Source organism: Bactrocera oleae, chromosome 5 (assembly GCF_042242935.1).
Source record: "Bactrocera oleae isolate idBacOlea1 chromosome 5, idBacOlea1, whole genome shotgun sequence".
Classification (NCBI taxonomy): Eukaryota; Metazoa; Arthropoda; class Insecta; order Diptera; family Tephritidae; genus Bactrocera; species Bactrocera oleae.
The window spans coordinates 62,894,218-63,038,075 of NC_091539.1; the positions used below are offsets into that span (position 1 = coordinate 62,894,218).

The 143,858-nt window shown below is 35.8% G+C and overlaps 14 protein-coding genes, 2 long non-coding RNA genes and 1 other non-coding gene across 23 annotated transcripts in view; 9 read left to right on the forward strand and 8 right to left on the reverse strand.

Moving 5' to 3' along the window:
* LOC138857521 (uncharacterized) overlaps positions 1-246 on the forward strand; it is a 3,792-nt gene extending 3,546 nt beyond the window's left edge. The window contains exon 2 of the mRNA XM_070110309.1: positions 1-246. This exon is cut by the window's left edge and continues 2,589 nt beyond it. Coding sequence (XP_069966410.1) covers positions 1-246 — 246 coding nt within the window.
* A 3,178-nt stretch (positions 247-3,424) lies between these two features.
* On the forward strand, positions 3,425-4,891 carry LOC106615861 (cuticle protein 16.5). Its single transcript, XM_014232231.3, has 2 exons — positions 3,425-3,522; positions 3,946-4,891. The coding sequence occupies exons 1-2, from the start codon at positions 3,520-3,522 to the stop codon at positions 4,774-4,776; spliced, it is 834 nt and encodes a 277-aa protein (XP_014087706.2). The 5' UTR covers positions 3,425-3,519; the 3' UTR covers positions 4,777-4,891.
* A 6,185-nt stretch (positions 4,892-11,076) lies between these two features.
* On the forward strand, positions 11,077-12,219 carry LOC106615879 (cuticle protein 16.5). Its single transcript, XM_014232252.3, has 2 exons — positions 11,077-11,129; positions 11,215-12,219. Exons 1-2 carry the CDS (start codon positions 11,127-11,129, stop codon positions 12,100-12,102), a joined length of 891 nt encoding a protein of 296 aa, XP_014087727.2. The 5' UTR covers positions 11,077-11,126; the 3' UTR covers positions 12,103-12,219.
* Positions 12,220-12,988: 769 nt separating this feature from the next.
* Positions 12,989-16,209, reverse strand: LOC106615851 (cuticle protein 16.5). The gene is made up of 2 exons (XM_036369074.2): positions 16,069-16,209; positions 12,989-14,120 (listed from the first exon to the last, which is right to left on the reverse strand). The coding sequence occupies exons 1-2, from the start codon at positions 16,069-16,071 to the stop codon at positions 13,092-13,094; spliced, it is 1,032 nt and encodes a 343-aa protein (XP_036224967.2). The 5' UTR covers positions 16,072-16,209; the 3' UTR covers positions 12,989-13,091.
* Positions 16,210-30,679: 14,470 nt separating this feature from the next.
* Positions 30,680-39,604, forward strand: yl (Putative vitellogenin receptor yl). Of its 2 annotated transcripts, XM_014232277.3 has the most exons (12): positions 30,680-30,962; positions 31,272-31,522; positions 31,608-32,057; positions 32,120-32,764; positions 33,281-34,183; positions 34,244-34,388; positions 34,577-35,385; positions 35,457-35,723; positions 35,901-36,965; positions 37,034-37,847; positions 37,912-38,136; positions 38,951-39,604. In XM_014232277.3, coding segments are annotated over exons 1-12 (5,721 nt in total). In that variant the 5' UTR covers positions 30,680-30,960; the 3' UTR covers positions 39,096-39,604. The 2 variants fall into 2 exon arrangements, with proteins under 2 accessions (XP_014087752.2, XP_014087751.2); XM_014232276.3 differs by having other exon boundaries at positions 37,034-38,136.
* Positions 39,274-53,029, reverse strand: LOC106615905 (alanine--glyoxylate aminotransferase 2-like). Its single transcript, XM_014232294.3, has 4 exons — positions 52,541-53,029; positions 49,620-49,738; positions 41,198-41,432; positions 39,274-41,130 (listed from the first exon to the last, which is right to left on the reverse strand). Exons 1-4 carry the CDS (start codon positions 52,627-52,629, stop codon positions 40,122-40,124), a joined length of 1,452 nt encoding a protein of 483 aa, XP_014087769.2. The 5' UTR covers positions 52,630-53,029; the 3' UTR covers positions 39,274-40,121.
* LOC118682097 (uncharacterized) lies at positions 47,476-50,423 on the forward strand. 2 transcript variants are annotated; one of them, XR_004977762.2, is made up of 2 exons: positions 47,476-47,689; positions 50,116-50,423. It is a non-coding gene; the product is annotated as an uncharacterized lncRNA (long non-coding RNA). The 2 variants fall into 2 exon arrangements; XR_004977761.2 differs by lacking the exon at positions 47,476-47,689 and adding an exon at positions 49,737-50,054.
* A 12,866-nt stretch (positions 53,030-65,895) lies between the features above and the next one.
* Dora (zinc finger SWIM domain-containing dorado) lies at positions 65,896-94,014 on the reverse strand (the record flags this gene model as incomplete). Its single annotated transcript, XM_014232253.3, is given in 9 exon segments — positions 65,896-68,885; positions 70,216-70,365; positions 70,443-70,781; positions 70,854-74,930; positions 75,698-76,192; positions 76,278-76,588; positions 76,669-76,832; positions 76,898-77,140; positions 93,576-94,014. Coding segments are annotated over 9 exon segments (8,037 nt in total), but the record flags the coding sequence as incomplete, so codon positions are not given.
* An 870-nt stretch (positions 94,015-94,884) lies between these two features.
* On the reverse strand, positions 94,885-95,778 carry LOC138857605 (uncharacterized). The gene is made up of 2 exons (XR_011396754.1): positions 95,348-95,778; positions 94,885-95,259 (listed from the first exon to the last, which is right to left on the reverse strand). It is a non-coding gene; the product is annotated as an uncharacterized lncRNA (long non-coding RNA).
* A 742-nt stretch (positions 95,779-96,520) lies between these two features.
* On the forward strand, positions 96,521-97,634 carry LOC106615882 (small ribosomal subunit protein uS11A). The gene is made up of 3 exons (XM_014232255.3): positions 96,521-96,658; positions 96,976-97,231; positions 97,297-97,634. The coding sequence occupies exons 2-3, from the start codon at positions 96,995-96,997 to the stop codon at positions 97,513-97,515; spliced, it is 456 nt and encodes a 151-aa protein (XP_014087730.1). The 5' UTR covers positions 96,521-96,658; positions 96,976-96,994; the 3' UTR covers positions 97,516-97,634.
* Positions 97,635-108,373: 10,739 nt separating this feature from the next.
* On the forward strand, positions 108,374-108,464 carry LOC118682104 (small nucleolar RNA U3). Its single transcript, XR_004977767.2, has one exon. It is a non-coding gene; the product is annotated as a small nucleolar RNA U3 (small nucleolar RNA).
* Positions 108,465-121,278: 12,814 nt separating this feature from the next.
* On the reverse strand, positions 121,279-126,198 carry LOC106615854 (uncharacterized). 4 transcript variants are annotated; one of them, XM_070109960.1, is made up of 5 exons: positions 125,937-126,198; positions 122,920-123,152; positions 122,809-122,850; positions 122,182-122,766; positions 121,279-122,123 (listed from the first exon to the last, which is right to left on the reverse strand). In XM_070109960.1, exons 1-5 carry the CDS (start codon positions 126,049-126,051, stop codon positions 121,446-121,448), a joined length of 1,653 nt encoding a protein of 550 aa, XP_069966061.1. In that variant the 5' UTR covers positions 126,052-126,198; the 3' UTR covers positions 121,279-121,445. The 4 variants fall into 4 exon arrangements, with proteins under 4 accessions (XP_069966061.1, XP_069966060.1, XP_069966058.1 ...); XM_070109959.1 differs by having other exon boundaries at positions 122,809-122,853; XM_070109957.1 differs by having other exon boundaries at positions 122,182-122,850.
* A 6,215-nt stretch (positions 126,199-132,413) lies between these two features.
* Positions 132,414-134,338, reverse strand: ScsbetaG (Succinyl-coenzyme A synthetase beta subunit, GDP-forming). Its single transcript, XM_014232236.3, has 4 exons — positions 134,128-134,338; positions 133,908-134,049; positions 133,738-133,837; positions 132,414-133,670 (listed from the first exon to the last, which is right to left on the reverse strand). Exons 1-4 carry the CDS (start codon positions 134,185-134,187, stop codon positions 132,701-132,703), a joined length of 1,272 nt encoding a protein of 423 aa, XP_014087711.1. The 5' UTR covers positions 134,188-134,338; the 3' UTR covers positions 132,414-132,700.
* Positions 134,339-134,620: 282 nt separating this feature from the next.
* Positions 134,621-135,918, forward strand: Sras (Ras converting CAAX endopeptidase Sras). The gene is made up of 3 exons (XM_014232291.3): positions 134,621-135,161; positions 135,226-135,462; positions 135,528-135,918. The coding sequence occupies exons 1-3, from the start codon at positions 134,762-134,764 to the stop codon at positions 135,791-135,793; spliced, it is 903 nt and encodes a 300-aa protein (XP_014087766.1). The 5' UTR covers positions 134,621-134,761; the 3' UTR covers positions 135,794-135,918.
* Positions 135,919-136,019: 101 nt separating this feature from the next.
* On the reverse strand, positions 136,020-137,080 carry Grx3 (Glutaredoxin 3). The gene is made up of 4 exons (XM_014232292.3): positions 136,878-137,080; positions 136,658-136,817; positions 136,343-136,590; positions 136,020-136,284 (listed from the first exon to the last, which is right to left on the reverse strand). The coding sequence occupies exons 1-4, from the start codon at positions 136,937-136,939 to the stop codon at positions 136,107-136,109; spliced, it is 648 nt and encodes a 215-aa protein (XP_014087767.1). The 5' UTR covers positions 136,940-137,080; the 3' UTR covers positions 136,020-136,106.
* A 140-nt stretch (positions 137,081-137,220) lies between these two features.
* On the forward strand, positions 137,221-139,445 carry LOC106615900 (tRNA-queuosine alpha-mannosyltransferase). 2 transcript variants are annotated; one of them, XM_014232289.3, is made up of 5 exons: positions 137,221-137,330; positions 137,421-137,508; positions 137,592-137,874; positions 137,937-138,452; positions 138,515-139,445. In XM_014232289.3, exons 2-5 carry the CDS (start codon positions 137,430-137,432, stop codon positions 138,753-138,755), a joined length of 1,119 nt encoding a protein of 372 aa, XP_014087764.1. In that variant the 5' UTR covers positions 137,221-137,330; positions 137,421-137,429; the 3' UTR covers positions 138,756-139,445. The 2 variants fall into 2 exon arrangements, with proteins under 2 accessions (XP_014087764.1, XP_036224944.1); XM_036369051.2 differs by lacking the exon at positions 137,221-137,330 and having other exon boundaries at positions 137,337-137,508.
* LOC106615901 (abscission/NoCut checkpoint regulator) lies at positions 139,148-140,857 on the reverse strand. The gene is made up of 4 exons (XM_014232290.3): positions 140,683-140,857; positions 140,369-140,607; positions 139,802-140,303; positions 139,148-139,749 (listed from the first exon to the last, which is right to left on the reverse strand). Exons 1-4 carry the CDS (start codon positions 140,728-140,730, stop codon positions 139,477-139,479), a joined length of 1,062 nt encoding a protein of 353 aa, XP_014087765.1. The 5' UTR covers positions 140,731-140,857; the 3' UTR covers positions 139,148-139,476.
* Between the last annotated feature and the right edge of the window lie 3,001 nt (positions 140,858-143,858).

Genomic DNA, 143,858 nt, shown 5'->3' on the forward strand with positions numbered 1-143,858 from the left:
CATAGCCGTTCGAGTGGCACCGTTTTGAGCCAAACCGTTGAGCAAATCTTTTCGGCCAATCAATCAGGGCGTAATTCTCAAAGCCAATCGCCTCAATTTGAAACTCCCTCTGCTCCAGCATTGGCATCACAAGCTGGTCCAAGCTTCCACGCCTCGTCACATGCAACGGCGCCGGAAGTCAGCAATCAAGACTACGGCACCGAATACGCTAGCAATGGCGGTTACGTTTACAGAAAAGCGAAATAAACTGGGGGAGATAGTCGACAGAAGGGAGGAATTGTGAGCACACACAACAGCAGTTGTTGTTGTTGCTCGTTTTTGTAGTTTTAAATATTCGAATTTGCATTTAATCATTTGAATAGCTTTTTATAGCATCTTATTGCCATGATGTCAGCGCCATGCTGTCAATTTGTTGTTCCATAACAATTTTGGTTAATACTGTTATCTCATTTGTAAATAAAAACTTATCGCGTTAATAATAATCGCACATATACATATGTACATACATAAAAAAATTAACGAATATTTTGTTTTATTGATTTATTTCAAACGATTCCAGTTATATTTAGGGTTAACAATTCCTCTACGGAATGATTTATTCCATAAATAAATTTCTTGAAGGCATCCCAGGTGTGCGTGTATAATGATGGGAGGTGTCAACATATGCCTAACGAAGCATCGGACAAATTGGCCGAGTGTGTTGAGTTCGTCACTGCCACTATGTCGCTCATGCGTTCGAGAACTAGTCGTTACGAAGCTATAAAAGTTCTAAGAAACCAGGTTTTAGTCATATAATGCCAAAACAAACCTCAGATTCCACTGCTAACATGAAAAGACTTAACCCAGAAACCCATACGTCTCAGAACAGTCATAGAAATTCCAGAATTCGCTATAGGTAGATACCTATATCCTATAATTTCAATTATTCCAGCATCTGAATCTGAAGAAGCTCTGCCACACATCTTCCGTAGCTTTAACCATCTAATTAACGTTCAAGCTCTAAAGACACTGAACTCTAAACTAACCTAAACAAAAATTCCACACTCAACTAAAACCTCATGAAGTCAGTTGTACATTTTTTATTTTATTTGAATTTTACTAATTCCGTTCCGCGCCCATGCGCCACCGAAAAGAGCGTTTAGTATGCATTCACTACCAATATCTCAATACTTCAATTTCTCCAATTCACGCACTACAGTCACTGGTTATCGCAGCGCTCGTAGGTGAAAATATTCCAGTTTAACCGACCGCATCTCCATAATCGGCATCTAAAACGCATGCTTGAATAGCTGAAATTGAAATCGCAGCAAGTAGAACAGCACTTTCCACTTTTTTCGGAAACTAGTCAATCTCGTCAGCTAAAAATGAAGTTGCGAAATTCGCAGACATACAATTCTGCTCATAAATTTCATATATTTGCTGGTGATTACACTGAGCTACAAAGAACTTGGCATTTTTTGATATATTATTCGAAGCAAGGTGGTTAAGATGCGAGCCTTTCTCATGACACTGGGTTTCGATTTTAAAATAGAAGATCAGTTAATATATCATTAAAGATATTTTAAGGTTAAGGCTGTATTTATTTACAGATTTATAAGGGCTTTCAAATCGGTGAGTAAACCTTCTATTTGTGCTACAATTTACTATACTACTACTCAATTGACTCTTGTTACATCGTACGAAACGTGAAACAGAGTATCGAAGAAAACCCGAATGAGTCCATCCAACATCGCGCGCAACAATCGGAGCTGGCGCATCCACTTTATGGAAGATTTTGTGGAAGGATATTGGCTTTCTGGCTTACAAAATCTAACTCGTGCAAGAATTGAGGCCGAACGACCATAGACCGCGTCGCACTTTCCTATTTTCACAAGAAAATGTTGACAAGCGCTGAAGCTCACTTTTGGTTGAATTGGTACGTTAGTACACAAAGTTGTCGCATTTGGAGTGATAATAATCCCCGAGCCATTGTTGAGATGCCCGTACACCCTCAAATATTCACTGTTTGGTGTGCTGTATGGGCAGAGGGAATCATTGATTCATATTTCTTAAAAAATGAAGCGGGCCATACTGTTACAGTCAATGGGGAACGCTATAGATATTTATATCTGTAAGAAGTAGCAACAATTCCATTTCCAGCCAATAATGAACATGAATAGACTCTGCCGAATCCGTCTTTTTGTGATCTCAAATATGCCGGAATATCTCCATGAAATATTATTTATATTTAAATAGCAACTCAAGGTCTCACATAGGTTGTTTCTGTATTTTTTAGAATATATGAAAGAAAGCTAGCCAATAATATCTAGGCTTCTTTCTGAAATGTGTAATATAATGTTGAACCTATGTTCAATAACGTAGTCTAGCACCAAGTTATCAGAAGAGAACTTCAAACGTCAATACTAAAATCTCACGAAAAATGGATATTTGAAGGTATTAATATACCACGTAAATACTCAGTCTGCTAATACCAGTCTATAAAATCAGAAACCGCCAATATCGAATTATTAAAACATATAGCTGGCATACAAACTGAAAGTTCAAAATCATGTCAATGCATGGAAAACCTTTTTATTTGACAAGATATCTTCACGAAATTTTGCATAGATTATTTTCTAAAGCAACACTATAAAAACTGCGAAAAGAACGGACTACTGTAGCATATAACTAGAATAAAGGCTATTTATGCTATAAAAAAATAAAATTCAGTCCAGCCAAAGTTAACGTTTTTTCTTGCTTTGAAGAAAATTGACACAACATGAAAACTATGAGCAAACCTTGTGTCACACAGTTTATTTGCGTAAGTATACTTCTAATATCTCGCATTATTCCCTAATGATCATCAAACAAAAGATAGCTAGGATTTGACTACTAATTTTATTTTATTTAAAAACGACAAAGAAAATAATGCCAAAAACCAAAAAAAAAGTACAAAAGATAGTCAAAAGGCATAAATCATGTCTACAATGGCTAATACAAATTAAAATGTAGTTTATGCCATAAACTGTGAATACGCCAACCCGCCAAAGTGACACATGCGTTACCGCCGAACCACGACGCTCCTCTACACATGCGCTCACTAGTGATTAATCGAGTTTAAGCCTTTTTAATGTTATTATTTTTGATGTCAATTTAAAATTAAAGACTTTTTTCATCGCTTTTTTTGCTAGCGTATCAAATATATATATTTTTGTATATGTGTGTGTATATATATAATAGATTTTTTTGAATGTGCTACTCGCTGCATATTTTTTAGCGACTAGTCATTGAGATGATTACTTTTTTACGAGTTATTTATGAAACGAGCTGAATGCTAGTACAGGATCCAGAATTTGTGGTAAATTAGCATAATATCTACATGGTTCTTAATAAACTTATGCGTTTGACTATTTGTATGCAAATAAACGGACAGAGGACTGATGAAATTAGTATAAATATGCCGGCGAACGGAAGTGTGTTATTAGTTCAAGACATTTGTCTGAGTTAAGTGTAGCCAACCGTTAACGGAGCCAAAATAAAATGGTTAGTGTGAACAAAAGGAGAAAAATTGCATATCGGTGCATAAAGTGTGTTTAATTAAAAAAGAGTTTTGTGGAAAAAAGAATTAATTAAAAAAAAATTAAATTAAAAAAATTTTATGAAAATAATTAATTTAAAAAAATTAATTAAAAAATTTTAATTGAACAAAAAAAAAAATATTTGAAAACAATTAATAAAAAATTTGTTAATTAAAAAATTTAGATGAAAAAAATAATTTCTCATACAAAATTTTTCATTGATTCGAGGATACATAAGCAACTCTGAAGACCAGAAAAGTTCAGAAAAGGAATTTGTAGGATACTTGTACACTTAATCCTTATTGCAATGATCTGATTAGTCATAATAATGTAATCTTTCAATATCATAACCACAATCTAATCCTTTGTCATGCCTAAATGCTTGCAGAAATTCTTTGTTGCTATTGCCTTCGCCGTTTTTGCCAGCGTTGCTGCTGATGTCAGCCACCTGAGCAACACCTACCTGCCACCATCGGGTGCTGCCAGCTCCGTTTCTTCCGAGTACTTGCCACCTGCAGCCAGTACACAGCATGTTAGCTACGCTGCACCAAGCTACTCAACAGCTGCATCTGCTCCCAGTGTGACCTACGCTGCGCCTAGCAGCTCGGTCTCTTACTCAGCACCTGTCGCTGCCGCTTCAGCTCCAAGAGTTTCATTCGCACCAGCTCGTTCGGTCTCTTACTCAGCTCCAGCACGTTCCGTCTCATCATACTCAGCTCCAGTTGCTGCCGCTTCATACTCAGTACCCACATACTCAGCTCCAGCTACATCGTACTCAGCTCCAGCTCGTTCTGTTTCCTACTCAGCTCCTGTTGCTGCCGCTTCGTACTCAGTACCCACATACTCAGCTCCAGCTCGTTCCGTTTCCTACTCGGCTCCAGCTGCATCGTACTCAGCACCAGTTGCTGCTGCATCCTACAGCGCTCCAGTTTCTGTCTCGTACTCTGCACCAGCTCGTTCCGTTTCCTACTCTGCTCCAGCTGCATCCTACTCAGCTCCAGTTGCTGCCGCTTCGTACTCGGCACCCACATACTCAGCTCCTGCTGTTTCCTACTCAGCTCCAGTTGCTGCTGCTTCGTACTCGGCACCCACATACTCCGCTCCAGCTGCTTCTTACTCAGCTCCAGTTGCTGCCGCTTCGTACTCAGCACCCTCTTACTCCGGTATTGACACCGCCTACGGTGCCAACGGTGGTTACATCTACCGCAAACGTCGTTAGGATTTCAAAATCATTGGTTTATATATATTTATACGTATATGTAATATGTGTGTCATATGGAAAGATGAAGCGATAACGAAATAAAAATGCATTTGATATAATTTTGATAAAAAAATATGTATTTTGACTTGATTACAAAACTTTATTCTCACTTTCGTTAGGAATATGTAGTTTACTCTGCGCTAACGTCGGCAATTGTAGATATAAGATATTCTGTTTCTGCTTGAGTTTGACATTGGCGAGATTGTCGCGCTTCCGGAAGTAAATAGGCTGGGAGCTGACCTCAGCAGTGGCGACCAAATCGATGGGTTTGTGTACTTGGCCACCCATGACGCCAGGGTAGGGCCAGTCCGTCACAAGCTGTAAACGATGACGCGTTATAAGATCTGTGGGCTTAACGTAAATGTTGTGCGCTGCTTCATCGCCGGGCCGTGGATAGAAATAAATATGCTCGGTCATGGGTTCGTGTACAGTTTGCGTGAGCGCGCCGAGGAAGAACAGAGGTAACAGTGCGAAAAAGAACATCTGCATGAAATTTAAAGAATTTTTGTAAAAGTTACACAAATTTCAATATTTGCAACAAACCTTTGCCGGCGAACGAAAACCCACTGCGCATGCGTAAGAAACGGCGTCGTCTCAAACGCACAAGAATCGTGAAACTAAGCCATACACTTCACTTTCGCATATCTTTTATATGATGCGTGCGTTAATTTCCCCATTTTCGCTGTTTTCTTCCCTGTAGCCTGCTGTGTCGAAAAAAACAGCCTAAAAGAAAACAACAACAAACGAAGTTAATTAAGCCAATTTACGCCAATAAACGATGCTTAATCTCGGTCAGATACAACATCGGGTGCCTGAAGACGCTTTACGCGGCCTACCATACGCACATATGCTGTCCAAAGGCGACGGACACCCAGCCGCGTTCGGGTTTAACGAGTTTGCGCAAAGTCTACCTGTGGTCATTGGTCGGCGCTCAGCTGAGGCGTCTTTTTATTTCACTTTTATTTCTACATATAATTGTTTTTGCTGCTGCAGCGGTTAACCTTAATTCTTCAACGGTTTTGATTCTTTGCCATAATAACAATAATAATAGCAATAAAAAATCTGCGCCACTTTGTCTCCAATAGCAAGCGTGGCAGCGCTTTCGCGAAATAAAAACAGTAATTGTTTTTAACGTAATTAAGAAATATTTAAGAATTAATTGTGTTGTGAATAACGGCAAAAAAATTATATTCGAGAGCAACAACAAAATATGTACATTCACAATAAATGGCAATATGTAAATAAGTATTTTTTTGGAAATCTTACATAACCAAGCAAAGTCGTCGGTCCGTCTTACTTTCTAAATGTTAATCAGAATTTTAAATATATTTGCTTGAAAGCAATTATAATGTTTTGGCTAACGGCACAATATTATATATGTAAGTAAGAACGTACTTTGTTCGGAGGAAACCCAAATAATTTCGAGAAATGTTAGCATGTAGGTAGTCCCCTTCCTCAGATCGGACAGTAATTGGAGCCGTATGTCAGCAATAACGCGCCAAATATTCTCTTCCAAGGTCAACGGTCATCAACATCCTTTAGTTCAGGCAAGAAAAATCATTAATCATGGCTCTATAGCGTTCTCCATTGACTGTAACATTATGACCGGCTTCGTTTTTGAAGAAATATGAACCAATGATTCCCTGAGTTCTTAAGGATGAACGACTTCTGAACAATGGCTTGTGAATTATCACCACTCCAAATGCGACAATTTTGTTTATTAACGTACCCATTCAACCCAATTCTCTTGTGAAAAACGTAATGGGTGACCATTTCGTTTTGAGCCCATTACAATAAAAACATTAAACGCGGTACTGACCTCTCATTCTTTAAAATCCAAATATCCCAATCATCAAGGAAATAGCCTGCATACCCAACTCTTGGCTACCGTGTAACTGTTAACTGTTGTATGAATTTATTTTCTCTGAACACCGAAAATGTCAGTCTCCAATGTAGAATCACCTTTGCCAACTAATACTATTTTGGATTTCACAGGCAAAGGTAAATAAAACATTACAAATCTCTCAACACGTCATTGTTAATATTATATAACATATAGTGCAGACGGAAGAAGACTATAGTACCCGCGGCCGAGTCCTGTAGCATTAGAGAAACACAATCGAAATTATGGATTTCCGAATTCGAGTTGCCATGATCGAATATTTCACAAAAGGAGCAATCACCTGGACGAAATATAATATATAGGGTAGTCAACATAAATCACACAATGCCAATATGACAAGATAGAATACAAGGTCCAAGACTCTTTCGCTTTGATCATTTTTAATCGTTCCCACAGTACATAACAGTAGTGGTGGAAGAAGAAAATGCACACTTTTTCTTGCGCAATCCCATAAATCGACTATCTTTCGAATTTCCTTCATATATCCTTTTTGTTTTGAACCCTAAGAGGTTTATACAAAACAATATGGAGATTAAAATCGTCTCAGCTTTCACTAAGGTATGCTGGTAACAAGTTTTACTCTGGTATAAAAATTAAAAAAAAAAAATCTCTCCACAAGTAGCAGTGACATTTCATTGTTGTCATTTAAATTTTTGGACAACTTTCACATGTGACTATATAATATATAGAATGTAATTTATAACTGAATACATTTTTAAATGCTATTTTATGAGTGAAGATTTTTTGTGTACTTATTTCGTATTTCAAGCTTAGACGGTGGGTATTGCTTCATGCGACTAAAAATAAGTTCAGACTCCATTACAATTTAATTGAATATTTATTATGCAGATTTGATCAGAAACAACATTCGCTTTTTGATAATATTTTTTTTATTAAGAAGAAATATTCGAAACTGACCTGGGCACTAAATAAAGATATTAGCTTGTTTGGTCGAGCTATTTCTTCAATAAATTAAAGGATAAACAAATTAAAGACCCTCTACGATAAGCTTTTTTTGCAGAAATTCTCTCGGAAGTTTGTCATAGCTACTACTGTTGATAGGAAATGCTTTTAACATTGATTTAAACCGGGATTCAACACTGAATGTGTATAAAACTCATTCACATAGCGAGCCCCGAAGAAGAAGTCCATATAAATCGACTATAGGCAAAGAATAATAGAACTATTTGCGGTCAACTAAGCCGCTTCGACATATCGGTCCGTGGTAAACTCATTGAGGAATCTAAATTCTACAAATGTATATATAAATATAAGTCTCGAAAACTTATTATATCCATCATCAACGGAACTCAATCTTGCTACTTTCCATGATACAAGCGTTTTAAAGAGAAATATCGACCGTTTGGCGGAGCACTCAGCCCACTAAACCAGGTTAAGTTATATGGCTGGTCCCTGAAATGAAGACCACGGTTGGACCGTTAAAGACAAGTCTTTTTGAAACCCAAAAATGCCTGTAATTGGATCTCGATCAGCGCTCGTCAAGCTCAAGTGAGACTCAGTCATCCAATAGTAAACCGCAAAACAGTGTTTCTATCCTGCTGACAGTGAGAAGAATCTTTCCTTGCGAGTGCATCAGTTGTGCAATTCCCTGCGATTGTGATATTATCAGCACCCGTGCTAAACTTTACAGTCAGAATGCTGAAAGCTAGTAGAACCGCTTGCTATAAAAATTATTGTTAACCTGTTGATGAAAAGTTTCCGACAATAGATTAATGCTGATGAGAGCTACCCGTTGAGTATTCTCTAACTTCTACGCTAAGTTATCCTAACAAAGGTCCCTAAAAGCTTAAAGTGGTCTCATAAGTATTTCTAGATTACATGCGAAGCTTTTCAAGGACATGAATAACTTCACAAATGCTAGATATTGCTCACCATATTGATGACTGTTGAAAGATAAAAACTTTTCCATAATACAAGTATAAGCTTTCGACACGGACGATATTTGAACCTCAAATCCTCCGTAAACCTGTCAAGTGTGGAACCCACCCGGCCATAAAGTCCATTTTCTTTTATAACATTGCAGAAAAATCGCATTAGACTCGCTATTATATATTATAATATATTAATATAAAATTCTTTACAAATTTTCTTTCTAGAAAAATTTCGTTCTCAACGCCATCTTTCAAGCGCATTTAAAACACATATATTTTTTTATAATAAATAATCTGCATAATCTTTAAATAAATAAAAAGTCAATTATGCAGTTGTTCTCACTCTATTGACAACATTTTAACACAGTTATTAGGCGAATACACCCAACAACAATAACAAATGTTGTCATACGGTCTAAGCATGCGCCACAGTCGGCTTTCGGTATGTTTTCGTTCACACTCATAAACTATCTATAATCACATCGTTAAAGCGCAACTAATAGCTCTACATTAAATTAGACAATAAAATAATTCAATTCCAATGAATATTTCAAAAAAAACAAAAATAAAACTATTGATTTAATTTAGTGATATATAACAACTTTGTTTGTTCTGCGCGTAGTAAATACGTATATTCAAGTTTGGCCATAGTTGTTGTTGCTGCTTGAGTTCATAAATATTTTGTTGGAAAGACATACATACTGATATACATACATAAATATGTTTCTAAATATATAATACATACACACACATAAACATACGTATATAAAAGTATTGAATACTAATTTTAATGAATCAAAAAACTTTGCAAATAAAAAAATAAGTAATAGCTAAACAAGCTGTTGGCTGCCTGATCGCCCAAGTATTGTTGTGTTTGTTGATGCGCAGTCGCAGCAGCACCGTAAATTGAGCAGCAAAACCAACCAACGCCAATTTCGAAGACCAGAACAAATGATTGGGATCCAATCAGCACTCGAAGCTGGACTTTAAATTTGGCAAAGCTATATACTTGTATGTGGTGTACGTACAAGTATATATGTATGTGTGTGTGCAATTTCTTAAATTATTATGTACATACATGTTTATGCCAAATAATAAAACAAGTTCTGCAAAAAGGCCAATTTGGCTTAAGCTTCACTTCAAGTCTAGGTACCAATCTTCAGTTGTCTACATATCATATTTTCAAGCGCATTTTTTACTCTAATATTCCAATTAGTATCGCATTATTTGTTATTATTGCTTTTTGGATGCATTTATATGTATATATGTATAAATATATATTTATATACATATACTTGTATATGCCTGCATGTACCTAAGTATCTTGTAGGAAATTTTGAAAATAATTTAAAACAAGAAAAACCGTTAACTTCAGTTGAACCGAAGGTATAATTCTCTTCACAAATAGAAAAGATTACATACAAGACTTTGTTCATCGCTCAGTTTGTATGGCAACTACATATGTATATGCTATAGTGGTCCGATCTGAACTAATTATTCGGAGTTTATTATAGCGTTGCTTCGGGCAACAATCTAGGCCAATTTTCGTGAAGATATCTTGTCAAGTAAAAAAGTTATCCATACAAAAACTTGATTTTGATCGATCTGCTTGTATGACAGCTATATCCTATAGTAGTCCGATTTCGTCAGTTTTGACAAATAAGCAGGTTCTTGGGGAAAGAAGGGCGTGTGCGAAAATTAAGATCAATATCTCAAAAACGCTCGAAGCTGGACTAGTTCAGGTATATACCATAGATCAGACAAGAATATGTCTAAATCGACTCAGCTCGTCATGCTGGTCACTTATATACAATATATATTTATGGGGGTCTCCAACTCAAGGCAAATTCAGTGGGATGATCTTGAAGTTTATTGTTGACTTGACTTTATGGGGTCAAAATTCAAATTCGCTCCGAAGAAAATATGCAGGATTACCTAATCACCTTTTTGATTATTACTTCCTAGCTCCTCTTCGATAGTACTGTACCAAAAATATTTATCAATCTCAAATCTAAATTTTTTTAATACTAAATCAACTATAATAGAAGTTCCTTCATCAGATGAAACCTTCAAACCTTTGCAAACTTTTGCTGTTCCCGAACAATAGATTTGTGTGAGTAGAACTCATTTCTCTGCAGGGTATGTACATACATATGTATGTAGTCAAGTATGTATGTAAGCATTTATTGATATTTGGTTACACACGATTCACTTAAGCTGATATTATTAATTTCAACGAGCAGAAATGTTTGGTTAAACTTGTTTTAATTAATGAATTGACTTTCGAATTAACCAAATATTTGCGTGAAGAAAGATGCAAGAACACCTTTTCAAACAAGAAACCGAACATTTTTTGCAGAGATTTATTGTTTTAACCTCTAGGTATTGCTCATATCCAAACCTCTCGCATGTGATCGAGTTAAATAGATTCTCATATAAAAGTTGCACGATTTCTAGCGAACATCAACAGTCTCAGATTTCAAGTTCAACAATCTAGAAGCCCAGCTGAAAATATGGTAAAGGCTAGCGGCTACAGAGAGCCTTCTCAACATCACCTATCAACAATTTAAACTCACACTCCGTGCATCTTTTTCTTTACAGAAAATCTTCGCTATCACCACCGTTATTGCCTTGTTGGGCGTCAGCACCAATGCGCTGAGCAACACCTATTTGCCGCCACAGGCATCATCTTCGAACTCGATCAGCAGCTATGCGGCACCCGCTTCGTATGCTGCACCATCCGTATCTCATGTCAGCTTCGCACCAGCTCCCAGCCGCCATGTGGTACCATCAGGTGGCGGGTTTGGCGGCTTCGGTGCTGCATCGGCCCAACACGTTAACTACGCTGCTGCACCCTCGTTCCATGTTGCTGCTCCACGTCCACAGGTATACCATGCGCCAGTACCTGCCGCTTCTCACAACGTAGCTGTGTTCGCCGCTCCTGCACCACGTCCTCAGTTAGGTTTTGCGTCGTCGGGTGGTTTTGGCAGTTTTGGTTCTGCTTCTGGTCAGCAAGCTTCTTACGCTGCTGCTCCAGCTCCACGTGTCCAAGTACATCACGCTCCAGTTGCAGCCGCCTCAAATGTGGCTTACTCTGCTCCAGTTCTACGTCCCCAAGTATATCAGGCTCCAGTTGTCGCAGCCACACGTGTAGTTCCTGCTTTCGCTCCGGCTCCAAGACCAGTCGCTGCATACTCCGCTCCTGCTATTAGCTTCGCCGGTGGTTTCGGTGGACAAGGTGCTGCTTCTAACAGCCACGCCAGCTATGCTGCCCCAGTCCGCGCTGCCTCTAACGTCCGTTATGGTTACTCAGCACCAGTTGTGGCTGCCTCGGCCCCACAAGTCGCTTATGTAGCTCCAGCCCCAGCTCCGGTTCAAGTTGCTGCTCCTTCCAACATTCAGCAAATCGTTGCCGCTGGCTCCTCCAACTATGGCACTAAATATGCCGCCAATGGTGGTTATGAATACCGTTACAAGCACAGGAACTAAACAATTGTATTGTCGATTATATTCAGTATTTTTTCTTTGATGCTGACCCAAGTTTTCGTTCAGCGGACAAACGATTGCACCACAAATAAACTAAATTGATATCAAGCAAAATAAGAATATGCTACTGGGTTTTTATTACTTCATAGATGCCTTAGGTTCAATTGGCAATGGCCTTCAGTAGCTTTGGCCAAAGAGCGAAGAGAGAGCTCATGCTGATTTCATTTAAGAGTTTAAAGTTGGTTAGTGAACGCCACACCTTGCCTCTCTTGCAAATCAACATAACATTTTGGGCTAGCTGTGAAGACAGTTTCAACCGAGTTTATCACTCCACCGTCGGCTCCTTACAAACCCAAATGTAAGCTAGACTTTCATCTAATTAGGGACACGAAATAGCAAAGAGTGCAGAGAATTACAGATAATAGAAAGACCTTTAGGTTTAAGTCGAGACCATAGTCGATACGTATTCCATACAAAGTAGACCGATAAAAAAGTATTTAACCTAGACTAGTTCTACGAGGTTTCCTAAAATTATCAAAGGATCTCTAATATTGCCGATGTATAGAAGGGTCAATAGTATTTTCAGAAAATACTTGTGACCTCCAATGTGCTTTCGGTACACTACCTTTTGCTTTTAGCTTTCGATTGGACTCCGAATAAAGCAGTTATAACCTTATTTAATTTTAAAAGTTAGTCTAAAATACTAGATAAAGATCGCTCAAGCATAGATTTAATTACTTTGAGAGGGATACGAATCATATTCTTCATACCTATAACACAAAAGTAATAATAGATATGAAAACATTGCTCGCAAATCTTTCAAACATTCGTCCATATAATGATCAGGTAAAACCCAAAAGGTACTTGAGTTAATAAAAATACAATTGAATTTCGTTTTTATAAAAAATGTTTAATGTTTGTCAACCAATTCGAAGGGAGATAATATCAACATTTAGCATATAAAAGATCGAGATTTTGAGCATATAAAGTTCTTAATAAATATAACCACCATTAGCCGCATATTGGGTGCCAAGACTCGATGACGATGTCGAAATGGATTTAGCTGGAGCTTGGTACGCACCGCTTATAATGTTGCTTGTGGAAATGGCCGGAGCGTGATATGTGGTGGATGCGCGATAGGAGGAAGCGGGCGCTTGATAACTAGAGCTTGCAGGTGCTTTATAAGTAGCGGCGGGTGCATGATACTGAGACGTTTGAGTTTGATATTGAGGCGCCGGAGCTCTATATGTAGCTGCAGGGGCTTGATATTGAGCAGCAGGAGCTCTGTACGATGTGGCAGGTGCTTGATACTGAACGGCAGGGGCCCTATATGTAACGGCAGACGATTGATATTGAGCCGCTGGCGCACGATAAGTTGCTGCCGGAGCTTTGTAGGAGTAAGGAGCTTTATAAGACCCAGACGATGAACTATGACTCACCGGAGCAGGTGCACTATAGACCGGACCTGGTGCACGATATTGATTGGCCGACGAGAATGATACAACTGGTGCGCGATATTGTTGAACAGTAGCATGATGTTGAACAACTGCTGGCTTTTGAACTACTGGAGCACTATAACTGGCAGCGGGTGCGCGATAAGAAGACGTGTGCACGGCAGGTGCGCTGTAACTGATCGCTGGAGCACGATACGATGTGGCCGGTGCACGATATACTGTTGCCGCAGCACTGTGTTGCACTGGAGCTGGCGCTTGAATGGGAGCTAGGTATTTGCGAGATGGTGCGGAGGGTACCGAATAACCGCCGGAGCTGGAGGATGTACTAAATACTTGTGTGGAGGGTGCACTGTACGAAACGGCGGGTGCTGTGTAACGATGACCACCAAAACTGCTGCCACCACTGCTAACACCTACACCGCCGCTTGAATAGCCTGTGGCTGCATTGAAAGTAACGGTACGGGATGCAGATGCGGTCGATGGTGGTAAATAGGTGCTTGACAAATGTGACACATCAGCGTGGGTGCATGCGATTAACGCAAGTAGGGCAATACTGATGAGAGGGTTCTGTAAGTAAAACGTCGTAAATGTTACAGGATATTGAAACTTTGTGATATAAAGAGATTGTAATTTGACTGCGAGAGAAATGTTTTTTTTAATGACTATCTCGTTTAGATCAAAGAAGTTGTTTATGGAGTTCTATGACAGCTCCAAATGATTAAAAAATATTGACAAAAGCCATAGATAAAGTTTTTGAGAAAAAAAAAATTATTTAAATCTTGTGCTCTTAGTTTTATTTCCTGTTCTTTATTATTAACGCTTTATGTCCTTTTAGTCGATTATTTAACAGACATTTTCATATTTTTAATATTTTGGGTTAAATATAGTTTTCCGGTGATTTCTGAATTTACTACGTATGTTTGTGTACTTTGTTACTATGTTAATGTATTTTTATAAAAAAAAATTAAAATATTCACTAAGTGTTTTTTTTTCAAGCCACTGTAATGTATAATATTTTAAAATATTGTTTTGAAAAATGCGCATATTTGACTTATGTCTTTTTTGCATTTAACATTCACTCAGTGGTTTCAAAAATTAAGACTATTATTTCGGTGCAGCGATTGAAATTAAGATATTTTACACGTCAGGTCGACCATTGTCTCATACAAAAACGGATTATTTCGGTAAGATTTCATATTCATATTATTGTACCGTTACTGCTAATATGTAAACTATGTGTAGTAACCAAACTTAAGAGCTTTCAGAATTCAGTGCAAAGTTATTGGCGTGATGAATAAAAATTGTTGAGGGTAAGTTTTCAATATAATTTTTTTTAAATTTACTTTCTAAAAGATTTTTCGTCTTATTTTATCGCTATGTTAATTTATACAATTGCTGTACCAAAAGATCCTAAAATAGACTTACGTCATTTTCAAATGAATCTCTATTATATTGAACTCAAGGGCTCAAAATTTTTTCTTCAAAAGGAAATTAATTTTACCGTTGTTTTAGCTTGTAAAATTAAAAAAAAATATTGGCGTAGAACTGCATTTAAAATAATATGTACAAAATTTAAATTTTTTAATGAAATTTTATTTTATTATAATTCATTTTGCTTGTTGTTTTATCAAATTTTTAATTATTTATTTTGTTTTTTTTTTTGTAAAAAATACAGTAGTTGTATTTCACACTTCTTACTGTTAAAGTTGCAAAAATTATTACATTTTTTTTTTGCTGAAAGTGTGTTGATTTTTAAACTATAATATATTTCAATATTATTTCAATATTTTTTTTTTTCAAATTTAACTGTTTTAATAAGAAGACGACAAAAGTTGCAGCTTTGATGTCACAACCCTATTAAAATAAATTCCGATTATTATACCGAAATCTGGGTATATTAAGTTTGCCACGAAGTTTGTAACACCCAGAAGGAAGCGTCGAAAATCCTATAAAGTATATATGTTACATATGTGAATAAATTATCAGCTTGATGAGCTGAGTAGAATTGGCTCTGTCCTGAGATATCGATAATGAAATTTTTCACACGTCCCTTTCCCCAAGAAGTCCTTGTATGAAAATGAAAAACTTTGTTATTTGACGAATTATCCAAGGCAACAGTACAAACTCGAAAGTGAACACTTTTTCTAGTTTTTTTTTTATTTTATTTTTTTTTTTCAAAAGCGATCCTGTCATCGTTTTGTATAAAACAAAAACACATTTTTGAAGATGAAAAGCAAAAGTCTATCAGCTAAAAAAATATTGCTGACTAGTGTAACTATTAAATCCTCGGCTTTAAGGAATAAATATCATTCGTCAGTAGAATGAAGCCATTAAATACATAAAAACACATCCAAATTGGCAGTTATTTAGTTTTTTTTTTACACTTTCCACACACTGTTGCACACAAAACCAAGCACACGATCACACACACACCCACACTTAAACACATATAGATGTTCCAGTACTGCTTAAGCCGAGTGTACTTATGTATATTCCCTTGCTGCATAACACTAACCATTTTCGCACTAATTTGCACACGAAATCTCCAGTTCTAAGTTAGTCTGTGTAAAATTGACTTTAAGGCGCGTTGCGTTTTGTTGCGGACGCGTTGTTTGCGGTTTGTGGTGAGTTAAGAACTGCTGCCGAAGCATAGGTAAACAAGCCCATTTATACTTGGAAGCAGCACACAAATATTTGTGTGTTTTTTTAATTTTTGGTGTTTGTTTTTTGGTCTCTTTTTTTGCCTTTGTATGCGCGCCTATTTTCCCAAACAAATGTTCAACGCTACGCTGCCACCAAACAAACGAAACATCAACAGCAGCAACAACAACTCAAAATAAATGTTCAAAAAATTTATGTTTTTATATTTTTTCGCAAACTACTTGGCTATAGATATATTTTGGACGCTGCTAAACTAATCGCTGCCAGCCTGTCATTCTGAGCGGCTGTCATATTATTATTGTTGTTGTTGTTAATGAACACTGAGAATATCATATTCAAATACAAAAGTGTTGAGGGGCTTACTGCTCTTCAAAATTGAGGGACGATCACTCCTCCCAAAGTTGTTTGCAAAGTCGGTGCAAATTTTTGTTTTCATGGTTGCCAGATATAGTTTTTTGATTGTTTATGATTTTTTTTATAAATGTATTATTGAACTACTATTAGCTCTTAAATCCCTTAGTAGTTTTAAATAACTGTGTTTAAATATACGTTTTTTTCTTAGAATAGTGTTGCCACATATTAAAAATTAATAAAATTTCATTGTAGGAATATTGCTCTTTCATTTTGCACATCACCAGTTTTAATGCTGGTAAGCCAGAATATAACGAATTCATAATTCAAAAGGCATGTCTTGTAATATACTCTATCGACAAGCTTGCTTATTAGAAATAAGGATTTTCTTACTAGAAAGCCACTAGAAAGTTGAGGGTTACCTAACGAGCAATAAATTTGGGCTTTCCGCCGTCTATCCTACTTTTAAGATTAAGGTAGATCCAGAAATACCCAACTTTTGACATTAGTATTCTTCAGAGAGAAGTTGATTGAGAAAGTATTTTCTTTTCTTTAGTCTAGCTTCAATATCTGAAGTAGGATGAATTTAAAGTGGCGATGATCCAAGTTAAGATATCATAAGATAAATCTGTTGCAGATTCAAATACTCTGAATTTTTGGCTGACTGAAGGACTTCCCTATAGTATTTCCCAAAAATATATTTCTTTTTATGTTTCAATGAAGATTCAAAGTCTACAAAGCTATGAATAAATCTGTAAAAATTTAATTATTATATGGAATGATGCACCTAGGTGCAAAACTGAAAAAGTCCTGTGTATTACGATAGATCAAAAATATATAAAGATCCTACTGGCACTCGATAGAAGGCACGGTAGGAACATGATTGGAATACTCACTGATCACAGGCTAGTGGCGACGCTGGGACTGACAGATCGAGAAGACTGCAGCAGATGTCAAAAGCAAGGCATCAGCGAAACAACATTTGCTCCGCATTGACAAGGCAACGCAGCTAGCATTTGAGGACATCACGGTATGAGCCACTGGAAGAGGTATCGTTAGTAACGCTCAGCGTCTTTTGAAATTTTTGTCAAGTACAGGTAGCCTAAATTAATGATTACTCCACGTAAAGGCACTCTATCTGGTATCGCTAAGGAGCAAAACTGATCTGTGCGTGGCTCAATAGACTACCAGATTAGTCTAACCTAGCCTATGTCAGACCTGTTATTTAAGACGCATAGTTAGCAGAGTCTTTAATCTTTTAAATTTTGAAATAAATATGTGGTTAAAACTGAGTACAGACCTTCTTAAAATTTCCCATTTATTATATCTGCAATTGGAACCTACTACAAAGAAGAACCCAGTAAAATATACATATCCCATATAAACGTTATAAATCAAATAAAGTAAAAATACTTTTAGTTTAATTTTAAGCACGCTGGCAGCACCGAAAGCTAGGTATTTTTTTTTTTATTAACTGACTGCCTAGGTGATTGATGGGCCAATTGACTGCTTGCACCTCAGAGCTGTTTCTTGCGAGTGTTATTAGAGATTTGTATTGGCAACAGCAGCCGCCGGAGACGCAGCAAGTGTTCACACACACTCATATAACATATTTACTATATATGTAGATATATTTAAAATAATGCAGATTATGCCTTGTATGGGACCACTTTTAAGGCGAAAATTACGCAGCTCATAAGTGTCATAAAAAATCACAACCAAATAGCCAAAAGTGTTGAGCTTCTACTGGCACTTGGGCAGTTGTCACAGCAACTATAACAACAACAGTAGTAAATATTCCACATAAAGTTTACTTTTAAGTTGCGCTCATCATCGCAGCAATCAACAACTCTATTCAATTGATACGTTATTGTTGTTGTAATACCTGAACATTTATGCTTTGGCGCCATAAGTACCGCCACCGCTTGACAAATTCTTTCTCATTTTGATTTTTGAAATTTTTTCTTTGAAATAAACAAAAGAAGCTTAATAGCTCATAGCTCTTAACGAAAAGACAATAAGCTACTGCTGGTGATCGAACAAAGCGGAAAACACCTTGCATTTTGTGTTGGACAATAAAGCGCAGCTTATGAAAATAATGTTCTACGACTTAAGATTCTAAGCAATAATAATTAAAACTTGTAAGATAGATAGGAATTCGAATGAGGCCGATTGTTTTACTTGTTCTATAATATAACAAGGTTCATCTTTCCCGGTTGTATCTTTAAACATCATCATTATCTAATCGGCGTTCCCACGGCGTAAAATCTTATGCAAGAATGCAAGTTATAAGATTTGTTTAGTAGAACGATCTCAACACTTCTTTATTGACTGTTCCGCCTTTGCTGGACCTAGACCTAGACTGAAACTCCTACATTGTCATCGAAGTGAACTTCCGGGAATGAAAACATCTAAGTAGACTTCGATGGGTTCCAGTTACTTTACTACAAGAAATCCCACTACAGGTGTTTCCGCGCTCCATAAAGGACTTGTTTATAGGTGTCCAATCGTTATTTCCATCTTGGAAGTTATCCATAGAACCTAACTTAATCTAGTCTGTAATGACAAAACCGTACAATACGAAATCATTTATATTTAGTTAGTGGCCTACAATTTTGACTTTCTAAATATTATTTGTTCGAGTTTCTTCTATTTGTAATATACACTCGATATAGTTTTCCAAAACTAAGAGTTCTCATTTCAACATAAATGATTTTTATTGAAAAAGGTTGTGATATTACTCGCAGATTTAGTTAAGCACCACTCCGCGTAACTTCGATATTTGACCGCAGCCTTCGTTTCAAAAATATCTTATGTTAACGCCAATTCAAAAAACAGGGTGATTATCCATTTACGACCTAATCAGATTTCTAATATATGACACCACCAATCTCCCATGTCTCTTCCTTTAGTCGCTCTGAGCTATTCGCTCGTAAGTTTCATCATCGAAGGAGAGAATTTTACTGCTGAAAATAGTTTTCAATTAGAGAAATTAAGACATTTCGTCGCTAGACTCTTTAGACAACTTTTCCATCTCGAAAAGTAATCATTTCGTATAGTCTAACAAAAAAATTTTAAATATATTGTTCTTTAAGGATTATTCGTATATTTGTGGTCAGTTATGAGAATTTATGGTCTTAGTTTTGCTGTCTTTAGATTCTATAAAGCAGTATTAGCACTATATCTAATGATAAACAAAGATTTTAAGCATTTTTAAGTTTCATGTTCCCCTGTTCCATATTTAAAGCTGCTGATATGAATATAATATAATTTCAAAATCTTTTAGAACTAGATTTTAGTCTTGAAAAACTAGAGAATTTATGGAGAGCCAAAGGATACAGACACACAGCATGGTCTCAACTCAAGCCATGAGAAACAATCATATATGACTTATGGTGTATAATCTACTGCCTTGTCTTCTATTACCTTACCTTATGCCATCTATCCATTTTGGTGCTCAAGAAATATACATACAAATTATGTCAATTATGTCTTTGGAAGATATTTTCAGTTTCCACTTTGAGCTTTGGCACCTTTCTTGGCCTTTCTTTCATCACACTACATAACAACTTTTAGAAAACTTGGTACTCGGGTATAAAAATAGCGATATATTATGAAAAATGTATTCATATACAAGTAGCGGTGGGAGGAGATAGCAGTAGTCGGAGATGAAGCAGCAACACTCCCACCATATCGAAATTATTCATATTTCAAGCTTGCTGTGTCAATAGCTCTTTTGACTCTTCAAAAACCTCATCAGTCACCTTTGCTTTTTCCCTTCGAGCCAAATCTTCATACTGTTTTACTTGTAGCTATATTCTACCTGCTTAACCTTGCAGGCCAATCTGGGTACATCAATTCTCATATTTATGCTTGTCAGCTATAAGCGGATCTCAATACGGATGCAGATGTGAACTTTCAGTCAACACAATAATATCATCATTTCGCACAACGCAACGCATAGAGGATTCCAAAAGACAAACTCAAATATTCCAACACTCAATCAAACGTATACAGCCAGTCAACCATTTAATCAGTCAATCATAGCACTAATTGTTTGCAATTAGTTTAACTGCAATTAAATGTTTCTGTGATTTGACTAAGTTCCCATTCCGGCTGCCAAACTATGTGGACTAACGAGATAGTTTTTTTTTAATTTTCTAATTCGTTTTGTGAAGTTTTGTTTTCTTAGAAAAAAATTTAATGAAATGATTAATAACATATGAGTGATATGTTGGGGTCATTCTTCAAAATAAAACTTGTTTGAAATTTATGCAAAAACTACTGTATTATGTGACAAAACCAATCAGTAATGACGAACATATGCTAACACTATTTTATTTAATCATTTCAATCAATTACTTGCTTGATGTTGTTTATAACTTAACAAATTCTTCAGTATTCCGCACAATTTTGTGTATTTTTTAAAATAATGTTGAACTTCTTCATAAAGATTTAATTAATAATAATCTCCAATTAAGCTTCCCAATGCCATGTAAACAATATTTGTGAAAACAGACTACTGTCAGCAGAGGCTATCTCTCTACTTCAACAATCACTTGACGTTTCGAAAACGCTCTTTTCTTGTCAGTTCTTTCCTCTGGTAATACCTATATTTATACCGAATTTCAGAGCACTTCTCATAAACAATTTTTCGTTGAGCTTGAAGTTCTGGATATATGCAGTTTTACCTCCTAAGTGGTAGTAAATCTGCCATCTTCTAAAGATTATTTAAATTTACAAGCAAGAAGAAGTCATAGCAAAAAATATTTGAGACTGTGACTGGTGAATTCAAGCCTTAATACCATCTTAAATTTAATGTGGATATTTTGGATTATAAGTATGATACCTTACGAAAACTAGATACCCACAACCTAACAATTGACTAAAAATTGAGCCAATTTACATTTCCAATCCATCTCATTTTTGTAAATTTCAAATGCTGTTAGCAGAGGGTTTTGATTTGATTTAGAAAATGGTAATGAGTTAAAAAAATATTTTCATCTTAATATACTATTCTTAAGAAATTTAAAAATATGTAATTTTATATGGTATATCTCTACTTTTATGGCAATCTATAAATAGTGTGATAAACATAAAGCTACGAAAGCGGTCAATGACTTAATGAAATAAAACAAAAAATGTAAACAAATAAATATAAAATTATGTTTAGCCTTATCTTTTTCGGTGTTCACTTCGTGGGTTTGATCATATAAAAAATGTATTATAATAAAAATTCGTATAACTAAAACAATAAATGTTCATCAAATCTGTTAAATTATATTAAGGTTGTCCAATATAAACTTATTTTTAATTTCTATTTTTGTTAGTAAGAGTAAATGTTAATTAGTTTGGTTTTCTTAATTATAACATATTTTAGGTTATTCGAAGACAAAAACCACATACTTCATCGACACAGCATGCTAATCTCATCCCCATTTATTTTTAATGGGTATATGTGGATGCTCCCACTATTAATTTTCATCGGTCTTCAGCTACATATCCTAATAGTTTTATTATGCGCTCCTATAAAAGAAAGGAGTTACATCGTTCCCACAGATACAACAGGAACAAAGAAAACACAAAAAAGGTATTATCTTTGAAACCCTCTAAAATTGCAAGGGTCATCTTAAATAACTCTCAAAAATGCGTTAATTTGCTTGGCTCAGTTACAGAGCAGTTTAAAATCTCAGGTGGGGTTCCTACCTAGCCCATGAAATAAGAAACAAAACGAAAAATAAATAACTTTGTCAATAATGGAACGTCTACTGATTTATCTAGAGTAAAGTTACTACAAAGAAAGCTTAGACCTTTTAAAAGAATATTGCGCATAGAATTCTGACAGTATCTACATATAAGACAATCAAGCAGCTCTGACCTCAATATGTTAAAACGTGAATAGAAGCAGATATTTTATAGGTTAAGGCGACCGCTCTCAAGAAAGCACATGGTGGTGCTGAGAGAAGATAATAGAGTGAGGTAAATTTAGTGCCCTTGGTGCCTTTACATACCTACCTAGTTAAGAAACTGTTGAATATATGTACTAAGTATTATAATTTCTTGAAACAATATTTTTTTATATTTTAATTTAAATAATCTCCACTTTAATGTCTATCATCATGGCGTGAATTTGTAGCCACCGTCTTTGGTTTAGCGACCACACCTACCTACGCTAATTGACCAAATAATAATTTAAAAACTATTTATTTTGTTTTATTATTTGGGTTGTATTCTTTAACCAAAGAATATAATTGGTTTTTTACCAAAAAAAATACAACTAAAAAAATGATGCGAGCTTACATTTAAGAAATCTGTCGAGTTCACATTTGCTAAATTACAAATTAGTTTCCAAACACTAAGCAAAAACCCAGGTTTAACAGCCTCTTCACTTTAGACACAGACATTGAAAATCAATATCTATTTTTAAAAAAATGTATGCTGATAAACTACATACATATACCTTTCGACTTAACATCCACTATGCGATATTTGATTAATTTGGCGAATCATTTCGACCGCGTCATCGGTTTCAACGCTCGAAATTAGAATAATTTTGATTTATGGTTTCCAACGACCGCCGGTGAAGCTTGAACATTTCTTCCGTTTTTTCTTGTTTTACAGTCATTTATTATAATTGGTTTTATGGGAGAAACCAAGATGACTAGACTGTGAGATTTAGTTCTTTGGATTAAGCAACTCGCTTTTCAAATATTTTCTCTATTGTAAGATACAAAATCACTTTAATTTAGAGTTGCATACCCCAAAATGTTAGCTTTATCTTTTACATTAATATGTTTATAATGATAGAAATTAAAAAAAATTAACTTAGTTCTTAAATATTTTCTTTGATATGATGACTCCAGTAAGATTAGACACTAAATTTCGTCGAACTAAATTACCATTAAATCTAAAAAAACTCCTGTTTAAAGAGCCCACTTAACTATTATGATTTTATTTTCATTTATCAGAGTTATTAATAATTTTATACGATTGAACGAGCTTTGTCCATCAAATTAAGTACAAGATTTTAAGATCGTTGTTGGGTTACTTCAATGTTGATAGCAATTTTTCACAATATATAGGAAGATTCTTTCGCAGAATTAAAGGATTTTAATTTAATAGAAAGAAAACAATTGCAGCAAAAGCTTGCTTTGAGAATCTCCAATTTTAAGTTTGAAGAGATCAAAAGTACGATACGAAAAACCTCGAGAAAATAACTATTACTTTTGAGAAATAAAAAACTGGTGGGTAAACGTATAATATTTTAGAAGATGGGAATGTATTTCAAAACAGAACATTCAGGTTATGAGAATTCTCTGTGCGATCTATGTTAACACCTTTCAGTGATCCCGATGTGGTAGGGATCTGCGTTCAACTCAAAAAACATCCGATTTTGAGTTTACTTCAAAAGCGTAGTTCTTCCGTTTTTCAATCGCGAGGTCAAAGGGGCCGTTGAGACATATATATATACCTATTGCTGTTAGGAAACCGTGACAGTCTTATTTAGGAGTTATGAAAATATTATTTTTATTTTTTAATAAATGCTGATACTGAAAGAGACGAATGTTCCTGCTTTCAAGAACAACCCGAGCTAAAAGAATATTAATTTTTTGCTGATTACTTAGTCCAAATATATTTAATTATTTCAAAGGCGGCAATTTAAAAAAAATTAAATTCACTTATATTTATGAAATTTTATTGAAGCTTTTTTTTGTTCTTAATTTTTATTTGTAATTAATTGAAACACTATTTAATAAACAGCGGAGCATAACCATAGATATAGCTTTCAGAACTTTTATAGTAGAGTGTTTTTGGGCGAAGTGACTTTACGATGTTACGGTTTGTGCTAACAGTCCATACTATGCTTAGACACTAATCCGTTACGCTTGCGGGTTCCGTAACAAATGAGTATTCTTTTGGATTTTACACCAATAAACTTTGAGCACGAAGTGTCGCATCACTTGCACATTAGAAGTCATAAATTTATTCAACAATAAGCTGTGAAACCAAGCGACACAAAGCACTTAGCACTCTGTCAAGCCTACGAATTTGTAATATTTTTAAAATTTTTTCTTGTTTTTCTGTTTCAGTTAGACATAATTGTTGGCCGTGAGTAATTATGCTTAGAGCGCAGCATATCAGTGAAGAAGCCAGAGTCACAGCTACGCCTTATAAAACTGGAATATAATTTGATTTGGTTGAAGTAAACAGTTGCGACCTTAAGCTTTTTTTTTACATAATTGAATGTATGTATATATACATATGAACTTACATATAGAAGATAACATAAAGGAAGAAAAAGTACTGAGATATGAAGACGTAAGGTTAGAGTATGATTAGAGTGGGCATATGGTCAAAAAATTTTAATATAACCTAGTGCTTAAGTGAAATAATAAAGAACTATTTAAAATCTTTTTCATGTAATTTATTATAAAATTACATACAAAAAATCCAAATATATTAACTAAGCGAAATTCTCTAATGGAGATAGATCACCTGCATTTGGCATGAAAAGCTCAAGTACATACATAAGTCATACTTTTTTCTGCGCTTTCAAATATCTCAATAATACATAGTTATATATACATACGGCATTTAACATTCTTGCATATTTTAGATTTAATTTGTAAAGTCATACATCGCGTATGCGTAACTAATTACACAAAGAGCATAGAACATATAATAGAGTTTGTGTGTAGTACGAGGGCTGTCCAATAATGTTATCGCCTCACTACCCAATGGAGTCATTATCGCAAAAGAACTTTATTACCGTGTAGCTCATTATCGTTGACGAACAAACATGTTAAGAAGACGATATAAATATTGAGAAATAAATCGCAAGTTTATCTGCCAGCCCTTGTATAGCATATTGAGTTATTCCAAACCCAACTGATTGATGCATTGAAAAACATAATGAAATTAATTCAATAAAACTTAAGCTTTGATGAGCACTGAGACCATGGAATTACTTGAGGATGAACGGCAAAATCATTCGAGAGCCATGAAACTCTATTGCTTCACCAAAAATTTATTGTTTGGTCTTACCTAATTGCCAAAATCAATGGCATATATAGATATATATATACAACCTTTTTTTTTGCAAACAAAAATTCAGTGGAAATCGATGAATTATAGAGAAGGATGCATAGATAGATGGATAAAAAATTCTTGACAGTAACTGGTCTCAGCATGACAATTTCGTACTGCGAGTCAAATTCTGCACCTTATACAAAAAAATTCTTTTATCTCTAAAACCAAAGAAAGATGTCATTAACTGACCACCCAGATCTTCAAATTGACTTTCCTTAACACATTTTGTAGACTTATTTGAAAAGAAAAGTGTACGAATCTTAAAATCATTGGCGATTCTATTGAAATCGCTGTTATTTTCTGCTGAAACAAATAATATGCAAAAAGAAATAATCATCCAATAAAGCAGCTCTTCGGTCTGGGATGAATTTCATGTGACTAATGGTGTTATAAAGAGACTAAACGTACCTTTTTGTATCGGAAAGGCAACAAAAAGAGACTAACCGTTTTAAGCTTTTCTGTATTTCTCTTTTAACAGGTACGGTATGAGGTGTGCCTTGAACAACAATACATGACAAATTTCGTGAAGTGAGCTTGTCAAATAAAAATGTTTTCTTTACAAGGACTTGATTTTGATCGGATAGTTTTTATGGCATATATATGCTATAGTGACCTGACATCGGCGGAAGAAAAGTACGTGAGCAAAATGTCAGATTAAACTCGCAAAAAGTGAAGGACTAGTTAGTGTATATACAGACAGACGGACGGACAGACAGACGGACAAGGCAAAATCGACTAAGCCCCTCATGCTGATCATTTATATATATAGATTTTATAGAGTCTTTAAATTAATTTTCTGGGTGTTACAAACTTCACGGCAAACATATGTATATCCCGTTCAAGGTAATAGTTGTAGTTTAAAATGCTGTTGTTTTTTTTTTTAATTATTGTATAACCGAAGAATGTCTTTACTTTCTTACTGGTACTAACGAGTGTTATTCTACATACATACATAAACGCGTACTGCTATATTGATATGATTCTATTGTACCATTATTATACGTACTTAATAATAATTATGCTTGAACTTAATATATTTATCTACAAATATACATACACACTTGCTATTAGTCACATTTCAAAGACCGAAGACAAAAAAGTTTAAGTCTTAATTCAATTAAAACTACTTAGGGCCGTTTTCTCAATGTCTGTCTGGTTAACAACCATCTGTCTGTCAGTTAAGTTCTGGTTAACACAGCCAAGGCTCCTTCCTTTAGTCACATAAGCAAACACTTAAGACTTTAATGTATGTATATTCATGTTATAAATAAATAATATATGTTTGTATATGTGCTTAGGCGATTTCGGGTATTTTCAGCGTGTCATTGTTATGAAGAGTAGCTGTAATTATTAAGAGGGTCAGTAATGGTAATATGCGAATTAGTAAATGCATTACTTACAGTTTTAACTGTGGAGCACAAAATCTTCTTATTTTATTTTTTATCTATTAATTTTTATTATTTTTTTACTATTCTCCAATTTAAGCTCTTTTCACATGTCTTGACCGCCAATTAAATCAGCTAAGCTGAAAACAATAGAAAAATAATCGGTGTACTCCTATGTATGTATGTACATATATACATGTGTGTGTGTGAGTGTGTAATTGTAATAAAAGCCGAAATAACATAACTTTTGTGCGGCGAGTGAAGCACTTGTTGCCCTTGTGGCGCTTGGCGTGGAAGAAGAGGTCAGTAGCTGTTCTTTAATACCATAAACATATATGTACATATGAGTATATGTGCAGCGTACCAAAAGTGACGGATTTTCATTTAGACATCACATTTCGGATTTGTAGCAACCTTAATAGCAAATCTTGCGAATTCTAATTAAGTTTTCATACTTATAGTAATCCAGCACGTACATACATACTAATATTTATATATAATATTATATCTATATACATGTATATGTATGTATATACTTTGTCGTATTCAATATTATAAAGTTGTCATTAGTTTTAGGAACTTTTGCTTAATATTTAACAACAAAAATAAGAATTATTTATATATAAAGCCTGATATACCAAAACTATATGATTTTGAGGTGATCTTAAGCTATAAGATGATCTATAGATGACAAGAGGACTCAGGGTTGTCTCCGGCTAAAGGCAGTGTTTCCAAAAGCGTTCCATATGGATAGGAATCTGGAAATTCTTCAAAAAAAGTTTATACCTTAACCGAACTCTGGTCTCGATATATGTAAGACCTTCGGATATAATTTCAAAATTCTCTACTATTTAATATTAAGAAGCAAGACCTATCTAGTGCGTTCAAAAATGGCTAACTTTGATAATTTATTTTGAAAGTAAGGAAAAAATAATTGAATTTTTCTCTTTGAGACTTTATTAAGCAAGTATTTGAGTGTAAAAAAATATTGACATTTTGTTTCAAAATTGCGGCTACTAAGAAAATATTCGGAGACACCTTTTTCAAAAACGCCTCGATTTAAGACTCTGTTTCTTGGAAGCCATGCTACCTGAAACAAAATAAAAAACGGAATCTTAATCTACATAAAATTTAGCTGCTGAACTGACTTACCTGAACGATTCGACAATCCGATCCAAACCGAATAATGATATCAGGAGCCATAAAGTGTAGTTCAAGCCGTAAAAATTAGACTTTTCAAAACTCCAACATCTTTTATTTAGTTTATCTACATTAACATGGAGCAATGGGAGTAACACCGCCCACTTTTAAATGACATATCAAAGCTCAGAAGTCACTCGACCAATCTTTGTCTAATTCGGTAAATAAAATTTCCATGACATCTTTGTTAGACAGTTTAAAAATGAGCGAAATTAATTCTCACTAAAAAATTAAAACTTTTCAAGCCTCCAATTATCAAATATAATGATATCAGTGCATATGACTGACTTGGTAACGAAAATATTGGTCATTTATTCAAGCACTAATGGAACTTTTTGCACAAGTCCGTTATATGGTAGATAGGCGTGGTTAATATCTGTTTTCTGCCAATTTCCAAGGGCAGGATTTGATGAATTGTAATCTGCCCACGAAGTTTTCTTGGAATAGTTGCAAGTTCTTTGTGAAACAGGAATGTTGAATATGACCTTTCGTCTACCATATGGTATAGATGTATTCTAGAATAACGCCCAGGAAAAGGCTAAAGTCCGACTCATGTTGTCAATTATATTAAACGATGAACTTTTATTTTAACATACATAAACCTTTATCTATAACAGTTATTCTAAGAAGTGTCTAGCAATGTGGCGACTAAAACGATGCGAAGTCAACTGAATTGCTTGCTATTTACTATTTTACTTTATCTGACACAAAACTAAAATTTCAAACCGACCGATGTTCTGTGTTGAATTTAATAAACGGAAATAAAGAGAAATAACAGCAACAACTCATTAAACCGATTATGACTCTAGAATAACCACATATGTATCTCAATAACATTTTCTTTATGAAAACTCAGCGACAAAGTGAATATAAACAATGTCCATTGAAGATGTCTGGAGACGTAAGAATTAAGATACAAAGAGGTAAAAGGTATGCGAGAGCCACTATAAAACTTGCACTATTAAAAAAGGAATCAAAGGGAAATTAAATTAAAATTAAAATAAACTATTGTAATAATATCAGCTAATAAAATACTATCGACCAAAAAGACAACAAGCATTTTTCAAATAACACGCTTTTGAATTTCGCTATTATCGCTCTTTGATTAAACGGGGGTAATCAAAGTCGAAACGATTGCATTTACGTGTACTAAATTACTTGGCTGGCAATAAGGAAGCTGCGGTCGATAGCTTATTTTGCTAATTTCATTGTTATAATGCGCGTTGAAAATAAATTGCGATTTTGTGCGAAAATATGTTTTTCGAGGTATTGAATCAAGCCAAATAGCTGAGCAGATTGAATATTTTTAAAGTTATTGATATTGGTGTCCGTAGGCTTGTGCGCACGTGCACGATATTGGTTTCTAAATAGTGATCTGCGATCTAAGCAAGCAAGTTATTTGACAAAATATGCAAGGCTTCGAATAATATTATCTAACTTACTTGCCCACCTTCGAGCAAGCTTAGCCGTCCTTTCTAGACAGACCGGACAGCGAAATACTTTTCGCCTTTTTTAATAACTTTGCGAAGTGTAAAAAATGGCAGAGTTGCAAGCAATAAATTTGCAAAATTCTGCATAAAGATGGTCCAAATACTGCTAAGCATATGTGTTCATGGGAGTTAATAAAAGTTTAACCGGTGACACTGGAAAGACCTTTGTCTTCGACGACAATGAATAACGAAAATCCAGCATATCCTTTTGCACTGAGTAAAAATTTTTTTTTGTTTTAATTTTCAGATTTCAGAAATGACTACTTTCGTAACATTGTAAATGTTGCAATGGCCTTAGAGACCCTACTTTATCAAGTGTTTATGGCTTATTGGCCAAGACAAGGGTACAATCGAAATTGATCTGATCGGAGCATTATAACATATAGTTACCATACAAACGAGCCGATCAAAATACAATTTTTGTATAGAACCTTTTGTATATGTAAAGCATGTAGGTGCAAGGGAAGTTAACGTTTTACTTGTTTTTTTTTCTCAAAAAATCGAAACAATGTATTTTCGTGTTCCTATTAGCCGCTAGATGACGCCGTAAATCTTTCAAAGTATTTCTAACAATCATAGCTGGTGTACAGCAGATGGCACGCTGTATTCACATCCGGTAAAGTAGTTAATCATAAAAAATATAATTAACTATATGATAAACATTTTTAATATCATGTTTTATTGTTGTTCTTTTCCCAATTCTATGAATTTATATTTTTATATATGTTTATATTGTTGTTAACATATTTGAGAACTTTATAAAACAGTAATTACTGTAAAATTATTAGCATTGATTTGGTATTAAATTTTGAAAATGAAAACTTTTTTTAAAACATATTAAACAATATAACAAAAATATATATCTGCACTAAACTATTTAACACAACTCATAAATAACGGTTCTTATGTAGACTTTCGCGCCAATGCCTTGGTATGCCAGTCAGCGGCACTTTGGTAGCGATCAATGATCTTTAGTCAATTTCGGCATTAACGCGCTAATGCGCGGCAATAATTGTGTCGATCCGAACGAAAACGTGTTAAGTGTAAAATTTGTGTTCTAAATATTTGTAAAAATTCAAAATTTGTTTTATAAATGTAAATAAAATATAAAAGTGACTGAAAAACAAAATTAAAATATTAAAAAAAATATTTATTAAAATAGAAGTAAAGTGTGTTAATTCGCGGCTTAGTAAAGCTGCGTGTTTAAATCGTTCGTTTTCAAGGCAATCAATGTAAGTTTTCAATAAATTTGTATTAAATGTAATAAGCAAGAATTTTTTATAAAACATATTTTTGTCAAGCAAACAAAAAAATTATAAATTAAAATCAAAATTACTGAAATTATTTCAATGTCTCATTGACTAACCTCACTTTTTCATGAAACCAGAAATTTTCCATGTGAGCTCGTTCGCTTACTGCTTTTTGCTCTTCTTCCACCATTCTTCTATTATAAGCTACTCAGTCAGCCTTTCCTTTTCAAATCACCTTCTTTCTTTCCCATTTTTTAATCACCTTTCACACTTTATTATCCTATGCTTTAGGGCAAAAGCCTTTCATTTACCGTTACAAAATGTGCACAAGAAGCTACAGCCAAGCGTCGCAGCGTCTAACTGCGCCGTCATTGTTGTTGTGGTCATATTAATTTTCATGCCGCCATTTTTCGCACGTGTCTCAGCCTTCCAAATTTGCGACGCCGATCACTTCGAGTGCCGCGACGGAAGTTGCATCTTACAGGAGAAGATGTGTGATGGACGTCATGATTGTCCGGACCACTCGGACGAAATGAACTGTGGTAAACACTCGACTAAAGTGACAGCGACCATATTTAAATACAGTAAATTGTTACACTAACTTTCCGAACTCTACCCTCTCTACAGAAATGAAGATGTGCCGCAAGCCGGATTGGTTTCAGTGCGCCAAGCCCAATGGACCCTGCCTGTCGTCAGAATTAATTTGTAACGGTATCGAGAATTGTCCGGGTGGCGAAGATGAATTGGACTGCGTTAGCTCGTCTAGTTCCTGGGGCAGCGGCGGTGGAAAGGATATTGCAAAGAGCGGCGATATCGGCACTGGCGGTTGGTATACGAAAAGGAACTGCAGCGCCTTCGAGTACACTTGTCACACGGATAAAACTTGCATACCGCTGGACTTTATGTGCGACGGCAAGAGCGACTGTCACGATCGTTCCGATGAGGAGGATGGCTGTGAGCGTGCCAGAAAAAGTTGCCAAGGCTTCTTTTGCGATAATAAGAAATGTTTGGAGAGCAAGAAATGGGTCTGCGATGGCGTTGATGATTGCGGTGATGGCAGTGATGAACGCAAGTGCGGTAAGACACAGCTTTTCTTATATTCTAATATAGTTGGTACATATAAACATCGTGTAATCTAGGCGTGAACTGCACATTGGAGCAGGGTAGCTTCCTATGCCGTGACAATTCCAGCTGCTTAAACATCGATGCAGCCTGCAATGGCAAGATGGACTGCGCGGACGGCAGTGATGAGTCGCCTCTTTGCTCATCCACCAGCAACAATTGTAGCACGAAAGCTTGCCCGCCAGCAGCGATCTGTAAAATGCTACCTGAACAGGGTGCTCAATGCATTTGTCCCAAGGGTTATCGCATGTCAATGCTAGAGAACGCATGTAGAGATATCGATGAATGTCTGGAGATCCATGGCTTGTGCTCACAGGGTTGTCAGAATATGCGCGGCTCATATCATTGCACCTGTGATGTGGGTTATGTGCTGAAGGCGGATAATCACACCTGTGTGGCGTACGGTGGCGACCCATTGCTGCTCTACACGACACAAATGGCTGTAATGGGTGTACATTTACGCGATAAATTAGTATATGCGGTGGCAAAGAATTTGACCAAAGTGATCGGTGTATCCTTTGATGGTCAAAGTATATATTGGACGAATATACAGAATGAGGCGGAGAGTATTGTGAAGGCGAACGCCGATGGGACAAATCAGGAGATTCTACTCACTGCGGGCTTGGATGCACCAGAAGACTTGGCGGTCGATTGGCTGACAGGTGGGTAAAGCAGAAGGAGTAAGTGCTTAATATTGCTTGCCAATGCCCTATATACCCTATACAAAAGAAAAATATTTAGAAGGTATCTTTGACAAAACTAAAAGAAATATAATTCCAATTTCATATGTTTCGACTAGTTTTAGGCAAACATGTAGTTCCTTCACACGGTCTGTGGCTACACCTTAGTCTTTAGTAAGTTACCAACTTCTTGTAATGGTTTTATAAATTAGTCGACCGCAATAGAAACCCCGAAAGGTTCATTAGGTAATTGTGATCATAGTATCGATAGTTTTCGTTTTTTATGTCACGAAACCACGGTTCCAAACCAGAAGCCTCCTTGGCAACTCCATATATTTTGATAAATTCTCGACTTTCAATTGTTTTGTCGAAACCAAAGCTCATCTAATTCATACTTGTACGCAATCTAGACGACCCCCATTCTCGCCGCACTACTTCTCCTTCATATATATATTATATATATTTACATCTCTAAAACACGCCTTGTATGTTCCATAGACAATATTTACTTCTCGGACAACACGATGCATCACATTGCGGTCTGTACCAATGATGGTCTCTATTGTGCGGCGCTCGTCACCGTCGATGTGCATCAACCGCGCGGTATAGCGCTCTGGCCGCAGCGTGGACAAATGTTCTGGACGGATTGGGGTCTGAAGCCGATGATAGCGCGCGCATCAATGGATGGTAGCAACTCACTGCCACTAGTCACCGAGAACATACACTGGCCCAACGGCATCGCCTTAGATATGCATAATAATCGTATCTACTGGGTGGATGCCAAGTTGGCGACCATGGAGAGTACGCGGTCCGATGGCACCGATAGGCGTCGCATACTCGACGGTATAATGAAACATCCTTATGGTTTAGCAGTCTTTGAAGACAACTTATATTGGTCGGATTGGGGTACGAAAAGTGTACATAAGTGCAATAAGTTCACCGGCAAGGGGCATCAAGTGGTTACCAAGGATCGTACCATCTACGCGTTGCACATTTATCACAGCGCCAAACAGCCGAAGATCGATCATGCATGCATGCGTCTTCATTGCTCTCATCTGTGTTTGCTCGCTGAAAACGAGAGCGCAACGTGCGCCTGCCCCGATGGCATGCAATTGGGTGCCGATCATTCGCGTTGCATGAAGATACACCAGAAACAACGTCTCTTCATTGGTGTGATGAATTCTTTGCTCGAAATGGAGCATACGAAGTTTGGCCGCCATACTATACTACAGACTCACCAGTTACCGATCTATATCAGCGAGATGGCGTACAATAATGTCAATGAGAAGATTATTATAGCAGATAATGTGCATCACACCATCTATCAGTTTGATTTGTTGACCAACAACATATCAGTGCTGACGAAAGAGAACATCGGAAACATAACATCCATTGGTTTTGGTGAGTATCTGTAGAGTTAGAGAATCTTAGAGACTTATATCTATACCTTTCCACCCGCAGATCACTTGTCACACAATGTATACTGGGCCGATGCTGAACGTCATGTGGTGGAAGTATACTCTCTGCAGACACATCAACGTGCAATGGTCAGCTTTTTCGCCGGCTTGCAAGTCCCAATAGCGCTAGCTGTGATACCAGAGGAGGGGTAAGTTCTCCAAGGCTTTACACATACCTCAGCATCCCACCGTGGGGATTCGAACAAAGTATTCATCTAACATATAAATGTAATCTCATCACGACTCTGCTTTTAGCTCCATTACGTGCTTAGCCTGAAATTTATTTAGAAGAGAACAATATATAATATAATTAATTTAATTCTATCTTCTCTTCCAGCATCATGTTTGTCGCGTTACGCACGCGTAGGTATGTACACATCGATCAATTGCCGCTGGATGGTCGCGGTCCGCATACCCACGCATTTGAGGACGAGCTCGGCGATGATGATTTCAAGTTTACCACAGATTTCGAAACGAAAAGGCTTTACTGGTCCGATAGCGAGTTGGGTCGCATCTCCTATACCGACTACCGCAGTCTGCATGACATCACATTTCGTACACTGCTTAAACGTCCCTACTCACTGGCTTTAGTAGAAGATGACCTCTTTTGGACGGAGTTACGTTCGTCGGCAATACATTGGACGTCCAAAAATAATATGGGCGCGCTGAAGCTCATCGAAATTCAAGTAACCCGACCGGCTTATACACACGTATTACCCACGCGCATACCGCTATTAGCTAGTCGACCGGCCTCAATGCTGGATCATCCGTGTCAGCATAATAATGGCGGATGTTCGCATGTTTGTGTGACCGCTACAAAGTATGTCAGTGCATGTTTATGTCCGGCAGGTTTGGTCTTCCGCGATATGACCAACACTAGCTGTATAGAGGCGCTGGACTGTGAATTCCGCTGTCATTCGGGCGAGTGCTTGACACAATCGCGACGTTGTAATGGACGCAAGGACTGTCCGGATGGTTCAGATGAGTTGGGTTGTGATGCAGGTAGCACTAAATATCGCAAAGTGGTTTGTTCCATTGGCGATTTCGCTTGTCATGATGGTACACAGTGCATTAGTATGGAACGTCGTTGCGACGGCACTAAAAACTGTCGTGATGAATCGGATGAAATGCATTGTGAAAAATTCGGTAGGTACTTTTGAAAGGTGCTCGCTCAGCAGATTACCAGCAATAAAATTCCCATTTTCGTCTCTTTGCAGATAAGGACAAACGTTGCCATGAACATCAGCATGCTTGCGATAATGGCAATTGCGTGGATCAGAGCGTTATGTGCGATGGCTTCGATGATTGCGGCGATCGCTCGGATGAGTTGAACTGCAAATCGAATCCCATGCAAACGACTGGGGATCTACCGGTATGTCCAGCGAATATGTTCCAGTGCAACTCGGGCACCTGCATTGCTCAAAGCTGGGAATGTGATGGAAAACTAGATTGCACAGACGCTTCGGATGAGCACGAAAAATGTGGTAAGTACAAAGATTGTGTTTAATCATTGGATCGAGATATCGAAAATTTTTGTTAAGTCGGATTTAGCTAAATGCAATTTTGAAAGTATAATTCGTCCTCAGTAGGAGAATTAGCCTCTATGCTCTTTCAATGTCGAATTTGTCCATAATTTTACACCATTTCCTCTTGTGCTCTAGGCATTAAAGAATGCCCCGCCGCTATGCACAAATGTATGTTGGGTCAATGCATCGATCGACGACTCGTTTGCGATGGACACAATGACTGTGGTGACTATTCGGATGAATTGAATTGTGACTTCGTGACTGGCAAGCAGCGTAATTTCACCTGTGGCACACCAAACCACCCAATGTACCAATGTCCGAGCGATACGAGTATTTGTCTTGAGTTAAGCAGTCGTTGCAATGGCACTACCGAATGTCCACGCGGTGAGGATGAGGAAAAGTGTGGAGTAGTTTGTAGCATATACGAATTCCAATGCAAGTCCAACGACGAATGTATACGTATGGAATTCCGTTGTGATCGCGACAAAGACTGCGCTGACGGCTCAGACGAAATGAACTGTGAACATTATAAAAATACTACCACCGGGTTTGGTTCGACAATGAGCAAACTGAATGAACGTGCATGTGGACCGAACATGTATGACTGCCGAGATGGACAATGTGTCGAAATGTCACGTGTTTGTAATGCTTTCGAAGACTGTGACTCGGGTGCCGATGAAGGACCACTCTGTGATACCGCCTGCAGTGCTGTGTCTAATCGGCCGATTTGTTCACACAAATGCCGTCCGACGCCGATGGGTGCAGTATGTTCCTGCTTTCCCGGTTATCGCTTAGATACAGATCAGCGCACGTGCTTGGATATTAACGAGTGTGAAGATGGTGAGCCATGCGCGCAGCTATGTGAGAATACGCTCGGCTCATACCATTGCAAATGCTATCCGGACTTTATGTTGCGACCCGACAAGACCACCTGCAAATCCATCGAAAGTCAGACATCACTCATGTTCACTACATATAACGAAGTGCGTAGCATGACAGAACAGCCCATCACATTGCGCGTCGCTTGGGCGGTGAACGACTCGAAGATCGCCGGCTTCGATTTGAATGTGCACAAACGTATAGCTTACTTCACCACCGATGTCGAGGATGTGTTGTACAAAGTGGATATGGAGAAAGGTGTGGTTATGGCTGGCCTATATGTGCCGACACCCACAAAAGTTGCCGTTGACTGGATAACAGGTGAGCAATATATTAGGTAGGTACTAAGAATACGTAACATTTTCACACTTTCCTTTACCATCCCACAGATAACGTGTATGTCATCACGCGTGGATCGCAATACGGCATAAAGGTGTGTTCCTTCAGCGCCAAAATGTGCGGACTCATAGCACATGCCAATCCACGCGAAACCATACGGGCGCTCACTGTTGACGCGCTGAGTCGTCGTCTCTTCTACGTGACTGTACGTGCACAAGCATTTAGCGCACCCACTTCGTTGCTCATGATGTCCCACTTAGATGGCAAGCAAACTGTGACGCTGTTACTTAAAAAGGGTGGCTACATCACCGCCCTAGCTTGCGATCCCTACAAACGTCAACTCTACTTTGTTGACATGCATACAAAGACATTGCAAGCATTGGATTACAAGACCGGCAGCAAACATATGCCACGTACAATCATTCAGAAGGGCAATGTCATCATGCATCCATCCGGTTTGACGGTCTATGAAAATCAAGCTTACATAGTAAACATCGGTTCGAAGGAGGCGGTGAATTGTCAACTCTTCGGTGTATATGACTGTAAAGCGTTCAATTTGAATATACTGAATGCTGAAGATGTTGTTGTCGATGGCGCTACACGTCAACCGCATGCTATAAATCCCTGCAACATGGCTAAATGTCATGGATTGTGCGTACAAGCCGACTACGGTTATGAGTGTATGTGTGGCGATAATATTGTGAGCGAACATGTGCGCTGTGCGAAAGAGTATACAAATGAGATCGTATCCAGCGCCCTGCTCGACTATAGTTCACACGCCGAGGAGCACACTTCGTCTACGCATACCGCAGTTACAATTATTTTGGTGTTTTTACTATTGGCCATGCTGTGCGCTGGTTTTGGGTACTTGTACTATCGTCGCTTCTCTCAGGGTCATCGCGATTTCAATATCAACCTGCATTTCCAGAATCCACTATCTGCATTCACTGGCGGCAGTGGAAAATCTACAGGCAGCGTGCAGCAGCAAAGCGGCATCAGCAGCACAACCGCCTCTTTTGAGGGAGACATTCAGGGCTTCGGCGCGGATGGAGGGCACGAGAAACGGCAATACGTTCCGCCGATTTATCGATTTTTGCGCAAAAGCGGGAACAGTTCGCCATCGGGTGCGGAAATACTTCTCGAAGCGGCAGCGGTGAGTGGAGACTAAAAACTGATATTTATGCCTATGTATCTAAATTTCCAAAGAACCAGCTCATTTGGAGTAACGCAAAAATCGTCCTTTTGCCTCATGATTCGATCTCAAGGGTACAAAACCTGCTTAGATATTATAGAACTCTTCATTGATAGAACAGGTTATAATATTTTTATAAAGCCGATCGATAAAAAGAGGATTACACTTTGCATTTTAAAGAATATAGTACTTATATTTATTTTCCACATATTCTTTCGGTATAACCCAAAGCTTATACTTGAATGTTAGTTCCACATAGACTCTGGCAATCAGTCAGACCATATGTCATTGAGCAAGCTGAGACAACATTTTAGCACATGTATTGCAAAATGTTTTCTACTAGGGTAGACGATTTAGGCTCCGTCTTACCAACGGCTCAGTCTTTCAATATACGTCACATAAGATCGAAAGACTGAGCAGACTTTTACAACCAACTTTCTCCCATTAACGCTTAGCTGTTGAAACAAGTGTTACGTTTACAACAGAGGGAGCTAGCAAGAACTGACATTCATTAATATTTACCTCAAAAATCTGAACTCCCAAATTACTTACGACAACTATAGTAGCTTCTCTTAGTGCTGATTGTAGCCAACATTAGTTGGTCCAAAATTGAAAATAATTTTCGAATACATTTTTTGAAGATGTTTTTAATAAATATATAGTGGCATTGACTTTTAATAGTGGTTTTCAGTAGTGGTTAGAATGAAATATTCACGAAATTTCTAGAAAAAAGTTTCTTCCATCAACATTTTTTTTTTTTCATTTTTTCATCCAGCCAACCGCCGAAACAGAAGGGTTTCCGCTACCTCAACGAACGCCCAGCGTCCAAATGGAGCGAGAACCTTTTTACGCCACCGCTGGTACAGTCCGAGTTCAGCATGGTGATGATGATGCCACAGCAGAACTTGTCGCCTAGATAAACGGAGCATTCGCCAACTGTCTCAAAATATTTCTATTTTAATTTTTTATAATGTTTTTTCTGGATTTTCTTGCAGAATCTACAAGCGATTTTGAATTATTCAGTTACCATACTGTTATCCACATATACTTTTTGCATGTTATTATTGTATTTATTTGTATTTATTTTTGTAAAAAATGTAGTTTGTAAATATTTTTTGCTAAGCTTTCTATGCTTGTTATTTTTGTAAGAATATTAATCGCTCAGCCTAATTAGTACAAATTATTAGTCATAGCAAAAATACAACAGTCAATTTCATACGATTAGGTGCACATAACTGTTGGTTGGTTGGTTGTTCGCTTTAAATTTGCTTTAAAATAATTTATGAACTCTTTTGTTGTTGTTTGTTGTGTTTTTGAAAAAATATTCGCTGTCCCTGAAATGTCTTTTGGAAAACAAGTTTCGAAAATGTAAAATGAAAAAAAAATATAAATAAAATAGCAGTAAAACGCAAAAATTTTCTAATAACTACTTTTTGCTGGAATGCAATTTTAATTGAAAATATTACGAGTTTTATTAGTAATATAAATTTGTTAATTTTTTGAAATATTTAATTTGTAATATAGATATATATGTATAAGTATATATTTTTTTCCAATAAAAATCTTACATATTTTTGAATTATTTTTCAACTCTTTGAACAATTTTCTTTATATATACGATTAACTACTTTTTTTATAAATATTATACTTTAATTAAATATTTAATACATGCTTACAATACTATTATATTATATATAATATAAGACAAGTTATATTATATATCAGTATATATATATATCAATACTTACAGTTATATAACTAAATATTTTAAAAATTTTGAATATTCATAATTCTACACAGAATCTACACTTAAACTATGGCACCAATATTGATCTGGCTAAATAACTATACTATATATTAGAAGACAAACAAGCACACTCTTCTCCACTAAAACTCTTAACTGACTACCCCACTTTTCTTAAGAAGAAAACCCCACAAGCAAGCTTTTATGACGATTTAATGAGTCTTTGACGACTCTCAAACATCGTGCTCGTGTTCTTCTCGGCATCAGCGCCGACCATGAATGGCACATCACTGCCCTCCTTCACGAGCATGGCCAAACATTCGCGGAAAGCTTGCAGAAATTGATCGGCATTCTCCTGATTGAAACACATGGGTGGCTTTAGCTTGATCACATTGTCATTGGGGCCGTCGGAGGAGACAAGCACCTTATGTAGCGACTTCATGCGATTGACAACCCAATGCGCAGACTTGGTGTCCGGTTCGCGAGTTTCACGATTCTTCACCAATTCAATGCCCACAAAGAGTCCCACGCCACGCACATCACCGATGATGTCGAACTCTTTGCTAAATTCGAGACATTTATTCAGCAAATAATCACCGACACTGCGTGCATTCTCCTGCAGACCCTCCTCCTCGATGACGCGCATTACAGCGTTAGCTATGGCACAAGAGACCGGATTACCACCATAGGTGTTGAAGTAGGCCACACCGGTGGCGTAGAATGCATGCGCTATCTCTGGTGTGGTGACCACAGCGCCAACTGGGTGACCATTACCCATTGGCTTGGCGACCGTTACGATATCGGGCACAACATCTTGCATCTCAAAAGCCCAATAATGTGTGCCAACACGTCCAAAGCCGACTTGCACTTCATCGGCGATGGTGAGACCGCCGGCGTCATGCACAGCATCGTAGACCGCACGGAAATAACCAGCTGGTGGTATGATTTGACCGCCGCAGCTCTGTAAGCTTTCGGCGATGAAGGCGGCTACACCTTTACCTTGCGCTTGCAATTTCTTGCAGACCTCCACAATGGGTGCGCAATAGAGTTCAGCCATATCGGCGCCGGGATGCTCTTTGTCGACGTATTTGCCGCGATAGACGTCGGGGCAGGGCGCAACGTGCACATAATCGGGTTTTGGTTCACCGCCAGGTTGGTTGAATTTATACGGTGAGACCTCCATAACAGCGGTCAAGTGGCCATGGTAGGCACTGGAGGGAAAAGGAATATAAATTTAGTAAAATTATGAAATATTTTCTTTACTTTTTCCAAACTTACTGATCGAGCGTGATTACATCCCGTCGTTTGGTGTAGTTGCGCGCCAAACGCAAAGCCAAATCGTTAGCCTCCGAGCCGGAGTTGACAAAGAAACAGACCGACAGATCGCCGGGCATTTTGCTGGTCAACAGTTTAGCGCATTGCACGAGCTCGTCGTGTAGAAAACGATTATTCGTCGAGATTGTGGCCATTTGTAGGCTGCCAGCGCGTACAACTTTCGGATGGCAATGGCCGACTGGAATGAAAGAGAGAAGAGAGGAGTATGTAGGATTATTAAATGTCTTGAAGTAATCTAAGTTTCTTAAATGTAAATTCTACTAAAATTTATAAATAAATAAGTTTAGGTATTATTATCTTGGTGTACACTCGAAAATTTTAAAACAAAAAAATTAAGCGTTGCTACCTGTTGGAAAATTTTGGGTGGAAAAAATTTTACGATGATATAATGAGGAACCTATGGGTATCAAGCTTAAGAGGTTTCAATTGGAAATATCTTTTGTTTTAATTCAATCAAATATATAATACAAATATTTATTTTAACCAAACTATAGACGTTAAAAAAGGTATATTTCAAAAAAATTTTTGAGGAGTGCTACCACCTATTTAAAAATTTAATTTAATAAAATTTATAGGATAAGCAAATTTTTATAATGTACATACTTATGTACATACGTATCAAACTAAAAAGAAAACAATTTGAAAAAAATTAGCATAGTTGCCACTTGTTTCAAAATTTTATCAATTAAATTTAAAAAGAAAATTAGAGGGCGTTTTATATACCACATATTTTCGATTAAAAAATTTCAATAACAATATTAAAAATTATTTTCAATTTTCCATAACCAACAACCCAGTGTGTAAAGACCCACTTTACCATTTTTAGCTTTTATAACTATTACTAGTAACCTTCCATATCAGCTTCATATACTCGTACATACATATGTTACATATGATATCATAACTTACTACAGTTTGAAAACAATAATATCTGAGGACCTTTGAACAGCTGTATCAATAATACCTCTTCTAATAACCCCTAGAACGTGCTAGCGTAAGAAAAGCATGCGATCGCCATTATCAATTTGCTGCACACGATTTTCAAATATTTATTTACGTCAAGTATTTTTCCAAGCGCACACAGTTGAGTTCGCCTCTTTCCCGCCAATACCCCGCCGTGTTGATGATAACAACAACTTAATTAAGTTAATAAATAAACAGCGCTGAATAACAACAAATAAATGCTCAGCAGCACATGCTATGCGCACAGCCACGATCGCTTGGTCACTCAAACGCTCGGATCGCATGAAAGCAAACAAGAAAATTTTCCAAATCTGAAAAAGTTCTCCCTATTACATGGATTTTTTTTATTTATAATATTTTATTTTTAGCAAAATGTATTCTGCATCGACCGATCATGAGCGCTGCGATCTATGCGCGGGCCCCCATTGTCGCCGCACTTTTCTGCCTATCTCATTCTCAAATCGCACACTCACTCCATACAAGCAAAATTCACTTTCAATTACCCCGCCCATCACTGTATGGATTCCCGTAGCTACTTGTAGCGGGGCATAGCGTTCAGCGCCCCACGAGTCATGCCGAGCAACGCACTCGTGTGCTTTTCGTATGAACGCTTTGACTCGCGTGTTTTCTAGTGGCGCTGTCGCTGCCGGTTGCGGACTTCAGAAAACATGTGAACATCTCGTGTGGAAATATTAAACGACTGATAAGCTTAAAGCATATGTACATACATTTGTATAAATAGTTGTACAAATGTTTTCGAACTACTTAAACTCGTAAATAATACTCTAGTTGATTTGTTTTCGTAATATGTGTTTGTAATAGACGATTTGTAATTTGCACAATTGTGAGTGTTTGCACTGTTTACATTTGTTTGCTTACTTTTCAAACAGACTGTTAAGCTAATTTTACTATCAGCTGTTATTTAATGGAAATTTCTAAAGACTATTTCACGCTAAATAGATTTATTAAATAAGGAATTTTTAAACAAATTTGTTTTAGCTTCTCTTCGTCTAAGTAGTGGTTTCTTCCCAAATAAGACAACAATAACTTTGTCCTCAATTTTAGATGTCACGTGATTTCTCTCTCTTCCTGGCTTGTCATCTACGTTTCCAGTTTATTTATAATGGTCAAACCACCTCTTCACAAATGTACAACTCGTATTAAAATACTTTTCTATTTGCAGGTTTTTTAATAGTCCATTTGGAAAAACGATTTCCCCGAATTGATCACGCAAGGGAAACCGTTATTTTTTAAGGCACTGTAAATAAATGATTGGCATAACAAGCTGAGTCAATTTATGGTAGCCCTGACCAACATTCAGTATATACGGGAACTGGTCCCTTATTTTTTGAGATATCGATCTGAAATTTAACACACGTTCTTTTCTCCTCAAGAAGCTGCTCATTTGTCAAAACTGTACCAAAACCAATATTGGACCACCATAGCATATAGCTGCCATACTTTGTCTTCAAAGCGAATAACTAGCCTATATATGAGCCTACATGTAACTCAAGTCCAACCACCAGTAATCTGGTATCTTTTTCTCTTTTAACCAGGGTATTTTCGAAATAAGCTGCCATTTTCTATTATTTCATATTTATTTTAGTTTCAATTTTCAATTTTAATCCTTTTTTAAACAATCAATGAAGGTAAGGTCTACCTGAAAATCATTTACCCATAATTGCTTGCTTCCCCACACCTACTTTGCTATTTATAAGCGCGCCTTCACAACATTTTAATCAGCTGTTGACGCAAATCGATAATAAATGTATATTTTTATTTATTAACCCTAACTAATTAGCCTAATAAATGGTTTATAAAGTATGGTCTGTATTGCATTGCGTAACGTTTTAGAATTGGTCCCGACAGCTGCAATCTCAGTCAGCAATTGCACTTACAAATGTCGATTAGAGATATCACGCCAACACAAAGCGCCAAACGCAAGCAACGGTTGATAACCCAAGTGCGAATTGAACGCTTGATCACGTGAAGAAAGGCTGGCGCAGTGCAAATATAAATATCTACAATTGTGTGTGGGTGTGTGTGTGTCTTAAACTCATTGTACTAGCTCGCCATTATCGCCTTATAAATGTATGTATGTACATATTGATAAATTCTAACATAAGTCTGTCAAATGATAAAGCTCAAGAGATGTTGTTGTACTTAATTTTAGCACTCAAGGCGAACGGTGATCATATAAATTTGCTAACTGTAAATAAAGGTGAACTCAAGCGTGCAAATTAAAATGCATTTATGCGCGGGCACATAACTACAAACCTATATATGCCTAATATACGCTATACACACGAGCTCACAGCTGAGCGCTGCGATCGTGCTAATAAACGACCTTCTACTCGCCGTAATCGTTTCCAGCGCCGCTGTTGGCCCACATTTCAACCGCTTCGGCGCTTACAGCAAACAAGTTTCAGTGAATTTGACGCGATTACATTGAAATATATGTATACATATATGATATTTACAACAGATGTCTGTTGGACCCACCCCTCTAAAAGTGCTTAAACGACTGGAGGGTCACTTCGGCGACAACAACGCGCTCTTCACGTGAACCACACGCGATTACGAAGCGTGTAAGTGGCGCACATGCTTGCCTAGCATATAATTAATGTTACATACATACATCTGTATCTATGTATGTATATGTAGTAGGTGTGTGTCGCGACGGTCAGTGCTCGTGCCTACTGCTCGCCTAGCTAGTTCAATTTAGTGGCACTAATATTTTATTTGAGGTTGTCTGTTAAAAGCTCATATTTGTTTTTTGATAAGGAAATATTTATGCCATATGTACTTAAGTATATTTGAGGCACTCCAGTCGCTTTTATTAGAACGCAATTGTTTTATTGTTTTCACTCTGTTCTAACTACCAGTTGTGACCCTTGTGAAATGCGAAACGTGATTACTTCGCACTTAAATTGATAAGTCGCAGCATTTATTTGCGCTATTTTTAAAATTTCCATGAGTTTGCTCATAAAAATAAATTGTAGATAAACGGCATGTTCTGATATATTCTGATTCTGATTGCGTAGAATCCTTCAGATTCACGGCGTGCCACTATATTATTTTTATTGTCATTGACGTACATTTTTAGAGATCTGCTTTGCGTATTTGAATCAATTAGTTACACATGTACGTAAATACTTATGCCACAAGTGTGTATTATTATTTAATTTAAAATATAAAAATATTTCCACAAATATTTTTGTAAAAAATTTATTTGCATTTTTTTGCAAGAGACATTTATATTATTTATTTTTAGAATCAAAAAATCTGTTACGTAAAAGAAAAAGCGCGAGTTAGAGCACTTAAAATATCAAATTGATATGTATTATCAAATTCTCTAAATAACTTTACTAGCTCACTATAAATTAGAAAAACAACTATTATTATCATAGCCAAAGATCAAGCAGGGCAATCAGCTAAGGCAATTAAATTGTTAATTAACTCACTGCCTTTTGTATTTCGTTCAAATGTACTAATTTTGCTTAAACAATTAGTGTTTAAGAAGTGTTCAAAAAGTGTTTTGAATTCGTTTGCGAAATATTTCGTGTAAATAGAATGAAAGACAACTAAATTTTGAATCGAAGATTAAGTCACAACGAATCTGTTGGGTGCTCCTGTCAAAACAACCAATTTAAATGCAATCTGGTTCCTGACAAAAACAAAGCAGAATAATCAATTTTGGCATCCCCATAAAAAGGAATTATCATTCGCTCAAAATTTAAAGTCGCAAGCTGACACTGCTTGCGGCAAAATCACAAAACATTCTGATTTTCTGCTACAAGAGGTAATTGAGACTGCGGCTTAATGTAATCAATTAGCAAATTGTACAATTGTAAAATATGAAATAACTTTATTTAATAAATTTTAATTTAATGTAATTTTAATTAAATGTAATTATTATTTATTTAATTGTATTTGTTTTAATTTTTAAAATAATATCATTATTAAACATCTAAAAAATTTAGTTTTCACTTTATCAATCGAAAAACTTAGATTTTTTTCTAACAAATGACTTTTAAAATTGAAAATAATTGACAAAAAGTGTTTAAAAGCAACAATTCCCTAGTGTTACAAAAAAAAAATTATTTAAGGAGAAAATCAGTTAAGTACTTATTGTAAATTGTGTATTAAGTATAATGCATATTTTTTTACTAAATTTACTTTTTCTGTAAGCAAGGTTTCAACATTTTATAAGTTGAAAGTTGAAGTTGAAAGTGATGTTGAAAGATATTTAAATGTTATTACACCTTTTTTGTATGTAATATGCATATATGAATGCAAATATGTATGATATGTAATGATAACGAGCGACAAAAGTGTCCCCGTCTAAACGCCGTCTATGCAGCTGATTTTTCTTATAGCTTTTACAGCTGCCAGCTGTCATTTCATGTTCTTGTTAGACACTAACCAAGGCACCTTCACTTGTCAAAGCTTACAAGAACTTAACTGAGAGTCAGTTGCTAACCACACATTAATTAAACCATTTTTAAACATGTTGCCGTTAAAGTTCTGGTTAAGCGCTTAACCGGACATTGAGAAAACGGCTCTTATTGTCATAAATTTGCTGTATTTAGATAGAGTTGAGATACATATTTGCATGCCTCCTTTTCTACATACTTATATATTGTACATACTTTTACAACACGTGTAAATAAATTTAGATAAACACAGAACCACTCAATGAATCGGTCAAAGCACGTGATCGCTCGCCCGTCGTTTGTTGTTCGACTGCTTCACAGTGGAATTATACCAAACGAGCATATCAATATTGACCGAAACAGTATATATTTGTACGGACGCTTCACAAATTCATATCAATTACTTATAAATATCACAAAATTTGTATTGTGTTTGTATTATGAGTGCAATGATTTAAAAAGAGTAGCTCGAAAGTCAAAACCAAAGCATGAAGCTAAGCAAATATTTATTAAAGGCCATTCACACCAGACATTTTCACGCTATGTGTGTACAAAACTATGTACATAAAAACAATTATTTGTTTGTGTGCTTTATGATATTTTTTTGATAAATATTTGTACAGTGGAAATTACCCATTTTTTGTAAGCAAAAAAAAAATTATAATTTGCGGCAGCAACAACAATCTTAAAGGAATATTTACACTTGACACTTATGTAGTATATAGATAAATGAAAATGATATGTGTATGTACATATGTATATATATATTTTGTAACAGTTGTAAAAACCTCAGAAACAAAAGACTTGTTGCCACCTCAGCGACCGATCGCGTGAACGCATGCAAAGAATTCGCGTGTGGGCGTTGACACGCCGAAAATGTGTTTACGGATATTCTTTTTTACAGCACACAGTATGTATATACAGTATGTGTGGTTGCGTCAGTCGAAATAAAAACAAAAAAGTGTTGATCCACAGCTGTGTTGATCGCGTTCTGGGTTACCTGGGAACTTGCAGACGGACGGAAGATACACAACAGGTATTTTTGTAGTTTGATAAATTTGCACACACGTGCTATATGAACTTATACATACATATGTATGTGTGTAAGTGGAATAAAAACGTGCAGAAGCGAACAATATAGTAACTGCGGAAGACAATGTCGCTTTTATTCTGGAGTGGAAAAATATGTTAACTACTTTAGCGATATTTTTGCTGTTCTTTTCAAAATTTTTTTTAAAATATTTTCAACGAAAATTTAAAGTGTTCTTACATTAGGAAAAAACTGCATGCACAGCTGAAGTAATATCTATTATCCCACACTGCATTGTTTTTGTGTTTGTTTGTTTGCACTTTAGATTTAAAATGCACGATCTGTAAACATCTACACAAGCTGCCACTTGTTTATCAAATCTTATCAAATCAAAATAGGTACACTGCAGCCAGATGCGCAGTTTTCTTGGTCAATTGCCAGGTGTCAAGCCCCTAAGAAATATGAGGCGCTCATACGCATACAATTTCGTACATACATATGTATATATTTAAATGAATAGTTGCAGATTGGGTGCTTCTGCACCACAAAGACCTTGAATCAAAGTGACTTTGAGCAATGATATGCCATTAGCACCTGAAAAATTTATAGCATTTATACCAATTATTTAACAAAAAAACGATAACAAGCTTTATTTGGCTTCTATTTGTATGTATGTATGTATGTCGGTTTATTGACTGCATGTTAAGCATAAATCCGGCAATTTTTGACCTGAGATGGCTGTGATTGGGATTTTGTTGCGAGTAGTTAAGAATTGAGGTTAATCCGAGGATCAAATGCATTGTTGAAGAGGCTAGCTAATGAAATTGCTGACATCACGTAGTCAAAAATACTATTATATTTTTATTCTGAAATATTTTTATAAAAATTTTCCCATCTATGTGATATAAAAATATATTATTCAAAACCTAAAAAATAAGTTTTATAGCGATTTTAGGTGATCTCGATCGATATTAATAATAAATATACTATATATAAAATATTTTCATATACCATATACATATAAGGTATATTCGATTGCAGAAAACCGATCTTCTGAAGATCAATATTAAATTTTCTTGGTCAAAATTTTGTTTCTCCAAGAGAGAATGTAAAAGATTTTTAGCAGAGATCATTGTTCGTAAACGTGCTACTAAATTTTAATTTTATATGAATCAAAACTAAATGAAAAAAATATGTATTAAAACTCAACAATAATTCTGCGGTCAATCAAAGATCAGCTTTTGTTTTCAAAATACTCATATAATAAAGCCAATCAAAAATAAACCCTGACGCGTAATCAACCAAATTGTATTATTATTATTTATAAGAAAACAAAAATAGTTTGCTTACAATAATAAAGTAGACACTTCACTTCATAGAATCGTGTTATTAGATTCGTAAAAAATTTAAAAATAGTTCAATCAAATTTAATCTCAATAAAAGCAATGAGTGATCACCAAGTGATAAAGGCCAAAAATTAGACAAATAATCGCAATTTAATTTTCTTTTCATTTAAATTGATGATATATTGCTTGATAAGCCTATCTAAAAAACATATCAGTCTGTTCGGCAGTTAATAATGATTAAAACGTTCAAAGGCATGCTTCGAGTTTAAAATTATAAATTAAATACGAGGTAATCTATGCGTTTGAATTGTAAAAAATATTTTAAAAAGAATCCAATTTCAATATGTTTAATTTTTTTTTTGTTGAAAATTGTAAATTTTTGCAAAACAAGAAACAGAAAATTCATTATTAAAAATTGTTTAATAAGCACAATAATTTTAAATTGTCTAACATCTCTATTGTGTAAGGGTACTGGTGTCTAGTTGCCGGTCTACTTGACTTAATTCATATTTGTTTAATTTCAGTAATTTTGTAATCTTATTTGCAACACTAATTTAATAATTTTCAAATATTTTCGGCTGAAAACTTACCGTGCGCCACATTATTGATGCAGTCCAAATAGCGATTGCCCATCTCATCGAACATGTACTGACCCTGACCACGTACAATTTTCAACGGGTCAGAACGATAGAATAGTTGGCAAGCTTGGCTGTTGTATGGAGCATAGTTAATTATCGAAATTAAGTAGTTTCACAGTTTTTTAGTGTTGAGTGGCGTTCAATTCAATTATTTTTCAATTTTTTAAAACGATGCAGTCATTTATTGGAAAATATATAGAAAAGCAAGAAAAAATAAAAAAACATTATTTGTGGCTGTTGCATTGTTTAAGAGAATATAAAGAATAACATAATTTTTATAAATATTATATTAAAAATATTAAACAATCGAAAAGATACTTCTGTGAAGTTAAAATAACTTAGCTTATATACGCTAATATATGCATACATAGTCATATATATACATATGTATGTATTTTTTTTAAAATAATATAAAGGATATATATGTATATATATATTTTAATTATAGCTGATGGCACTAAAAAGTGTACCGATCACGTGTTGTTTTAAAGCACTTGAAAGCGCCTTGATAGAAACAGCCATTGTTGTTAAAGCTCTCTGCTGGGGGCAATACCCGCACGGTCCCCTGTATTATTTACGTTTATGTGCCGTAAGCTTTGGACGCAATTCCGTTTATTATCATCTACAAATAATGCGACATAGCTGATAAGCCAAGCATATTGTTTGTTAGCACTGTACCAAATTAGCTTTGTTATTATTATTCAATGAATATTTTCTAAATTTATAACAAATAAAATTTTATTTTCTGAAAGAAGATATGTTTATTATCGGATTTATTATAACCGAACTTTGCAAAAAAAACTCTAATATAAGAAATTTTTGAGGGTAAATAATTTAAATTTATGTTTTCGAAATCTGATTTTAATAAATATGAATTGATTAATTCTAAAGATAAATTTTTTAGTATTTTGCAATTTTCCGCAATTTTATAAAATATATGGAATTAAAAAAAAATTTAATTAAAAAATTAAAATTTTTAAGCAAAATTAAAAAGCTTTTAGCTTTTATAGTGCTACTAAGAATTATGCACAATGCCAACATTTAGTTCAACAACTGTAAAGGAGTAAGTAAATAAGTATCTACAAATATAATACAAGTACAATATATTATACATAAGCTTAGCCGCAAAGGATGCCGCCAAAAGCTTAGCTGAAAAATTACTTTCGATTGTTTTTGTGCCTTCTTCGAGGAGGATGCTTGTCGCCAAGCTGTGAGTGTGCGTCCACTTGACGTTTGCAGTACTTTTGGCGCCGCCGGTGACCTTGATAATGAAATTGCCAAGGCAACGACCTTGTGCCACGAATCGGCGTACGAAGTGAGTGTCATGCTTATGCACTTAAAAAGCACTTTCAAACATAACTGTATAGGTTTATATGTATTTACTTTGCTGTTTACTTTTGTCTGCCTGAACTTTTGTGTTTTAGTGTAGACAACAAATAAGAGTTCTTCGAATTCGCTTTTAAAACGTTTTGCATTTTAATGAAAGTAAACGGATACCGCGGTTAATTGTAATTATATTTTAAGCGGCAGGTTCAAAAAGTGTAATTTAATTAAATAATGAAATAGGAAGTTGATAAAACTTAAATATTTTAAAAATAAGTAAATAAATAAGAAATTATAAAAAAAATTAAGTTTACCTAAATTATAAGAACATCATTTGTTAAAAAAAAAATTTTTAAATTTTTAAAAATGAAAATGAACCAAAAATTACACTAAATTTTAGCTCAAAATTTAATTTAAAACTGAGGCCGCCTCTAGATGCTAAAAAAAATTTTTTTCTGTCCAAAAATTTGCTTTTTTATAATCTACAGATTTTACCCTCAGGCTAAGCAAAAAAAAATGTTTCGCTCCACCCCAATGTACATATGTATGTATATAAATTATAAAAGCCAATTTTTTTTAATCTTACTTGAAGCTAAAATATATACATACATATGTACAACTATGATTATAAAATATAAAATGTAACAAAAATGTTATGCCAAAAAATTATAAAAAATATTATTGTATAATAAGTGTAAAGTGAATTTTCACATTTAAAATCTAAAATTCATTAAAAAAATTCAATTGTAACAAAAAATAATAAAAAAAAACATTTTTCTAATTTATCATTATTCATTAAAAATTTCAAAATTTTTGAACAAAAATGATTTGAAGCGCAGGTTTTTGTGAAACTAAATTTTGAATTTAATGAAAATTAGGTTAAAAATATTACAATTATTAATCTAAAAAAATTTTAAAAGTTCGCTTTGGATTGAAAAAATTTTCTTAAAAAAAGTAAAATATTTTGAACATGCTTTCATTAATTATAATAAGAATGAAAATTTAGTAAAAATATTTTAATTATTTTTCTTAAAAAGATATTTTATAAAACATTTTTTAAACTAACTTTTTTGTATTAAAATATTTTTCTTTCAAAATTAAAATATTTATTTATATTTTTTCATAAATTTAAATTGGAATGAAAAGTAAGTCAAAATATCTCAATTATTTTTCTAAAAAATTTTTATTATACATATTATATTTGAAAAACATTTCAAAATTAATTTTTTTTATCAAAATAATTCTTTAGATTAAAAAAATTTTTTTTTAAATATATTTATTTTAATTAAATTAATTTTTTATGCACAAAGTTTAATGACATAATTAACTTTTTTAGAAAAAAAACCGAGTATTGAGTTAAAAAATTAATTTTTTTTTTTAATTTTAGACATTTAATTATAAATATTTTTCTTAAAATTAATTAATTGTAATCACTTGAACACTGATATTAATAACAAATTTAATAATGATAAAAAATTATTCAAAATAATAAATTCTAAGTAGAAAATTATAACATACATTTTTTACTTTCAAAATTTTTTCGTTCTTACCCGATATGTTTGTTCCGCAATTTGATAGTGTCCGACTTGGACAACTTCTCGCTCATCGCCGATTCCAGTTGTTCGCGTGTGAAAGACATTTTTAAGGAACTTTTTCACTTAATTCAAAACTTTTACGAAAACACTTAATAAATTCAATACAAAACACTTGATTTTACTTCCAAACAAAATAAATTGCTGTTAACGCGCTCACAGCCTGTCAACAACTGATTTTACAAAATTGCCGTTGCACCGAAGTCGTCAAAGTGACTCGCGTAATTTTCACACACTGTTACGTTAACATATGTATGTATGTAGTTGTAGAAGATATGAGTGTATTTGCCGCTAAATTGCTCTTGTCTTGTTCTTCTTCCGTTAGTGACACTTGTCCGCTGACGACGACACGCTCAGCTGCTTGGGTTTGCTTCTTACCAGTGAATGTCGAAGGCGGTGCGCCCAGCCAGCGTTTTTATATGTGCCGCTGCCGTTAGCGCCAGATGGGCAGGCAGGCCCGGCTAGCCAGCGAGCGATAGGCGGCAAGCACTTAGCAAACGGGCGCGCAAACAAACCGACGACAGGCCCGGCTAGCGCGCGCTTTATTGCCAGCGAGCGTTCTGCATGCCTTTGTAATTGTGGGTGTGTGTGCTTGTTGTTGATGACTTGCTTTATTGCTGGTGTTTTGCTTGCACACCAAGTACTTCCCAGTTTTGCCGCTTATCCCGCCAATTATGATAGCGATGGCGTTGTGGACCTATGGCTTGGATTTTGAATATCACTACGTCGTACGTACACGGCGCCACGCTATGAGCTTTACAACGCACATGCAGTTGAGTCTATTGCCACTAGGATTTACTTGTGAGTTGTTTATTGTTGTTGCTTAAGTACTCAAATCTCGAAAAAAATGTGAGACCGACGGACGCTATTTGAAATAGCGTATATGTGATCTTATAAACTGCAATGAGCGTTTTGTGGAAAACTTTTTCACTTGACAAATTATCTTCATGAAATTTGGTATGGATTATTGTTCGAGGCAACGGTACAATCTCCAAAGAAATTGTTCAGATCGGACAACTATAGCATATAGCTGCTACTCAAACTGACCGATATCAATTCAAGATAAATATATTTGTATAACCTTTTATGTGATAAAAATGCAGCTGTGAAGGGTAAAATAACTTTAAATAACTTCGGTGCAGCCGAAGTTAACGCCTTTTCTTGTTATTCACTCAGTAAACAGCTGTTCGCACTGTTATTGTGACATCGATTTCGATTTTATTGCAACAATTTTCGGTTACAAAAAATCTACGCTGTACACAATGTGAAGCACGTCTGCATATCTACTACATATGAATGTATGTACACTGATTAATCAAGAAAGAAATTACACATACTTGTATTTGTGTATGTATGTAAGTGCGTTCGTTGATATGTATCTGCAAGCGGAAATTTTCGAAAACGTTATCTTTATCGGCGATTACTTTCGCCAGCTCTATAATAGCTTAAACACAATACGGGCGACAACGAATATTCGTCGTACTCGGCGAAGCCGTCGGTAACAAGAACACACGATTGTATATGAAGATGTACACAATACGCGACGGCGGCGAATTTCGCCACCATGACGATTATTGAGATAGAGCTATTTCCAATTTTATCGCCGACCGCGGCGGCAAAAACGACATCACCATATCAAAAGAAGATTATTTTCAGTAAAAATATTAAGGATTTTGTAAGAAAATGTCTGCGTTGACAATATTAAGATTGTTTATGTTTGGTTTCGTCATTTATTGTGATATTTCTGAGCGCTGAATATACACTAGCTGCGACGAAAATCGTCCATATTGTTTTTTACACGGCGGTAACACTCGGCGAAAATCCTACTAATTGCTACAGTCAGCTGTTAATTCCACAAGCTGAAAGCAGAGAATGTTAATGAATTAACATACGAATTATATTCATTCACATTTGATGCTAAATTTATCGTTTAAGACTTTAAAAAAATAATAATAACAACTACAACAACAATAATATCACAGTATAGTGATAATTATTGTAATTAAATGTAATAATAACAATAATAATAATATGAGTAAAGAAAATTTTTATAAACAATTGGAAAAACTATCACAAAAATAAATTTGTAAGAAGCTGAGAGTATATAAAGCTATACACATGGAAAATTATTTTAAGTCGCATATTGAAGTTTAAAGATGTAGATATGTATAGCGCATCACAATACAAGCTAAAATATTCTGTTAATAAAGGAGGTATAGGTGGGAGGTGATATTTAACAATTTCATTTTAAAAAAAGTTGTTGAATTTAAATTGCTTTTCCATACTATCGATACACTTAAAACAAAAATTAATTTTTTACTCTTTATGCATATAATATAGTATTTTCATCACGAATATCTGACATTTTTTTATTATCTGAGGAACTAAACAAAGGAAACTAAGAACTTCTGGAAGTAGCAAAATAATTGCTTACTCGTAGTAATTTTTAGAATTACGTGATCTATTCTTAAATTTTTCTGCTTCTGGACTAGGATACAATATAGTAATAAAAAAAAATCAGGGCTAAACTGTTTTTGCCTAGGTACAGTACAATGTGTCCAAATTTAAGAGGCACCCCTAGTGGTAAGCGATTTATGGGAATTAAAAAAAATCTGCTGTATCAATTATTTTAAAATTTAATAGTATTTTTATACATATCTAAAAAATACAGTAAAGTTTTGGCAGAAAACAATTTAATACTTTTCGAGTTTCACGCGGTCTCCGACGGCGCTAAGAAATAGGTCTTCTGCTGCTGCAGTGATTCCGGCCTTATCCGTTCTAAGGTTTAAAAAATCAAAAATTAGCAAAATGACCGTTTTTTAAAAATAGTTAAATTTTAAGTTTAAAGATGAGCTAGTGAAGCGGCTACACTTTAGAAGTCTAATATTTGAGATAAAGTTTTAGTATGTTATTTGTAAAGGTACAACCTATCGATTGTTTTTAAATTTGACACAGATGAAAAATTCAAAAAACTATTTGGAGAAGCTTAATACTGGTGTACAACAACAATTGGCTAATAAAATATAATATGATAACATGTAAATAGTAATAAGCTCTGCTCAACTTCATCTAAGAATCGTTACTTTGATAGCTTTGATCGAGAGTTGTTGTATAATCACTATTTTTAATCGACTAAAAATTATTTACTGAACACATACTACTAGTAAAAGGCTTTGAATGATGAAAGTGAGCATGTAATCTTAAATACTGAAATGAAATAGATCCCAATTTTGTTTTGAAATCAACTGAATAACTTTATTACTGATAAATTTGAATACAAGGGAATCACTAAAAACCAAGGAAAGACGAATCGAACGCAGACTTTATTATTATTCTTTAACATTAGGTGCGAAACTAAGTTCCTGCTGTTTTTTTTTTAATGAAAATGCAATTATATTGTATATAATATACAAATGAATGATTCGAAGTATTGCCCATCATTAGTCACAGCTTTTTGCCAACTTTCTGGCAAAGCTCGACTACTATTACGGCTAAACTGTTCATCTTGTGATGCTATCCAAGAATCCGACCATTTTTCGATGTCGCCTTGTGAGTGGAACCGCTTCTGAACCAGACCATGTGCCATCGAACGGAACAAATAGCAATCGGACGATGCAATATCTGAGGAATAGGCAGGTATATAATATTATATTATGATTTGCATATAATTAATAATTTTTTTTAGCTAGAAGTTGTCTGAAATTTATAAGAAAAATCTCAAATTTCTTTATTTGTTTGATTGAAAATAAAACTCAAATTGTCTTTTTTCTTGAAGTTGTTTATTTTTTGCTTTATTTTTCATGATGTTTAGTGTTTTCGTTATGCCTTTAAAATTCTGCTTAATTTCGGTTATTTTTTTGTTAGTATGCGCTGCTTTGCTTTTTTGGGGGAGTTCATTTGCTTTACGGTTTCAAATTTAGCATTTTGATAATTCAAATATTTTATTTTGTTTCTACATAATACATATGTACTCGGTTTTTTGTATATAATTTTAATCAATAAAATGTAAGTATGTATGTTTACAGTTATCTTTTTCTATGAGTGGTTATGTATTTCATGCACTCGCCTGTCATCAGAAGCGGTTAATATGATTAATTATTGAAAATGTTGGTTTATTTTTTGTTGTTGTGGCAAATTAAATTTTATGTGTTTCAATTAATTGCTTTTTGTGTGGCAGCAATTTGGTTTATTGATTGTTTTGAAAAAGAATTTAGTTTCATATAAAACAAATTATTTGCAAATAATAAGTGTTGCATGCGTTGTTGTTGTTTTTGATTTTTTTTAATGAATTCTTCCTGTTAAAATGGTTAGTAGTTGTTGTTGCTTTACGGCGTAATTCATAATAAAATGTAATGTTTTGCAAAATTTTCGGTTAAAGATTCTGTAAGAGTTTGTTGTTGTTGTTGTTTTTTTACGTTTACTTAATAGATATTCTTTTCAATAGCTATGGCATTGTTTTGAGCTACACAAAAACAATGTATTTGTTACTGTAATTATTTTTGAAATCTTTTGAAATAATTTCTTTTGTATATTGGTTTGTTTGTATGTGTGCGTGGGAGTGTTATTTCAATTTAAAATTAAATAAAGAAAGATTATTATTTTAGGTTCAAGAAACTTAGCGGCGCGACCTTTGACCTTTTACTTAGCAAAGTGCTAATTTCACAGTGGCAAAGCAAAAAAATGCAGCAAAGAAATATGCACGCACACAAGCACATAATTGCTTGCATGTTTGTATTTCTTGTAGCTTTTCTTTTCATTGTTTTTCGTTGGCTATGAACTTTATTTCTATTGTTGCTAACTTTTTTCTGTTGAGCGGTAAGGGAGAAGTGGCGTTAAATTGCAGGGGTTTCAATTTTTCAATTTCTTCTTCTTTTTATTTCTTTTTATTTCTTTTTTCTTCTTATTTATTTATATAATTTTATTTTTTATGTATACTTTTTTTTTCAAAACTACTATTTGCATTCAATGTACAGCTTAAAAATTTCCTTAAATCCATTTGCTTTAGTTAAATACATATGTATGTGGTTGTTGTTGTTGTTTTTTTTTGCAAAACGGTGATTTCTTTTAACTAGTTGTGTATGTATGTATGTTTTTTTTTTGTTCAAGAACACTTTTTATCATTGCATATAATACATACTCGCTTGTATGTGTGTGTGTATATATGTAAATGTGTTTTTTACTGCTAACTCTACTTTCTTTCGTTAAAATGCACACTCAAAGCCTGTATATACATACCTGCTTATGTATTTCATTTACTATTTATATATATATATATGTATGTAGTTGTATGCATGTATAAATGTATTTAGTTGTAAGTATGTATATTTATGTAGAGCGTGTCTGAATGTATGTATATATGTGTTTGTGATTTTTAAATTTTTATATAACTACAGCATATGTTTGTATATATTGCATATATGCTAGAATTTATGTATGTATATGTATATAGTATATATAACGCCAATTAAATTATTTACTTAATTTTTTTTTTACTCGCAACTATTTTTTTTTTTTAATATGTGCACAGTAATTTCATTAAAATCGCAAATATTTTCGTCAACTTATTGCATTGTTTTTGTTATTTGTTTATTTATATATTTTTTTCATTAAAATTCTCGCGCTTTCTTATTTACACGTGTATTTATGTATATTTGAGAGCAATAAAACTTTCTTTGCTTAATTTTGTGGCATAATTTTTAATTACATATTTTTCTTTTTGTTGTAATAAACTGTTAAGTTTCTGAAACACATATTTTGCAATATTAAAAAGTTTCTTCTTAAAAACTCGTAATTTTATTTTAATTTTTCAATTTTAATGCTAATTAAAATATTTTTTTTTTACATTATATATGCTGTTATACATATATGTACATATGTATGATTTTTGCTTAGTAAAGTATAATATTTTAATAAAAGAATTTTTAGCATAAATATAAATTAAAATACATAAATAGAAAAGAATTCGAAAAATACATAAAAGCAAAATTATATAAATGCAAAAAAATTGTAATTTTTCAAAATAAAAAAAAATATTTCAATATTAGCTGGCATTGAAATAAATATGTATTCATATATATGTACACATTTTTGCTATAAAGCACCTTAAAAGTGTACATGTGTTAGACTTTCTTTCATTTATTACTCATTTAACACATAAATCTTTTACCAACATCACACGAATTGCAATTGTATGCCTTTTAGTATTTATATACATACACATACTATTTATGTTTTTGTATGTATATTTATTTTCGCGTGAGTGTAAAATTTCTTAATGCTTTCTGATACAGTTTCCATATCGAAGGCGAAACTGTAATGTTGCGCTTTTAAAATCATTTATTTAATTATATTAATATTTATATTGCATGTCTCGTATATGTATGTATGTGTGTGTGTGTGTAAGTACATACACATGTTCTCTGCATTTGCAAAATCTTCATTGTTGCTTCATTAAATAATTTTATCATTTTGATAATTTTTGCCACTAATTTTGTTTACGGATATTCCATCAGTGATATTTTTGTTGTTACTAAGCCGCAGCCATAATTTTTACTCGCAATTAATTTTACGCTTAATGATCCTAAAAGATCAATGAATAAGGAAATGAGCATAAAATGCATTTACATGTGTATTTTCGTGGAAAAAATTTTAAGTCTTTGCACTCATTAAATTTTATACGTCTACAGTTTATGCAAAAAGCTCAACGACCGGAAGTGAGACGATTTTTATTTACTGTAATATTTTCAAATAAAATTTTCAGTGGCAAAATAAATAATAATGCAGTGTTAATTAACTGGTATTTTGTTTGAATTGTAGCTAAAGTGACGTCAGCAAATTGTTTTATGTTGTGAAAATGACAGAGAACCTAGCGCGTGCACTTAGTTTGACTCAACTTTTTCATATCCTCAGACAAGATCATACTACAAGCTTACTTATCCGTATACTATCTGGAATATTTGTTTGAACAGCTTATAACGCCGGTCCGTTGTAGTACCTAGAACACTAAACAAATATTATCATAGCAGATTTTTTTTCGTATTTCGTTGCTTTATATAACAAAGGTCAAGCCTCCGCAAATTTTTTTCGCATTTTTTTCTCTGAAACCTAACCTTAAATATTTGCTTTAGTGAACTCGAAATGAGTCGGTTGAGATTATAAAATGATATTGAATAATAGACCTTCTAGCCATAAAGTCCTAAATTGAGGAAAGTTGGAGAAAGCGTTGAATTATTTATGCTTATATTGGAGATTTGAGGAGAGTTGTGGTTAATTATAAAGAATTGTATTTTTTTTATTTGATTACAATTTGGTAAAAACTGTATGAGAGATTGATAAAAGTGCGATTTTCTTATTGAGGTTATGATGTAAAACAATTTAATGTTGGAAAGAAATAATTGAATTCACTAATGAATGCATGGCAACAACAGTAGCTCTATTTTAATAATATTTTATTCAATGAAGGTTTTCAAAATCCGTAATTACTGTTTTTAAAAACCTTTATATTTATAATATTATTAAATCACAAAGAAATACGGTATTTATTTTGAATAAAAATTAAAAAAAAAATTAGTTTGGTTTCGCAGGCTTTCATATGAAGTTCACTTTTGGTTAAAAAAAAATTAGCCCTCGATAAAAATTTTTAGAAGAAGACGCACCCTAATTTATTTAGATAAAAGTGTAGCATGTACATTTTCAATTTATATTTAAGTAGAATGTGTGTTCGGATTCGAAATTAAGGTTAGAAATTGTTTTTAAAATTTTATAATAATTCAAAAAAAGAACAAAACGTTAAAAAAAAATTTTGGGCGTTGTCAAAAATTTAAAAACGGGGCAGATCCTTCAACTGACCTGCCTTTAAACGATATAACACCTTTTCGCACACACATAGTATACATAACATATGTATGTATGAAATTTTTTCACAAGTAGTCATCAGTACTTATACTCACACACACATATATACACTAATTTATACAAATTTACAGTTCCTTTCTCAGCTAAGACGTTGCTAATATTTTTTTTGTTTATGTCTAAATACATAAGTATTTGGTTTTAAGTACATCTTTAATTACGCAAAGTAATGTAATTACACTACACCGTTAAAAATTGCATTACAACAATATACACATATTTGCATTTGCCACTACGCATGCATCTGGTAGTGAGTAAATTAATATTTTCATTACTTTTTCAATAGATATACATACATACGCTAAATATTTATCATTAACTTTAGTTTTAATTAATTTTGTAAAATTGTAAAGAATGAGGTATTTTTTTCTTTTAAAATAGCTTAATTAATAGTGTAAATATTATCATATATGTTTATGTATATATGCTGAAGTATATATGTACATATGTACATACAAGTATGCGTATGTATATAAGTAAGTATCTATTTTTGTCTTTCAATAACTATTCAAGCATAAATCATTACTTTTAAATACCTATATTTTAAAGGTCTATGTACTTGAGTGTTTATGCATGCATTAGCAAAAACAACACAATTCTTTGAAAAAATTGCTTTTATATTTTATTTACTATAAAAAATGAGCTAAGAATTATACAAAATATTTTCTTATACAAAAGTCCAGAAAAGTTCCGAAATTTTTTGAGTGACATGAAAAAAGTAAAGTAAAACAAGAAAAAACGTTAACTTCGGCTGCACCGACGCTATAATGGCCTTTACAAATAAAGAAGTTTCCATACAAAAACTTTATTTTGATTGCTCAGTTTGTATGCCAGCTCTATGCTATACTTGTAGTAGTCCGATATCGGCGCTTCCGACAAATGAGCAGCAGACAAATGAGAGAAAAGAACGAGTACAAAATTTCAGAACGATGTCTCAAAAACTAAAGGACAAGTTGGCGTATATACATACAGACAAACGGACATGTCTAAATCAACTCAGCTCGTCATGCAGATCATTTATATATTATATAATACATACATATATATTTTATAGGGTCTCCGACGATACTTTTCAGAATTAAAAAGCCATGTTCTGCTAATCGTTTTCGCACAATTTTCAATTCATATCCGAATTTAGATCACACGATTTTCAGAGCATTCTTGGTAGTGTTGAAATTTTTCTGGTTACGATTCAACGAAAGATTGGAAAATTCTCTCAAACCTGGTGTTTCAGTATATAGTGATCTTTAAGACCTCCGGCGGAGCTCGATATGGGTATATACTTGAAGAGTAGTTCCGTAAAAAACTTTTTACCAGAAACATCATTCGAAATTTTATTTTTTTCAGTTTGATATTCGACTAGAATATTATACTTTCTAGTTTTCTATAACAGCTTCGAATTTTATATGGGAACTTCTATCGAAGCGTTCTCCATTTCCTAGATCATTAGATCATAACAAAAAGCTTCTTTTTATAGATCTTCTATGTTTATAGAGGGCAAAAAGTCTTGACAATCGTGTTTGTGATTGATTGATTAAATTATTTTCAAAATTAAATTTCAGTTTTTAATTTGAAAATAGTTTTGAGAAACACCAAATAAGGAAATATACTTAACAACTAAAACAAGTCGCGTTAAATGTATCATTCAATAGTGTTGCTTTTAAAATACTTATATACATGTAAATATCTACATATTTATATATACTTAGGCTTATTCGAAAACGCTAATTACAGTGCTATTTTTTGGTGAGGGGAAGTTTGGAGGGAGTTTAGCATTTATATACAAATTTTATTTTATATTGCAAGTAGCAAATCACTCTCACTACTGTCTTCAATCTGAATACTGTTGCTGTACATTTTTAGTTTGCTGATTATTTGGAATTAAAACTCTACTTTTTACACATTTTTTTTCAAAGTTTGCACAAATATTTTTCGAATTTTTTTATTCAACTACCACAACACATGCGTTTTCAATCGTTAGTTAAACTCAATTGTTATATGCTGTACATATGTATGTGTATTATTCGTATTTTTTCAATTTTAATCATATTATTGCTTTAGCTATGTATATTCGCTTGCCTGTTTTTATATGAAGTTATAGTTTTTTTTTTAAACTAAAAAATTTTCTGCATCAAAAAAAAAATCTATATACGAGAAAAATTCTAAAAATTAAAAAAAAAATGTATGATTAAGATTTAAAAAAATTAAAAATATATATATACATACATATATTTAAAAAAATATATTAAATATTTTGAAAATTTATTTGGAAAAAAAATTTAAAAGGAAAAAATTTTAAATATATTTTATTTTCTTATTAAAATCAAATACACATATTTTTTTCTTTTGTAATAATAATGTATAAAAAATATATTTTGAAAAGTTGCACTTACATATAATATATATTCAAGTTCTTCATATTGTGTCGCTATGCTTCATCTCCATTTAAATACTTTTCTTAATACTTATTTACAAAACCAGAATTTTTTGAAGTGTGTGTAGGTATTTTTATTTACAACAGTGTACATTTAACTATATGAATTTCATCAATAAAGAGTAGTGTTGTTGTTCTGCAAAGTTAGTTACAAAATATAGTGTAGCAGATTATCAGTTATTTTTATATTTATTTATTTTTTTATTGCAAGTTGGCAGTTTTTCATACACATATGTATGTATGTATGTTTGTATATTATATAACTCGTTAGTTTGAATGAACGGTAAGCGGTAGAAAAATGGCAAAACAATTTGCGAATTGAATTAATGGAAATGTAAATAAATCAAGAAGTGAGAAGAAAAAAATAATTTTAATAAAAAAATAAGGAATTAAAGACGCTTAAAATTAAAATTAATATTCTCAAAAATTAAAAAAACAAATTTAAAAAAAATATATATTTATTCGTTTTGCGCGCAGTTCATTTGGGCAAGTCCGGGTTAGATATGATTCTAAATGTATTTTATTAACTTAATTTTGCGAAATTATGTCAGAAATGAGAAAAAACCGTAATAAAAACACAAAATTTTTAAATAGAAAAAAACTTAATTTTTAATAAAATTAAAATTAATATTCTCAAAAATTAAAAAAACAAATTTAAAAAAAATATATATTTATTCGTTTTGCGCGCAGTTCATTTGGGCAAGTCCGGGTTAGATATGATTCTAAATGTATTTTATTAACTTAATTTTGCGAAATTATGTCAGAAATGAGAAAAAACCGTAATAAAAACACAAAATTTTTAAATAGAAAAAAACTTAATTTTTAAATTTTTAAATAGAAAAAAATTTAGTTTAAAATTTTTTTAATTATATCAGAAGTGAGAAGAAAATCAATTATAAAAACAAAATTTTTAATTAGAAAAATTTAAAAACCAAATTTTTAAATTTTTAATTAGAAAAAAATTTAAATTTTTCAAAAAAATTTACAAAATTTATAAATAAAATGTTCAAAATTTTGAATTAGAAAAGAAATTTGAAATTTTTCTAACTAAACAATTTTTTTTCTTATTGTTTTTTCTTACTTCTGACATATTTTTTCTAATTTAGTTATCCAAAGTAATCGAAAAATAAAGTTCATTAATGAAAAGGATGTCAAAACGATTAAAAAAATAAAATATATTTCAGTCATTTTAACATTTAACAAAAATAAAATTTCACATATTCATAAAAGATCAATATCCTATCCGACTGCAATGAACCAAAACTCAATTGTCAACAAGCGTCATATTAATAAAATTTCAGCCTAAAAGATACTACAGAAAATGAAAAACATCTATGGTAGCATTAAACCAACGCCAGTGGATATTATTGTACAACTTGTCTTTTTTTTTCTGTAACTCACATGCAATATTTCTAAAAAAAATAGTTAAAATCAAGGTCCATATAAAAGATGGTGGTACTGAATAAAAGTTATCAATTTCAAATAACAGACAAAATATTTAACTGAACTCAATTGTATCACAAGTAAAAATAATCGATTTTATGCTGCTACAACAATGTTAAATACTCAACTCTGCCCACTCTGCGCAAGTAACCACCCTACTTGGAATATTTTTTAACTGGCGCCAAAATGTTGCGAAATATTAATGTTTGAGGAAAAGGAAAATTTGTTTGAAACAAAATTGAAAATTTTGAAAATTGAAATATATTATATATATTCTCCCACAATGCCTAGGTGGAACATAGGACCTCTTACTAAGCTCAAATAAATTTTTATTCTTCGACAAACAATTGTTACCCTTATAACGGTAAACTGTAACTGTGAATTAATTTAAGTACACCAAATTAAACACAAAATAAAAAGTCTATTTGTTTTTATCTTTTTTGCGAGTTTTGAGATAAATCCAAAAAATCATATTTATTCAAAACTACTTTTATAATATATATATATTTTTTTTGCATTTTTTAATAAACATTTTTATAATTGAAAAAATATATGTATGTAAAAATACAAAATATATTTTTTAGCATTAATTGTGTATGTGTGTATGTAAATGTAAATGTAATTGTAGGTATTTCTTGTAAATAATTGTATAAAATAAAAACTTTTGCACACAAAAGCACAAAAACTAAAATAAACACGTGTATAAAAAACAAAACCAAAACGTTGCAAAATAGAATTCATTTGCATAAGCAACGTAATTATAGCTACGCAACACATATACATGTATATGTGCATGTTTGCTTGTAATAAATATATTTAAAAGAAAAAAATGTAAACAAAAAAAATATTTTAATGTATAACTATGTGTGTATATAAGTTTGTATATGAAAATATGAATTTATGCAACGTTATTTTGCGTTGCATGTGTATATGAATAATTAATGCGACATGTAAAAAATATTTCAAAAATATATAAAATACAAAAAAAATATAAAACATATAAAAAATATAAAAAAAATATTAAAATATAAAAGAATGTAAGATATAAAAAAAATATTAAAATATAAAAGAATGTAAGATATAAAAAAAAGTGTTAAATATAAAAAATTTCAAATATAGAAAATTTATAGTACATAAAAAAAATAGAAAATATAAAAAGATAAGAACAAACAAATTTAAACATAAAAAAAATTTAAAAGTAAAAAAAATTTAAACGTAAAAAAATTAAACATAAAAAAATTGTTAATATAAAAAAATATGAAATGTATAATGCATTAAATATAAATATAAAATTTAAATATAAGAAAAAAGTTAAATTAAAAAAAATTTGAAAATAGAACAAATTTTACAACATAAAAAAAATTTGGTATTAAAAAATTTTATGTATAAAAAATACATATGTATGTGTGTATAAAAATCAAATAAAAATTAGAAAATCTATAAAACTCAAATTAAATATAAAAACAAAAAAAAACGTACAATTACGCACTTAATGCTAAAAAAAAAATATTGAAATTTTACAAAATTTTTATGCATAATCAATTAATTTATTTGTGTTTTTTAACATTACAATTTAAATTTACGAATTATGTTGCATGTAAGCGAAGCAGCAGCTTCGAAAATATTTTTTTACAATTTTATTTTCAATGAGTTGAAATTATGCTTAAAAAGCAATTAATTTTTCTTTGTTTTTGAACACATTGCAGCTGGAAAACAGAAAAAAACAGCCGTCAGCGGTAGACTTTTGCGATTTTCGTGTTGTTGTTGCTACTGTTTTACCGTTATTATTATTCCTGCCCTCAACTTTTAAATTTACAAGTTTAGTTTGCTCGTTTTTATAAATTTTCCACAATTGTTGCATACATATTATATTACGCTCGCGTGTCTTTGTCTACTCAAATAATTATCCATATTAATTATTAATTATTCAAATATAATAATTGTAAAAGTGTAAATGTTGCATAAAAACATTTGCGTCGCGCTCACATACAGTAAATAAATATTATTAAATAAAAAAAACTCCTGAAGCATGTGGTAAATGTTGCTTTACATTAAATAATCAGTCCAGCCCTAACTAACTGAAGTTATATTCTATGTAAATATGTATATATATGTATGTACATATATACATACAATAAAAATCTAAGCAAAAAATAGTGTTAAAATTAAAATCAGAATTAGAATTGCGAAAAGAGCTTTATAAACGTGTAAATATTTCAATAAATAATCGAACGAACGAAAAAAATATTTCATACACATTTTAGAAAAGGTAAAATTATACATAAAAAAACAAAGCAAACTATGATTATGAGAAACGGTGGTAAGTTCAAAAATTGCTTATTTGTTTGTTTTTTTATTATTATTACTACTACTACTTATAATTTTTTTGTTTATAATAATATTTTTGTTATTAATATTATTTTTTATTATTATTTATTTTATTATATTTTTAATATATATTTATTTTTCATTTTATTTCATTACTATTATTTATTATTATTATTATTTTTTAATTGTCATTAATATTATTAATTATTTTTAATATTTTATTTTATTATTATTTTTATTACTATAACTACTGCTTTTTTGCTAACATTAACTTTCAGCCACCAATGGCAACAAACAGTGTGTGTGTGTGCAGCAATGTTGCCGCAATATGTTGCGCAACATTCTGATTTCTACTTTATTTCAACGCCTTACAACGGCGCTGGTGGCGGCGGCGGCGCATGATGATAGTGCCGCACATTCTGATGATGGCGATGGTGATGAGGCTGGTGATAACCGTAATGTGTGGCATGTTGCTGGAGCGGCTGCGGCGGCTGTTGGGCATATTGCTGATGCTGCAGCTGTTGTCTATCGGCCAGCGCTGCATCTGCTTGCAGCGGATGTTGGTGTTGGTGTTGGTGCTGATGTTGTTGCTGTTGTTGTTGCGATTGCGTCTGTTGCAACAGCGCTTGTTGATGTGTATGCGCATGCATATTGCTCGCCGCAGCATTATGATAGTGATGGTGATGGCGATGATGATGATGTTGTGTGTTCGCTTGCCCGCTGCCACCGCCCACCAAGCCGCGGTTCGCGTCATTGTTCGCCTGCGTTGTTGCGACCATTGCTGCTGCCGCCGCCGCCGCTGCTGCTGCTGAAGCGCCTCCATTTGTGGTCGTTGTTGCTGTTGTGCGCATACAATTTAGTTGGAAATTGCTGAATTCCACCACAATCGGCGCGGCCGAAATGACATTTACATTTTGTGTTGCATTTACAGTGCTTATGTTGGCTAAAGGTGCGGAAGCACCGCTGCCACCGCTGACGCCGTATGTTGTTGGTGGCGGCGGTGCTGTGGCAATGGCCAGCATCGCTGTCGGGTATATTTGCTGCTGTTGTTGCTGTTGTTGTTGCTGTGTGGTGTGTGTCAGCGCGTGTGCCATTGCTGCAGTTTGCTGTTGCTGCTGCTGCTGGTGTGTTATCGTGGCTTGTGATGTGTTCGTTGCGTGGTGTGTGAGTGTCGACGGCGTAGCTTGCCTATTGCTGCGCGTTGCATGTGCATGCGCTGTTGTTGTTGCCGCCACATGTTGGTATTGTGGGGCTGGTTGTTGTGGCGCCACATACGATGTGGATTGGTCTTCTTGCGGCGGCTGCGACGGCGGCGGCGGCTGCTGCTGCTGCTGGTGATAGTAAGCTGTTTGCAGTTGATAGTGTTGCTCGTATTGTTGTTGTAGCTGCAGCTGCATCTGCTGGTGGTGAAAGGCATCCGACAGTGGCGCCACTGTGTTGCCTGTGGCATAGTGCTGCTGGTGTGTTGGATAATGCGCTGATGTTGATGAGGACGCAGCAGATGATGGTGGCAACGTTTGTGGTGGGGGTAGTGGTGGTGGCGTCGCTGTTACAGCATGCCGCTGTGTTGTTGCTGTGCCAGCCGTTGCTGCCACCGTTTCAGTGACACCCGTGTAGTAAGCGAAATTGTTGGTATTTGTCGCTTCAGCGCTGCTCGGCGGTGTGCTGCCTACGGATGTTGCTGATAAGGGTAGCGCTGCTGCGGGCAATGTCGGCACACCGGCACCGCTCATATTCGTTTTTATGTGTCTGCTGCAGCTGCTGTTATGCTGTGTGTTGCTGCTGTGGCCGCTGCCATTGTGAGTGCTGCTGGTATGATTGCTGTTGTTCTGATTGTTGTTGCTGCTGCCGTTGCTACGACCACCACCAGCACCACCGGTACAGCTATTGCTACTGCCAACAGCTTCATTAGCAACCGTCGCTGTGGTTGCAGCATTAGTGTTGGTGACATTTTCTATCGTGTTTTTTGTTGTTGTATTGTCCATAGCCGTGTTATGGACGTTTGCTGCGCTCGTTGCCGATGTTGTTGTCGAAGTCGTTGAATTATTGGTGGAAAAGTAGTTGTCGATTTTTGGTGCTGACGTTGTTGAATGCGATAAACTAAATGAATCAAGTCTTTGTCATTTGGAATTGCTTTGCAGAGCTGCATTGATTTGCGTCCACAATTCTTTTTTGCACGATTTCGATCTAGAGGGAAGAAAATTGTAGATATTTTCATTAGGGTGGTCAAAATTTATATGTGGACGTGAAAAGTTTGCTGATATTTTGCTAAGCCCTGAATGAAATATAAGTTGGGTTAGGTTAAAATGTTGATTCTGTTACAAACGCCAAAAAGGATGTCACTTAGTCAGCGTGGAATGCCGGTCCATTGTGATACCTATATAGAAGTTTATTAAAAAAAAAAAAACAAAAAAATTTTTCAACAAACCCATTGAAGTAGTCTTGGAGCTTGAAGGTAAGCACACTATTTTTGAAAATGTGCTTGACAAAAAATTTATCGATTACTGTAAAAAAAACATTATACAGAAATCAAATATACATATATCTCAATATCTTTCAGTTGGCAACTCTATTCTAAATTTCCTATTTTCTATATCCTGAACAGGGTATATGATGTTTGCCACAAGGTTTGTAACATCCAGAAGGAAACGTCGGAGACCCTATAAAATTTTTATAGAAATGATCAGCGTAACGAGCTGAATCGCAACATCGACAGCCATATCCCTCTGTTTGTATATACGCGATATAGCATAGTTCTCTTTTCTCCAAGAAGCTGCTCATTTGGCGAAACCGCCGATATCGGACCTGTATAGCATATAGCTCCTATACAAACTGATTGATCAAAATTCAGTCCTTGTATGGAAAACTTTTTTGTTTAACGATATATCTTCAATTGGGCAAGAATTATTGCCAACGCAGCAATCTCCGAAAAAATTGCTCAGATCGGATAGCTATACCATAAAGTTGCCATACAAATTGACCGATCAAAATCAACTGAAATTAACGTTTTTTCTTGGTTTAATATTTTTCGACAGATTTTCTAAAACTCTTCACATTTGGAACACATTTTGAATTATTTTTACTATTATTATTTTTTCAATAATTGGCAACAATTACAAAATATGTTTTAGGAATATTTTCTGTTTGTTGCCGATATTGGTTTAAATTTTTTGCTTTAAAATTTTTATTTTGAAGAATTACTGAAGCCCTTTATATTGAGGTTCCCAATATTAACATTTCTCCCTTAAAAGCAATTATTGTAACCCAATTTGAAAACTATCCTTCAAATAGTTTTGAGTCCATAGTGAATATACAAACAATCCAAGTCCTTAAGTCTTCAACCTTATATAATAAGACATAACCTCAAATTTAAAGACTGTGGAAACACTAAAGCCGTTGCCTTTAGATGTACTTTCAAGATGGGAATTTTGAGTAAAAACTATTTTTGCTACAAAAGAAATTATTTTCACATATTCCAAGAACCGTTATACATCGATTAAACCTGACTGCTATTTACCTCTTAATCGATTGCAGCCAATCCTTAAACTGCGCATTGCCTTCTGGTGTAATTTGGAACGCAGCGCGGGCTGCTAAGATAATGCTTGCAAAGTCCTCATAATCAGCCTGAGTCAGATGGTATAACTTCTGATGTATGCACTGAATGTACCTGCAAGAGAATTAAGAAATATTAATTAACAACTACTTTATAAAACAACAAAAAGCTCTCATTGCAGTGCAACTTACATCTGTTGACACTTCTGCACCAGAGGCGTTAACGCCGAGCGCAAATGCTGCATTACCAACTGGTGATTGTTACGACCCAGATAGTGCGCCGATTCGATGGCAACGTCGTGCAACACAAAGGGACTGACAATCGAATTAACAGCGCAGACGCAGAACTGATGCAGATATTGAGTGCCCAATTTTTTGGAGATGCGCAGCAACCATTTGACATCCTCGCCGTAAGGTGGATTGCGTGCGTACTTCGCTTGCGGACGATCATCGTGCACGCGGCGCGCCAACGTCTCCATAGCCAACATGCCTACATTGTAGGCGGCGAGTAGATAACGCAATTGCGTTGAACTGCAGGTAAAAGAAAAATAAAAATTAAAATGGCACATTTCTAAAGAAAAAATGCACCGTTATTGCGCTTACGTGAATTGATGTGGATGCCGTTGACGCAAGGGCGGTTGCGGAGGCGCCGCATGTACCGGCGGCTGCGGCACAAACGGTGGATAAACACCTTGCTGCTGTTGCTGACGCATTTGATGCTGTGCCATAGCCGCGTTGGCGGCGGCCGCTGCTTGTGCGGGATGCTGTGGTGGTGGCGCAAAGTATACCGCGGCGGCGGCAGCAGCGGCTACTTTTTGCATATTTTGTGGCGGCATTTGCGGCTGTCCACCTTGGCCGAGTTGTGGCAGGAAACCAGTAGGTGGCGCGCCACCAGCGCCGCATTGCATGCCCTGGTATGCTTGTGGTGGCATCTGTTGCGGTGGCATTTGTGGTGGAAAACCACCACTCGGCGCACTCGTTTGATGCACATACGGTGAGTTGGGCTGTGCAGAGCCACTCGGCTGTATGTTAGCGGCATTTTGCTGTTGCGCTTGTGTTGACGGATAACCTGGATACGCTTGCGGTGGCGGTGGTCCGGCTGAAATGTACATTTGCATTTGGTTGCCCGGATAGGTGGTGATATTGTGATGGTATAGATTTTGGCAAAAACTATACGGCGGGTATGGTGGCAAGGCTATGGGTGCCAGTGTGGCAACACCTTGCTGGAAGGGTTGCGGCGCTGTACTGACCACAACCTGTCCCGGCTGACCGGGTGCATTGGGGCCACCCGGCGGTGCCGCCGGCATGACTGGCGGTGGACCGACCATGCCGCCTTGCGGCTGCTGTTGTGCCTGCACTTGCGCCTGCATTTGTTGTTGCATTTCATGATGCTGATGCGATTCGATGAGCGCGCTCAGACTAACCGCCGAATGATCCAAATGATCGTCATGTTGTTCGTGTTCATTGTTCGGTGTATTATGACCATACAACTCGTACCAGTAACGTGCCACTTGGAATAGCACTTCGGGATAGACACCACCACCCTTGGCGGCGTTCTCAACGGTGATGCAGGCGCGTTCAAGCATGTGATCGCTCTGTTCTTTGCACTGCAGGATGGCGCGTTGAATTTCGTTGGGATTGAGCGCGGCGGCGTGTGGCAACACGGACAGCGCCAATTCAGCACCGGGATATACCATATTATTGTCCCAGCCGCGTGAAGCACGATCGGCCATGCCCGCTGCTTCGGGTGGCGTTAAGTGACCCTCCCACGTGTCGATGAGAAAACTGATGGCGGGTGCACCAATTTCCATTGCTTGGCCAAGTATCCAAGAGACGTGCGACGAATAGGTGCGCGACAGCCAATTGGGGCTGACCCAGTTGTGCAGCCCAAGCGCATACAGACCTAGCTGAAAGGCGCATATATGAAGTGCGCGATGTGGGCCATGATGCCCTTGATTGGTGGTGGCTTGTGTGAATAGCGATGTGGATGAATTGCCACCTGCTTTGATGAGCAAATTCTTAGCCAGCTCGAACATGAAATGTGCGCTGGCCTCCGACGGTTGATTAGGTATAGACGGGTAAGCACGCTTACCCTTATAACGACTATCCTTACTGCGACTGGTGGCGCCGCCAGTGACGTTTGTTTGACCGCTCGGCCCAGTCATCGGTTGATTGCTGCCAGTAGCGCTGGTTAGTGTGCCACTACCGCCCCCTTGTGACGACGAAACACTCAATGCGCTCATGCCTACTTCTAATTCGGCGCTGGTTGAACTATGCGGTCGACTATTGCCACCTACAGAACCGTAGTCCGATGGGAACATATCATTGAGATTGGCATTGTGTGCGCCACCATTGATGGCATTAGCATACTCTTGCTCCTCACGACGTGACATCGACGATGCAGCTGTACGCACAGGCGGGTTGTTCGAATAGTAGGCTGGCAGCAATGGGGATTTCAACAGTACATGTATCTCACGATCCAGTAGTTTCTCCATAATCTTTGCGATTTTACGTGGTTCATCTTTGTAATAGCAGAGTAGTGCTAATGCCAGTTCGCCACGTTGACGACGTGTGCCCTCGCACAGCAACGGATGTTCAGCTTCCGAGACGTTTGCTTTCAGTCCCAAAGCGGCCACAGCGGCTTCGAAACCTAAATTTTCATCGGATGGCAGACGATACATCACGTCTAGTGTGGGATTGCGTGGCTCTTTAACCACTATCAAGGGCATTACTAGCGCATCGAATATAAATGTCGCCAGATTTATGGGTAGCAATGCTTCGCCGCGTGATTTTAAAGTGCCGTTGCGCAGGCATTCAGCACGTTCACGTATCACTTGGAGCTCCGGCTCATTAAGCGGTATTTTCTTCAGTAGCGTTAGTATGTCAGCTTCCTGATTGGCCAATTTGACTTCAAGCGGTTTTGTGCTGGCTGGTGGGCGTGGCATTTCCAATGCAAATAGACAAATTCTGAATGCAATGTGAAAGTGTTCGGAGTTCTCCGACAGTACCGTACACAGGAATGCACATTTCGACAAAGTGGACGACGCCAGCACAGTTAGGTGATGTGAAATGGGGTTTATGTTTTTATTTTTACCTTTTCGCTTCGGCATTTGCGGCAATTCCACCATCAAATTCGGTGGATTCGCTAACATTTCTTCAGCCAAGCGTACAGCTAATATGCATGCTTCTCGCCCATGGCCGTGCGCGTGTAGACCTTCCGAGCGCGCCAAAAGTATATCCCAGGCATCCTCAGTGGGACGCACATTTGAGAAGATGTGCGGCTTCTCGTTGCCACCTGTGGTCGCGTGTTGTGCTGCGTTTGAAGTGGACGCAGATGGATGATTGCTCGCTGTTGTTGCCACTGCAGCTGCATGCACGTTAGCAGTGAATGTGTTAGCAGGCGGCGTTTGTTTATTGTTTGATGTTGGTGTCGGTACTATTGCCGACGACGTTTGCGCTATTGCCGCTGCCGAAGCCGCCGCTGATGTGCTCGCCACTGCTATTAGCTCAGCTGGCTTAACCGCCGTTGGCGAATCTTGTGTGGTGAACTCATCCGAGGATGAGGAGAATGATTCATCTTTCGATAAACGTCTGACATCCCCGACAGATATGAGCTTGTTGCTATTACTTTTTGCTGTAATTTCGGGTGTGGTATCTATGCCGGCTGCGCCCATTAACATCGATGACGATGATGAGTTCGATGACGAACTTGAAGTAGACGATGAGGTGTCGGATGAGAGTGAAGTGGTCGTTTGTATATGATATGAAGAACCACCGCTTGGCCCAACTATGACTGGTACGTCTGTGCCTAGTGCGGTAAAAGTGCGTTGTGCATCCGTTTGCTCCAAGCGCATTGCGGATCCCACAATGGATGCATGTGCCGGTTCAAGCGTTTGCCCACCCTCAGCACAAAGATTATTACTACTGCTGTCACCGCCAAAGTCGTCATTCTCGCAAAAACCTTCACTACTTGCGCTGGAACGATTGCCATCACCGCCACCTCCGCCGGCACCGACACCAACATTGCCACCACTGCCGGAGACACTGCTCATCGGTAAGCGTGGCAAATCTGCTATAGCGGAAGGGCCGCTGATGCTGTTGATGGTGACACCACCACCCGGTACGCCGCAGCCGCCGCCACCACCATGACCACTCCCACTTGGTCCAGCTTCTGTACGTAAACTATTGCCGGATTCCACATTGGCCAAAGCATTGCTAGCGCCTGCGACCATTGCGCCAACATTACTGGTTGAGCCATCCGTTGTGGCTGGATTAACACCACCCGCGTTACTGGATACTCCAGCAGAGCCAAGTCCTTGATGTAGACGCGCATGTACGCTATCGCTTGAGGAGTTACTCGAATTATTGCTGGACGAAATGTAGAAACGTTCAACGAAGAGGCGTTCGTGACGTTGCTTGAATGTGCCACGTGAGCCGTGATCTGTAGATGAACTAATGTAGTTATAGTGTTTATTGTTTGCCATTACCGCTTGTGTAGCATTAAGTTGTCCATTATTCGTTTCGCTTTTTGAATCGGTGTGTTTGAAACATGTGAAAGGACTGTAATATATGGGATTGGTATCGTGCGTGTGTGTAATGCCCGGTATTGGATACTCCTCCCAGTCCAAATAGCAAGCTTCGATAGCTGGCTTGAATCCAACAAACATTTCGGCATCAGATCTAGGAGGAAGAATAAAGAATTAGAAAATTAAATAGTTATATATATATGTCTCATGTAAAGCTTGTTGTTTAGGATACGAATGAATGCGAATACTTTTATTTTAAATACTCAGTCATGTTTTAACATTTATGATTACATTTATAGAAATGATAGTGTAGTGTTATGATTACACTTACTGTGATTTTTAATACAGATGTATAATATTTAATTATAACCGTTATTATTGTAATCAAAAATTATCATTTTAAACAATTATAATGAATATGATCACTGCAATTGTCATTTCAAATACAGAAGGATTGTAAGTACAGCCAATTATAGCAGAATTTATATAAGATATACAAATATTATTTAATTATTATAATCATGATGATTATAATTAAAAATTACGATTACAACAATAGAAATGATTATGATTACAATAATTGTAATTTCGAATATTCGACGATTACAATTATAGCAAAACTAATTTAGGATAGTAATTATTTAATTATTATAATCATGATGATTCTAATTGAAAATTACGATTACAACAATCGAAATGATTATGATTACTGTAATTGTAATTTAAAACATTCGATAAATGCAGATGTAGTAGTCGAAAAGTATAAATTAATTTCCAAGTTGTTATTATAAATACAATGAACTTAATGATTACAATCAAAGTAATCGCCAACCTATAAAGGGGTTACAATTGCAGCAATGCTAACTGCAACACTAACGCAATTCTTAATTAAAAATCAAATTAAATTTAAAATTACTTTACCTTGAATTCTGTTGGTGCTTATTGCTATACGACGGTGGCATCATACGACACTTCACCACACGATCGAGTATCTTTAGATGCCATGCAGTGAATTGTGCATGCAACATATCGCGTTCGTCTGGCGCCAAGCCGGGATTTAGCGCCGCCAAACGCCACAACACTACAATCTCATCGCACAGCGAGCTACATGCATGCTGGAGGGCTGTCGAATTCGAATGTGTATTCGAGTGTTTGCCACCGCTATGCCCATGCGAGCCCATCATCAGTGATAATTTCGTTTGGAACCACCATATTAATATTTGATCGCACACCATACACTCTTCGGTGATGATCTCCAGCAGGCGTACAGCATTACGATCACAACGTCTATACATTTCACGTACGATTGATAATAGATTCCACATGCCCTCGGGTTCACGTCCACGTAACGGACGCAACAGTGAACTCCATTCGGCAGCCGCCGGTGGTGCGGAGTTTGTTAAATAATTTACATCGCTAAAAGTATAAGAAAGTAATAATATAAATACATATGTACAAGTACATATATGAAAGAAAGGTCTGTCGTGCCGCTTCAACTTACCTAAAAACTATGGGTGCCGGTAGGCAGAATTTAATTAAAATACGCTTAATATTAGCATGCAATGTCTTTTCATCCAAATACCAACTAGTCTGATCGTGTACAGAAGCACCAGCTGTCGGATCAGGCGCACCGCACACTGTATTTATGGCAGTGGGCTGTGAGCTGAGCAGCTCATCGAGCAAACGTTGCGCTGTCGGTAGTATTTGTTGCGGCAATTCGCTGATTAAATATTGCGCGAATTTCTGCAATTGATCGCGTTGTAGACGCGTCAATGATTCGGAGACGGGTGCACGTAAACATACTTCTAGGGGCTGCACAAAAAAAAAAAAAAAAAAATTGCATAAAATTATTATTTATAACTGTTAAATTTGGTAATTGATTGCTGACTTACATTATGAATTCTATGTAAACAGACGGCAACCACGTGCGAGCACCAGTAGGCGGGCGAGGTGCAAGTACAGTTGCACGACGAGATGCGCCTGCGATCGAAGGTGACGGCCACATTGAAGTGGGCACGTGGCGTTTGACCAACTACAGTGGCAGATAAATGAAAACCTGCAAGCAAACAAAACATAAATTTATATACTTTTCGAGGCAATTATTAATATCTCAGTACGAACCGATTTGTAGTGTGTCTTTGACGGCGCGTGTCTTGAACAGCTGATCGCCGCGATTAAATTCATCCGCCGAGCTATTGGCCAAGCACGAGTACAGGCGTATATCCTCTTCATTGTCTGGGAAACTCCAAAAAGCAATGCGCAATTGCAGTTGCTCCGGTACGGGCGGATAGACGTGTTCGACCAATTCGAAGGGGATATATGAAGCGACGCAGCGTGCAGCAAGTTCGGTGAGTGAAGAAACATCTGAAAAATAAATTTTTAAATTCTTATAAGGTAAATATAGTAAATTAGCGGTTAGGTCACATTGGAATAATACAATTTTTTTATTTTTAATTCTTTTTTCTTCAGTAAATAATATCTTTAAAGAAAAACATTCGATTATTTTACTTTAATTACAATTTAATTAAGGAGTTAAGTCAGCCTAGCGGCATAAAACCGTCCTAACTTTGGCAATTAATTTTGAGAGTAAAAGAAAAGGTAAAAATTATTAATATAATATATATATATATAATAATATCTTTCTCTCAGGCTTAATTAAGCTTATATTTGAGTGCATATATAAAAAAATTATATTGACATTTTGATTTAAAAATGACTGCCACTGATTAAATGTACGGAATCATATTTTTTAAGAGGGCCTCGATAGGCAGCAGTGATTCTAACAACTCATGCTATCTACAACAAAATAAAAATAAAATATGAGATCCTTATCTGCATAAGACTTGCTAGTCGAGTATGTATGTTTTCAGCTTTAGAGACATTTTTCAAAAAATGGCCGACTTGAAAAAAATTTTAATTTTTTACTGGAAAATTAGTAGTAAATTGTTTATAAGAGTCGTAAGTCGGGTTCACGTAACCGGAATGGACTCGAGTTTTTATGCGATGAAGAACTGTCAACTCGGCAACATTTCTCCAAATTACCTTAAGGATGTTTTCCGCCGCTACAACAACATACCATCATCGTCCGATTTGATAAATACAGTCCCGAAAAAAGAATGTGTTTCAAGTTCATGTTAGCTAACTGACCCGAACGATGAGGCACGACTGCGGATTCGACAGAGAAACCAAATTTTTTCTGTATTCGACCAATTCAATATTGTTTTTTAGGATCCTAAAATGTACATTATGCAAAACAAAAGTTTTCGAATTTTTCGAAATTATTTTTGTCCTTAAAAATCATTTAATCAAAATAATTTTTCCAACAAATTTTTGTTTTGTTAAATCATTTTTACGAGAAGCAAAAATTATTTTTTAACATCACCTAACAAAGAATTTACCATCGAATGGATTACTCAGTTTTAAAAACGGTAAAAAGTAAAAATTTTTGAGGAGAACAATTCTTGAATTTTCAGAAATCTTGTCACAGCACCATCTGCCATCTTCGACACATAAACTTAGTAAAAGAAAAAACCTCGAATTTCTTAAGTTCCAAGTAGGTAATTTGGTAGAGTGGCTGCCTTTCGAAATTCAAAGTAAAATCTTACGAAATTAAAATGTTTCTAGTGACTTTTGAATGTTTGGGAAACTAAGCGCGACACATTGCCAAACCATAGAAGATTCGGGTTTCTTAAGGTGTAGCAAATAACCGTGAACACAAAAAACGCAAGCAGCAACAAAAGAACAACGGTAAACAAAAGGAATTAATTGCACTTTGTATTCATAAGCAAATACATAGGTATATTCATCGGAAATTTTTACTTCTCCGCGGTCAAACGCTTATTCATGCCAATGACTTATTTGCTAAAAATTTACAAACAAGCGCGTGTACAAAGTCATAAGTAAATAAAACATATACACAGATATGTCTATGTGTGTGTGTGATGTGTGACATATGCAAGGGTATGGACGCAAGGCATTCGTGCCACGCGGCTGTCTGCTCCAGTGGATGCCTTAACAAACAACCAGAGGTCGTGTTGATTCTTTCATAAAAAGGCACCAACCTACATATAGTTTCGGAAACATGCTTGCAGACAAGCATACTTATAAATGCATAAGTGTGTGTTGCACTGTCAATCGATTGGATTCCACATCTGCGATGTTTCTCATACTTGCAACTTTTTTTTTATAGTTTTAAATGCTACGCGGGCAGTTTGATAAGTCTATGAGTCGAAAAAATTTTTTACATATTTTTTTCGATTGGGACCAGCAATTTTTCAAATTATTTTAACCTTTCAAAAAAACATTAGTTGTCTTCAAAAGTCATTTATACATGTATGCTTGTAGTGAGTAAAATTCCAATCGTCAACATATGGACATTTAATTTTTTGAAAATATCCAAACGTATCGATAACTTCTTCAAAACTAGTTAATATGCTGTGGTTCTAAAATTTAACAGTACATACCTACATGTGACGACGTTTCTATACGCACAAATTCTTGTCGTTTGTACTATCAATTGGGGCAAGGCTGGCGATAATTTTAGATATAAAATTGTAAAAAAAAGGATCAATAACGTTATCGAATTTTTGGTTATCAATAATTCGATACCTGTTTTACCAATAAAATTTGTCTTCGCTTATACATATGTACTAATTAGAGAAAGCTATCGACAATTATAAGAAAATCGATAACAAATAAAAATATATCGATTATTCATCGTATTTGTAGCCAGTGGTAAATGTATTAATTTTAGTGTTATCTATAGTTTCGCACTTTCTGGTTTTACCTATTTTATTGCACTGATGTGTATTGAATGAGTAGAATTACGTAAATTTTAGAAAAAAAACGTTAGTATAAAAAATATATCGATGACATCAAACTTTTAGTCAACGATAACAGTATTATTGCCCATAGCTCGGCACTACTAATAGGTAAATTGTCATGTGTAGATGTGTACTAGTATCGGCAAACTATCGAAAAATGTTGAAATAATTGAGATACATCGTATATAGATAACGTTATTGAATATTTGGTGAAGGGCAACAATATTATTTATTGCTAGTGTTATCAATCGATTTACACACAAATTATGTGAGTTATCGATAGTTTTTTAAAATCGATTATATAAAATATATCGATTAAATATCGACTTTGTTGCCAGTGTAAAAGTATGAATTGTAGTGTTAATAATAGTTGCACCCCCATAAATTGTTTACCTAGATAGAGCATAACTTTTAACATCCCGAATCCTGTTCATAACAGTATCTAGCACTTTTGATTCCAAAATTAAAAATTTGCATATTAATTTTAGGTGTCCTTACTACTTTATCGATTAACAGACAATGTAGACTAATTACATTGTTTATAATTGCTACTTTCAACCTCCCTGTCCGTTTTCATAAACTAAGCCAACCGATAACTTGTATTTCGGTTATTAATGGATGACGGTTGACAGCTGCAGTGTTGCATATGAGGTTAGGGGGAACTTTAAAAAGTCAGTGACTTAACCGACAGCCTTTGTAAGTTGATTGTTGTTCTTTATTTTACACTTTTTTAATGTAATATTTGGTTTTCAGTTTTTGGTTATGTTGACACGACAAGTTTTAAAGATAACAAACGTGCGACGGGCAACAACACGAAAGCGGGACAGACAACAAGAATAACGAACAAAATAGCAATAACCGGTGAAGCAGTCAACTAGTCAGTTGGCCGAAACGTCAAGCAGCCGGACAGCTAGTCAACAAGGTAACACAAAAGACAGGCAACAGCAACAGCAACAACAATAATAATAACAATGAAGGAATGTATGTTCAGTGTAACTAACAACCTTTAAGTGGCACGCAATGTGGTTGTTGAATGTTGTTGTCTGTCTATCTGCCATCCAAAAGCCAATACAAGCAACAACGACGAAGCGATAAACAGTCGAAGCGGCGAAGGTAGAGAACGGGCATATAAAATTGAGATGGCACAGAACAAGGGCAGGCCAACCACCGACACAAGCAGCCAGGCACTTTGTATCGAGCGTAAGTGCGCCAGTTTCGTGTAGTTGGCCGACAGGATTGGCCAAGTGAGAAGCCAACGGAGGAGGGAGTGTGCGGCAATGGCGAGAAATAAAAACACAGAGCGACAACAAGCGTATCAAGGCGGGATGAGGGTGAGGAAGCGAATATGTGGCACTTGCAAACAGGTGAAGCCAAAGGGCTAGCTTTGAAGGAAATGGGGCAGGAAGAGAGCAACACGACTTGCTTGGCAGTGAGTAAGTGATACTTTGGAACAAGCAATTGCCTGAATTATACGCCAAGGCATGCGGACGGACGGACAGATAGACAGCCAAACAAACAATAAGCGGTGGTCTTGACTTGTCTTCCGCTGGCAAAAATGTGGCATTGCATTGCATTGCTTTGCATCGGGCAACAGTTGTCGGTGAAGTTTATCAAATGACCGGAAAAAAGGTTTTACTTCATTGTAGGTATTTATGCAGTTTTTGTGTTGTGGTATTGTGTGTTGTCTCGCCCCTGCCTTTACTGCACATCGTCTTTTATTATTATTAATAATAGAGCATTTTACACTCAGGTGTCATTTAGCTTGCGGAGAGTGCCAAGTTTCTGGGAACGTTAAAAACGTATATTTACGCAGGAAAGTAGTTATAATTATAATTATACGGCATTTTTGCGTGAACCGTTAGATGTAGACATATCTTATATTAAAGACCCTATATTTTATAATAACGTATCCACATTAAGTAATCTTACAGTAAAGTCTGAGCATCTACAAAGGATCTCGTTATTTAGAAGATTCAGCGAAAGTTATAGAGATTAAATTGCGATACCCTATGTCATAAAAGAAACAAGCCGTCAAACTTGCATAGTACAATAAGTGTAAACAAAAACTTGTCTACTACTTTTGTTGGTGACGTTGCCAAACAATGTATTTTCAGTCAAATGTACTTCACAAAAAAGTAATAGGGTGAAACTGTCGGCACCATTACATTTTCGATTATTTTTATCGTGAATTCTAGTTATATATATTCAAAAAATGCGTTCGGATGTAAAACATTAATATTCAATGGTCTGTCGGTGGTTCAAAACTGTCGTAATTTTCTAGAAAAAACGATGCTATTAAAATTATATAGATGACATTAAATTTTTGGTCAACGATAACAGTATTATAGTTCGGCACTACTAATATTTACCAATAGGTACATTAATTGTCACGTATAGATGTGTACAAGTAGCGGCAAACTATCGAAAAATATTGAGATAAATGATAGTATAAACATACATATATATGTACACACATAGTATATTGATAACTTATTAAATTTTTGGTGAAGGGCAACAATATTATTGCTAGGGTTATCAATCGATTTACCCACAAATTGTGAGTAAATCAAGTTATCGATATTTATCATAAAATCGATAATATAAAATATATCGATTAATTATCGACTTTGTTGCCAGTTGTAAAAGTATTAACTGTAGTGTTATTAATAGTTGCACACTTTTAGTTTTTACCCATAAATTGTTTATCTAGATAGAGGATAACTTTTAACATCTCGAAAGACTTATTGAAAGAGACTCACCGTAATTCTATATATGTTGTTATTATTACTTATGTTAGTTCATGAAGAAGGACATTTTTCTAATCTATCTCATCATTCTATTATCATTAATTCTGCATTAAAGTTACACGACGACGCGTTGCACCGACTGTAAGATATAGTTTGAGAAAGCTATACCACGGATAACCCAGGTCTGGAGCAAACATTTTCCGGCTGAAAAGTAGCTAACCTTGTACAGCTAATACAAAATTAAATGGATCCGAATAAAATATTGCCATAAATTATAAGATAGACAATTTCCTTGTGGTAATCTATAGAGTGTTCTAAGAATGAGGACCTCGCATTAGATTCCTCAATTTTTATAGACGACTTTTATAAGCTATTTTTAAGATTTTTTCGAGCTCGACTGTCATGTAAGCGCTGTTTCGATTGCCCAGAAGCTCAACACTGCACAAAAGATTGTTAGGACCCCTATAAATAAGGCTAGATACAAAAATAAGCTCGATGGTTAGGTGTCAGTTGATGCAAAAAACCTCATGGACCGAATTTCCATCTGGCAATCGCCGCTGAATCGCAGCAGAAATCAATCCATTTCTGAAGCGGATGGTTACCGGAGAAGAAAAGTGGTTACGACAACGTCATGTCAAAATAGTTGGTATCGAATCGCAGTGACCCGGCCCAAACGGCGACCAACCAAGCCATAATTCACAGTCAGGTAGGCTTAGTTTTGTGTTTGGTGGGATTGGAAGAGAGTCATACATTATGAGCTGTCTCCGTAAGGTCAAACTCTTAAATCGAACCTGTATTGTCAACATTTGAACTGTCTGAAGGAAGCAATTCCACAGAAGTGACCATCATTGCCAAATAAAAGAGAAATTGTGTTCCCACCAGGACAACGTCAGACCACACACATTGATAGTGACTCGCCAAGAGCTCCGGGAGCTTGGTTGGGAGGTTCTTATATATCCGCCTTATAGCTCGGACTTGGTAGCAAATGATTACTTAATAATTCTGTTTATGGCGAATGATTTTGTGAAAAATTCGCCTCAAAAGAAGCTTTTAAAAATCGATTGTGTCAGTTTACTGCCAATAGGAACGAGGGTATCTATGAGAGTGGCATTATGGAATTTCATTCAAAGGGACAACATGTTGTTGAACAAAAAGGTGCATATTTGACCGAAAATCTTTCATTTTGTAAGGTCAATAAAGTACAGCGTATGAATGAAACCTCTACAGTACCAGTTAATAGAATATATTAGAAGTGGAAAGAAACTTAACTGCTTATGCTGGAATAATTTGAGGCTTAAACGGATTAAGGAATAATCCAGCTAAAGAAAAAAAAAGCTAAAACTCTTTTATTGAACTTCTTTGTTAGTTTCTTTTCAATTAAATTGTATATCATTTTTTCACAGTTTTGCGCAGTAAAATATAATCAAAACCGATAAGGAAATTAAACTCCTTGTTTTCACATTAAATATGATTATAATTTCGGTCAAAACTGAAGGGGTGTGCCAATTAGCAAAGCAACCCTGTTTATTTACTTAAGTGCATACATACATATGTACACACATACATGCTTTGGCCGAACATATGAGTATGCCTGGATATAAGTACATATACACGCGCATGTATAGATACATATTCATATATATATATATATATATAAGATATATATTACAAATACAATAACAACAAAGCGAAGACTTAACAAAGACGTCGGCTAATTAAATGACGGCAATGTGCTCGATATGAAATTTGCAATCCTTTTAATTAAAGCAGACAAATTCCACTGAAAATGCGCGTCGCCGTTATCGACGAAGCGTACCGAACAAAAGCGCAAGAATCACAAAGGACCATGAGAAATAAGGGTAGCGTGTGTGTGTGTGGCGAAGCGCCAAAGAAGCGAGCGCACGAAGTGAGGCGGAAGGGCAGTGGAGCAAATGCAAAACAAACATACAAACAAACATATTTGTGCCAATATGCGTAAGCTTAATTTTCAGTGCATATGTATAGATGTGTCTGTGTGTGTATTTGACTTTGTGCGTCTCTATAACAATAAAAACCACAGTGAGTAAGTAACGAAAACAAACACATGTTGTTTCGGTTAAGTCCAGACATAGTGGCACCATTATTCATCGTCGTCTTCATCAGCTTCTTCGCTGGTATTTCTTTTCGCAACTCACACACACATACACACACACACAACAAGTGCGACTATGGCAATGGTGACGATGACGACGGCATCATTGTCGTTAGTAACGTCAGCGTCTACCACGTTGCTACCACCCCGCCAGCGATAAGAGCAACAGCAGCAACAATAGCAACAAAGTCACAACACTGATAACAACAACAGTAATATTGTCGCTTTGACAACAAAATGTGCTGGCGAAACTTAAAAATATTTACATATCTACATTCAAATGTTTGCGAAGCGCGACAACAATATTGCAAAACCCTCACAACAACAAACACCACTACAAATTTTAAAAAAAAAATCGACCAGTTATGGCAACAAAACATGCTGTGTCATCTTTGTTGCGCACCATTGCACGCCAACCATGGTGAAGTCAAGCTGACGGTGACATCGGGCAACGACAGCAACAGCAATAAGAACAACAAAAAGGGAGAAACAAGACAAATGTTAGCTTCGTTTGCACCAAAGCTATAATGCCCTTCAAGAATAAAAAATTTTTCCATACAAGAACTTGATTTTGATCGGTCAGTTTGTATGGCAGCTATATGCTATAGTGGTCCGATCTAAAAAAATATATACGACGATTGAAGCGTTGCCTTGGACAATATTCTATGCCTAAGTTAGTGAGGATATCTTATCAAATAAAAAAGAGTTTCATACAAGAACTTGATTTTGATCGGTCAGTTTGTATGGCAGCTATATACTATAGTGGTCCGTTCCGACATATGAGCAGCTTCTTGGTGAGAAAAGGACGTGTGTGAAATTTCAGTACAATATCTCAAAAACTGGGAGACTAGTTTGGGTATACATACAGACAGATAGACAAACGGACATAGCTAAATTGCCTCAGCTCGTCACGCTGATTATTTATATTATACATATGCTCGTATGTTATTTTATAAGGTCTCCGAAATTTCGCTATGGGTGTTACAAACTACGTGGCAAACTTAATATGCTCTATTCAAGGTATAACAAACAAAAATGCAAGTTGGTGTAGTCGCTTTTTGAGACAGCGAACCTTTTATGGACCCACACCCGAACACAACACAAGTTGAACTTTCGCTGTTGGTTGTTGTTGTAGCTTATGTTGTTGATTTGTATGATGCTACCTTGATGTCCTTCGCTTCCACGCCTTTTGTGCCACAAACATAGGCACACACACATGGATGTAGCATTTAGATTGTATTTGTTGCCATTTTGTCTTCGTCTTGTGTTCAAATCGGCAGCGCTCGTTGCTTCTCGTTACCACGTGCAGGTCGTGGCCTGACAAACGTACATATATGTATATGTGTGCGTGTACATGCAGTCGCTTGTCGCCCAAAGCGCTGGGCTGCCCACAGTTCCACCGCCTGACTGACTCGGCGACTGGCTGACAGCGTGTCAGCTACTGGTTGTACGCAGCTGATTGTTGTTGTTGTTATTTTTGGAGTGTGGACTCACCTCCGCCGTTTATACAAATTCGACAATTAATCATAACCGCAGAAAAAAAACGAAAAGGAAATTGTAAATGGAGCCACCGCAACAACAACAACGACAACTGATGCACGCAAGAGAAAACGCAAAAAAAAAAAACAAATAAATAAAATACTTTGAAAAGCATTGCAAATTGTTTTGGGTTCTTTTATTTTAGCGTGTTCGTTCATTTGCTTTTTGCCATTCTTGCAGCCGTAAACAATAAATTGTGCCATAAATAAACGCTTTATAAGAAGTTATGTCGGGTAAAAAGCTATATGCTATACATACATATATACATACATACATATATATATATGTACATCCATAGGACCATATATGATTCTACGTGGGTAGACAGGTTTTTTTTAAAAACTTGCTACGGAAGGAAAAGTGCAAAAAAGCAGCTTAAAACTGAACAAAAGCGCGCTCAGAATTAACTTTGGCGCCTAGGTTTTTTCTCTAAAAATCAAAAAGCAAGCATTGAAGCATCTCAAAATTTAGCTCTGAGGATCACTACACTACGACTACTTACATATGTCATCCAAGCAAGACCTCGTGATTGCTTTTGTCGACCTAAAATCTTTTCGGGGAAATGGTAAGTTAGTTGTTATCGAAGTCTTCCAAAAGTAGGTCCAGGAAAGTAGAAATCATCCCCGGCCTATAAACTACATACATATGTACATATGTAAGGTGCAGCTGCATGGGCGGTATGTATAAGACAGGGAGGGGAAGAGACACAGAGAGAGCAAGAGAGACAGAGAGAGAGAAAGAGTCAAAGAGGCAGAGAGAGAGACAAATCGGTAATATGGCAAGAAAACCCATTGTCATGACAGTCGGTTCTACGTAACCGTAAACCATCCGGATTTCTATCCACCCAAGGACTATGAACTCGACAGCATTTCTTAAACTCATTTGCCTTCTGTGTTCTTATATAAATCCTGATATAAGGCATTGCTGTCGTAATTGAGCCATGGCAATGTAATCTCAAAGGCAATTTATTTGATGAGCAAGATCTTTCTTGCCGCTTTGTTTGATATAAACAAGTCGAAGCGCTACTTTATAAGAAAAAAATATCTTTTATAAAGTTCTATATTAGTCCGATTTTATAGTGGTTCGATATCGGCCGATCAGACAATTGAGCAGCTTCTTGGAGAGAAATGAACGTGTTCAAAATTTCAGTTAGATATCGCAGAAACTCCTGGATTAGTTCGCGTAAATACAGACAAATGGACGTACATGGCTACGTCGACTCACCTTGTCACTCTGATCATGTATACACATTATATAGGGTGTTATAAGCTTCGTGGCAAACTTAATGTTAATGTTCAGGGTATAATTAGGGGTGTAAGAAAAGCTTAAAATATTAGCAAATCTTGTGCAACTTTTATAATTAGTTTAATTCTTATCAATTAAAAATAATAAAATTCATAAAATAAAAAAAGCATAATTATTCTCAACCACCAAAAAATTTTTCTGACCCTATCGCTCAAAAAATGTGCACAGCAACCTTCGTAGCTTGTAGCTTGTAACTGCCAGCGCCACTTAAATGTGGAGCCCTTTCGTTACACTTCATTGCACTTTTTTACCCTATCGCGTGTTTAATTTTCTTGAGGTGTGCACCTCGTCTTCCAACGGCTATGGCTATGCACAAGCATGAACCGCCACGGTGACAACCTCAATTAAAATGATTGCAACGCCAACAACAATGCCAACAGCTCAAAAGATTGCCATCGAAGCGGGTCAGGTCAATTCAGCGTTCAATGTGCGCTGCTCACAGCTCGCTCGGCGTTCGGCGCTCGGTGCACACGGAAGTGACGATATTAAATTTAGATAAAATGTGTGGAAAACTTAATCTAAATATTATAGAAAACTTGCAGATTTTATTAAATGAAGGAAATTACATGAATAAATGTGTATAAAAATTGTAACTTTTGACACGAAAATTTCTTAACGCTTTGTTTTATTGTTTAGTGAGGGAAGCTAAAAAAAAAAGACATGTTATGGCTTCTACTACTATGGCTACTATACCGATCGATCCAAACAGTGTTAGATCACCGAAATAACAGCCGTTGGTTAGATAAAGTCCGGGACAATTGCTATGAATATTGTTATGGCTTCTCGCTTAAATTGGTCTGCCTTATACGACCTTGATATTATTATTTACCACAGTTTTACCCTTCGATTCGATTTTTCCATTAAAGTTTTGAACAGAGATTCTTCTTTCCTTTTTCTCTCATATAAAAGACGTTAAATTGGAAGAAACAGATGAGGGGAGTCTAATAGAATTAGAATATATGATGTGTAGTCTGTTTTATCATCTATTTAGCTATACCAAACATTATATATATATATATATATATATCGATAAAATAAAAGAGATTATCGATAGCGACCGTCATGTAAGCACTGTTTCAATTTCTTAGGATCTAAACATTGCTGAAAAATCATTTGAAACCATTTACATAAGGCTGGATACAATAAAAAGATCGAATTATGGATGCCACACGAATTAACTTAAAAAAAAGTCATAAGCCAAATTTTCACATGCGGAATGCCACTGAATCGCAACAAAAGTGATCCGTTTTTGAAACGGATGGTTACTGGTGATGAAAAGTAGGTCATTTACGACAACGACAAGCGAAAACGGTAGTGGTTGTTTTGCGATGAGTCGGCGCAAACGGTGACCAAGACAGGCTTGTTGGTCAGGTGGATTTTTCGATGTGTTTTGTGGGATTGGTATAGAATCATCTACTATGAACTGAACTCCTATGGCCGAACTCTTAATTCGGACCTGCACTGTCAACCATTTGAAGGAACTAATCGCACAGAAGCGGTCCGCTTTGGTCAATAAGAGAGGAATCGTGTACCATCAGGACAACGTCTGATTCGGGAGCTTGGTTGGGAGGTTTTTATGCATCCACATGATAGTCGGGACCTGACACCAAGTTACTGTATATGACGAATGGTTTTGCTGGTGAAAAAAGGACGAGAGTTTCTATGAGAGTGGGGAGGCATAATGAAATTACCTTGAAAACGGCAACAAGTTACAGAATAAAACGGTGCTTATTTAACAAAAATCGTATTTATTTAAAAAAAAAAAAAGCTATATAAGTGTACCGCATCATCAGTAGCAAATTAACTGACAGCAAGCAACGAGCGTATAAAAATATAATGCTGCAACAAAAGCAATAAACCTACAAATACAACAAAAACAACAGCAGCAGCTCAATGAACAACCACTTACATTCTATAAACCACCAAATTAGTATGGCAAGTGGACGAGCCAAGCTTTCGCGCACACATACATACGTTGGGTTGAAAAAAAAATTTAAATCGTGTCATCATTTTAATTTCATTTAAAACAACAGCGCAAGAATCCTTGAAATGGTTTCTTGACATCGGAAAATGGCAGGCTAGCAAGCAGAAAGGCTGGAAGGCTGGCAAACAGGCAATTGTTAAATGGCGTATGACCAACATGCCAGGCAGCGAAAGATGCAGATATACACTGTCGCGCAAGGGGGACAAGGGAAAGCAGTCGAAGCACACATATATAAAGAAACAGATAAAGAAGACAAGAGAATGGTCAAAACAAAGGCAGAATGTGGCAAGTAGTGAAGGCATAGCGATGAATGTGGATGGATATCTTTATCTTAAGAGCTGGAAAACGGTAATAATGGCAAGAACTTGAAACTGCCACGAACTTCACCAACCACCAAACAGCACTAGGATGGCCAGTAAACAAGCTAGACAGACAGACAGACGGACAGATAGCATAGACAACGAGCAAATGAAAATAAAAGGAGAAATAATAATGATTGTGCTTATATATAGGTTTTTATATTTGTACAGTGATGATTATAAAAATAGCATTGCGGCGGAATTTTAGTCATGCCTTAAAATAAAAACATTTTGTGATTTAAGATTTTAAGCCCTCTCGAAGTAGGTTATTTAGACTAGAGCCACAATGCATCAAAAACTGGAAACTCGTGTAGATTAAATTCGCTATCACTGGAAGGACCGCTATCTCACTCAATGTTATATAAAAACAGTTCACAGAAAGAGGGAGAGAGATAGCAAGAAAACAAAGAAGTATTCAAAGTCATTACCTGAGAGAGGGAGAGGGCGAAAGATAGCAAGAGAATAGAAAGAAGTATTTCAGGTCATTATCACAGTTACCGTTTTTATTCATTTTTTCACTTTGGCCATTAGTCCATCACCTTGTGATATGTTTCAATTTGAATGAAATGATTTAGGAAATTTTTTTTGTTTTAAAAATGAACAGAGTTTTTTCATTATCGCCACAATCATATGTAGTGGCAGCGTTGCTAAATAGTTTCCCGAATCTGGTGTGAAATTTGGGACAAGTTCAGTGTTGCCAGCAGTGAAAATTTATCTTCCAAATAAAGATGTTTTTTAAAAAAAAATATCATAAAAGTCTTAAAGTGATAAAGAGATATTAAAACGAAATCAAAATTTCAAGCAAAAAAATCTTCATTATCAAGATATCTGGTAATACTTAAAGATTTAAGTATTTAAGTTACTCTTAACATGACAGATTTTTCATAAATATTTTCTGGCAACACTGAACAAGTTACGCAGCCAGCAAACCTAATTTTTAACTGTTACTGTTTAGTTGTGAAAAAAAAATGTAACATAAAAAAAATAAAATTGTATTAATATGTTTGTGGAAAAATATATTTAATTTTTTTCTCACACTACACACCGAATAAGGCAAAGGCAAGAGCTGTTATTTCGAATATCTAATCTTGTTTAGATCGGTAAAAGTCGTTGCGACGTCGAACGCTTTGGTAACCAATTCATTGGTTATCCATTAGATAGGTTTCTCTATGATCTCAATCTAATTGAAACGCTTTAAGCTAAGCTCAAAAGGTTATTTTAGTACCATAAAATATTTACCAATCAGTTTTCAGCTTACTCTCCATGATCAGATATATAGTACAGGGTAAACCGTAAATAGTTCGTATAAACGGCTGTCGAAAAAACGGAAGGTTAAAGAATTGGTATTGTGGACCGTGTTAACCGTGTTTTGATTAAATAAAGAGACTTTATAAAATGCAAAAATTTCACGCTAAGTTTTTCCTTCGTGCAAATATTGCCGCAATCAAACCTATTGAGGTGTATTTTGTAATACATTGACATTGTGTAAATTTTTACTTTTCAATTTATTTCCAATTACTGATATTTAAATGCTCAGAATCCCAATGTTTTCATCGACACTGTATAAATGTCAGTGCATGTAGAAGGCAATACGGAAAAACCAGCAACAGGACAAGACACAGGTGATGTTGAGCACAGGCAATTCAACGCACACAAACTCAGCCACAAACACAGGGGCTTACAATGAAACACTATGTGCAACTCATGTAAAAAACATAAAATGCTCGAGGTTAAAAGAAGGATAGGTAGAGGTAGAAGCGAACACACGAACACATGTGGCATATTCAGTATAAGGCACTTATTACCCTATTAGAAGCAAAATAGTCAAAACAAAAATCGTATATGCATATACCACAGAGGATTATATGGTGCTACGCATTTCATTCCGTGATTTTTCAAAGCGATACAAACAGCATCGACTCCAATGCAAAAAGGTAGAAAACACTATGCACAAAAACACACACATAGATCAGTATGTTGGCACCACTGGAGGCAACAGCGCAACATAAAGCCAGCTGGTATAAAAACCAAATAAAATCGCATAAAAAAATTTAAAAAAATACTCAGTGCAACTTGTTATTTTTAGACAATCCAATGCAATATTGCAACAAAAGATATAAAATAAAAATGTTGCAATATTTGCGAGAACGCGCAAGCAACGCAGCCAATGAGCTAGAAAAAAAAAAAACAAAAACACGAAATGTTGCACCAACATTAGCCCTGCAACAAAGTACCATTGTATTTGTGCATTTAAAATAAACCGGATGAACGCGTACGAATGTATGTTGCGTCCACTGTCATTGCTTTTGCAGATGAAATACACATACATATATAGATATGTATAGGTACGTAAATATATGTAAGTGTGTGTGTGTGTGTATTTCGTTGCCTTGGAAGCGCAGGAGCTGCGGGCGTTCTATGGATTCACTGCTCGAAAAAAGTGCAACTAGGCAGGAATTAGCTGTGAGCGCTCTGTGCAATAGGGTAGGCACTGTTGCATTCGCCATGGACTGACAAACATGGACGCACAGTTTACACGTACAATGTACCTATAGCCTGTATTCGGTGCAACAAGCAAGTTGCACATGCGTTTACATTTTCTGCTTGCTGCCTTTCGCACATATGCTTTCAAATATAATTTAGTTAAAGGAAAAAGTCAGATTTTCGTTTATCTCTTATACAGCTGTTTGTTTATTTTTTCTGATTATAACCACATTTTTTGTTCGTGGCGAAACGAAGAGGTTAGTAAGGTTGAGTATAGATATAACTTTGTTCCTGAGATTATATTTGACTAGAGGAACATAAATTCAGATTTCCTTGATCCAATGGAATTAATTTTTAGATTTCCTAATGTATAATTCTGGGATTGGAGCATTGCTTTGGACAATAATCCATGCCAAATTTCGTGAAGATATCTTATCAAATATCAAATCCATACAAGAACTTGAGTTTGATCGTTCAGTTTGTGTGGCAGATATATAATATGATATAGTGGTCCGATTTCGGTGGTTCCGACATATGTGCAGCTTCTTGAAAAGAAAAAATTACTGCGAAATTTGAGATTACTACCTCAAAAACTAAGAGACTTGTCGAGTATATACAGACAGACGAACGGCCAGAGATAAATCGAGCACTCGAATATACTGCACTATCGAGCACTCGAATATACTGCTAGGTGCTCGCGCAACTTCGTTCTGGATACTGTAGCAGGTTAAACTCCTACCTATCCAGAATAGACCCCGACATACTAAACACATGTCCTGCATGCAATGAGTCTCCGCATGACACTAACCACCTCTTTGCATGCCCTACAAACCCCACTCATCTAACACCCCTTTCCCTATGGTCCGACCCCGTCGAAACAGCTCGTTTCCTGGGCCTTCCGTTAGATGACCTCGACGACAACGAATCTAGAATTTATCACCCAAACGGGGATTAGATAATCGTTATAACAACAACAACAACAACTGCTAGGTGCTAGTGAAGCGATGCGATCCCTGTTTGGAAACATGGATCCCAGAGCCTTAATTCTCGTCTGCAGACTGCTATGCAGTTCAGGTGCAGCAGGTGTTCTGGGGTTTCCGGCTCCATGTCACAGAAACGGCAGTTTGCAGAAGAGACTAAGCTCATGTTGAATAAATGCTTATTGAGCCTGCAATGGCCGGCGTAGAACGCGAACCAGCCGGAATTTGTTTCTTGGAGGACTGATTACGGTTTTTAACCATCTGAGGTTCGGATAGGTTTTCATATCAAATTTAGTACAATATTGAACATAGAAATTAAAAGTTTGCAAACTGGAAAATAAGTACGCTCCATATGCTTATCTACTGATACACATATGTATGTACGTACATATATACTTAGCAATAATTATTTACATCTTGTCATATGTTTAGTTATTATATACTTACCACCATCAGAGTCAGCTTTACGCACTACAATGCTAGCAGGCGTTGAACTAGCGCTGGCCGTTATTGTGTTGGTCAAACCGAAACTTGAGGGTTTCTTCCAACCGCGCCAGTTATTACATAATGACTCTGGCTCGGAGCTCCAACTACAAAGGGAATCTTCTTCAAAACGATCAGAGTCATCGAAGCTAAAACGGTCGATTTCTTCTGGATTCCACTCAGCTGCTCCGGCACCTGCTGCGGCGCCTTGCTCGCCAGCACCCCCCGCAACGTTGGCCGCTGCTGCGGCAGCGGCTGCAACAGCGCCGTTACGTCGTGATCCCTCTGCTGCATTACCACCACCACTACCACCAGCGGCGCCAGCAGCAGCGTTATTACCGCCGCCACCGCTACCACCACCGTTTCCGTTGTTACCGTTGCGGTTCGCCAGGATGCTGGTCTTTTATACACCAAGTGATTCGATATTATGCACACTTTTCTTAGAGAATATTTTCTCAAAAATTGTGCTGGCTGCGTACGTGATTAACAAGCACTTTTTTTAATTTATGATGTTTTACACTCGGGACGCGACGGATGATTTAACCTTTTCGTATGAAGAGTTCATAGAATACGTGAATCTGGGTGTGTGTGTGTGTGTGCGTATGTGTCTAAATTAATCAACTAGCAGATAAATTTATGTTTTTAATTAACTTCACTTATGTATATGGTATTGTTTATGAATATATGTACAATTATATATGTATATATTAATTATATTACAAGTCAGTTTACTGTGTTCAACCCGTATTTTTTTCAATTAATTGTCAACTAATACTCCCGTACGATTTCGACGAAGATGAAAAGCACGACAATTATATTTTGTCCATTTAGTGGTCTACACTAAAATTTCAAGTCTTATGTGATGTGCTACATAAACGAGTCCGTTGTTGATGAATACAAACACGTCCTCGATGTCTGCGCGGCCTTTCACGAATGTTGGGGATATTTGATTTACTTTTTATTTAATAATTTTTTTTCATTTGCCCCCCTACCAAAACATGAGAACCATGGAACATTGCGACGACAATAACACGAACGAACACTACCGCAAAACAAATCAAGAAGCGACCAAACGGGATTGCGTGCTACGAATAAGCGCGATAGCACAATACAAACCAAACGTACACGGATGAGTTCGACAACGTTTGAACGTCAACGTCTACGATGACGCAAGGCAGCGCAGCTACACAATACAAATAAAATTATGCACAGTTAAAACAGCGCAGCAGCAGCATTGATGGCTGAGCTACCAGCTGCTCGCCTTTTTAAATTCTTTTACAACTCCTTATTCCTCTGATGTTTCCTTGGTTTCTTTTTTACCCACTTTCTTGCTATCAATTGTCATCCAACAATTTAATTCGCCTTAATCATAACTTTGTTCTTGTTTACGTTCTGGCAGTTGTTATTGTTGTTACTGTTGCCACTCGTTCTTCGCCTTTTGTTGTCTTCGCTCCGCAACCAGTTCTTTTTTCACAACTTTTTTTTCTATGCTTCCACCACTTTTGCTTTCCTTTGCATTAACATTCACTTCTAACTAAGTATATTCCCCTAACCCTTTTCATTGAAAATCGTCTTCCAAAATAATATACAATTTCAGGCGATTACAACGCTTTTGGACGTCTCGAATTGCTACTGTCAAGTCACATGACTTTTTTTGGAAAATAAATTTAACACTTTTTAAGTTTTCAGCTAATTTTCACATAATTTAAATTGAGAAAATTGTTCGATTCTACTACCGAAAGGAATATGAACGAGTGCCCCTGACAATCGTAGGCAGAATCGAACCACTCATTCACTTAATATTTTTGACATTTCATAACACCGTTTCGCACTTGATTTCAACAATTTCATATTTAAACCGTTTCTACTATAGTTTTCTACACATTTTCCAGTTTTTCTATGCGATAATTTCATCTAAATCCCAAATTTTCTTCGCCAAATTTTCACACACAGAATTTCTTTGGAACACAAAACGCACACACACACTCGTACGGTCGAATGATGCTGCCATCCTGAAAAAGTGAAATATTGATATTAAGCGCAAATCTCTCAAAATCCCTAAACAAAATATTTCCAATACATTAATAATAGACTACGCATTAAGTCGGCGACATATATTTTTGTAAATTCAAGTAATGAAAAAACACGAGACACATGACATAAATCTGCATTATTTTTATTGTAAATAACATTAAGCAGACAATCAAATAAATAAATTGATGGTTTGTAAAACTAATGTAAGTGGCAAGGCTTTGGATTATCGATGCATTTGGGGAAAAGGAAAATCGTCATCTCCCTCTCACTTGATTGCAGTGGTGTAAGCGAAAAGGAATGCTTTTGATAACAAACTGTATGAAAGTGATAGCTATATATGACAATGCGGCGAATTCTAAAATGCAGGGATGTATCTTTAATCAAATAACTCCATACAGAAGGCTTCATTTAAAATTTATTCAATTTTATGTTTTCGTCTTCATTATAAAAACAATCCAAATAGGACTTTTCTCATTACTAATTACTAATAATGGGATTACATAAAAGATAAAATATATTGAATTGAGTTGTAAACTCATTCTCCAATTTCCAAAACTATATTAATATCATTTTCAAAATTTCAAAATGAATTTGTTTTTTGATATCTATATGGAATGAAATGTTTTGACCATTCTATGGTTCCTGAAAACACTCTCCAAAATCTTTTATTAAACTCTTTTGAAGTAATCTCTAAACAATTACTTATTTCAAGCTTTGAATATCAAACTGGCTCAACGGATTAACTAGCAGTATTCGAAATAATAAATAACACCAGCTTTGTATACAATTTATTTTTCTATTTGTGAATTAAAAAATTGTTCCTAGATATATAACAGTGAGTTGAAACATATATAAAAAAATTTTATCAGTAGTGCTAATCACCAAATTCAAAAGTGTTTTGCAACCCTAATTTTCTTGCAGTATTGACGTTTGCACAGCTAATGACACTTTTGACAGCTCAAAATTGCAATTCTTCTTCATATTTCTTTTTCAATATCCGGTTCACGCAATTGGTCTGTGTTTTGTTTAAGCTCTTAATAATTTTATTAAATATTTATAAAAATGGTGAATTTGTTTGCGAATGTAATGTGTGTGAAGCTTCAGAATATGTTTCCAAGTAATTTAAGCCAAAAATGTCGCCTTGTTAATGGCTGCGTAACTGGATGCTAACAAATAAATATATCCATCGATTGTGCTGCCCAATTAATGGCGGGTGTATAGTATTTAGACTGGATAAACAAATTCACCATCAAAAATGTGTACTTAGCAAAGTGTTTTCTACTTAAACAGTGGCAAAAATAATCGAAATGTAATGTTATTTCAATTACAGTTGATCCTACCAAACAAAAATGGCACCCAGAAAGGCTAAAGCTCAAAAGGAAGAAGTCCAAGTATCGTTGGGCCCACAAGTACGCGATGGTGAATACGTTTTCGGTGTTGCACACATCTATGCCAGTTTCAACGATACCTTCGTCCATGTCACTGATTTGTCTGGCCGTGAAACCATTGCTCGCGTCACTGGTGGTATGAAAGTGAAGGCTGATCGTGATGAAGCTTCACCCTACGCTGCTATGTTGGCTGCTCAAGTGAGTAGTATTTGTACAGAGTTTTTAGTATTATTTTAAACTAATGCATCTTTTTATTTATATAGGATGTCGCTGAAAAATGCAAAACTCTTGGCATTACTGCTCTGCACATCAAATTGCGTGCCACCGGTGGTAACAAGACCAAAACTCCTGGACCCGGTGCCCAGTCAGCGTTACGTGCTTTGGCTCGTTCTTCAATGAAAATTGGACGCATCGAAGATGTTACACCAATCCCATCAGATTCCACACGCAGGAAGGGTGGTCGTCGTGGTCGCCGTCTATAAGCTAGAACACATTATGTTCTTTGTGCGTATATTTTGTTGTTCGTACGCATTTGCGTACAGCAGAAAAGGAAACGTTAGAAAAAATACAGATTTTTTAATATAAGTGGTGAAAACTTAAATGTGCGCTGTTTTTATTATTTGAAATCACCGATGAACGGCGGTAAAATATTGAATGCTATGGAACGAAATTCATACAAAAACAATTGAACAGAATTTTTGAGCAAATTATCGTAAATGAAAGCAGGGTATTCATGTGTTTGTGTTTCTGTTTCTGTAAAACGAAAACTTATTTGGATTTCAAATTGTGTAAGTAGGCAGTGTTCTAGCTTCGCAAGTTTTAACGGTAAGCACTTTTAAAAGTTGTAGTTTCGTTTTTGTCGTTGTTGTAACGGTTACCTAATCCCCGTTTGGGTGATAAGTTCCAGATTGATTGTCGTCGAGGTCATCTAACGGGAGGCGCAGGAAACGACCTGTTTCGACGAGGTCGGACCATAGGGAAAAGGGTGTTAGATGAGTGGGATTCGTTGGGCATGCAAAGAGGTGGTTAGTGTCATGCGGAGACTCATTGCACGCAGGACATGTGTTTGGAATGTGGGGTCTATTCTGGATAAGTAGGAGTTTAACCTGCTACAATATCCAGAACGAAGCGTAGGTGTTTGATTAGGGACATCAAGAGCCATCCTGTGATAGTCCGGAGTGCAGTATTCTGACAGGTCTGCAGCTTCTTCGTCTGCGTAGCACTACATCCAGGCGACCATATTGGGGCTGCAAACTGCCGGCTAAAATATCGAATTGAATTTCAACCCGATCATCATTTCTCCTCGGATTTGACAGGGTCTTGACAGTAGTCCAAAGCATACTTACACCGGTGGAGAGGTTGCAGGACTTCAGGTGATCTATCCATTTTGTCCGCTTAAGATAATTTACCATTTGCCGAATCTTCAAATTGACATCCCTTATTCGGGGATCACAGGGATAGGCATGGCGTAAGGTGTCGCGCTCGTTTGCTAGTACAGCTGCTTCGGCCGGGAAATTAGGGCGGAGCTCCGCGATTCTTCCAGCCGGTATGAAACGAGCAGTAGCGATCACCTTGCGAAATTGACGCTCGCTAACGATGACGTCTGTAGGAATGGGTAGTGCGTTGAAGGTGCTCTCAGTAAATTCTGTGAAGCCGACCCAGTTAGCTTTGTTGAAGTTAACAAAGGTGCTGTTGTCCACAGAAATAAAGTTGGGAGGTTTTTCGATCGAGATAATTATGGGCAGATGGTCTGATGCGATAGTTAGCATAGGTCGCCAGGTTATACTATTTATCAGACCACCGCTAGCGACGGTAATATCTGGCGAGCTATTAGAGGTGCCTATAATTTTGGTGCGGGCTTCGTCATTCATTATGCAGAATGTCGAATCGTCAATCTGTTCCGCCAGCTCTATCCCCCTACGATCATTTGACAGGCAGGAGTGCCAAAGATCGTGATGCGCGTTAAAGTCGCCTAGCACCAAACGGTTTTCCCTACGAAGTAGCGCACCTATGTTCGGGTGATATCCTGTTGGGCAAAATGTAACGGGGGGATGTATATATTAAATATTTCGAGCTCGACATCGCCTGACCGGACAGCTATACCCTCACATTCAAGGGTAGTGTCGATTTAGTGATTAGACGATATTGCACGGTGTTATGCAATATGAAGTAGCCTTCAAGGCCTCCACCATTATCTCTTCAAGGCCTCCACCATTATCTCTGTACTATCCATTATTGTTGCAGCTGTACTATCCGCATGGGCGGTTGTCGCACTGTGGCGTTGATTGGCGACGCCACTGTATGTAAATGCGAGGGCAGACTCCTACAGCATAGGGCAACATGCGACGCACTCCACTCACGTGTGGTGCGCAGACCGGAACATAACAGAATGCGACACCAGCCAGTACAAGAATTGCACTTGACTGATATGACATTCCGGCGAATTACGGTCTGACACACGGAACAGACTGTGCGAGGAACCAGGAGTTGCTGGGTGGTTCTCACACGAGGATTGGAGCTGGATGAAGGTTGGGGGGAGTTGGTCAGACTGGGAGTCATGCTGCCTGTGCGAGCTCCTTAGGGCCGTGGAGGTCCTATCTTGGCCACTCGACTGGAGTGGCGGCGCAGTGCGCGAACATGGTGCAGCTTGCACAGCCGTTGAGGCAGATGTCGCAGTATTGAGTTGGCAGCATGGGGCCACGTAACTCGTGGTCTTAAGGTCTGAGAAGGTCTTAAGATGGCTCCATCCATTGCATGTATTGCACCTAACCGAGGTGGAGTTTGGATGGAGCCTTCTAGCGCAAACGCAGTAGTAAAATTCCTCGGGGCCCGGGTTGGACTCGATGCCAGCACGGGTCAGGAGGATACGGAGCAAACCTGCTGCTAGGCGTTGCTCCAATGACGACAAACTTAACCCAGAACTTACCGATCCAAACCGGGTTAGATCTCCGAAATAACAGCCCTTGGCCGGATAAAATCCGGGGCAATTCCGTTAACATAGAACCGGCTGTTGTGGGAATTGAGTTGTAGTTTCGTCAATGCCGCTAACGTTAAACATAAAATACTATAAAATTTAGCGTAAATAAAAGACCTTAAGACCTTAAACTTATGCAAAGTATCGATTTAAAAAGGTATCACAATGTTCAGCTGGTGTAAGGCGCCTTCCAAATTCATCGCTAAAAATATTGAAGAACATTAAACTTTTCTTGTTTTGAATCCCAGATATGGAATATGCATATATTTTTATTTTAGCTAGTCGCCACAACCTACATACATATATCTCATATCCATTTATTCAAACAGCTGAGAGAAACTTGCGTCCATAAACGATTTGATGTATGATCCTGTCTGTCAAAGATCAGATCAAAATAACACGATAACTTTTTATAGTCACGATTGCCACTTGGCAGTAAGTATTTCTGTGAGAAAGCGTTTTTAAAATTATCGACCGTTTGTTTTTGGTGGTCGTAAACTTTTATGCTAAATAAATCCTGGATCCAGCCCATCATCCATATATATAGAGAGATGTCTCATTTGTCGGAATTGTCGATATCGGACCACTCTCGCATATAGCTGTCATGCAAATTGACCGCACAAAATCAACCTAAAACTTACCGATCCAAACACCGTTAGATTGCTGAAACAACAGCTTTTAGCCGGATAAAATCTGGTTCAATTCCGGTAACGCAGAATCGACTGTTGTGCAACTTCGTTCTGGTTACGATAGCAGGTTAAACTCCTACTTATCCAGAATCTACCTGTGACATACTAAATTCATATATGTCCAGCGTGCAATAGAGTCCCTGCATGACCCTAACCGCCTCTTTACATACCCAGCAAATCACACTCATCTAACTACCCTCATCCTATAGTACGACTCCGTCGAAACAGCGTGTTTTCTGGGTCTACCGTAGGATGACTTCGATGACAACCAACTTGAACCTCAACACTCAAGCGGGAATTATTTTCATTTTTTTATTAACTTCACCATAAGAAGGCCATAGAAACTATTACAGAAATTTTTGGTAGTTCTTATTTGTTGTCTCTCTCTTCTTCCGATTCAACTACTTATGTTAGCCGAGCAGCCGAAATGAAAATACACTCCGTCAGAACATAAAATATTTTTGCCGGTCCCACGACAGAATTTTACCGCTACAATAACAACAACCATATAAAATATTTTAATGGAAAATCGTTTTAAAATAATTCAAATGTATTTTTATTCCGCGGAAGTATGAAACTACTGACTATTTGTTAAGATTTTCAGCCATTAACTGCTACTATCAAAAACTTACGATTATAAACAAAACAATTACTTATATGAATCACCCTGTGTATATTATAATCATAATAATAATAATGATAAGAATATATTCTTATGATTTAATTGTGAAAAGTGTTCTAAGGCGCTTGAAATTTCTTCTTTCGAAACACAATCACATTCGTTAGACACTTGCTCAACCTTAGATCTTGCATCTAAGCCCTTTCATGTCATCATTAACGGTAATTAATCCATTTATTTATGACAAAACTTGAAGCTCGCACAATTCAAGCCACTTTAATTGCACGGGATTTTAATTGGCTCATTGTAATTCCAAAATGGGGTCAAGGCTTGCGGCAAATGGTGATTCTAACGATAATATGCCAGGCAGGAGAGTCACAGATATATGTATATATGTATGTTAATATCTAACATTTAAAGCGCTGCTTAGAGGTGTCTAAGAACATGGCAAACTTTGTCAGCTGCATTTACATGTGTGTGTGCACATGTGCCAGGGGAGAACTTTCTAAGATCCTTTGCAAACATGCAGGCAAACACACTGTTACAAATATGTATAAATGAGGACATCCGTAGAAAGTTAAATGATGCTTTAAATTATGTTGCATGCATTTTCATATGCCACATCGACGCCACAACAACTATAGCAATAATAACAAATACAACAACTATGGCAGCTTGCTTGGCATTTTCGCAAGCATCAACTGCACCATGCTTGCTTGCCCCACAACACGCCGCCGCATGACCCGACCGCAAACAGCTGGATCGGCTCGTATTCGCACTCACATATTGCAGAAAATGTATTTAATGTGCCAGCATTATCATCAAATGAAACAGCATCAACACATTCAGCAACACTTAGCTACCCGCCGTCGCGCCACACGCCGTTCCCACTCAACTAACTGTAATACTTTACGCGTAATTGGCAGAATTGTACTTGCGGGCGGCGCGCAGAGGCATTAGAAGCGGACGGACGGACGCTGGGCGGCGCTTATAATGGCAAAATTCAAGTGTGCACTCAAGCCGTATGAGAACTGGTCTTCTGCGTATGTGTATGTGCGTGTACACGTGCTGCAAGTGCAACAGTAGCTGCCTGCATATGTTGGCGCTCATATTTGTGCCGTTGCCGCTGCGGCTGCGTCCAAGGATGTGATGGGTTGGTGAAAAGTTGATATCTTTGCCAGTAATGAGCATGTTGCAAAAGTTGATTGCAATTTGAAGATTTCACACACTCTGATTACATGTTGCTAATAAAATGTTGTAAGCGAGAAATTGTGTGTTCAAGTGTATGCTATGTATGTATGTGGGTGTGTAGTTGCAAGGAATTATGAAACGCTTAACAGCGAAAAAGCGAACAGTAAGCAAAATAAAATGTAATCGCGTGGCTTGCAACAAAACAAAAAATTAATTTAAGTTTGAGGAACTGTGCGTGTTGCAGGAGGCCAGAAGCGTATACAGAGATTTGAGCGATATTTTCTTCTACAGAAATTCGCTTGCTTTGCTGGAAATAAATTCAATGAGAAAATAATTTCCAGAAAAACTTTTTTAATAACCTTCAAGTGTGCAATAAATTGTAAACATTTCTTCAAAGGTATGAAAAAGTACATTTTATATTGTTGTTGTAAAAGCACAAAAGTAACGGTGTTACAGATCTTGCCCGATTATAAATCAGTGCAATTTAATTTCCCTTCGAGTTTCTTCTGAACCGAGTTCCTTCTTCATTTCTCAAGTTAGTGCCAATTCGCAAGATATTGGCCACTCCATTTATTTCTTTCAATAATCCCTCTTTCTCTGCTGTTATCAGCTAGTCCCGCGACGAATACTTACGGCGCTGAAAAATTTGTGTTTCTTCGAAAAAGGTTCTTCAATCATGGTAACATCTTCATTTCTTCTGCTATTTTCTTGTTTGTCTCTTTTACAAGTTCACATTGGCTCCTTAGACGTTTCTCTGTTTATAGCTAGAGTCTATGAAAAATACTAAGGAAAGTCAAGAATTTTTCCGCTTAGTTTTCCAATGCCGGGAAATCTTACATTTCTCTTTCATAGCTAGAGACTCTCTCTTTGGACGAGATATCCTAGTCAGCCAAAATGCTGCTGTATTGCCTTTCGTCATCTACTCTTTGATATCATATTATTGCAATGGTCTTGAAAAGCCACTTTCAAAGTGTTAATACTTTTGTGTCATGAGATGATTTCGTCTATATCGCACTACTATGTCCAGAGTTCGTTAGATTCAAGATTTATCCTGTTTTCGGCGTTTCTGCCAGTTCAATGACAAAGAAAAATTCTCTAAAACTTCAAAGTTGGGATTGTCACCGCTGAGATCAAAGCCAGGTTGCCAGTTCAATGACAAAGAAAAATTCTCTAAAACTTCAAAGTTGGGATTGTCACCGCTGAGATCAGAGCCAGTATGTGACTTTTCGGACGGTTTTTTAACTGTTGAAAGAAAATATTTAGTATTGTCCTCATCGACAGTCTCTTTGATGTAGGTATAGCAAGGTCCTTTTTAGTGCTTGGTCAATATTCGTCAGTTTTTTATTTGTTTTTTGAACGCATTTACCAGCTATACCAAAAGTAGTCCTTCTCAAACTAGATATGCAATGAATAGTATACTCATACATATGGCAAGCTTCAAAAAACCATTTGCAGCCATGTGGGTCAGAAGGAAATGTGCACTGAGTGTGATAAATGCATCTTAAATTAAAAAAGTTTTCAATAATACAATGTTGACGGCAGCACTAATACAATCACGTGCTCATTTGTGGAAGCCGCAGCAGAAACAACAAACAAGTAATAATATCGTGTAATTGCCTGCTGTGCTGAAGTATAGTTGTAGCTTGCAATCAAAGCTATTTCAGTTTTGAGTGAATAAAATTTTATAAAGATGCACAGCTTAGGTTTCGAATATCGCTCTTAATTAAATTAAAAAATTAAAAATGTTTTTGTTACAGACAATGTCAAATTTTGTACGATATTTCTTACACATAAATTCTACGAGGATCTCTAATAACTAAGAATATCATACTAAATGATTGGCTCTTCTATGTTAATCAGTATAGCTGTCCTCACTACTTGGTTTTTGCATGCCGAAAGCGATAGAGTTACCAAAGAGAAGAGAAGAGTTAGCGATAGAGTTAGCTAAGAGAAATTGTTTCATATTCAAATTTAGGAAATACATTTTAATATGCGTTAAAATTGTGATAAATCGAAAGCTAGGCAAAGTACGCCGGTAACAATCCCAATACTAGCTTACATTTTTAAGAACTTGAAATATCAAAGCATCTGACACCAAATCGACTGGCTATCTGCTGAACCGAAGCCAGTTTTATTGACTAACTGGAAAAGGAAAGTCCATAAACAACAATTATTATAAAGCTTTATTGTCACATTTAAAAGACGAAATCACGGAAAAGCAGCAACATTCGAAGAAGTCAATGAAGCTATTTATCAAGACAAACCATTTTGCAAATTAACGAAAACTTTAGCAAAATTTTATAAATTGCGACACGAATGGCTTCCGCATCCATTGTAGATACTTTTCGGGACACACGATTACCGATTCGACTTAAATACTTAAGTTGAATCGGTACTGATATTGAAAGATCACATGATTGAAACAGAAAATTTACGTATTATTTTTCTTCCTCTCAATTCGCAGCACACAAGACTCATAGGATATTCTGATGCCCCAAAACTACTTGTAGAAGAAAAATCCATCCACTAAAAATAAATTTTATTGAATAAAATAAAATTGAGATAACAATAAATTTTTCAGAAATTTACATTTTATTCAATAAAATTTATTTTTGGATGGATTTTATTTTCTTTTTATCCCAGAAAGCTTTTGTGAGAAGTAAATATTTATTTATTTTTAACCAGGAAAAAACTAGGTAAGGAAAGTATTAAGGTCGTATTCTACTCTAGTTTTTGGCAATTGATAAAAAAGTGAATTCATATTTTTACTAACCAATTTCTTATAATTTATTTATTCATATTTCAAGAGTATCGTACACTAGATAAATTCAATTTGAATTAACCTAAGGTTATTTAAAAAGGAAAAAAGATCGTTTATGAAGATATTTACCTCGATTTTGCTCCGCCAGTTAGCTATATGCTTTAGTAATCCGATCTGAAAAATTTCTTCGGAGCTTGTAGTGTTGCCTTGGGCAATAATTTTTAACAAATTTCATGAAGACATCTTGTCAAATAAAAAAAAAATTTCCTTACAAGAAATTGATTTTGATCGATCAGTTTGTATGGCCGCTATATTATATAATATATCGAATCAAATGAGTGAACTTGATATACCCTGCAGGGTTTAAAAAATTAGCCTTGTAACTTATTGTGAAGCTTAGTTATGGCAGTTTATTGGTTTTGGCTTAATGGGGTTTTGTAGGCGGGGCAATGGTCCGATTACGTCCATCCGCAACACTAACTCCCATCTTGGGTGTCAAGGAAGATGTGTACCAAGTTTCATCGAAATATTTCAAATTTTACTCAAGTTATCGCTTGCACGGATGGACAGACGGACAGACAGACAGTTATTCGAAATTCGTGATCATTTATATATACATAATTCCATATTTATCTCGATTAGTTTTGGGTGATACAAACAACCGTCGCCTAACAAAACTATTTTACTCTATTGCAACATGTTGCACGAGTATAACTAAGATGAATTCTTGATAAGTACAAATTATCATGAAGAAATAAAACTGGAAAAAAAATGCTTTCCGAAAATGGCGGCTACCTCAAAATAAGGCTTTTTCAATAATTGTTTACCTTTCTCGCATTTTTAAACACTATTAAAACTTAGAAATTTTCAGTTTTTATTGATACATACGATAGAGAGATATTTGAAGAATATCATATTCATTCCAAATTTCAAGCAAATTAACAGATTAGAACTTGAGATATCGTAACGAACGCATTAAAAAAAGTAGTTTCGAGAAAAACTCGTTTAAAGTTTTAATTTACGCTCAAACCGGCCGAGTTGCCACGACACTAAATGCCTAAAACTGAAAATAAGTTTTATTTTTAAAAATTCTTTTAAGAAAATATCTAAGCTATCAAAATATGGAAAAAAATTTTTTTGATTTCTAGACTAGAATACCTCCTTAACTTTCGTTAAGTTTTTTTTCGGAAAATATTACTAATAGATGATCATTTTATTTGCCTAGAAGTTGACACTTTTTTGTTGTTTTTGATAACGTAAATGAACAATTTCCACAATTTTATTTTGGAAAAGTCAAACTTTAACCGTAAGTGCCCAGCATCCCACAAGCAATTTAAATGTTGCAAATATTTCGTGACTGTCAAACTTTCAATTTCTTGCACCAGCTCACTTCCATGCACTTACATACAAACACACACATACATAGAACACACATATACACCCAAGCATATGTGTGCACACATGTGAATTTGCGCAAATCACGTGAAAAATGCACAAAATTTTTCGACGCACATCAGCAGTCGGCTCCCCAAAGAAAAGTCACGTATACGCCTGGTAAACCCCATTGCCGCCACAGCTATGACAACAATTTCACAAGTAACAATCACTTGACTAATGTTGTTCAAGTTTTCAAGGATTTATGAAGCGCATAACTATCCACAATGCCAGCGATGAGTGGGGAGGGTGGTAAGGTAAGGTGGGACAAACGAATGGTTGGCGATGAAAACGAAAGTAATGAATGTAAACAAAAACGGATGTGAAAAAGTTTACCATATTTTGTGCATTTCCGACTTGTCGTCACACACACACATACATATGTATTATATTGCAAATATATTTAACAAATTCAAAAGCTACATAAGTGCATGTGTGTGTGTGTGTGCAGGCCGCATTCATTTCAAATGTCTGCCACCTAAATGGACAACATCATTGCTTTCGCTGCCAAGTGTGGCATGCATCGCCATATCTGACTGACTGGGTGACGCAGCACCGCTGTGATAACTAAACTGCACACTCGCATACACACATACATTTATATACATATGGCATATCGTACTTTGCAAGTGCATGTGGCAGCGCTTGACTGCTTGACTGATTGTTGCATTCCACATGCAGCGCACGTTGCTATTGTGCTATTTATTTCCCAGCGCTTTGCTAACATAAAAATTACCCCCACATACACACTCACACATGTTTACTAAAGCCGAGCTGTGAAATTTAAATAAAATAAAAATAAGAAGAACCGACGTAATAAATTGCAGTCAAGTCTTCAAGTCGGAAGTTGACTGCTGAGGCGATGCCAATGTGGCAGCATCCGTTAACACAGTTGTAGTTCGTACAATAACTGCATAGATAAGATAAAGCAGTTGACCATATAGGAAAGTTAACTCGTTTAAAGTTAATTGCTCAATTAGTGTCAGATAAATCACCACAAATTCCATTTTCATAAATCGTGTATGAAGGGAGATTTGATAGCAATCAATTGCATGAATGTAGTTCATTATTAACCAATAGACAACTGGTTGATTTGAAACTAGTTAATTTTAGCTGCTAGTGACAATGATAGGTAAATAGTATTGGGTCTTATTCAGTATATCACGCAATACATGGCTTGGGTCTTGAAATAGTGTTACAAGGGTTCAACGGCAAGTGAGCGTCCAGGCGTAGCTTTAGCGATTATTCACTGCTGACAGTCTATTCACCATCAACATTTCTTAGATACCCCAGTGAAGTAGGGTTTTTCGCAAGAATTCTCTAAAATCTTGCGGTCTCATGACAGCCTTCTACGCTTCCACAGCAGGTTCTTCACGCAGCTCTCTTGGCTTTCTTTAACTCAGACTCTAAGTTTTGTCCTATACAGCACTCAATCGTCACTAGAGTCACTTCTACGAGCCTTGTGGAAAAGTCTTCTACTCGAAGACCTGATCGCTGGTAGTTCCGACGCTCACCAAAGCCGTTTCCTTTTGTCTTTTCAGAGTTTTCAGAGGATATAAGTAGTCCTACACACAGAGCTGAAAACTTCGAGTTCTTGTCGGATCTGACTGGAAGAACTGATCGAAGTTTTCTTCTACAGATCATTGCGTACTCCACACTTAAAATAATAAGTTAAATTTCACTTCACAGGATCATTTCTGTAGTTAATCTTCACTTATTTTCTTTGCATGTGTAGTAGAACGACTCAGCTGATATTTCGGGGTATTTTTTGAATTCGTGTAATTTTTATGTTAGTCAGTGTCATTCAACCTTACTTTAGAACCTATATTCTCTAAAACGGTCTAATAGTCTCCGGAGGTATTTGTACCTTTTTCCATTTCAAATTCCTTACTAAGTCTGTATAAAAAATATCTACTTTTGGCTATAGGAAAGACAATAAGGAGTGCCCCGAGTTTAAAATGGAGCCGGTTAGTAAATAAATTTCTGAGGTTCTCATAAATAGATTGTGTTTGTTGAGTCCATTTTTTAAGGTTGTACATTTAATCGTCTTAAAATAAGTCTCATAAACTCCGAAGCGTTTGTTGATGATGTCTTCAAATCTTTCATATTTTGGTTTATACAAGACGAGACAATATTATTGACACAAATGTCATTGTGGTGACGGCAGTTTGTTGTATATCCTTTCTTGCCGCGGCAGATTTTTACTCGATTGATTCTCAATTCGATCGCCTTCGTTTAGGCGTACGATTTCATTTCAGTTTTTATGCAAGCTCCATTTTCCACCAGATTCGGGATTGAACGCCAAGTATTCTCTTTAATATATTATTTTTATGGGAATTCCATTCATTCTCGAATCCTTTTTATGTTCGGGTACTCTCTCTGTTTGTTAGCAGTTCTAGTTTTTCTCTACCAGATATACATACATACAAGTATATTACTGATCAGCATGACGAACGGAGTTGGTTGAGCCATGTCCCTCTCGTCCGGTTTTATTTGACATGATATCTTCGTGAAATTAGGCACGTATTATTGTTCAAAAAAAAACTTCAATATCCGAACAAATTGTTCAGTTCGGATCATTATTGCATATAGCTGCCATTCAAATTAATCAATCAAAATCGAAATAAAGCCAAAGTTACCGTATTTCTTGTTTTCTTTTAGATTTTCATGACTGTGTTTTCCTAAGTTAAATTTAGCCACAACCAAGTAACTTGGGGTATATTCTTATAGTGGATACTGGTTCCCTACTTCAAAATGTTTTAGGTTCCTTCAAAATCGATCAATATTTTGCTGGAAGCGGATGGCCTGTATTTAATAGAATTTTTTTCTCTCGATGTTTTTATTTTTGCCTGGACGTTGTGTGGGATATCCCAGTCAGCGACCGATACACTCTTCTATCACAAACCGCCGTTCGTTTACATTTAATACTTTCAGTAAGTAGTAGTGACATTCTCAGCAATGACGCAACTAGTTACAATATGACTTCCTTAAAAACTAGTCAACTGCAATTCATGCTTTCAAAATTGTCTGGTTGCTGTTGCATGTGGTTAACGGAAGTTGCATAACATGCTCAGAGAGCGATAAGTGAATTTATAAGTAAAAAAAAAAATATACAAAAATGTATTTATATAAAATGGTATGTGGCACATGCAACAGCGTCACACTGTCGGCCGTCCCAATTCATGTACAAATTCATCACTAAAACTCAGCGACACTAACACTAATAAACAGAGTGATATGCATGAGAATGCGCACACATAAAGATGCAAGCCACCACCAGCTCACACTTCAGCTCGAGCATAGCATAGCATAACATAGCACAGCATAGCACACATATGTATATCAGAAGTGCCACAAAATGGTGCGCTGCCTCACCCTTTCACTCGGTTGCAAAATGCCACGACAGCACCATCACTCAGAATTGCAGAATTTTATTGTAGCGGCGACAAACTGGCATAACGGCATGTAGGAAATGCCAACAACGTGTTGTTGTTGTTGGTGAAAAAAGTATGGTGGCGACATTACTTTTAGAACAGAGCAGTAACAATATGAATGGCAGTGAAGTATGCAACAACGCCATATGCAACGCGTATGTGGCAACAATGCAAGCGCTGCCGTTACGCACAGCAAAGTGAGCAGCGGTGCGTTGCCCGGAAAACGGCTGCAAGACACCGTAGCGTTGCGTGGCAATGCGAACGGCTGCATAACAAACACAACCGTGTGAGGTGCTTTACAAGCATGTTAGGGTGTGCGCGTGTGTGTGTGTGTGTATGCGGTTGTTGAGGCGCTCAACCGCCAGGCAGGAAGGCAGGAAAATGTTGCATGCATACTTAAGTAGTTTTGCATGTAAATTGCGTTTGATGCAATTTAACTTTTAATTGCATTTTCACACAAATACACACACACACACACACACCTGCATATAACTATAATATATGTATGTATATGCATATTCATATATTAAATGTAAAATATTTGAAATTCTTTCTGCGCACTCGCACACTTTTACCGCTTCATTTTATTTAGATTATCACATTTCATTTATCCTTCCGCTGTCACTCACACGCACACACACACTCACACACACACTAGCAAAAACGAACTAAGGCGCTTGTTGGTAGGAGCCTTGTGCCATTTTTGTTGTTGTTGTTGTTGTAGTTGTTGCGAAATATGCTGCCGCCTTGGCTGTTGGCGTGTGAAATATGCACTTAAATTTTGATATCCTACGCTTGCTTAGCAATAAAAGTTCAATTACCATAAATGTCAAATGTGTGTATGTGTAGGAAAAACTCTTGTTAAGTAAACATATGATTTGTTGTTATTGTTGTTGTTGTTGTACAGCTAAGTCATTACGCATTGAACTGCAAACAATTTGCAATTTATGGCTTTCGCTCGCAAAACTGTTGTGGTTAAAATAATTTCATTTAAATTTATATTTGTATGTATGTATGTAAGTGTATTTGCAAGCGTTTATTTTATGAATCACAAGCTGGCATACTTCAGAAGCAACTTAAGTTCTAAGCTTTTATAAAGCGATAATAGAAAATATTTTTAGTTGTTACTTAACTGTCGGCGCCGAATGGGTTAAGTAACTGTCTAATAGTCATGTTTAATATTTGTTTAGACAGCATTCGATAGATGCTTGCAACCGAATACAAAATTATACAACATATATTTTAAAATATTACTTACTTGTAGTATGATTTAGTAAAAAAATATCCAATATTAATAATCCATTTTTTTTTGCATTAAATTAAAGGTTTAATTTAGCATAGTTAGAGTTATCAAATTTAGGTATAAAATATACCGTTTTGTTCGATAACTTGTTGTCATTTTAAAGATAGTTTCATAAAGGCACTCTCATAAAAACGTTCGTTATTATTGGCAAACAATTAGGACAATCATTTGCTTAAGAAAGAACTAGACAGTATTTACTTTGTGCCAGGTCTTTGTAACTTGTAACTTTTTAACCAAGCTCCCGGAGCTCTTGGCGTTTCGCTATTGGTGTGTGTGGCCTGGTGTTGTTCTGATGAAACACAATTCTCCTTCTACTGGCCTTAGCTATCCGCTTCTGTGTGATTACAGGCATGAATTAAGGATAAACCTCTTGATACTTATACCGAAAGCTAGTAAACAAAAAATGTCTGTAAAGTTATTAGCACTATCTTGTTGTCGCTACATTCATATTCGCAGAGAATCTTAAAGAGTTAACTAAGAAATTTCGGCAATAGTTGATATTTTTATTAAATAGGAGATTGCATTTATCGTTAGAATATTTCTCTGATATTTGAATGATAAAACGCTTACCAGAACGAAAAAATTATGCCTTATAAGCAGTGACAGCACCAATCAAAAAGAAAATGTAGTTTTATCCGACTTTATTGCTGGTCATGTAAATGCCGTTGTGAGTTTGGTTCGCCGACAGATTCTTTGATAAGCGTTCGCCCGCAGAACTCCACTGCTTTGCTTCCTTTTATATCTCTGAAAAATGTTTTTAAACTTTAAACGCAAGAACTTATTCCAGTCGACCAATTTTTATTTATACCATAGTTTAAAAAATCGTTGATTTGCTAAATTTGTTGAGCTTTTTTTAGGATTCCTTTCAATGGTTTTCAAACACTAAAACCGAAAAGGAAGTTTATATAAATTTTATCATTAAAGTTGAAACTAAAGGAAACGTATAAAATCTCTCAAACCTCGACTTTGTCTTTGTATGCTTTTATTCGGGATATCTTACCCCGAAGATGAGTTTAGCCACTATAAAACCTAGCCGGAAAAGTAAGAGGAAGAACTGTAGTTGGCTGTGTGAATAGGAAGGTTCAAGTATGCCAGCTTCAAACTCAGCCATGATAGTGGAGGCAACCTCTGTAGACAGCCAAAAACAGTGCACAATTTTGAGCAAAATTCTGTTTTTTTTTTGCGTTTACTCAATCATATCTACATATGCAAGTTGAATGATTTATTTCTTTCCAACGAGTCTTCCTCACTTTTAACGTCATCTAAACTGATCCTACGCTAAGGTCAAATCAAACCTGGACCACCAGCCTTGACTGACTAATATGTATTTACTCTCCAGCAGTGTCCTTCTCGCCAGTTATGTGTAAAATGCCGCTGAGAAATATGTTATTATGCATATTTTAATAATAAATAATCTACGCTTGTGGCTTCGCTTGACTTGCATTGACCTTTGAAGCCGTGGCAACAAAGATAAAAGCCCGGCGAACCATGCACTTCAAGCTATAATTTTAACGACGCTTTCAAACAATGCTCGCCACTAGAAAATGTGTACGTAACTTCTTTTCTATTATTATGCACATACATACATATATACACACATGCTATACATATATGTGAGCAGCACAATCAGTAGAATGTGAAACAAAGCCAAGCTATAGCTGAAGCGTTTTTCAACGTCACATGTGCGCTTGTTTTCTCTGGAAATATTTACACTGACCGAGCTTGTTGCATGTAATAATAAATAATCCCTTGCAAATATGTACTCACATACAATATATAGTATAACGAAGTGTTTGTGGTAAATGCTAGTTAGCACATATGGATATAACTGTAGTTACGTGCTCAAAAATGCTTCTATGGAAATGTGAGTGTGTGTCTGGGTGTGTGTACGAAGTAATTTTTATGGCAGCGAATGAAGCCGCGCTTCTAAGTGCATTGTCATGTTATCAATGAACGACATTTCTGGTATACTGAGATGCAGCGTTGACCAGACATTATATAACGACAAAATACTTTTTAAAAATGAAGCATGTTGCAAGGTTAGCTTTCGGATTTTATTTGCAGAAAATTAATGCTTCTTCTTCGAGTTAGTCCAGTTGTAATGTTATCAAACAAAATAGTGAATCATACATGCTTTCATCCGCTTACAAATAGTTTTTTTTTAAATAGTTTCTTTTAACGTATATTTTTACTCAGTATCTTATGATGCCAGATTTATACCTCGGCTTGTATCTGTATCTTCAGCAAATTTTGGTTTTTTCAGTTTCGACTCATTTTACTCGACGTGGTTTTTGCAAAAGATGCGAGTCTTTTGGTACGGGTGTAGCACTGATACGCTTCATACCCAAAACATTAACCCAAATGTGATGAATTGATCCATAAGATATCTTGAGTATTTTTTACTAACTTTCCGTTGGCAATACGACATTTGCAAGCACTGTTTCTTTTACTTTTCGGTGTTATTGTCAGTAACAGCGGTCGTTGGAGGACTTGCATGATGGCCGCAAAACACTTCTGCAACATTTACAACAATACCGTAGCCGTAATTACCTCTGAAACACAGAATTTCGAGCAAACTCGTTCTTCTATATTTTTTTTCCGAGTCAAATTTGATTAGATGGTATGTGAGAAGATGTTATACTTTGAGGTTATAAATGCTCATCACGCTGTCAGGCTTGTTATGTATGAGTTGAATGAAAGTGCAATCCCTTGTCAGTCCACCAACAACCAATGTCAGAATTATGAAGCGCTGAAAGCTTCACACGGGAGAAATTACTTACCAAATGTACCATGACGTAGACTGTGTAGACCTCAGGATATATTTACATGTTTAATATACAATTTTAATTATTAGACATCTTTTTTAGATTTCAATTTTCCACAATTTATAGCTACGAATTTTTTACTTGTATGCTAGAAAAAAGTTGCGCATACGCCGTGTCATCCTCATACAGTACGTAAGAAAGTACTTTGATTGTTTAGAATCAGCGTTGCAAATCTTTTAATTAATAAATTTTGAATGAAAAATTAAATTTTCAGTTTTTAAAACCGATGCTGTTATTAAAAAATATGCTGTTTGGGATTAAAAATTGAAAATATAATTTTTTGATTCAAACGAAAGCGAAAAAATGTTTACCATATTATAAAACAAAAACAATTCTGAATTATATGCTATATAAGATTAAGTGTTTTCTTTTTTACTTTTCAATCCGGTAATTGGGATTAAAAATTAAAAATAATTTTTCATTAAAAAATTTTTCATTTTTATTTAAAAAATTTTATTAATATTATAATCGGATATGTGGGATTAAATTTTTCTTAATACGGTATGCGGGTTTACATTTTAATTTTTTAATCCCGTATTGCCGATTACAAAATAAATTAAAAAATTTAATGCAAATATTAATTCAATTATTTTTTAATGCATTATTATTATACCCTGTTTAAAATGAATAAATTTCCACAAATTTCTAATGTATATATTCGATTCTGTTATATTTATGCAATTTATTTACTATTTTTTTACGAATGTAACACAAATTCCTTAAAACTCTCGCCTGCATCTATTTATTTTGCATTGTTACTCATACGCCCCGCACACCACAATACACAAATACCAAATCTTGTGTTTATATTGTTTCCAATCACAAAAGATTTCATAGAAATAATCATTGCTTATCGCAAAACATAATTGATTGCATATGTAAGACCCCTTACCGCATGCGTCCCTCACTGTCACACCGCCAAATCATTGCTTTCATATTCAAATGTGATTATTGTTTGAGGAAGAAAAAACTACGTACGCCAAAGAAAACGTGCCTTTGTAGAAAATAGAGTTCGTTTTTATGTACACACATACTCAACATTTTGTTTTAGAATGTATGTTTGTGCGTGCGAATGCAGCAATATGCATTGCTCTGCAATCACACTGACAATGACCCAAATTGCGTGGAAGCAGTTTTTCAAGAAAAATATTCTATTTAAATAAGTCAGCGTGCGTATATATATTTGTGTGCTTGTGTATATATAAATATTATATGTAATGAATCGTGCTCACTCAGCGCCAAGCAACAATATGCGTCTTACAACATTTGCAGCTGTGCTTAGCCGACCCGCTTCACTACCCTCTCCGGTGGCAAGTAAACAATGTATCTTCTGCGTTTTACTTACTTCTTTTTATCGGTTGGCCAAATTTTGCTTGCCAAAATCTTTGTTTGCCTTACTTGTGCCAAGAAATGAAATCTTCAGCTTCTGCTTCAGCCATTTATTGGTTGCAGCTGTTGTTGCTTATCGCCGTATCATTTTTCGATTTCATTTTTCATACGGATTTGAGAGTGAAAAATTGTACCAGCAGTGGCACACACGAGCATGCGAACGTTTAGTTGTTGTTGGCTGCAGTGGCAGTCAAGTAGAGGGCCCTTTTACATATGCTTTACATACACATATTATATATGCACATATTTTCTTACTCTTATATAATGACATGCATAAAAATTCGTATAGACGGTCTGTGCAATAGTGTTAGTATTGCTGCTGCCACAACGCAGCTGTATCATTTTTCAAAGCTTTTCCACTTTCTTTTCATAGTTTTAGCTTGTCGCCGTCGCCCATTTGTTTACACGCATAACTGCTTCTTCTATAATTGGAAAATTATGAAAAAGTCTTCGACGCTACAATTGACAGTGATTCCATTCTAAGTTCACTTTGATCGAAATAAAATATTGTGATTTATTTTTAGCTCATCATTCAATCGAATGGCTTGCTTGTTCTTCGATAGCAATAATATTTACATATATTTCTATGATTTTTTCTTATTGATACTAAATTAAAATATTGAGTAGGTGAAATTTCTGATTTCCTAAAAGAAGATTTCCATAATCTCTCTAATAAAGACTAACCTACTCTACTAAAGAGTTATTTGTTAGTCATTAGTAATTTTTTGTATCAGAAAGGATCGAGTTATTACAGCTTCGTATGTCATGTAACGATGGAAACATATTTTAATGAATCATTGCATATTTTACTTAGCAACATTTCATGATAATGTCAATTTAAAACAACAACAGATAATTTTTTTTGTTAATTTTGAATTCAAAATATTTTTCTTTCAGTTCTTCAAAATATTGAAAATTTACAATTTGTTCGAAATTTACGCCATTTAAATAGAAAGTACATTTATGAATTTAGATATTTTCCATTACATATTATCTAATCAAATTTGAACCGGACTGGTCCATTTGCATTGCGCGCGAAAAGCGCAACCATAATTTTTTATATTCATATAAAGTTTGATCTCCATATGTCAATTGGCGTGTGTTTGGCAGTTGTCTGTTTATGTTGCGAAAAGTTTGTCTGCCGAATTGCAACATTCAAAAAAGAATTGAACAACGAGTTTGCTTGTTTCCAATAGATGCATGGCTATGGAATCGTTGAAAATGTTGCAGAAATATTTTAAAGAGTTTACTTTAACACGAACACAAGTATTTGCATGGCTTAAGGCATTCAGTGAAGGTCGTGAAGCCATCGAAAACTTGCCTCATGTGAGTCATTCATCCTCCTCTATTAATGACGACAACATCGAAAAAGTTAAAGAAACAGTGTTTGAAAATCAACGTGTTGACGTCAGAGAGATAGCAGAGATTCTCAACATATTTTATGGATCGACTCAATATATTTTGGATAATGTTATGGTACTAAGCGTGTTAATACTAGACTAGTAGCAAAGAACAGAATACAAGCATGCATAAGAGTGTTCTATTTTTTTCGCAGTTGGGGTCATACTAATTTTTTATAAAAAAAAAATTTTTTTTAGTTTACTTCAAGTTTGTTCAAAAATTACCAATAAGCTCGAGAGTCTAAGTTGTTTTACTTTTCGGAAAAAAGCGTATTTTGCAACCCCGAATATCCTAAAAATGTTAAATGAAATGAAATGAAACTCTAATATTAAAGCATTATCGAAAATCATTAAAATTAAACAAAAAGTGTACAACAAAAAATTCTGCATGTACAATCAACCAGTACAAATTTAATGATGTGTGTCGCTGTCCCATGACTTTTACTGCCACTTTTGATACAACCTATAATATTTATTATATTATTTCATTATTATTGCCATGTTGAGGCGTTCCACTCACAAATGTATATGCGTGTGTCTGTGTATATGTGTGTACAAAAAACAAAAACAACTAAAAATTGTAGGCTTCCAAAAAATTTACAATGCTCTGCGGGTGTAACGATCTTTATCGGCGTTCCGGTCAACTCAACAAAACCTCTACGCGAGTATGAGGGCAACAACTACGTGCACATGGTAATAGTATACATAACATACACACACACACGTAAATATTTTACTTAACGGCGGTAACCACAATCTGTGCATGACACTGCAGTACTCTTGTGATTAATGAGCAAAATATTTTGTGAAATACCAGCGATGAAATGTCAATACACATACCCCTTCATACACTCTATATTAACAAGAATGAAATGAATAAACCTTAAACACAGGAATTTATTTGAATATTTTTATATACTCCTATGCATGTATGTTGTATTGACTAAAATTTAAGTAGAAACCGGTATACCCAGTAATAGGCCCAGTATAAGCTAGAAATCCCATAATATATGTTTTTTTAAATTTTCTTAAAACGTTAAAATAAGTCCTGCAAAACATTTTAGTTCAATTCAATCAAAATGAAAAGCCGAGCTTTGAAGAGAAGCTGTTCAAAATTTATTCATTTCTCTTCAAACTATTTAAAATGTCAAAAAAAAGTATGCTCCAATTCTGAGTAGTTTCGAAAAAAACTCGACTCGCATTTAGAAGCGATCAACTGCATGGCTCAATGCAGTGATCATTTTTTCTCTCTCAGCATGGTAGCATGATGAGGATATTATTTGTAGGGATTGTGTTAGATTTTTAATCATATATAAAGATAATACTCTATTTTAAATCAAGTTTGTAGAGTTAAATCATGACTGTAGCTCAGAAAACTCTACACAGTACACGTTACTCCTAAACAGAGCAAAAGCTTTTATCTTGAAGCATTACAAATATGTTCGTTTTTATTAGCTCTCTCCATATATCTCTAATTCACATGTCTAAATTATTATGTACTAACCCTGACTTTTGAAAATTGTTTGTCAGAATTAATGATTCGGCAAAATTTTAAAATAATTTCTAATCAAAGTCTTCTTAATTGTGAAGGTTTCTGTAGCAATCGCTTTCCATCAATGGCAAATTTCCGTGAGATGTGCTGTCACGAAAAAGCTTCTACTAAAATTTATTGGTCGTTCGGCTTGCCTCAAAAGTTCCTCCGTGCCTTCCGATTCGTTGGACTACATGAGAGTAGTTCCGCTAAGCATCTAGTAGAGATGTAAGCAGCCTTTCTCTTTATATACATGATTTTTTTTCGAGTTTAAGGTTTTGTGTTTATAATAAACTTATTCTTATTGACGTGTTTAAGAAACACCGAGTTTAGTTTAATATTTCAAGCATGTGACTAAATTTTTTTATATACTTTTTTAGTTTTTAGTGGTTCTTTTTAGGATTAATTCTCCAGTATTAAGTCGCTAAAGTAACAGAACACATTTCCAAGGGCGTTCGCATGTGTGCGAGCGAAAAAAAGGGTAATGAACTCTTGCCGACGCTGACAAATGTGTTTCCCGTTTATGAGCGCACAAGTATGTATGTGTATAGGTTTATGCATGTGTGTGTTTTTTTAGCCAGAAAACCGCAGGAAATGTGTAGCAAATTTAAATACTTTAACATTTCCTATTAAATGTGAAGCAAGGGTTGGAGTTTGACTTGTACTTCTGATGAAAGTGAAGTTGTTGCTTTTGTGGGGGAATAGAAAGAGGCAATAAATACTGAGTGTGAAATATGGAGAAAAAAACTTACATTTTTTCGCCACTTTTATAAAATATAGTAAATAATTAGATATCGGTCATTACAAATACCAACACGTATCCTTTCAAAGCGCTGTGATATCCATGAAGTCGCGCGCATAAATTATACTTGTATAAGGAAACCCGCAAATTCTACTCTGCCATTGCAATACTTCGCTAACAATGCTGGAAAATCTCGCAGCTGAAGCAAAATTAACAACAACAACAAGAATTATTAAAGGTCAACGTATGTGTTTTAAGCTCTGACTGCCTAAAAATATGTAGGTATTTCAAACAAGTAAAAAAGGGTTAAATTCGGACGAAACGAATGTATACCAACTGTATCAGGGTAAAGTGAGAACAAATGTTCAAAAAATATAAAATGTTTAAAATTTAATATAACCAGACCTATGAATATGCGCAAAATGTAAATAATATCCGCTTCCAAGAAGTGTTGCAACGGGTCTGACCTTCTAAACGGCCAAAAACTGTCCCCAAAACTGTCATCAAACCAGGCTGTCCAATTGAACTCATGGAATCGATGACTTTGAAAATTATGCCTCCAAATAGCGCCACACTGATCGACAGAGAAATTTTTTAAAGCCAACCAAAGACTATAGGGCTATTTGCTGGATATCGCTGCTCTAAATCTATCTAAGAAAGGTTTTTTTTGTCATAACGTCATATATGTAAGTTCTTAGTTTCGTTATGCAATACGCGAAGCGTTCGTTGGCAGAAATGTTCAATGTAAAATCAAACTCTGGAGCCGTAATTCAGATGCTGTAATTTGGGGGATGGAAGAGGTTTTCTTTCAATCGCAGGTTCCTCAATATAAGATTTTATGTATATGTCGGTATGCAGAAATTCAAGAAGTGGTGGGCGATATACTCCTAACTTAAAAGTTTAACCTATCTATGGACAATGCCACGCATATTTAATGAAATATCTAAATTTTTTTAATCGAAACTTCACTTTTCGTGAGGGCATTATTTCTGCCCACATCATTGCAACTGACCGTGCTAAATATTCCTCCATTGGGTGGGTGAATTCACGAGAAATTTAATTTGTTGCAAAAATGGTCAGATTAAAACGTGCCACATTGTCGTGTTTCGTTGAAAGCAGGAAAAAGTAATCTACGCTGGCGGTGGCTGTGACTGTCTTTCTGCTTGCATTGTTGTTGCCACAGTTGCAAATGCACACATTTTCCATCGGCATCGTTTTGAAACTAAGTTATTCGCTTCCAATCGGCAAAACGAATTCTATCAATTCATTGAATCTGTACGAAAACTAATCGCTTACGTTTTTGTTGTATCTTTTTCTTTTTTTTGTCGGTTTCGAAGCTATTCGTGAATTGTTTGGGTTTTTTGGCATTCGCTAGACTTTTGCATGCCAAAATTGCTGGCCTAGATTAATGCGCGTGTGCGTTTATTTTGTATGGCATTTGAGTGGAGATGAGTTTGGTAGGCGAATATCGGCTCTCACAGTTTTTTAGAGTCATATAATTTTAGAAAATATTGTTAATATGGATGTCATAAGCAAAATACAAATTTTGGAATAAAGCAATTATTTTCTCAACATAATCTCCTCTAAGCTCAAAAAAGGTTTCTGATGTCTACAGTTGGATCCATGTTGTGATCTCATGGTTACTTTTGTAGTTCAAAGTTAGCAAAGAGGTCACCCATATTATGCTCAATATTTTAATATTTTAAATTTGGACCACACGGTTTTTTCCGATGCCTATTGTCTCAGCTTATCTTACAGTCAATTTCATTCGATTACATCTTTATACAACTTTGGCGACCCTAGTAAAATGGCTTCATTGATATAAGCACCATACACTTTCGTAATACCCTTGGACTGTTGTTTAGCCAGCAGTACCAAATCCAAGCTTTAATGGCTCATAATATTAAGTAAAGGATAACTACTACTGAGGTTCTAAGGATGAAATAAAAACAATTTTGTTCGACTTTGAAATCGTATATTATTTATTACACTATTCAAACATCTCTATAATTAATACGAATTTTTATATACTGCACAAGGTTAGAGTAAACCTTCCGAACTTCATTCTATATGTTAAGCACACCACTCGACGTTGAAATGGGACACAATAAAAGCAGTATCTACTGGAACCAAATAAGTAGAAAAGCCATTATCATCATCAGGACAAAATTGGTTTGCAATATCTTTTCGGCAGAGGACTTTCGGAAGTAACCTGTTTTCTTTGACAAAACAAATACTTGCGAAGGGCCTTGAGCCGGTTGGGCAGGTTGAGCCTGTTGAAAGACTTGAACCGGTTGCATTGGTTGTGGGCCCGTTTGGACAGTTTGAGGTATTTGTACAGTTTGGACTGGTTGAACTGGCTGTGGGGGTTGGACTTGTTGAGGTTGTTGCACTACCTGGCCAATTTGAGGGGCTTGAGCTGGCGGTTGAGCAGCTTGCTGCGGAGGTTGGACAAATCCAATTGGCTGACCAGCCTCAACGGATTGTTGGAAGCCTGCTGGTGGCTGCTGATTTGGCTGCGGAACATTTATTTGTACAGTTTGGACTGGTTGAACTGGCTGTGAGGGTTCAACTTGTGGAGGTTGTTGCACTACTTGGACAGTTTGAGGTTCTTGAGCTGGCGGTTGAGTAGCTTGCTGAGGAGGTTGGACAAATCCAATTGGCTGACCAGCCACAACGGATTGTTGGAAGCCTGCTGGTTGCTGCTGATTTGGCTGCGGAACAGACGCTGGTTGCACTTGTTGAACAGCTGGCGCGACCGGTTGAGCTGGACCTACCACCGATGGCTGAACAATAAGCTAAAATAAAAATAGAAATAATATTTACAAGAGTGATGTTTGAAAATTAACGATTTACTCCAGCTTGTGCCACAGCAGCGTTTGCAACTTCTTGGGAATTATTTAATGGCGACTTATGTTGCTCTTCCGTTGGTGGATTCGGCTGATCAACGGCTTGTTGTATCCGTAAATAGGAGTCTTTAATACCATCCGCTGAAGCTTGTTTCGCTGCTTGTTCAACTATTCGCTTCGCCAAACTTTTCTGTATCTTCTTAATAAACGCGATAAATGGGTTAGACCGCTCTGTTGTCTGTGGAGTTGGTGCCGGTGGTGCGGCTGGGATTTCTACAGATTGAGGTACTATCTTTTCAGATTGCTGTTGAACCGAATGATTTGCAAATGGAACCGGATTTTGTTGTTGGGCGATAGACTGCTTATTTTGTTGTTGTACACTTGGGTATTGATAGGGGAAATGTGCGTGACTGGCAGGTTGCTGGGACCCAGCCATAGGCAGTTTCGGATATATAGGTGTATAGTAAGATGGTTGAGAATGAACTTGTTCAACTGATTGCTGCGGTTGCCCTTGGGAAGCAATAGGAGAAGGATGCCACTGAGGATGTAGAGGCTGTTGAGGTTGCTGCTGTTGATGCTGCAGATATTGTTGTTGGGGCTGCTGCTCTTGTTTTTGTAAATACTGTTGTTGATATTGCCTTTGCTGATGAGGCTGTTGCTGCGGTTGCTTCGGTTGCTGCTGCGGCACATATAAAATAGGCTACAACGTTTCTTGTTGCTGAGATGATCCTGTTTGTGTACTTACCATTTGTTGTTGTTGCGTCTGTTGCGGTTGTTGATATGGAAGGGGATCGCATACAATGTATTTAGTTTCAATGAATTTATTCCAGTCTTGTTTATCCCGTTCAGTTCTAATCTCTTTTCTACAATTTGGTGGCAAATGTTCGCTCATATCTAGTTTTTCCTTTTTCTCACGATGAGCGGCGACGGCGCGTCCTATCAAATGTCCCGCTGTCATGCCAGCTAAGGCGCTGAGCGCTAATGGAAAAAAAAAATTATAATAACAAAATAAAAAATAAAAATAATAAAAAATTAGTAAAACCAACTAAGGAAGGGCTAAGTTCGGGTGTAACCGAACATTTTTTACTTTTGCAACTTGCAAGGGTCAAAGCTGGGAAAATACCTAAAGCTATTAGGAAAACATTATTAAAAACAAGAAAGGAAAGGCTAAGTTCGGATGTAACCGAACATTTTATACTCTCGCAAAGTCAAATGGTATACTCGTTTCAGATTTCTTTGTGGATTGACTGATATTTTCGGTAGAAGGTCAACTATAGGCACAGTACTTAGGGGCTTGAACAGTTTTGGTTCAATTTAGACAATTTTTGGTCACAAGGTGGCATACTTTAAACGTATTATTCACGCAAAGTTTTACCCCGATATAATCATTGTTGCTTGATATGCATAGTGGAAAGTGAAAGAAACAGATGGAATTGAAAATGGTGTTATATGGGAAATCGGCGTGGTTGTACCCCGATTTCGCCCATTTTCGCACTATAATATAGAAATATGAAAAGAACGTTATGCACCGAATTTGGCTGAAATCGGTTAAGCAGATCCCAAGATATGGGTTTTCACCTAAAAGTGGGCGGTGCCACGCCCACTGACTAATTTTGAACGCGGTTCCTATAAAGTCATCTCATACCATCCCAGAGATAAAATTTAATATCTCTGGCTTGTTTATTGCTTGGTTTCGCGCTTCTTGTAGTTTTTAACAGTCCCGTTATATTGGGAGTGGGCGGGCTTGTCACCCGATTGCACCCATTTTCACACCGTCAATAGAAGTGCTAAAAACATTTGCTTCCAGTGAAATTTGTTATTATAGCATTAGCGGTTTAGAGATATGCACATTAAACCTATTAGAGGCGGTACCACGCCCACTTAAAAAAAATATTAACTGCAGATGCCCCTCCCTAATGTGATCCTGTGTACCAAATAACAGTCTTGTATCTTATTGCGGAGCGTAGTTATGGCAAGTTATTTGTTTTTGATCAATGGCGTTTTGTGGGCGTGGCAGTGGTCCGATTACGCCCATCTGCAATACCAACTGTCTCACGGTACCAAGAAACATGTCTACCAAGTTTCATAAAGATATCTCAATTTTTACTCAAGTTAGAGCTTGCACGGACGGACGGACGGACAGACGGACAGACAGTCACCCGGATTTCAACTCGTCTCTTCATCCTGATCAATTATATATATATATAACCCTATATCTAACTCGATTAGTTTTAGGTGATACAAACAACCGTTAGGTGAACAAAACTATTATACTCTGTAGCAACAGGTTGCGAGAGTATAAAAAAAATGTTGCGAAACAATTTAACATTCATTATTCGATGAAATTGTAAATGGATTACGATCAAATTGGGTATTTTATTAATTTAGATTATATTTCATAGACTCTAAGTGAGTTGTTTTATTAATTTATTTTACTTCCCGTAAGTTAAAATTGTATTAAAATCATCTTCATATGAGATATATGTGATATAAACTCAATTGAAGAAGTTAAATTTAATATAATGCGTTTATGTAAAAACGTCAACCAAAGGATGGGAATTCATTATTTTAGGGATATAAGGTTTGGACCAATGTCTGAACCAATTTCTTTTCCCATACAATTTTTAAGAAAACTTGTTCTTTTAATTTTTATTAAAGTATCACACATTTTGTCAGATGGAAAGTAGTAGTTCGGCATTAAACTATAGTATATCCAATATTACTTATACGTTGAACTATAATATATCCAATATTAATCTGTTAAATTGGTAAAAATATCTTACATATTGACTGATAGGTATATGGCATAAGATCAACCGGAAGTTTGAAAATCTTATGTTGGGCATATAAGAGATAGGGGTAGTATTATCCCGATTTTATCTATTCTGTGATTTGTTATATGGGGGCTAGAGCAAGTTTTCACCCGATTTTATTTATTTCAGGCACAAAGGTACACTGTTATTAAGAAAATATGCTCTCTAATTTTTATTGAGTTAAATCACATATTGGCCGATATATGCGGTACAAAGTCACCCGGAAACTCTTTATATTAGGTATATGGGGCTAAGAGAAATATTGACCCGATTTTGCTAATTTTTTATACTCAGGCATACTAGAATCAGAAAATCATTCTCTCCGAATTTCAATTATATATCACACACATTGAGCGATATTTTCAGTAAAAAGTCAGTGGAATTTAAAAATGTGTTGTATGGGAAAGTAGGCGCGGTTGTGATCCGATTTACTCCATTTTTACACTGTAAACAATTTTGATATCGGCTCTTATAAAGCCCTTTTGTGCCATCTTGGGTGTAAAATTTTATGTCTCTGACGCATTTAGTTATTGATTTGTCAACTTTTTAGTAGTTTTTAATAAAACCGGTATGTGGACCGGTTATCATCCGATTTAATCTATTTTCACACTATCGTAAGAAGGTTTGAAAATATTTGTTGTGTGCAAATTTAGGTGATATAGCTTTATTGGTTTCGGAGATATATATATTAAACTTGGTAGAGGGCGGATCCATGCCCACTTTTTCAAAACCACAGGTGCCCCTCCTTAATTAAATTCGTTGTACCAAATTTGAGTTTTGTATCCTAATTTACGGCTTAGTTATAGTACTTTATACGTTTTAGATTAATCGCGTTTTGTGACCTAACCCCACTTTGCATTTTATCATCGTATTAACCGTTAACCCGCAATACAATGAAGTTAAATATCTTATAGTATTAAAAAATTTATTATTTGCTATTTTAACCTACCCATATTTGTTTTCTTTCCAGGCATAGGCTTACTATCTGCCCCCGGTGGCATGAAGGTCTGCAACAATACCAAAACGGCGAACCAACGACAGAAGGTCACGTACTTCATATACATTTTAGTGTCTATATATATGCTTCTACACTTTTATATATAAGATTTAAATGTATAATTTCGAAATTCCGATTTCGAAATTTCCGCTACTTCGCTGATCGACAATAACACCTCGCCTTTTCGGCTAAAACTGACACATTTTGGCTGTTGGCTAGGGTTTTGGCATTCAGAGTGAAGTACCGTGTGACGTTGGTCTTTCTGTCACCTTTTGAGTGTTGATTCCGCTACTATCGCATGACGGCATAATTAAGTTCATACATAGATGCGGTACTGTCGGTTTAAGCGACTTTTGGAACTTTCTACTGCACCTTCACTTCAAGCTTTCTGCGCTTCGTCGGAGGCAGAGCGTAACGTGCGCGTTTTTAACCAAATATTGACCTCATATTCGTTTGAACAGTTGCTTTGTGTATTTTTGAACAAAATTTCTAAAATTGAAGCGCAATATAGCGTTGAACAAGGCATTTTGTGGGTTTTTTTAATAATTTGCTTATAACTTTTTTTTTTTAATTCTAAGTGCGGAAAAATTGCTTTTTGCAGTATTTTGAACTTAGTTCAGCAGATCTCAATTAAAATGCATCAGTAGGCGCGATAAAACAAATACTCGTATAAGATTATTTGTAAATAATTAAGCAAGTAATTTATTTAAAAAATATATATTATATAACATTTGCTTCAGACTGTACTGTGATGACATTAAATGACCTTCAAAATAGATTTACTATTTATGATAAGAGATCAAGAAACATGCGGGTTTTTATTTGCACTTCTGCATAGATGCAAAAAAGCACAATATTCATAACACACTTTTCCTCCCAAGAAAAAGGAAGATTGATTCTTTGGACTATACTACCAGCAAAGATTTCAAATAACTGTTTTGATCTTTCATCGGCTGTAATTCCATCTCCATTCTACAAGTACTGGACCGCGTTCAAACACCTTAGTTGTTCATTGCGCGAAGCCATTTCTGTAAGCCAAAAAACAGTTTATATTTCTAGATCTCACAAAACAGGCTTAACATTTACTAATTATTCTGGGAGTAAGCTAAATGGAATTGAATTTATCTTTTTATGGCTTTATCAAAAATCTATTTAAGTCTTAAAAACTGTTAGAAAGGTTGAAGTTTTTGCTCACAAAATTCACGGTAAATTTTTTATAAAAAAGAGTACAATACTCGCTTGATTTGAAAAATATAATTTATTGTGTGCAATATGCTGAAACTGACGGATCCAAGCGATTCGAAATTCATCCATCCTTTTTTCACTATCCTATCAATTGCATAATGTCTGTATGTCCTTGAAGTGTACTTTAAGCTAAGGAAAATATATATATTTTTTAAATCTTAGCATAAATCTCTAACAACTCCACTTGCATTACCATTTCTTGCTGTTTATTCTAGAATGCATACCCTAACAAAATATATATATTCTAAATAATCTCCCTCTTATTACAGCCTCGTGTAATACTCAAACCTACCTGGTTACTTCTTTAGTAAAGAAAGATAAACTTTTGATTGTAAAAGATCGAGCACGTTAAATCGCCGTGTGGGTTCTGGTATCTGTTTCAGTTAAAATAAAACATAATTGAACCTCATTATAAAATCTCTCACTATTTATAGGTCCTTCTTAACTTTGAAAGCCTTGATAATGGCTCTCAACGAAAATTTGCTGATTCAAAACCGTTTGAATAAAAAGGTTTTGAGAAGCAAAAGAAATTATAAGAGGTTTCCGTCTAAAACGGAAATCACATATTTTGTGATTCGAAGAATTGTCGAATGCGAGGAATATATTTCTAACATGAAAACACACACGAAAAATTCGTTAATTTATAGAAAATATAATTTTACTGAAAATCGAATATTGCGGTTCCAGGAATAAGTTTTTCAATCAGACTCGGAGAGTTTCTGGGTTAAGAAATAATATCTAAAAATTTTTTAAACCCTGATCTTGAAATTTCGAAGTTTGCTTTCGGTCTTTGAACTTCGAATATGCTCAACCTAACATAAAAATCTACAGATAACAGTAAACCATAAGTTTTTCCTGTTTAAAATCGAACTATTCATTTCTATGGATATATTTTTATTACATTAGACACGTTTTAATTATGTATATTATACTATATATATATCATTAACCACCGATATCGGACCACTATAAAATATAGCTGCCATACAAGCTGAGCGGTCAAAATCAAGATAAAATCTTTTTATAAACTTTTATATTATGCACCTGTGAAGGGTATTACTGCCGAAATTAACCATTTTTTCTTGTTTTGATATCCTTGGTTAAGCTAGGCGTATGAGTAACCGAAAAGTCCCCCCATACTACGTAGGTAAAGTCAGTGCGTTGCAAATGTTTCTTTTAAGCTTTAGAGAGTTAATATACAATATTTACATAATTTTGTCTATTTTTATGATTTAATAAAGTAATATTTTTATTTTTTTTTTAAAGTCTTTTTCCTCCTTCGGCTCAATTATGCCATACATATACTGTAAAAATCCACTAACAACAAAAGAGCTGCAACACCTGTGATTTTCCCACGTTGCTGTTTGCAAAACGAACCGAGGTTCTAGTCACCATACATACACAGTCACACACACCTACACGCGTTTAGATTTTGCTATTTGCTTTCGCGAAGTTCTAATGCAATGTCGTGTAACGCCCCGAAGTGCGCTTATGGCAAAAGGTGTTAATACAGTATTTGCATTTTGCATTTACGTAAAGTGAGAACAAAACAAACAAAAGCAAACGGAAAAACCAACAAAACAACAATTAAATTAGTGGTAAATGCTGGTTCAACAATAACCACAAGGAAATGGAACACACGCACACACTTGTATATATAAATATATTGCAAAAAGCTCGCAGCTAAATGTCATTGCAACACATCTGCATACAGACAGGGTGACACAATTTGTATGAAAACTACTTCTCGTTAACAAATTTTGTGCTGTAAGGGTGTGGGAAAATATTTATTCTTCTTTCTGAGCTGCTGTGAATGATCCTCTCCTCTCTAAAAGTGAAAAGAATTAATATAGATTTGTCGAACTCGAACCTATGGTAAAAAAAATTCAAATTATTCATTTTTATAACAAAAATAAAAAAAGAGCGCCATTTGTTCGTTACATCGAATTTCTGGAATCTTGGAAGAGGCTTTGCGATTTGAAATGATGTAGCCTCTCAAGGAAAAACCGAGTTCGGTACAGAGTTACAAAGAATGTATAATTTTGACCATCAAAATTGACCTAAAATAATTTTATATAGTAGATTAAAGACGGATGGATTAATCTCACTCAAAGACCTTATGAATTGAAAGCTTAACATAGAAACAGAAAGCTCAAAAAAATATATGGAAGTCAGAATCAAGAGTTTTGGAAGAAGATCTCTCTCCATTCTTATATGAATACAATTTCTTAATGAAGAAAAGATATATTAGGATATAAGAAGATGGTAGCGACTCTGTAAACGTCGAAGACCCTATAAAGTATACATATAATATATAAATTATTAGCGCGCCGAGTAGAGTCGATTTAGCCATGTTCGTCTGTCTATCCGTCGGTCTGTTCTGCGTATATAAGCGAACTAGTCTCTCAGTTTTAAAGATATCGATCTGAAATTTTACATACGTCCCCAAAAAGCTGTTTATTTGTCGCCGCCGTCAATATGCGACCACTTTAAGATATAACTGTCATACAAACTGCTCGATAAAGATAAATTCTTTGTATGGAAAACTTTTTATTTGACAAGTTATCTCCATGAAATTTGCTATAAATTATTGCTCAAGACAACGCTACAAACTCCGAAGAAATTGTTTAGATGAGATTATTATAGCATATAGCTGCCATTCAAACTGACTAATCAGGCTATATGAAAGGCACCTGTGAAAGGTATTATACATGGGGTGCTGCCGAAATGAAGTTTGTTTTTCGATTTCTGATCAGGAAGTATCAGAAAAATATTCCAGGGCTGCCATTGCAACAAAACCGACGAATGAAGTTATCAAACCTACCATGCAGCTTGTCACTGCACGCTTACTCTCTTCCATTCCCATCTTACCTGCACGTAATTGGTGACCCTTTAATTTAAATTGTTTTTGTTACTATTTTCTGTTTGAGCTTACCGTTTTTACGCATGCTGCAACCATTGTGACCTTGAAGAATTACATATACACATACATAGCTGTATATCAATAAATGTACATATATACATATAAATGTAAGCGGATAGGTGTAACTACGCAGCATTTCCGGGGCAACAACAACAATGAGCGTATAACAGGTGCCAACAACAAAAAGTCAACACCTGCAGATATATACACACATATACATATACATATGTAAAAACATACATACATAAGTATGTATATTTAAGTTGCTTTCTGCGAATTCACGCAATAAAATCATAACAAACCTGCAATAGAGCGAGCGGTGGAGTAGTGCTGAGCTGAAAAGGTTCATGCGAAACAAGTACAAAAGAAATTTCATGTGACATTGGGCAAAACCTACAATAACAACTGCACCGTTGTGCATGTGCATACGTATGTACATATGTGTGTGAGTGTATGTGCAAGACAACATTGGCTGCAACAGTCATAACAGTAAAACGCACAAACGTCATCAAATCGGGTGCAAAAGACCAAAAGGCAAAGAGGCAGTTGGCAAAGTGATAAAATGGAAAGATGAGATTCAAAGAGGACAAATATAGACATATGTACGTACAAATATGAATGTACAAACAGTTGACCATGATGATTAACAGCGGCGTTACAGAGTTATGTTATAAAGTGGAAATGTAAACACAATAAGATAATTGAAAAGCGATTTACATATAAAAATACTTTGACTAAATTTTTGATTTGATTTTTTTAAAATAATTTTCAATTTTTAAAATTTTTTTTAAATGTTTTTATTCTGTATTTTTTGTTTTTTTAAGTAATTTATACTTCTGCGATAACAGCAAACAACGATTTTCCGCCTTTAACAACATTTTCGACCAAATGTTCCAACAAACTATGTAAAGTAACGTCTAACAGACACCTTTGTTGCACAGTGAGAGCCACTTTTGAGAGAACTACAGGAATTTGCTGAATACGAGTGGCCTTTTAGAATGTTAGTTGGAGGGGTTGATAAAGGTTAGGGTTGTTCTTGTCATTCCGTTTCGATAAAGTCTTGTGAAATGTTTTGATATTTCAATGTATGAAGGTCTGAAGTAGAAATTAGCGTTGTATGGAAGATTTTATAATATATGTATGGATAGATAAACAAGTAGGGAGTCCGATACCACCAAACTTGTAGTATATTTGAAACCGTAAAAGCTGATGTTCTAATGGAATGACAAAGACAGGATAAGAATTCTTTAAAAATTCTTAGCTAATTTTCTGAAGACCGATGATAATTTCCTTAGGAAACAGTGTAAGACAACGTGTGAGACAACAAATCTAGCCCATACAAATCTCAAGTTCAATTGTAAGACAAATCCATGTTGTTTCTTAAGAAACTCCACTTCTATTACATTAACACTTATAAATGCAATATTTCCCATTGGAACAAGTTAGGTTAGGTTAAAAAGGTCGATCTATAAGTTCCTCATAAATCGAAAAAGCGCTGTGAGCCTACCACTGATTTCTTGAGACGGCGAATATCAGTTTCGGTTTGTATGAATGCGGAGAGTCATACAAAAGCTGGACAAAGGAGGAGAAAGTGCTTATCGCAAGGATGCCTATTGGATACTTTGCAGTAAAAACCTTGAGGATTGAGTAGTTCAGTAGATGTGCTGTGTTCTACTCTAGGCCAGAAGGGTCTCGCAGCCGCACAGGTGCTGGGCATCGACCAACGCTTGCTAACGACTTTCGAATAAAATATTAAAATGTATTGCAGTTACTTAATTATGTATGTAGGCCAAGAAGTATGCGAAAAGCTTTTCTTCGATATAAATATATGTATAAAAGCTCAGGACATATGGAGCTTTTGAATAAAGTTTTCGTAAAAATTTCCTTTCGGGAAAATAATATATTACAAATTGACATACAGACATGTATCAGAGAACAATAGCAATAAAAAGTACCTGCAATAAAATGTCTCCACTTAAAAAATGTCCTTATATAGCAGGGAATTATTAACAGACAGTTATATTAACAGGGGAATATGACGATAGATGTCAGGCAAAGCAAAATTTTCGCTATAAAGAAAAATCGGAGAAAAGGAAGTTTTCCAAACACATATGCTTTTATCTCTCCGAAAATCAAAGCTTCAGAGGCATCAGCGGAACATTGTTTTAGATAATTTGTTAGTTGTAACGAATAAATATTGGCGTCAGCTACTACATTAAAAATATTAATATTTCCCATTTAAAAAAGTGTTTATTGTCAAATTTTAATTTAACCACTTTTGCAACATTTAAACTTTTATTTGTATGTCTCTATTTATTAACAATTTCCTACTAACATTTAATTTAAAAACTAACACAAATATTTTGTAATAAATTTTAAAACAAATAAATTAAAAAAAATAGGATTCTTTGGCCATTCGACTTTGTTATTGTTGGTGGAGAAATGCCTGTTTGGAAACTTAATTTCAATAGGTCACAAATGTTGTATAAAAATGCATTTTTGTCAAATTTTCAGTCAACCAAAATGAAGCGAGCTGCTCCCAGGAACTTCAATGCAATGCCGCCACAGCTTTGTGAGCTGCGTCATCCAAATCCACCGCTGTTTGAATGGCCAAACCAGAATCTTTTAGTATTTTTCTGGCCTCATCCACATTTGTGCCTTCCAAGCGCACAATAAGCGGTACTTTCAGATCAAGGGTTTTGGAGGCAGCAACAACTCCATTAGCAATGGTGGCACAATTCACAATACCACCAAAGACATTTACAAGTATAGCTTTTACTTTCGTATCAGATGTAACTATTTGGAAGGCTTTCAGCACTTGATTCTCTTTAACGCCACCGCCAACGTCGAGAAAATTTGCTGGCTCACCGCCATTCAACTTAATTATGTCCATCGTGGCCATGGCGAGACCAGCGCCATTTACCAGACAACCAATATTTCCGTCCATAGCCACGTAATTGAGATTATTTTTGGCTGCTTCCACTTCACGTGGATCTGTATCCTCTTCGGCAGTGTGCATAGCGAAAATATCTTTTTGCCGATACTCCGCATTATCATCGAAGTTTAACTTAGCATCAACGGCGATTACTTCATTTGTATCCGTTTCAGCTAACGGGTTAATCTCGATTTGTGTGGCATCGACAGCTTTGAAGAGATCGAAGAGCTTTTGTATTTCTTCAGCAGCACGTTCTACGCATTGTCCTTTAAACTCGAGGAATTTCGCAATTTCGATGAGTGTATTTTGTGGTATTGGCTTGGCTAGATCTAGAGGTACAGTCTTGATTTTCTCTGGTGTTTTTTCGGCGACCGCTTCGATATCCATACCACCAGCAGGCGAGGCAATAAGCACTGGTCCATTGTGTTCACGATCCAATACTATTGATAGATATGTTTCACGTGTGATATTTACGCTGCGTGCTACCATCACTTTTTTAACTAATATTCCTGATTTTGGTGTTTGCTTGGTGATAAGCCGATTACCAATCATTTGTTTGGTAAGCGACAGGACGTCATCCTTCCTAAGAGCGTAATAAAAAACGTTGTTTATAAATGTTATGGACATACATTAAGGAGTATAATACTGACTTCGTGGTAAGATGTACTCCTCCTTTGAATCCATTATCAAAAACACCCTTACCGCGACCGCCTGCCAGTATTTGTGCCTTCACGACATATTCCGAGCAATCTGTAGTTATAAATAATAAAAATGTCATGTAATAATCTTATTTAAACTAAGCAAACAATTACATGCTTACCAAACTGGTTTATTAACTGCGCATCGTTGGGCGAATTTTCTAATACTTTGAACTCTTGTATAGCGACACCAAATTTTTGCAACAGTTCCTTGCTGTTGCACTCGAGCAAATTTAAATGACGCACTTGCTGCAGACGTGTTGTCTAAAATATGCAATATAATGGTTCAGTTGATAAATATAAGTTTTGTTACCGATTATGTAGCTATCAGCGCAACTTAACCTTTTGGAGTATCCGCATGGCGGGAGCGAAGCCGGCAGCAGCGCGTAAAAGAGGCAGCATTTTTTTATATTAATAGTTAAAGAAATTAAAATAGTTTAGTGAAAATTCACTAAACAGTCTATAATTAAGTTTAATAGTGAAAAGTTAGGTAGGCAGCAGTACTTTGAACTTCTATTTATTATTGCTAATTTAAATGATAGAGTAGGTATTTGTTATCAAATGTTTATATTTTTAGGCAAATTGAGAGAGAAGAGAGTTAATCTAACAGCGGATGTAGAGAAGTATTTTGATAGCACTATATATAACAATATTTTAAACAAAAAAATGTTTTAATACAAAATAATCAAAATAATAGTGTACCATCGGGTTTTTCTAAAGGATATATAGACGAATGTTGTTTTAAAATAAGCTTTACTTTAAGCTGCATGTGCACTTATATTTTAAACTTTTTAAAATTTCTCAGAAAACATGGCAACTGCAACTATAGCGAACAGCTGTGTTAGCTGTTTTTGTTTTTTTTTCTGCAAACTTTGGACACCTATACAAAAGTGATTATTTAAGTTTTATTTATAATACAGTACACATTAAACAGCTCAGGAATTAATGCGACCAATATTAAATATAATTTAATGTCATGAACGATAGCAGCGAAATTGAGAGCAGCCAAGGCACTGCGGACACACCTCTCCCATTGCCGCATATACCGATAGTGACATCAGTCAGTTGCTGTCTCATACTTTCTGTCATATATGTAGCCAGTTTATATATTTGGAATACCAAACATAATCGGGATCACCCAGCGACGGTAAAGCGACGCTTCGTCAGCGTTATCATTGTTATGCTCATAGCACCATTTTTCGTATATAAATTTTCTTCACGAGAGCTACTGGAGCGTGCTTCATTTGCAGAAATTTTGGGTTTGAGATGGCAGGGACTCTTCCTAGCCATTACAGTGCCATATTTGCTGACAATGCTATTATTTTTGGGTCCACTGTGCGTGCAGGTGCAAAATGAATCTTTAAAAATGTTTTTGGGTAAGCTTGTGGTTTGTTACCATGGCATTCTTATAGATATTTTTTTTTGTTTTTGATTCTACAGATACTGATTTTTGGATTGGTTCATTCAAAAATATACTTTGGATACGAAACCATGTTATGGCACCAATCAGTGAAGAATTCGTCTTTCGCGCATGTATGATGCCACTAATTTTGCAGAGTTTTTCACCCTTGACAGCTGTGTTCATTACACCACTATTCTTTGGTACCGCGCACATACACCATATTGGGGAACGCCTCAGCTTGGGTATGGAATTGAAAACTGCCTTAGTGATATCATGTAAGTTGCATAAATATTTCTGCAAATCTTTATTTATTTTTATTATAAATAAATTATTTTGCCAGGCTTTCAGTTAACTTACACCACAGTCTTTGGTTTCTACTCGGCTTTTCTCTTTGCGCGCACCGGTCATTTTGTCGCACCATTCCTTGTGCATGCATTTTGTAATCATATGGGCTTACCTGATGTCCAAGAGCTGTGGCAACAACATTTAGTACGTCGCATTCTACTTATTTTATGCTACATTGTGGGTTTTGTTGGTTGGATCATATTGCTGCCAATCGCCACACAGCCTTCACTATATTCTAACAATTTGTATTGGAATAATTAAAATAATGAACAAAGTAGCAACAATTGAAATTACATTAGTACATAAATATTGAAAGTGATCGATATTCATTAAGCATAATTTTATATGTTTAATTACGAAATAAAAATATGTTTCATACATACATACATTTATGACTTTTAGTAATAAAATTTTTCGTTTCTCTTTTTTTATACAAGTAAGCTTTTCGATGGCAGCATTTTATTTGTATTTTAAAGTTATAACAACGTTTTGTGTGTTACCAAATCCGGTTGTCAATTTTATTTAAGTGATAAATAAAATTTTATATGCATACTAGGTCATCATATCATTTACTTTAACCTTTCAATGCAGTTTCTAATTCATTATTTGCTTTAAGCTCTTTAATAATGTCCAAGCCACCAATCAGTTCACCCTTAACATATACTTGTGGATACGTGGGCCAATCGGAATATGTTTTGAGACCTTGACGGACTTCTTCATCATTCAATATATCGAATGTCTCATAGGGAACACTGGAAAAATATAATATTCTTAGTATTGCAAAATTTTTAAAGGCTTGATTTTACAAACTTTGTGGCATTCAAGATTTCAATTAACTGGCGGGAGAAACCACAACGTGGAGCATTGCGATCGCCCTTCATGAATATCATAAGATCCGCTTTAGTGATGAGGGCTTTCAAACGATCCTCTAAAGATTCACCGGCTACAGAGCCACCAAGTTTTTTACACTTTGCTGTAATTTCAGCTACATTGACACCATCCACGCGATCCACTGCGGTCCCTTTGGTGAAGAAAATTATGGTGGGGACTGCTTCAATCTAATAAGTTTGTATATTTATTTTGAAGTGTTTTTGTTATAGCATATACTCTGTGAACTTGAAGTACCTGGTGCTTGATAGAAATTTCTGGAAAGTTTTCGGCCACCACACTAACAAACTGCAATTTGTTACTTAGGATTTTGGTTAGCTCCTCCAGAGCTTCCTGGACATGTTTACACTGTTCAGCCCAATCGGCTGTAAATAGCACTACTGTAGTCTTCTCCGCACTTGTGTATACATAAGCAATTGGTTAGTGTCTATCAATTATTCTGACAAAGATTACTTACTTGATCAGTGTGTTGTACTGGTCGGCATCTTTAACTGAAATAATTGAATTGCTGGCGGACATATTTATAGTTTTTGTTCAATTTGTTTGTTTATTAAATTGTACGTTATGACTTTTTATGAAATTCTCGCCAGGAAGACACAAAGTTTAGCAGCGAGCGAGGTTTTTGGGTTATGGTCAAGCAAATGTCAGAAATGTCAAATTGATTTGGAATACTAAAGCGTTGTTGCCGTATTATTCGTGAAATTATAGTCAAATTATACTAGTTTCTTAAATATTATTAACTTTTGAATTCATCACAAGTTTGGAGTAAATTTTTAGCTTTATTGACAACAACAACAACATATAACAAAATACTATCTCAATTAATGAATAAAGCAGTACTTATTTATGCAACCCTCAACACCACAAATACTACGACAAGTGATTTTGTGTTCCACCGCAAACAGATGAGGTACACACAAATTTTATATCTGTTCAAAATAAAACATATGTATTTTATGTTAATGTGGCGAAAGTTTAATTAAAAATCTAACTCTTTTAGCACGCTGCCATGTCAAAGCCATCTATATTAATAATAGAACCGTTTTATGGAGGTAGCCACAAGCAGCTGATCGATACTATCATCGAGTGTGAGTAGTGAATAGCACAGTGCCGGTTGCACCACTTCCACTTCCGCTGCATATTTTACATATTCATCTCTATAATTTAATAGGTTTAAACATCTGTGACTATGAAATATTTAGTCTTCCAGCAAAGAAATGGCATTGGCGTGCGCGTACCGGCGCGTTATACTTTTCACAAATCATACCGGTTGATCATGAATACAAAGTGCTTTTTACCAGCTCAGTGCTGAACTTGGCTGAGCTCTTAGGTGTACGTCCAGATTTGGTTAATTGTAAAAAGATTGTTTATTTTCACGAAAATCAATTAGTCTATCCTGTGCGTGAAGTAAAGGAGCGCGACTGTCAATATGGTTTGAACCAAATACTAACATGGTGCGTGCTTATATATAATTTTTATTTCATAGCATTAATTATGTCATTGCCCACTTACACAGCCTTTCTGCCGACAATATAATTTTCAATTCAAATTTCAACCGTACATCCTTCCTGGATAGCATAACACCCTTTCTCAACATACAACCTGATTTTAAATTGAAACATATACGCGATAAAATTGAGAAGAAATGTGAAGTGCTATACTATCCTATTAAATTCCATGCTTTCCCCAATAAACGACTGATGATTGGTGGTGCGGAGCCATCTCTAACCGCACTGATGAGTGATAAAGACTGTTTGCATCTGATTTGGCCACATCGTTGGGAGCACGATAAGAATCCAAAACTGTTGGTGGAGGTACTATTGGAATTGAACAAACGACAAGTGGACTTTAAAGTGACAATATGTGGCGAAAATTATCAGGCAGCACCAGAGTCCTTTGACGGTTTACAAGATAAGTTGGGTGCCAAGCTAATAAATTTTGGTTTCTTGCCGCGTGACAAATATATAAAAACGTTGTTGTCTGGTGATGTTGTAATCTCGACGGCGGGACATGAGTTCTATGGTGTCGCTATGTAAGTGCAATAATTTTTGAAATATTATATATAAGTGAAATGTTCCTGTATATTTATTGCAGGCTTGAAGCAACGTACTGCGGCTGTATGCCCATAGCGCCGAATAAACTTGTTTACCCGGAAATATACCCCAAAGAGAATCTCTACAATACTTCCAATCAGCTAATAAAAATGCTTTACAATTGGTGTCGCAATCCGGAACTGTTTCGGCGTCAAAGAGACACATTTTTTGAATATTTTACATTCGATCGCTACTCAGCGCAACATTTAGTGCCTAAATTCCTAGAGAAATTGCGCATTTAATGACGCACTTCCTTCACATGCCAGTTTATAGGTTTTGTGCAATATCTGGCAAAGCAAAAATTATCATATACATGTAAGTTGTATAACAATAATCGAATGAAAAACGATCTAAAACTATGTGTTGCTATGCAAACTTATCAACTAACTGCAACAGATTGCAGTTTCGTCACAGGTGACGAAAATTATAGATCAACTAAAAACTATGTTAATAGATGTAAATTAGCAGCCTGAAAATTTACAAAAAAATTTACATAGAAAAAAATTAGTATACAAATTGACATACATACATATATATTTTTATCCTATTAGAGGGTAGGTAAAACTCAAAAATCATTGAAATTTGTTAAACTACAAACTTAGATTTTGCTTTGGTGAATATAAAAACAAATATATTAATTATTTTACAGTTAAAGTTTAATATATGTAATTGTTTGTTGTTTTTTAAGCATATACAATTGTTCAAATCATATCTTTAAAATATATATCTTCAATATGCTAAGCTATTATAAAGTAATTATAGCAAAATCATTCACCTTTTAGAAGTTTTATACGTGCTTTTGATTTTTTTTTACTCCCCATTGTTTTAATACCAACTTAATGAATAATGCAAATAAATTTGTGTAACATACATGTCTGTACCAATTAAATGTACGAATACACAAATACAAACATAAAAGGATTTTTTGGTTAAGTTCCGCTTGCATTGCACTGTTGTTTTATGCTAAAAGTGATTTTCTTTGAACTTTGGTGGCGTCGAATAGGGCACCTTTTCATGCGCACGATACTCCTCATCATCGGCATGGCACTCGCGATAGCATTGCGCACAAAAGAGTTCACCATCACAACCTTTGCAACGAAACACCGCATCTTCGTTGCAGATATTGCACCAGGGCAGCTCTTCCAAGTCGGTTGGACGGGTGCCTGCTGGAGGAGGCGGCACACCAGCTGTCAGCTCTGTTTCAAGTTCAGTGGGCAGGCGTGATTCTGCCAAATACTATGGAAGAAGATTGAGTTTTAATATATTTTATTATCTTGTGCACATGTACCTTTGTCATAACGGCTTTCAAGACCATTTCATCGTCTTCATTATCACTAGGTGTGTTGTTGTCTGGCGAATGCTCTTTTTGTGTTAAGCCTATACCATCTACTGACTGCTCTCTTAGCGCTCTCAAGCGTCGCTCAATATCCGAAATAGCGTCATTGCGTTCGTCCGCTATTTGACGATCGATTTGCGCTTCGCCCATAAATTGTTCTAAAAGATCTTGCATCTTCTGCTGGTCTGTACGTTCATCTGTGGAGAGCAGTACATCTTTCTTGGAGTAATCCTTTTGTGGCATGCCATTTAGCATAGCGAGTCTGGCGCGTATCTCTTCATCCGTAGAAGGATTTTCAATAGTTTTTAGATCTTTTAGGCGTTTGGAAATTACAGAATCCAGATTTTCTTCAATTTCCGAGTTTTCTGCATTGGAATGTGTAGCATCAGCAGTAGTAGCAGTAGCATTTGAGATTGGAGCCAACACTTCACCCAAGTCAGGCGGTGGGTCATCTCTAAAAAAGTTAAATTAATTATACATTATTGTGCAATATCCATACATAAATGCTATCTTTCATACTCTAACAAAGCTGCAGCTGCTGCCACGAGCGGGTCAGTACTGTTATTGCCCTTTGACTTTGTAACCAAAACGCCAGGCAATGCTTCTACGTCAATGACCTTTTCAGTCGCTTGCAACTTGGAAAGTTTATCGCAACATATTAAGCACACGTTCAACACTTTACCACCGTGTCGTGGTACAGGCATAGGACGTTTCAGACATTTAATGCAGTAGGAGTAGCCACAACTGGGACAGCCGTGCTGTAATCGATATAATATAAAAAAAAATGTTAAAGCTCGAAAATTTACTCTGATTTTATTGCAATTGATAAATACCTCTTTTGTGAAAAGTCCATATTTCTTACCGCAGCCAAAGCAGGACATTTTTTATACTAAATATTCACATAAAATCTTTTTAAATTATATTCTAATAGTTTTTAAATCGAAGATTTGATAAATCTATATTATCATAAAGACAATGGATTATTCATCGCTAATTAGACAACAATAACAGTCAGCTGTTGTTTACTAAACAGAGTAGTCGCGACATCTACATGTCAGCTTGTATCGTTCACATTTACCGGTTGTGCTAAACAGCTGTTGGCGTCAGTTTCCGCGGATATGTAATTTATAATAATTGTTCGTAAAAGTGACGCTTTGCTCAAAAATTTATTTAAAAGTCATTAGTGTGTAGTAGTGAAAATTTGTTAATATTTGTACTCGTTCTTGGTGCGTGCGTGTAGTTAAAAGTAGTGAGATTCGAGTTTCGTTCGAAAAGAGCTATTTTGCAGTGAAAATGCAAGTTTTGCCTGGATTTGTCTGTAGTGTTACTTAAGCATCCGGCGGATGCAGCCACCTGCAATTTGGGTTGCTTCCGCGAATCATTCGCCCTAACCACACAATGGCACACCAATTGGTAAGTGTTTGTAGGTTTTTTACTGTAGTGTTTGTGTAAGAAATATTTTCACGCATGGAAATGAATATACATTCATACATATGTTGGTTTATATATAAATGTATGCTGGCTATACGAATACATATGTGTGTTTGCTTACTATGCAAGTGCATAGCAAAAATTGAAAGAATATCCGTAAAAAATGTGCAACAGACGAAAATAAATTTAAATAGTTAAAAAATATTATGAAAAATCTAATAAATAATAAATGATTTGCAAGTATTAAAATAATGTTTTATATATATTTTATAAAAATAAATTATTATTAATGTCAAAAAAGTAAAAAAAAAAAATTATAAAAAATAAAATAATAAATAATTTGTAAGTAAGTAAAGACCACACAAGCTAATTATAAGTCCATTACGTCGAAAATCAATCTGAACCGACAACATACGACGAATTTTGCGAACAACGACCTTATAAATAAATCATTTAAAATACATATTATTATAAAAAATAATTGTATTAACATTTGAATTAATTTTTTTTTATTTTGTAATCCCGAAGATCTTATTAAAAATAATTTTCAAATTTCAAATACCGGCTTGAAAAATAAAAAAAAAATTTATAATCTCAAAAAACGTATTAAAAATTAAATATGACATTTATAATACCAAATATCGGATTGAAAAAAAACACGTTTATAAATACAATTCCCACAACAGTCGGTTCTGCGATACCGGAATTGACCCGGATTTTATCCGGCCAAGGGCTGTTATTTCGACGATCTAACCCTGTTTGGATCGGTAAGTTTTAGATTAAGTTTGTCGTCACCGCCCATGCGGATAGCACAGCTGCAACAACCACCACCTACACGCACCCCACTCACCTCCAGGATCACGACTGGACACCCGCGACAAACGCGACTCTTACAATTTAACTGCAACGGACTCCAGAGCAAGATCGAGGAGATAGTTGCATTTATGAGCCGGGAGCGCGTAACGATAGCTGCGGTCCAAGAAACCAAGTTAAACAGCCGCTCAGATCTTCTGAGTTGTGCAGGTTTCAACGTTTTACGTAAGGATCGCGAGCGAGATAATGGTGGAGGCCTAGCCTTCATATTGCACAACACCGTGCAATATCGTCTAATCGATGTTGACATCGACCGCAGGGACACTACCCTAGAATGTCAGGGAATAGCTGTCCGGTCAGGCGATGTCGAGCTCGAAATATTTAATATATACATCCCCCCAGTTACATGTTGCCCAACAGGATATCACCCGAATATAGATGCGCTACTTCGTGGTGAAAACCGTCTGGTGCTAGGCGACTTTAACGCGCATCACGATCTTTGGCATTCCTGCCTGTCAAACGATCGTAGGGGGATGGAGCTGGCGGAACAGATAGACGATTCGACATTCTGCACAATGAATGACGAAGCCCCCACCAGAATTATGGGCACCTGTAATAGCTCGCCAGATATTACCATCGCTAGCGGTGGTCTGATAAATAGTATAACCTGGCGACCTATGCTAACTCTTGCATCAGACCATCTGCCCATAATTATCTCGATCGAGAAACCTCCTGACTTTCTTTCTGTGGATAACCGCACCTATGTTAACTTTAACAAAGCTAACTGGGTCGGCTTCACAGAATTTACTGAGAGCACCTTCAACGCACTATCCATTCCTACGGACGTCATCGTTGGCGAGCGTCAATTCCGCAAGGTGATCGCTGCTGCTACAGCTCGCTTCATACCGGCTGGAAGAATAGCGGAACTCCGCCCTAATTTCCCAGCCGAAGCAGCTGCACTAGCAAATGAGCGCGACACCTTACGCCATGCCGATCCCTGTGATCCCCGAATAAGGGATCTCAATTTGGAGATTCGGCAAATGGTAAACCATCATAAGCGGACAAAATGGATAGAGCACCTGAAGTCCTGCAACCTCTCCACCGGTGTGAGTAAGCTTTGGACTACTGTCAAGGCCCTGTCAAATCCGAGGAAACATGACGATCGGGTTGAAATCCAATTCGATGGCCATGCCTCCTCGGACCCGAAGAAGTGCGCGAGCTACTTTAGCCGGCAGTTTATACTGCACCCTTCGACCGACAAGGCCAAACGATGTGTTACCCGACGGTTGCGCAAAATGCCAAAAGACTGCGCACCACTTACTTTCACCGATGAGGAGGTTCAGAGTGTCATCAAAAAGGCGAAATCGTCTAAATCCATCGGCCCTGACGGAATAAACATGCTGATGTTAAAACATCTAGGCCCAACGGGAGTAAACTACCTCACCAAGGTCCTCAACCTGTCGATATCCACTCTTCAAATACCCGATGTGTGGAAAGTCGGAAGAGTGGTCCCACTACTGAAACCTGGGAAACCCGCCAACAAAGGGGAGTCTTATCGCCCGATAACTCTCCTTTCCCCAGTAGTGAAGACACTTGAGGCCTTGTTACTCCCGTCATTCACCCACCACCTGAGCCTAGCAGACCATCAGCATGGTTTCCGTAAAGTGCACAGTACCACCACAGCACTTAGCGTCATAAACGCCCAGATAGTTCATGGCCTGAACCAGAAGCCACCCTGCGAGAGGACGATCCTCGTAGCGTTGGA

What these genes read in the sequence shown, in the direction of transcription:
- LOC106615900 (XM_014232289.3), top strand. Translation starts at nt 137,430, where the DNA reads ATGTCAAAGCCATCTATATTAATAATAGAACCGTTTTATGGAGGTAGC. An exon ending in GATCGATACTATCATCGAGT is followed by an intron (nt 137,509 to 137,591) that starts GTGAGTAGTGAA and finishes ATAATTTAATAG; the next exon opens with GTTTAAACATCTGTGACTAT. An exon ending in TTGAACCAAATACTAACATG is followed by an intron (nt 137,875 to 137,936) that starts GTGCGTGCTTAT and finishes CCACTTACACAG; the next exon opens with CCTTTCTGCCGACAATATAA.
- LOC106615882 (XM_014232255.3), top strand. Translation starts at nt 96,995, where the DNA reads ATGGCACCCAGAAAGGCTAAAGCTCAAAAGGAAGAAGTCCAAGTATCG. An exon ending in CTGCTATGTTGGCTGCTCAA is followed by an intron (nt 97,232 to 97,296) that starts GTGAGTAGTATT and finishes TTATTTATATAG; the next exon opens with GATGTCGCTGAAAAATGCAA.
- LOC106615905 (XM_014232294.3), bottom strand. Translation starts at nt 52,629, where the DNA reads ATGTCTTTCACACGCGAACAACTGGAATCGGCGATGAGCGAGAAGTTG. An exon ending in TTGCGGAACAAACATATCGG is followed by an intron (nt 49,739 to 52,540) that starts GTAAGAACGAAA and finishes TCCATACAACAG; the next exon opens with CCAAGCTTGCCAACTATTCT. An exon ending in GATGTAATCACGCTCGATCA is followed by an intron (nt 41,131 to 41,197) that starts GTAAGTTTGGAA and finishes TTTTCCCTCCAG; the next exon opens with TGCCTACCATGGCCACTTGA.
- LOC106615901 (XM_014232290.3), bottom strand. Translation starts at nt 140,730, where the DNA reads ATGTCCTGCTTTGGCTGCGGTAAGAAATATGGACTTTTCACAAAAGAG. An exon ending in ATGGACTTTTCACAAAAGAG is followed by an intron (nt 140,608 to 140,682) that starts GTATTTATCAAT and finishes TATCGATTACAG; the next exon opens with CACGGCTGTCCCAGTTGTGG. An exon ending in GCAGCTGCAGCTTTGTTAGA is followed by an intron (nt 140,304 to 140,368) that starts GTATGAAAGATA and finishes TAACTTTTTTAG; the next exon opens with AGATGACCCACCGCCTGACT.
- yl (XM_014232276.3), top strand. An exon ending in CATAACATCCATTGGTTTTG is followed by an intron (nt 34,184 to 34,243) that starts GTGAGTATCTGT and finishes TTCCACCCGCAG; the next exon opens with ATCACTTGTCACACAATGTA. An exon ending in TACTTCTCGAAGCGGCAGCG is followed by an intron (nt 38,137 to 38,950) that starts GTGAGTGGAGAC and finishes TTTTTCATCCAG; the next exon opens with CCAACCGCCGAAACAGAAGG.
- Grx3 (XM_014232292.3), bottom strand. Translation starts at nt 136,939, where the DNA reads ATGTCCGCCAGCAATTCAATTATTTCAGTTAAAGATGCCGACCAGTAC. An exon ending in CAGTACAACACACTGATCAA is followed by an intron (nt 136,818 to 136,877) that starts GTAAGTAATCTT and finishes TGTATACACAAG; the next exon opens with TGCGGAGAAGACTACAGTAG. An exon ending in GAAATCTTGAATGCCACAAA is followed by an intron (nt 136,285 to 136,342) that starts GTTTGTAAAATC and finishes ATATTTTTCCAG; the next exon opens with TGTTCCCTATGAGACATTCG.
- ScsbetaG (XM_014232236.3), bottom strand. Translation starts at nt 134,187, where the DNA reads ATGCTGCCTCTTTTACGCGCTGCTGCCGGCTTCGCTCCCGCCATGCGG. An exon ending in CCATGCGGATACTCCAAAAG is followed by an intron (nt 134,050 to 134,127) that starts GTTAAGTTGCGC and finishes TGCATATTTTAG; the next exon opens with ACAACACGTCTGCAGCAAGT. An exon ending in GGAGTACATCTTACCACGAA is followed by an intron (nt 133,671 to 133,737) that starts GTCAGTATTATA and finishes TTACGCTCTTAG; the next exon opens with GAAGGATGACGTCCTGTCGC.
- LOC106615854 (XM_070109956.1), bottom strand. Translation starts at nt 126,051, where the DNA reads ATGTATATGAAGTACGTGACCTTCTGTCGTTGGTTCGCCGTTTTGGTA. An exon ending in TGGAAAGAAAACAAATATGG is followed by an intron (nt 123,153 to 125,936) that starts GTAGGTTAAAAT and finishes TTTTTCCATTAG; the next exon opens with CGCTCAGCGCCTTAGCTGGC. An exon ending in AGACGCAACAACAACAAATG is followed by an intron (nt 122,854 to 122,919) that starts GTAAGTACACAA and finishes TATGTGCCGCAG; the next exon opens with CAGCAACCGAAGCAACCGCA.
- Sras (XM_014232291.3), top strand. Translation starts at nt 134,762, where the DNA reads ATGAACGATAGCAGCGAAATTGAGAGCAGCCAAGGCACTGCGGACACA. An exon ending in ATCTTTAAAAATGTTTTTGG is followed by an intron (nt 135,162 to 135,225) that starts GTAAGCTTGTGG and finishes TTGATTCTACAG; the next exon opens with ATACTGATTTTTGGATTGGT. An exon ending in AACTGCCTTAGTGATATCAT is followed by an intron (nt 135,463 to 135,527) that starts GTAAGTTGCATA and finishes TTATTTTGCCAG; the next exon opens with GCTTTCAGTTAACTTACACC.